This window comes from Eucalyptus grandis, chromosome 8, assembly GCF_016545825.1.
Source record: "Eucalyptus grandis isolate ANBG69807.140 chromosome 8, ASM1654582v1, whole genome shotgun sequence".
In the NCBI taxonomy this organism is placed as follows: Eukaryota; Viridiplantae; Streptophyta; class Magnoliopsida; order Myrtales; family Myrtaceae; genus Eucalyptus; species Eucalyptus grandis.
The window spans coordinates 50476368-50616863 of NC_052619.1; the positions used below are offsets into that span (position 1 = coordinate 50476368).

Genomic DNA, 140496 nt, shown 5'->3' on the forward strand with positions numbered 1-140496 from the left:
TCTTTGAATTCACTTTTGACATATTCCCCCTATTGGCAGGAAGCATCAGGATTCAAGAGCCAAACTTGATGGTTAGGTTTGGCAAATCAATATTGGCCAAGTTAGTACATGGAAATGACCAAAAGATCAAATTCACTTGACTTCGTGTAAAAGGGCGTGTCATCCGAAGCCGATTTGGTTAAATGAAAAGAAGCGCACTACCGACGCCACCGGTGCCTTAGCCTAGTGCGGGAGAATAATTGACTTAACGAAGCAAGAGACGTAGAACTTCATGTCCCACTCGCCCTTTTGCTCCATCCAATCATCTGCAAACCAGTGAAGGGTAATGTTGTATCGCTTTCAAGTTATTCGACTCTTGAAAGAGCTTCTGACTAACATGATCCCTTTTATCTATTGTAGGATCACTTGACCGTAAAAAATGCGAATAACAAATCAAGGAAAGACATGTCAAACTCTGATAAGTTCTCCTAAGTAAAATGGCATCCTGAGCAATCACCAAAGCAAATGACAGAAAATCTTCAGGCCTCAACTTACATTTGATTTTGGCCAGACTAAATTGATTTACTTGTACATCTTCTCTTCTATAGGGGCAAAAGCAGAGATGCCCGATCAGATTCCCAATCCTTGGCTGATCATTCATGTGTCATATCCTTAATCAATAGGGACAACCATCAACATCTATTTGCGAATAACCCTTTTGATGTTCAAAATTTAACATATTTGGAAACACCTTTATGTTAACCCCTAAAGTTGTCAATATTGAGTCAAAACCATTCACTTGTTTTGAGAGTACAAACTCTCTCATGTTTAAAATGTTGCATGCATTTTCCAAATGGATTTTTGCATGATGATTTTGTCTATCTAGATCACTGATTCCGCTGAGGATTATTAGAATAGATAGTTAAGTGAAGAATACAAGATTGATTGAGCATGCTGGATGAGGTGCGTCAGAATGATGACAGGCAAGCTATATCCTACACACAGTCCCCCATCTATACACTTGTGAGATAAGTGCAGAAGATTCCATGGTTGCAGGGTAAAGAGTTCTCCCGCGAATGGTACGATAACCAAAACAGTGAGAGGCATTTCATTACTCACCCCCTTCTTGAGTCCCATACACTGGTGAAGCTTCTCTCATACCCCCGTTAAGAACCATCCCACACTGGGGCAGATCGGAGGCGAAGCAGCATCATAAGGTGAGAAGAGATATAGAAATTTTCTTGCTCGCACTTGCATCGATCTTCTGGTGTCTTTATTGCATATGAACACTCGCGTTAATTTAAGTGCCTTAGAATGACGAAGAGCAATTCCTTCTCTATGCACTTGTATGCATTGCACAACCCAAGTGAGTTTGTAATTTGACCCTCACATTGAGACAAAGCAGAAGTTATTGCCATAGCCTAGAGCGCCAGCTGACGATGAAGACTCAAGGGTCTAAATAACGATGCTTCAGTTGAACTTGCCTAGATCAGTTCCTCAAGCAACAAAAATGAAAAAAACTAGGGACATAAAAAAAAAAAAGCAGTGTACCTAGTAAAAGCAAGGTCAAATGCCCACAAATGAAGAACTGGAATAAAAAATAGGGGCATGAAAAAGCAGTGTGCCTGGTATAAGTAAGGCCAATGCCACCCCCCGGGTCAAAAATGCAGCCAAGAAAAAGTTGTTGTTGTAGTCTATAGAACCTCCATTTGACAAGAAAGACCAGTGACAAATGCCGAGACAGTCACCAACTCTCACCCTCTTACATGTGAGCTAAGTCTACGTTACATTCCCATTGTAAAAGTCTCTTTAGACTAAGGGCACCTCAATTAACGTAGGATTTCATATGTTTATAAGCATCGCTTGAAGAAGTATGAGCAAGATTATTCTATCTCTTTTAGCAGGATTCTTGACTTGAAAACCCGGGGATGATCGTGCGGCACTTCGTTCATGAGCCTTGACCTCGACAGTCCCCTTTGATGAGCCGCTAACCAAGACTTCATCACAGTTTCGACAAAGACCTCTCACATTGGTAAAGTCGTACCGTTTGCGAGAATACTCAGATCCCTGTTGACATGATGACAATGAGATAGTGTGATCCTTATAAATCTCGCATCAATGGTCAGGATAGCCTTTTCCATGAGAGTGAGCGAAAAGTCCTTTCAAACTGAAAGTCCCTCATCTAGCATGCTCAAGACATCTACATCTGCTCAAGACATCTACATTCTAAATGAATGTTGTCTTTCAAAATCTTCCCCAGTGGAATTCGGATGATGCAAAACTGACAAAGTTGTCATGCATAAATCCCATTTTGAACTCATGAATTTACAGCATATACAATCATGTGTACTTATTGTGCAAATAGCAGACATACTCTCAGAGATTAGAGATATTGCATGGTAAGCATATTCCTATCCGCATTTGTCTTAAAGTACCTACCACTATCCAGGTACTCTCTCCTTGACACTCGACCTATTCAAGTCGTCCCTTGAGTTTGGGTGCTTGCAACTGTCTAAGTATCCCCTGTCTTTGAGCACCCACCACTTGCCGAGTACTCCCTCTTATCGACACTCGACCTGTTCGAGTTGTCCTCAGAGTATTGATACCTGCAAACGTCCAAGTATCCTCTAAGAATTTGTACTTGTGATCATCCAAGTACCCCTTCGATACATGTGTTGATCCAGGTTTCCTCCAAGAGTTTGTACTTGTGATCATCCAAGTACCCCTTCAATACCTACAAGCAATCCGGTATTTTTCAGCATCTAGTACTTATGATTATCCAGGTACTCCTTCAACGCTTACGAATATCCAAGGTATGTCTTCAATATTCCCAATTACCAGGAGGTGAGAGACCTTCATGAATATGCGAGATATGTCATCGATATTCCCAATTACCAGGAGATGGGAGACCTTCATGAATATGCAAGGTACATCTTCGATATTCCCAAATTACCAGGAGGTGGGAGACCTTCATGAATATGCGAGGGACCTTCATGAATATGCGAGGTACGTCCTCGATATTCCCAAATTACTAGGAGGTGGGAGACCTTCATGAATATGCGAGGTACGACCTTGATATTCCCATTACCAGGAGGTGAGAGACCTTCATGAAAATCTAAGGTACGTCCTCGATATTCCCATTACCAGGAGTATCTAAGGTACGTCCTCGATATTCCTATTACCAGGAGGTGGGAGACCGTCATGAATATGCAAGGTACGTCCTCGATATTCCCAATTACTAGGAGGTGAGAGACCTTCATGAATAGGCGAGGTACGTCATCGATATTCCCAATTACTAGGAGGTGAGAGACCTTTATGAATATCTAAGGCACGTCCTCGATATTCCTATTACCAGGAGGTGAGAGACCTTCATGAATATCTAAGGTACGTCCTTGATATTCCCAATTACTAGAAGGTGAGAGACCTTCATGAATATCTAAGGTACATCCTCGATATTCCCATTACTAGGAGGTGAGAGACCTTTATGAATATGCGAGGTACGTCCTTGATATTTCCAATTACCAGGAGGTGGGAGACCTTCATGAATATGTGTTGTACATCCTCGATATTTCCAATTACCAGGAGGTGAGAGACCTTCATGAGTATGCGAGGCACGCCCTCGATATTCCCATTACCAGGATGTGAGAGACCTTCATGAATATCTAAGGTACGTCCTTGATATTCCTAATTACTAGGAGATGGGAGACCTTCATGAATATGCGAGGTACATCCTCAATATTCCCAATTACCAGGAGGTGGAAGACCTTCATGAATATGCGAGGTATGTCCTTGATATTCCCATTACCAGGAGGTGAAAAACCTTCATGAATAACTAAGGTACGTCCTCGATATTCCCAATTACCAGGAGGTGAGAGATCTTCATGAATATCTAAGGTACGTTATTGATATTCCCATTATCAGAAGGTGGGAGACCTTCATGAATATGCGAGGTACGTCATCGATATTCCCAATTACCAAGAAGTGAGAGACCTTTATGAATAGGCGAGGTACGTCCTCGATATTCCCAACTACTAGGAGGTGAGAGACATTCATGAATTTCTAAGGTACGTCATCGATATTCCCATTACCAGGAGGTGAAAGACCTTCATGAATATCTAAGGTATCTCTTCGATATTCCCAATTATCAGGAGGTGAGAGACCTTCATGAATATCTAAGGTACGTCCTCAATATTCCCATTTCCAGGAGGTGGGAGACATTCATGAATATGCGAGGTACATCCTCGATATTCCCAATTACCAGGAGGTGAGAGACCTTCATGAATAGGTGAGGTACGTCCTCGATATTCCCAATTATCAGGAGGTGAGAGACCTTCATGAATATGCGAGGCACGCCCTCGATATTCCCATTACTAGGAGGTGAGAGACCTTCATGAATATCTAAGGTACGTCCCCGATATTCCCATTATCAGGAGGTGGGAGACCTTCATGAATATCTAAGGTACGTCCTTGATATTCCCAATTACCAGGAGGTGGGAGACCTTTATGAATATGCAAGATACATCCTCGATATTCCCAATTACCAGGAGGTATGAGACCTTTATGAATATGCAAAGTACGTCATCGATATTCCCAATTATCAGGAGGTGAGAGACCTTCATGAATATGTGAGGTACGTCCTCGATATTCCCAATTACCAAGAGGTAAGAGACCTTCATGAGTATGCGATGCACACCCTCGATATTCCTAATTACCAGGAGGTGAGAGACCTTCACAAATATCCAAGGTACGTCTTCGATATTCCCAATTACCAGTAGATGAGAGACCTTCATGAATATGCGAGGTACGTCTTCGATATTTCCAATTACTAGGAGGTGGGAGACCTTCATGAATATCTAAGGAGGTGAGAGATCTTCATGAATATGCGAGGTACGTCCTCGATATTCCCCTTTTACTAGGAGGTGGGAGACCTTCCCAAATTGCTCTAATAGGTGACCGAAGAAAGGTTCGAGTCCTAGAAAAGCGATTCCCTGTCAAGGTGACTGAAGAAAGGTTCGGGTCCTAGACAAACCACTTATTATTCCAACAGGCGACCGAAGAAAGGTTCAGATCCTGAAAAAACAATCTCTTCATGTCACCAGGTAAGATGATGCCTTGATACTTGCCAAATTCGGGGTTTGCACCATATCTCACTCACTCTCGATAAGTAACTACAAGTATCTTCTTATCTATCTTACTACATATAATGCTACGTTACTCTTCCTTGCATAGGACACTAGATACCAAATAAGATATAATTTATTGCATATGCATAGGCAAAATTTAGGTATCAGTTTGTCTTTGAAAGCAACCTCTGCGAACTCGCCTTCAAAGAGGGGCAACTGTTGACACCTAAAATTTTGATTAGGTTTTAATTAGGTTGTAATTTCTTTTATTTTTTCTTGTTTCTTGGATAATAAATCATAATTAAAAAAAAAAAAAAAAAAAAAAGAGCAGCCCATCGTGGCCGGGCCCGCAAGCCCAACCCCTCCTTCTCTCTTGCGTGGGCCCCTTTGGCTCGGCCCACACGAGGAGGCCCTTTTTCCCCCTCTTCTTCTTCCTTCCTCCTTCTTCCTCCGCTTCTACAGACCACACGCTACGAAGACAACGCGCGATGAAGTGAGATAGCGATGGGACACCAGTTCGGCCGCACCTAAGGCCAATCGGCGCACGCCAACCGGCGGCCGAACCTCCGTCGACCGGAACCCCTTCTGCCTATAAATAGGCCCCCCGACGAAGGCCGGAGGAGGACGGGCACACCGAGGAAGGTCGAAGGCATGCAAGCTCCAATAGCTTCCCACCGAGAGACTTCAGGGGAGGTCCGAGAGCGAGCGAGCCCAAATCTAATCGGAGGTCGGCCGAGAGGAGGAGGTTTGGGGCTGAGTGAGGTCACCGAAGAAGGAGGTCGTCCCGGGTGCGATCTAAGAAGCCAAGGACCCGCCGTCGCCGCCATCCCTCCCGACGCCATCGACCAAGCTTCGCTGAAACCCCACCACCTTGAGTTGTGCCCAACTCCGTTGCCGCGATCAATCCGCCACGCCATGCCAGATCTGGAAGCTGAAGGGCCGCTGTCGCTCCCCCGTCATTGTCACCCGCACCTGCAGCCCCCTGTCACCACCTCCATCCACCGCCTTATCGCGCCACCACCGTAGAATAGGTAACAAAGTGGACACCGATCGCCACCTCCAGTCACACCAGTCCGTCGTTCCCCTTTGCATCTCAACGCCTCGCCCGCCTTCACCGGCGCCGCGAAGACCCGAGCAGAGAGAGGTGCCCATCGAGTTTGAGTCGGGTCGAGCGAAACCCCATCCGGGTAGGGTTTCCCCATGTTGGGCTTGCACACGTGGGCTGGGTAGTGTTGGGCTACAATTTTTTGTGAAGTGGGCCAAAATCGGCTTGGGCTTTTCCGCTTAAAAGGAAAAAATCCTAGGCAAGGCCCGCGGTCTCGAGTGGACGACCCGGGTCAGACCCAACCCGAGGATCCGACCTAGTTCGTTTTTATATTATTATAATATAATATAATATTTTCAAAATCAAAAAAATCAAAAAATAATTTATTTTCCAAAAAACCAAAAAATCAAAAATATCCATATTTTCCCAAAAAAAAAAGCCAAAATTCAGAAAAAGCCAAAAAATGATTTTTATTTTCAGAAAAATATCAAAAAAATGCTTTTATGTCCAAAAAATGAGAAAATGATCCAAAAATGTTTTTCTTCTACAAATGCATGGAAAACCCCTCAAAAATCCAAAAAGCCTTAGGGTTTAAACAAGATTAGGTACCCAAAGGGCATTAGTGATTATTTAGTGTAATCAAGTCTCCGATCCTAATTTCTCTGGTTGCGCAGGAGCGAGTATTTCTCCCAATACTTCGCTTGGGTTTCTAATCGACCCACCCCAAATCGATTAGTGGCGACTCCATTTTAAAATTAACTCACAGGTTAAAAACATCAAACCATTAAATCGTGAATTGGTGGACTTGGGAGAGTCCAGGCTACGCTTAATAAACATAGCTGAACCATTAGCCTCCGCAAGGCACCCGCCCCACGGGGGTGCCAAAAAAATAAAAAGGTCGCAACAATACCATATAAAAGAGTTTATCCAAATGTTTAACTTTAAGCACAAAAGCGGAGGGAGACCCATATGTATATTAAAAGCATATAAATCACGTAGACAAGTGATACGTAATATATTTCTTGTGTGATTATTTGTTATTGCTAAATACAGTGATTTCCAACATTAGCACATAACATAATGCAACAAATTCATAATTTTAGTAATGATTGATTCATCAGAGCAAGACCCAGGATAATATCCCCTAAGATAATAGTAGATAACACTCCATTTCCCTGGTAAATTGCGTTTACTAGGCAAATCAGAATTTTATAATTCTAAAGAGTTGGTGATTTTAGGTAATCATGCACATCTCTACTTTCTAATGTCCTCTTCGTCAGCATCGCTGTTATCTCAAACTTCTTCTGATTTTGATGCGACTCGGCTAATTGTCTATCTTTGCTGTTATCTCAAACTTCTTCTGATTTTGATGCGACTCGGCTAATTGTCTATCTTTCGAAGAATTATGTATCCCACCTTTGGCATAATAAAACAAATCATGCAATAATGAAATACTCTAATGTTTTTTAATTTCAAACATGATCTTATGTAAACTATTAATATCATTTTCCCTATTAAAGACATTAATTCTCTCATAGAGCATATCTTGTGCTTTAAGAGACATGTGAATCAGTCACCCGTCCAATCAACCGAATCCATTTGTCCCGTCCCTAGTTCAAGAGGTGTCATCTACGGCTTATAGGTCTGGAGCAAGGACTTTGCAATTTTGAACCCAAGAAACATTTTCAAAGAGTGGGCAACTGGAAGAGTTTTTGAAATTATAGAATGGGATTTTTAGGGTACTATAGAATCTATTGTTTTTTGTTTAATGCCAATGTAGTATAGTTATGAAAATCAGCGTGGTCTCATTCAATTAAAAGAACTAATACTTTTATGCACTAGAAAATGTCATGAAACCATAAATTATAAGATTTTACATTTTACAACGTTTTCCACTTACTTGTGGTGAACACACCATCGGTCATTGTAAAATATCATAAAATACACAAGAATCCCATTTGCACTTGATTACAATTTAAAAAAAAAAAAAATGACATTCGAATTCTGGACCAGTAGAAATGTATGAAAGGTGGTCTTGTCCTTTCCTTTCCATTGTAAAAGACAAAAAGAACTTTAGAATGTTTTGCTTTTTAGTTTTGATGGGCAAAATGTCGTAAATTTTAAAATGTTGCGCTTTAGGACATTTTGAACCTAAATTCGATTAGATATAGTAAACACCTGTACAGAGTCATAAATTCATATACCATGATGTTGTACACTTGGTTATTTATAATAGAGGTTGGTCAAGTGGTGACAATATTTATTTTTTGGTGGGAATTTCTCGAAACTTCTCTTGTTGACGCCAAATTATTGGTGACCCCATTCATTGCATAGAAAAATTATGGATCGATCTCGACACCCAAACAAAAATATTAATTACATCTACACATTAGGAGCATTACCATTTAGTAGTATTAAGCTCACATAAATTACATTATAATTGGACTGTTGAGGTGACTCTGATCTTAATAGGATTATCTGGACTAAACCCAGGAGAATACAAAATTTGGCCAAGCACATGATATGATTGGATATATCAATATTTGAACACAATCACCGGAATTCTCTTTACCTAAGGTATTGAATGGTCTCAAACGAGAAAGGTACTTCCACAATAATAATAAGTTTTGCAACACTGTCCAAAAAAAAAAAAAAAATTTGCACCAACCATTCCAAAAATATTTCTCCATACATAACATTGGCAAAATGGCGATGAAAAATGCCATATAATTTGTAGACGATAAAGTTTTATGTATCAACTCGTGGATGATTGGATTTTCATTATACATACATACATACATATATATATATATATCAATCAATCATGACATATTGATAAAGACATCAAATTCCTATTTGCAAACGGCCTAAATAACCCATTAAAATAATGAAAGAGTCTCAGGTAAATAACCAAACTCGCCTTCACTTTATTTACCATGTATTACACTAGGAACACCCCAGCTAGGGAATAATCAAACCACACTTAGTTAGGTCCTTGGGCGAGGACTCTTAAACATTGACAAAAGGGTAAATCTCGTATCCAAAGTTGCAGCTCCCGCCAACCACTCGCCCACCTTCCTTCCCGTCGCAACAGCTCGGAAGCTCGCCGATTGCGCCCTCGAGACACTCCTTGCACTCGGTCGCCGATAGATCCCTCGTGCACTGCACCAATCCGTACAGCTTCGTCTTATCCTCCAGTCCCATCTCTCCAGTCGCGTACAGCTTTGGCACAGTGTAAGCCTCCTCGACCAGCCCGGTTAGCAGCCCCCTTACTTTGCCGTTGAACGCCTCCGGGTGGCTCACGTTGTTCACGTTCCACATGTAGAACTTGTTGGCATTGTCGATCTGGCCGAAGAAGTCGGTGTCAAGGTACTTGAACATGCAGTTGTCATACCAGATTATCGCCCCCTTGTTGCGAGGGCAGCGGCGGCGGATCTCAGCGCCAGCGTCCGCCACGCAGGCCTTGCAGTTGATGGCGATGTGTCGCCCCGGCACAGCGCGAGGCCATAGACCTGGTCTTGGTATTGGCCGATGGAGCCGAGGCCAAAGCCCGAGGAAGGGGTCTTGGTGTAGAGGAAGCTGGTGAGCTTGTTGAGGTTGGATTCGTACGGGCTACCTGCGGTGAAGTTCTCGGAGGAGGAGCAGAAGTGGGAGAGAGGGTCGGCGCCGAGGGTGGCCTGGAGGAGGAGGGCGGAACAGAGCGAGAGCAAGACAAAGCGGGCCGAAGACATGTCGTTACTTAAAGATTTGATATGAATGTGCTGTGAGGTGAAGTCGTGTCACCTTCGTGTTGTGTTTGTGATGAAAATGAGATGAGTATGTTATTTCCATGCATACATATATATAGGCGGTGAGGGGATATGAGAGGACATCTTCGAAGGTGGAAATTGTCGTGGTTTGACCAAGGGGAAGGAATTTCAGACGTACGACTTTTTCTTTCGCAGCTTCACATGTTCGATTTTTACCGTGTAGAAATCTTCAATCATGGGCGGCGTCGGAGTTTTTTAAAAGAGTTGGGTTTAAATTAATGGATTAGCTCGCGGATTACGCGATTACTCGGCCGCAAATGTGGGCTACGACAACTTGAGAAACTATCGTATTATATTGAACAAAGATGGCTCGAGAAAGTCTTATGTATCGGATTCATTTTGGGGGAGAGAAGGTCCATTTTCGCAAGGAATTGTTCTCACTTGTGTAACTAAGTTGACGCAGGAACCTTCAATAGGCATTAAAAGGCTAAATTATACAGGAAGATGTAGGTCCGCTTTAGGTCTAATGACTCCATCAAAGTATGCTAAACATGACTAGGCAATCATTAACGGAAAAGGAGATGAGCTGCCGTGGGCTATGCTAATTCTTCCATCTCTACCCGCTTAAAGAAATGTGAAAAAATCAATAACCATCATACCGTAGGGAGGAATAGTAGCGTCACCGATGTAAAGATTGGCTGATGAAATTGATTTGTGCAGTTTTATATGGCCGTTTGCTATCATGCCATACATGATCAAGTTAAATAAAATTACCATTTGAAGTATTTTTGTGTGTCATTGGGAGTGTCGGCAGCTAGTTAATTGCTAATGTTCTCCTCTATCGACTCTGGCAATTCCTATTCAATTAGATTGGGTAATTACGGAATTACAAAGGTACGTGACTTTCGAGTGTAATTATCATTAAAGTTTGTATGCATGAAAATAAATTGGCAGATCAAGTCCTTAATTCTCATTAGAGCTTAGTAAGATCTGCGAATTCGTTTGAAAGATTGAAAAATTATTTCAAAAGAAATTATGTGATTCGATACTTGTGGGTTACTGGTGTAATTGGAAATTGGAAAACATTAAAATTATCACGAGATATTTTCACCATCTCTATTTATAAAAAAAAATTGTTCATTTATAATTATAGATCGTTTAATCAAACAATGCACATGATATGATGCGAATATACGCAACTTTATTGCTACAATTACCAAACGATAAATAGGATATAATAAATCCATGAATTTCATATATTATCATATCCAGTCTTATCCTTATTAGAAATCTAGACAACGAACGTAGCCTAAGAGTACGTAAATTATGCAAGCAAGTGACTCGCAGTATTTTAATAGAAATGAGTCTAATACCATAAAATTGGAGTAGAAACTAAGTCTAATATCATATTAGAAAGTCCACCCCAAAAGTTTAAGCACATAGGTAAAAAGAGATCCGCATGTACATCAAAAGCACATAAACCACGTATATAAGTGATCCACAATATTTTACTAGAAACGAATATATTTCTTGTGTAATTATTTATTTTTGCTTAATACAGTGATTTCCAACATCAGCACATAAAATAATGTAACAAATTTATAATTTTACTGATGACCGATTCGCAGAGCATGATAACATCCCCTAAGACAATAGCAGATGACGTTCATTTGACTGCTAAATTGCGTTTACTGGGCAAAACAGAATTTTAAAATTCTAGAGAATTGGTGATGTCGGTTAATCACACACGTTTCCAGCGTCCTCTTTAGTCAGCGTCGCTGATTATCTCAATTTTCTTCTGATCTTGTTGTGACTTGGCCAATTATCTATGCTACGAAGAATTATCTATCTCACCTCTGGCAACAAATCACCCAGTAATGAAATACTCAAATGTTTTTGAATTTCCAACAAGAACGTATGTAAATTATTTGCGTCATTTTGCCTTATTGAATATAGTAGTTCTCTCGGAGAGCGTATCTTGCACTTTCGAAGGCATGCGAATCAGCAACTTGCTGAATCAACCAAAGCCCTTTGTCTCATCCATAATTTAAGAGGGGTCATCTACGGCTAATAGGTTTGGAATAAGGACTTTGCAATTATGAACGCAAGAAAATTTTTCAAAGAGGGGGCAACTGGAAGAGTTTTTGAAATTATAGAATGTGATTTGGATGGTACTATAAATCTATTATTTTTGTTTTATAACGCTGTAGTATAGTTATGAAAATCAGCGAGGCCTCATTCAATTAAAAAAATTAATACTTTTATGTATTCTAAAATGTCGTGACACCATAAATTTTAAGATCATACATTTTACAACGTTTTCCACATACTTGTGGTAAAAACACCATTGATCATCGTAAAATGTCACAAAATACACAAAAGAATTCCATTTGCACTTGATTACAATTAAAAAAATGAAATTGTAAAAGACAATAAATATTTTAGAACGTTTTGCTTTTTAGTTAAGGTGAGCAAAATGTCGTAAATTAAAATTTTGTGCTTTAGGAAATTTTGAATCTAAATTCATTTATATAGAGTGAACGCCTTTACAACGTCATAAATCCATGTACTATGATGTTCTATACTAGTTAGTTATGATAGCTAAAGGTGGTTGGCCAAGTGGTGGCAATAGTTATTTTCCTAGTTGGAGTTTCTCCAAACCATCTCTCGTTGACACCAAATTTATGGTGGACCCATTCATCGCATAGAAAAATTATGGATTCATCCCGATTCCTAAATAAAAATATTATTAGATTACATCTGCACATCTGAAGCATTATCATTTAGTAATATTAAGCCCACATAAATTGCATTATAATTGGATTGAGTTAAGTGAGGTAGCTCTGACCTTAACAGGATTATCTGGACTAAGCTCAAGAGAACACAAAATTCAGCCAAGACTATAGTAGTTAAAATTTCACATATGGGATGCACGAAAGGAAGTTAAATTAGAAACGATTGCAACAAGAAAGCATACGGAACTCAAAACTTTGGTCATTGGATAGGGAATGAAAGAGATATCTTTATTTTCTCGTCTTGAATATTACACAATTTCTTCTTATAACGAAAGAGTCGGATTTATTCCCCACTCTCCTTCACTTTATTTTCCGTAATTTCCGCTAGGAACACCCTAGCTAGAGGATGATCAAACCATGCCAAGGTCCTTGAGCAAGGACTCTTAAACATTGACAAAAGGGTAAATCTCGTATCGGAAGTTGCAGCTCCCGCCGACCACTCGCCCACCTTCCTTTCCGTCGCAACAGCTCGGAAGCTCACCGATTGCGCCCTCCAGACACTTCTCGCACTCGGTTGCCGACAGATCCCTCGTGCACTGCACCAATCCGTACAGCTTCGTCTTACTGTCCACTCCCTTCTCTCCAGCGGCGTACAGCCTCGGAATTGAGGAGGCTGCCTTAGCCAGCCTGGTCAGCATCGCCCTTACCTTGCCGTTGAACAACGCAGGGTCGCTCACGTCGTTCAGGTTCCACATGTAGAACTTGTTGGTTTTGTCGATCTGGCCGAAGAAGTCAGCGTCGAGGTACTTGAACATGCAGTCATCGTACCAGATTATCGCCCCCTTGTTGCGAGGGCAGCGGCGGCGGATCTCAGCGCCAGCGTCTGCTACACAGGTCTTGCAGACTGAGGGTGATGCGTCGCCTCGGCACAATGCAAGGCCAAAGACCTGGTTTTGGTATTGGCCGATGGAGCTGAGGCCAAAGCCTGAGGGAGGGGTCTTGGTGTAGAGGAAGCTGGTGAGCTTGTTGAGGTTGGATTCATACGGGCTGCTCACGGTGAAGTTCTCAGGGTTGGAGCAAAAGTGGAAGAGTGGGTCGGCGCCGAGGGCGGCCCTGAGGAGGAGGGCGGAACAGAGCGAGAGCAAGATAAAGCGGGCCGAAGACATATTGTTACTTAAAGATATGATGATATGATATGAATGTGCTGTGAGATGAAGTTGTGTCACCTTCGTGCTGTGTCTGTGATGAGGATGAGACGAGAGTGTTGTTTGCATGCATATTTATAGGCATTGAGGGGATATCAGTTGAGCCGTCAAATTGTCATGGTTTTTGACCAAAAGGAAGGAGTTTCAAAGGCTGCGAATTCTTTCTTTTCCAGCGTCGCAACTTCGATTCTTTCACCGCGGGCGCCGTCGTTGGAAAAATTTAAAAGAGATGGGGTTGAATAAAGTGGATTAGCTTGGAGATCACTTCGCCGAAAATGTGGGCTAAAACCACTTGAGAAACTATTGTATTATGTTCAATCACAGATGATTAGCTAAATATTCTTCCGACGGATTGATTTTGAGGAGAGAAGGCCAATTCTCGCAAGAAATCGTTGGTGTATCTATATACGTAGGATGCTACACTTTGCATTAAAAGGGTAAGTTATGCAGGAAGATGTAGGTCCACTTTAGGGTTGATGAATCTTATCAAAGTAAGGTAAAAATTAATGATGTCGCAGACTTCACAAGGCCATCTTCAGTGAAAAAGGAGATGAAATTTAGAGAGTTGGTATTTTTCTATGCTTTGAATAGCTGTTCATATGTTTTATACGCATTCGAAACGATCATGTGACCGCCAACCAGTATCTCATGGAAGGAAGCAAAATGGAGGCAATCGTGATAGCAATAGTAGTGGCATCACCAGTGTAAAGACTTGTTTATTGATTTGTGCAGTCATATCCGGCCGTTTGTCGCTATGCCATAGCATAATATGACCAAGTTCAATCCACGACTTTATCATTTGAATCAGTTTTATAATATTGGTAGGAATGCCAAGCGCTAATTAATTGACAGCCATAGTCCTACTCTATTCTACTCTACACTCAACTGCGAGAAGGTGGGGATTTGAACACCTCCCCCTTCCATGGAAGGGTGAACCAATCGGAAAAATTACCAAAAATGTCATAAATCTATTGCACTTGTATTAATTGAGTTTTAAACTTTTTAATTTAATCAATTTAATGCTAAACATTTTTAAAGATTGGCAAGATAAATTTGCCAACATAGTCAATCTAGACAATTTTGGTCAGAAACCACCTGGTGTAGACACCAGCCACCCTATATAACATGGTGGGCAATGACATAAACAAATTTTATTAATTTAATATTTTCAAAAAATTTATTTATTTTATATTTTATCTTTTTATTTCTCCTTCTTCCTTTGTCAATTGCTAGGCCTTTATGATGGTCAGCAACCAGCCAAAAGTAATGACCGGCAAGGTCGAGCCTCGCCTGAAGATAATGAGTCACCCCTCATTAGCTCCTAGGGAGATCTCGGCCAGGGCGTCCTCACCCAAGGCTGGTGAGGGCAACCCTGGCTAGCCATCATCGAGGCCGAGCAACCGATAGAGGAAGAAGGAGAATAAAAAAAGGAAAAAAAAAGAAAAAAATCGATAAATATCAATAAAAGTTGTTTACGTCATTACCGGCATGATGACCAATATCCACGTTAGTAATTTTCAATCAAAATTAGTCAGATGGACTATATTAACAAATTTTCAATGGGTTTTGAATTGAATTAACTAAAATGAAAGGTTTAGAACTGAATTTGCACAAATATAATAGATTTATGAGTTTTTTGGTAATTTTGCCATGATGGTGGTTATACAAGTTTGTGACTTTTGAGAGTCCTTACCATTAAAGTTTGGACGTATGAGATTACGGATTAACAGACCAAGCCCTTCTTTTTGGGTCCTAGCCACTTGAAGTATAATTAAATTTTTGTCGCATTTTTGTGTTGCGCCATTTGTGCTACTACGATTGTCATCAACCATCATTTCAAAGTATCATCACTTAATTCGACTGGAAACCATATTTTTTACTTCCTTCTTCTTGTCATCTTATATACCATTTCAAGGTCATTATAAGTAATAATTGGAAAGAGTATCATTTTACATAGCGAGAGTGGAAAAGAGATCATCTCTGCGAGCATGACATAAACAATGACGTCGGGAAAAAACAGTGAATGAAATTAGCGAAAAGTTTAAAAATCTAATACAACGATAATGAAAAGGTACTTTTATGTTGTACTAATTATCAATCGCGAATGCTATCCTTATATCCATGAATACCTATACCTCTATATAATTTGGGCAGGTTCATTTGGTATGGGATAATTGTCCAAAAAGTTCTAAGCTTGTAATATGATAATTAGTTCATTTCTAAAATTTTCAATTATATCAATTTAGTCATGATTCTTTTAATAATTTACCAATATACCTATCAACTTAGTTTGGTTAAAATTTGCTAACATGGAATCCAACTGTCTTACATGACAAGGACGTTGACAACTTTTACAACTTTATTTAATTTTTATTATATATTTATTTATTTTATAATTTTTTTTTCCTTGTTTCTTCCTTTTTTTGCCTTTGGTTGATCGTTGGTGCCGAAAACTGGCCATAGGCAAAGGTCACCCTTGGTGGCAACCCTTGCCCAAATGTGGTGAGGGCAACATTGGCTTGAAATGAGAGTCGGGGTGATCGTCGTTGCTAGCTCTAGCAAGGCGGAAAGCATGGCCCTCACTTGCGGCTAGTAGAAAAAGGAATAGAAAGGAAGAAAAAGAAAAAGCAAAACTAACTATAAAAACTAGCAATATTAGCACTAGTTGTACTATGCAAGACAATTGACATTACGTTAAAAATTTCCGTTTAAATTGGCCAGAAGGATTACATTAACAAATTGTTATAATGTTTAAACTAAATTAGCACAATTAAAAATGTTGGAGTAAATTGATCATCGTACAATATGTTCAAAATTTGTGGACAATTTGTACTATAGTATTTGTATTAGTTTGAAAAGGTTTTAGTTGCAGAGATACCCCACGAGAAAATTACAAATTATCCGGTAATGCACTCCACTTCCTCTTTCTGACATTAATTTTTGAAAGGATAGACTTGCGGGGCAAATGGGGAAAAGTAAACATCAAGGTTTGACTAGTTAGGCAAACACCACCTCGAACATATTTGTGCTCTCCTTGACGTATATCTTTCTAGAAGATATAAATTGGGTATTTCTCAATGCATTTTTTTATCTGGTCCAGACATATTTTTCAATAATTACTTAAGTCAGAAGTCTCTCTGACTAGAGCACAGAAGACGTAGCTGTCTCGCACTAGAGATTATTAAAAGGTTAATCCAAAAATTCAAAACTGAAACGTAAAGAGAAACTCTTTTTATATAAATGTATATAAATTTCTTAGACAAACGATATGACATACATTAACATCCTCTATTACGAGCAAATTGAATAGAAACGATATTAGGAATTTGATGAATAAAATAAAAATGAATTATTCCGTCTGCGATTTTTTAAATTATTGCTAGCGATACACGGTGATTTGCAACATTAGCACATAAAATAATATTAAATATTAATTGGTCAGAGCATGTCCTGGAATGACATTCCATCTGGTGGTAGACTGCGTTTACTGGGCAAATCAGAATTTTAAAAATTCTGGAGGGTTGGTGAATTTAGGTAATTACGCACATTTTGCAGTGCCCTCTTCGTCAGCGCCGCTGTTTCCAAGACAAATTAGAATTTTAAAAATTCCAATCTCGTGTGTGACTGGGCATATTCCAAGGCTCTCGCTTGGAATTCGAAATTGCACTTCCGCATGGTTAAAAAAACATAAATTTTGTCCGGATCATCATTTTCTGTGTTCATTCTGCTGGAACGACTTTTGTTTTATCATTTCATCAGAGTGAAGGAATAATATACTAGTTTAATAAATGCATTTGGTTTAACTAAAACTTTAATATATGACATTACACTACGGTACATGTATCCAAGGTGCTCAACTTTTATTTTATTCGGCGAATCTAATAGTCCAATCTTCATTTATTTCTCATGTCAGCACCACACAATTTTCTAATAGACATTTGCAAAAAATGATTAACAATATGATAGAATTAAGTACATTAAAAATTCTAAACATCCATTATTATCATGCAAATTCAAAAGAAAAAACTCCTAAACCATTATCATATGAAAAAGTCATCACTACATATTTTTAATAGATATCTTTAAAAAAATAATTAAAAATAGGGCATATTAAGTATGTTAAAAAATCTAAACATCCAAAATCATCATGCAACTTCAGAAGAAAAGGCTCCCAAAAACATTATTACATGGAAGAGAAGAATTAATCAATTGGACTATCGGTCACGCTGAATCAGATGAAAGTTGAGCACTTAAAATACACGGACTATATTGTAAGACATATATGTAACTCATTAACACAATAACTAGTGGCTTATCTGCCAAAAAAACTACTTTGTATTGGAAAAGAGGGTAGCCGGTTTCGTCCTGAATGGCAAGATGGCAAGATATAAGCTTAAATCAAAAGTGGGCTCCACGTTTTTCTTGGTCTTCACAATTGGAAACTTTAAAAAAAGTGGCAACCGCATACTGAAACTGTGAGGAATAATTTAAGTGACAACGGCGTCTCCAGCCACATCGGCATGAAAAAACGCGAGCCTTTCATTAGCAGGCATTGTTGATTAATAGTTTCTATGGAGCGCATCTTGCGCTTTTAGAGAAATGCTAATGAATAGTTCCTATAGACCGCATCTTTTATCAGCAAGCGTTGTGTCGTCCCTACTTCAAGAGGGTCATCCATGGCTTATAGGTTTGAAAGTAATTGCGAATCCTACCCATATCGCCAACGCCAACCACCACTATCGACGACCGAGTTTTTGCCATTTTGACCTAAATCGTTGCTGAAGTTGCTTAACTCGAATCGTGTGCTGATCCACGTTCCCATGCTCACCTTGTGATCCGATGTCTTGTGTCCGTAATACGAGCTGAGTCCATACAAGACGTTCTCCCAATTGATTTGGTTCACTTGTATGCAAAGCAAGATTGAGGAACATAACCTCGAGATACGATGCTTGGCATATCTCACTTTTCAAGAAACAAACCTAAGTTCACATTCATTTCTATGAGAAACTCGTTATGTGTTTGCGCATATTGTGATAATCGGCGATCTACCGTGTACATCGTCATAAATGATCTTCTAGATCTAAAATCGTCAAAAGAGGCAAGTCAGACTTGATCAAGCTACATACTTCAGCTCTGGCAGGTTTCTTCTATTCAATCTTACCCATATTCATCTTCTAATTTCACTCAGATCACGATTAGTAGACATAATTCGAAACTCAAACCTCAATCCAGGTAATGAAATGTGTGATTTTCCCGAAAATCTCGGTATTATCCCATTCCACTGTGTGTATCCCTCCTTTTGTTAAATTTCATACTCAGTCCTGTTGATATCGTATGTATGAGTTTATGATTCAAACCTTTAATTGAATAAAAATCCGAAACATAAAACATATACTCAAACTCTGGAAGCAGAGACGGAAAGGAAATTGGTCATTTCTGAGACAGCTAAAGGTGCATATAGATCAGCTCTTCTTCTTTGCATTCTTTGATGGCAATGTCCAGCACTTCATTATTGGAGGAAGGCAACACATTGCAGCATTGCCGTCTCGGCGCCTGCAACTGAGTCCGACACAAAAACACAATCTCAGTCACTCACTTCCAAACCCGGTCCAAAATTCAGTAAATAATCAAGACTTACCTGCTTCTTAGTGAGGTCCATTTTGTGTGCATACACTCTGATCTCCTTGATTTTCCTCGGGGAACCGCCGTCGTACTCACAATTCAGATCCGCTCTCTTGTAAGTGGTCTTAGTCCTGCCCTTGCTCTTGGATATCTTCTCGAAAAAGAAGATCGTGGGCCTGGCACACTCAACCGGATGCAGTTCCCTGGTGTTGAAAACGTACGCTTCCGTCAATGGATTTCCACTTCTCCAATGCCGGAACGTCTGTCCCACTTTGATCGCATCGGGCAAGTACACGTGGTTTGGGAACACTTGGATGGCATATCCCCAGGATACAGAGATGGTCCACGAGAACCACCTGTCGTAGCAAACCGTTTGTTGCAGAATTCTCTGTGGGTCAGCGTTCGCTGCTTTGAAGAAATGTTGCAGGGCATGGAGAGTGTTCATTCCGGGGAAAAGTGGGTCTATTTGGTCTAGACTGTGGATGGAGACCAAAGGTGTCACTGGATGCGCCGTCAGTAGACCAAGCGCATTGCCACGGATGTCGAACTGGTTCCATTTAATTTGAAGATGGCCGCGACAAAGTTGATGATGGCGACAAGATTAGGATAAAGATTAGTAAAATAGCCAAATGGCAATGTCTAGTCTGACTTCAGTATATATGGAATTCCATCATGGAAGAGACTGTAAATGGCATATATGTACTTAATGCAAAGATACTGAAGTGATAGGCATGAGAAATAGATAAATACTCTTGATCAATCAAAGCATACGAAGATGGCTATTTTTCGCCAGTTGTGCATATGGAGAATCTCATTTCTCGGTAAGAGAGGATGTCGATCTCAAATACGCTATTTTTGTGCCAAATTACAGTTTCAAACCCAAGCGTGCATTGTTGGCCAGAAACACTCCAGAATTAATTAGCATCTCAACTGCAAAGCGTAAGAGCAGACAGAATTGCTGTTTAAGAAACTCAAATATCCAGAGTCAAACTGTACCTAATGTGCAAATAGTCAAAATATACAGGCAAAGCTTACTTTTAGGGGCATGACAAGCTGTAATGTAAAGCTCGAGCTTAGATTTCAATGCATAGTGATATCCATGACAAAGCACTCGATGAGAAAGATCGATAAGAGGGCTGTTTTGCTTGAATGGAAAAGACGAAGCAATACCTGATGGAAACCAGGCTCATGAATCATCCCAATTCCAAGCTCTGCCAAGCAAGCAAAGACCCGACCATCGCCCCCATAGAGATGAGCATAACGATCCATACATGAGTCGATCACTCTTGCCAAGACCTTGGCCAACGGTGAACTTATGGCAATACCCGCTCCTAAAAATGCCATCTTGAATCCGAATTCTCTGTTCTGCTCAAGATTTTCTGAGTTAGCCCCGATATAGTGCCATAGCCTGTGGTCGTACTTCGAAAGAGTCTTCACTAAATTCTCTGTAATAAAAACACTGCTTTCATCCGCGAAGACGTACCATCGAACGTTAGAATGGTTACGGGCTACAGCTTCAAGGACCATGCGGGCTATACGGATCTGAAACCTGTGCTGAGCTCCGTGAGTGTATCGGAATCCCGATGTATCTTCAGATACACACAAAGGAGGAAGAGAAGAAGTGTCGTTGTAGGAATCTGCATCTGGAGGCAGTCTGTCAAGAAAGGCGCAGCCTCGCATGGTGTGCGAATTCCACCAGAGCTTGACATACTCCTTGCTCTTAGGCCACGAATCTTGACTCGTGAAGATGCCGAACACAATATGATTGAGGTTCGTCGGAGTAGATAACTCTTGCAAGGGCGAGTATAGAGATGAATACTTGGAAGTAGATAGTATGAATAGCAAGACCAACAAGTAGATAATCAATATCGAAGATAAAACTTTTAAAAGGTTAATTAACCGAGAGGAAGAGTGGGTTTTGGTAGGAGACTGCAGAGGTTGCATTTTAACAGCACAACACAAAACAATGTTAATCTTCGCTCCCCTGATGCAAAAACATCACATTTCTCGGTGATTGGAGAGAGAGAGAGAGAGAGAAAGAGAGAGGCAATCTCTATCTACAGATGAAAGAGCCTTTGGACTTGTAAAACTTGATACCAGATTGATTCAAGTCAACGGGCTAATTGAGTGAGAAGATGGAGAATTATGTTCACACAATTCTATGGCATTGAAACAAGCAGCAACTTTAGTTCCAAAGTCTAAAACGATTGCTTAAAGTGCACTTTTACCAAACTAAGAGCCACCTACATGTGCAGAACCAGACAATCAGGCACTTGTATTGGAGGAATGAGTCCAGATTCAGCAACTCCATGCAAAAGCGATCGCATCAAGTCATTTGCACCCGGTATAAATATTTTAATTTAATACCAAACTAATGGACATTAGGAGTGTCAAAACCAACCTTCAGATACCATTTATTGCTTACACTAAATGCAGGTATTTCTGGAATCTAAAGCAACTTTTATTGAGCTCTGACACATTAATTAATTTAAAGTACCTGATCGACTCCAAGTAATATACTATCCAATGAATGCACCCTCAAAAGAAAAATCGAAGATCTGATGCAAAACAGAGTGTATAAGTAACAGAAACAGCTTGTTCCAAATTTTAAGATGCACGTAAATAACCAACAGAAGATACAAGGCAAATAACTAACAGAAGATGCAACAAGAATGGAAATCTTGCACCCAAATTTGAGAGCTTATCATTGCCGTATCACCAAACCAGAATATTCAGGTGTTGCAATACAATCGATGAAGTATAGATTGCACCAATTGTGTCAACTTTTAAATTCCCAGAGCAACTTATTTAAATCAATAGAAAAACATCAGCTCTTTTGCAAAATTTGGAAACCGCAATATTACATTGCTCAGCAACGTTATGCCTCTGCTGCACTGCAACCTCACATCCAATCTCTTCAGACAATTCCTCCTTAAGATAAAGCCATAAACCAATGAGCCAAATAGCTTTCAGCCTATGAATCACTCTTGAAGAGCCTGCGCAAGAAGAGTCAACCCACCTTTCACCTTTACGACCCAGTCCAGCAGTCTGCGAGGAAGAGATAATTCTGCTCCAAATGCCCAGGAACACAAAGCACAGCTGGCAGTACCTCCAACAGTAATGCTAGTGATACAAAGGCCAGTCCATGCTATCGATTTGCAAAGTGATGCGTATTATACAAACAACGGCCTGCCACATTACTGTGTAACCTCCTAATCTACCTCGAAGACCTAAACTAATGGGAGTTCTTGCGATGTGCTATCTCTCCACAAGAAAGAATCTTCTCATTCCTGACCTGCACACAGCAAGAACCACTTGCTATAATAATAGATTATGGAGAGAGAGCAGAAGAGTAGAAGCCCAACAATTACTCGTTTCACGAGCTGTAGACATCACCAGACTAAAGTTATTAAACACACTCACCTTCTCGACTAGCATTTAACTTATGGAAAAAAAGCTTCACTTGGCTCTCGGATTTCGCAAATATATTGATCAAAGATTTGGAATGCTAGTTTAATATATGAGAACTTTTAACCCAAGATAAGGAGTTCATCAACATATTAACAATCAACAAAATATCTCCTAATAACTTTTAGATGAAGGAATCTCATGAAAGTTGTATTTATTTAAATCATATAAACCAATGATACATGAAAGTTGTCTTCAATGAGGTTAATAAATCAACTTTAGTCAGTAATCTATGAAGGCGATTTACTCTAGCTTTGCTTCATCCATTCCTAGATGAAGAAGGATAGAGCATTGATTGTTGGGTGTCTACAAAGTCATAATCTTACCAAAGCCTATTGTAACATTAATATAACAAACTGAGTTCAACTTTTCCTGCATTCGTGACCCATAAGCCATCATCAACATGATTATGCAAACATCACCATCTTCATCATTATTAGCAACAATTAATATCAAAATGCATGAAGACATGACTATGTTGAAAACAGGAACAGACTTACAGTTTAGAATTTTGACTCTGGCAGCTCCAAGATAGTCTTGAGAGCTTCTTATCTTCCAGTGAGGAAATCTTAATTGCTACAGCAGAAGCCAGCTAAAACTGCATTGAAATAAGTTCGTTATCACCGCATTGTCTGATATGGATAACCATTGATCCATTGATGATGGGCAGAACATCACAGCACTGACGACGCAGGGCCTTCATCTGAAAAGAAGAGAGAATAAGAACTTGTTAAGACAACCCAACTCAATACAAAAGGAAAATTCATTAAAGCTTTTAGGACATTGGTAGTGTTAAATGAGACAAAATAGGATGTCTCAGATATAGAGCATTCAGAGGGAAGGAATCCAAATCCATAAAAGATCTACCTGTTCGATATCATGCTCTAGCTTCCTTGAAAACACAGTGATCTTTTTTAGGTTCTTCAATGCGTTTCCTCTGATACAATGCCCGACGATCTGCCCCTCATAGCTGCTCCGGACACCATTCTCGTCTGACAAAATACTATGCAAAAAGAAAGTAACAGGTCTTTTGCAGGGATCCTTGGGAAATTCCCTTGTGTTGAACATATAGCGACTTGAACCGGCACTAATACTCCTTCTCCATGGAGTGAAGGTTCTCTGCAATGCAAGGAGGTCTGGAAGAAGCTCATTGCCCTCATAAACCTGGACCGCATAGCCCCACGAAACAGAAATACTCAAAGATTTCGTACGATCATAGCAGACACTTTGTTGCAAGACCCTGGCAGGGTCAACATTTACAGCTTCAAAAAGAAGCTCCAAAGCTTGGGTTTTATTCATGTTGGGGAAGATTGGATCCACCGCATCCAAATGATGAAGGGACACCAGCGGTGACAATGGATGAGCAGTCAACAGGCCAAACAAATTCCCACGCATATCAACCTGCAATGCACTATCGCTGTTCAAGAATCTATTGAGCCTGACATACACCTCACTTAATCAACCTCAGATACATCAACGTGAGTTATTTGGATAGTACATTGTCACTGACCATCGCACAATACATGATTTCCAACAAATATGACATGTAACAATCAACAGAGATCAACCCCACCCCCACCCCAATTAAGGAGGCAACTAGAATTTAGAACATCATCATGTAGCTTTAGATTCCTCAATTTCACTGTACTTAAATGCTTATGATGATAAAGTTTAAAACTTACAAAAAAACAGCACTTTCCCAGAACACTAACCACTCATTCAGACATCATTCGGTGATCAGAAATCTAAACCAATGGTAGCACCGAGACTTTCATTGTTTGCTTGAACAAATATTTGCACCAAAGTAAAACTCCACGGCTCAAATTGGTATTGCACTAACTACTCTGTACAACGAATTCAAATAAACAAGGACAATCTCCAAATTAATTAGCTTGCTATATTCAACTCGGGAAAGATAAATATTGCATGAAAGAAAACAAATTTGGGTACCTGATGGAACCCGGGTTCATGAGTCAATCCGACCCCCAACTCCGCCAAGCACGAGAAGATCCTGGCATCGCTTCCATACAAATGCGAGTACCGCACGAGGCACGAGTCCAAGACCCGGGCCAACGCAACCGCAAGTGATCCACTTATCGCAAATCCACCGCCCCCAAAGGCCATGTCGAAGGAGTACTTGATGTTCTGGTCGTAGCTCTCCGAATTGCTCCCGACATAGTACCACTTGTTGTGATCATACTTGGACAGCACACTGACCAAATTGTCCACGAAGAACACCGTGTCGTCGTCCCCGAACACGTACCACCGAACCCCCGGCTCCCGGCGGTCCGCGACCTCCTTGACGACCCGGGCCACCCGGATCGCCGACCGGAGGCCGCCGGGGAAAGTGTACGGGAACCGGGAGGTGTCCTCGGAGACCAAGGTGGGCGGGAGGTCCGGGGCGGGGCCGCCGTCGGGGAGGCGGTCGAGGAAGGCGAGGGCGCGGGTGGAGTTGGGGAGTACCAGAGGCGGAGGTAGGGCCGGCGGCGGGGGAAGGAGAGGGAGGAGGAGGCGACGGCGAAGAGGAGGTGGCGGCGGGAGGTCGGGGTCGCGGGGGTGGCCTGCGGGGGAGCACGGGGAGCGTGGAGGAGGGAGGCGGCCTGGCGGTGGTTGGAGAGGAGGAGGTAGAAGATGCACGAGAGGGAGAGGGCGAGGAGGAGGTTCTTGACGCGCGACGGCGAGAGGGTCTTGAGGACGGCGGATGAGGTCGAAGAAGACGGCATGTCGCCCGGCGCACGGCGGCGGATCTTGATTCGCGGCGGTGGCGGTGGCAGTGGCAGTGGCGGTGGCGGTGTCGTGAACGGTGGGTCTTTGAACGGTGGGTTGGTTTGGAGATATATAAAGAGACAAGCGCGACCCTACTCGATTTTGCCTTGGTTTTCACGTCGGCCCGCGGACGTCGCGATACGATGTTACTTCCGGTTCTTGATTTTACGTTACGGTGTCATTTCCGGTTCTTGATTTTCTTGGAGCAGCCCAAGATCGGGAACTTCATGTGAGCCAGTTCCCTTTTTGGCTTAGTTTCTACTTGCAAGGAGATATTTCCCGTCTTGGAGAGATTGAAACTCAATCAAGAAAATCTAGTCAGTCCACTTTCTAAATGATTTTTGAGTAACATGGCGCTTACTACGCGTGGACCGACTTCATTACACCTTGCGGATCATGTTATGTTTTCGGAAAGGGAATTCGGGTCTTGTGTTAGCATTGCTAGCTTCATCTTCTATTCTCGATGCGATGGTGTCGGTTTACGGAGCTCCATTGATACGTGCCGGTTTTGCATTTCCTTCCGCAAACATACGAACAAGTTAGATGTATCAACCGTAGATATTTAACCAAAAGTTACTATAAAGCGTCTTTTACTATTGATTTGGACCCTTTATTACATATGCAACTCCATATTCAAAGAAAAGAAAAATAAAAAAGAAAAGTAAATAAAAAATAAAAAATAATAATTTGAACTTTTGAAAAAGTATAAAGAAAGAAAGATGCGTGGCTTGTAGGGATATAAGATAAGAGAGAACAAGCAAGAGGCCGGCAACCGACCAAGAAAGGAGGAAACGAAGAAAAGAAAATTAATAAAAATAATAAAATAAATTAGAAGAAACTAGATCCGGCACAATTTGGTCCGTGCGTCTCTTAACGGAACGCAGTTTACCAAATTTGCAGAGCACGAGAACAGTGATCGACCGTGTAGCATGAAGAGAATCCAAAAGTTAGGACATCAGCCTGACAGGACAGTCCATAAATTGCAAGAGTTACAATTGCAAGAATTGCAGTCACAGATTGTCAACTAAAATATCCCAATCATGAGAAGCACTTGCCAATGCAGATATGCTTTTCCTCACTCAAAGATGGAAGGCAATGAAATTTTGGAAAAGAGAAGGCTTTAGATTATGCAGATTGGAGATGGCAGATGCATTATTCACCCCGATCAGTAGCTCGGGTAAGAAGGAAGATACCACCAAGGCCGTGATGCACAATCTGAAATCAGCATATATTAGTGAAATAGTAAAGAGACCTTAGGTTGAGAGCAGAAGCAGAATGCTCCCCCAACTCAAGACAGGGCAATTAGACCTGCGAAGAACGCACTCGCACCTGTCAACGTAAAAGCAGGATTGATCATATACTATCTGCTATCTAGGCAAGAATAATCACGGCCCGAGTTATGACATCCAAATAGTGTTCATGTATTAATCATTTATACAGATTGTCATCATCAGTGACTGATGATTAGAATGTGACTGTCGAAAGTCGTCATTCATAAATAATTAGGAGAGTTACCTTATTCTGTCTGAACTTGTCTTTCAAGAACTGAGTTTACGATATGGGTCAGAAGTCCCTCGTCCCGAGAGGGTCGTAATCATACGTTTCCCCAGCTTTTACAAATCGACCTTTCACGCGTTTTCTCGTGTCTGCTCTGGCTTTCCGAGAGGCATATCTTATTTGTTTCCCAAACCTGCAGACGACAGAAGTGCAGATCTATTAACATCTAGAAACCGAAAGTCCGTACAAGCATCAGCCACAGTTGAAACTGTTGGATAGTTTTTTATGACCTTGTAGTTCCCATTTTCAAGCATAAAAAGAACGTATTTCTAACATTCTTAAAGTTGAGGAACTTACGTTCTTGTTTTCTTCTTTTCATTATATCTCATCTTAGCTTTATCTCTCGCCTGCGGACAACTCGCCTCTAGTTTTGATTCCCACGGTGATTCACCAGTTAGAAATACCGGCGACATTCCACAGTCTTGGTAATCAGCTGCGCTACTTTCCCCAGTGATATTCGACAGGGATAGCGATACGCTTGAATGAACCGGGCCAGTAGGATATCCAAAATTCAAATTTCTGGTACCCCCAGGACTCATAAGCATGCAATTCGCGCCTCCCTTCATAGACTGCACCCCATTTACTGAACTGGCCATGTAAGAGGAGTGAATAGATACCGAGTCCTGTTGCACCGAGGACGATGCCTGAAGAAACGGTAAAGGTGACTGTGAGAATAGATCAAAAGGTATTATTCTCAAGTACAGCAAAAAGGAAAAATGAAAGCGAAAGAACACGGAGAAAGCTCGGCAGAAATTTTTCTTCCGCAACAGACGATGCAATATGACTGCTGGAATCTGTCATGCTTAGTTTGAGAAATGGTATCGTTCATGTTATCTGTAGATCAATGCTAGCTGACCTCCATGGCATTCTCGATCGGTCCATTTGACTCAGTTGCAGACAGATTTTTCTCCATCAAAAGGCTCTCCATATCTCCGTCTTCAAAAGGAAACCTGTTCTGATTAGGTTGATAGCCCAAAATCTCATCACCATTTCCATGATGAGGAAGATTTTCCATGCCAAGACTCTGGCAAAGATCGCTGCTCCCATGAAACCCGAGATTTTTGGAACCGGAGCAACCCAAGGGCACCTGCAATTTGTGCAATAAGGGACTCAAAGGATTAGTCTGGATGTTCATCAACAGATTCTGCAGCAAACAGTTTGCTTGCACCCCTCTTCGGCCTAAACATCGACTCTCTTCTCAATGAAATAAGAAACTGAGACAAAAGAAGCATTACCTTGGGCAAATTAAGTTCCCGAGCAGCGAAAGGTGCTTGATCTTTGCATAACTGTGCATAGTTTGCGTTAGGTGTCAGCAAGGCAGTCGACCCCATCCATGGCCCAAACTCATTTAGCTTGCTTATCGCCATCCCGAACGAACCCTCACAGTCCCTATTCTCCAACAAGCTGCTCATGCCATTGCCATCCATCGGCAGAGCGCTCAGCGGCCCCCACCTGCTATCCAAATCGCTCGAACAAGGCGGATCAAGAACCGAGGACCATAAACTCGTGAACTCCGACAACGTAGGGCAACCCGTGTAGCAGTTCAGCACCTGGCGACGGTGTCCAGCCCCAGAGCACCCATTGCCACTCCAATCACAGTCTTGGCACAACGACAATTTCTCGTCCATACATCGAACCGCGGCATGCTGCGAACAGCACTTGTCGCACAGCAAGGACCGCGCATGACGACGCGAGAGCGAATTAGCGGAGTGGACGCATCCATCGCACTGCAGACAAAGGCGGGCCGAGTCCGATTTGCAGTATACCACAGCCCTCACTATACCACAGAAGTCGCACACAGGATCCATACCTTGACAATTCCCTCCTTCGTTCCTCCTTCCTCTCGTGTGCTTTTCGCTCGAATCCAGCTCTAGCCAGAACAGAACTTATTCTTTCCAAACTCCTGGGCAACCAACGAACCCTGCGACGAATCCCCACCACCTCAGGAGGGTCCGACGCACATTCACCCGAGATCAAGAAATGCCAAACCCATTTAGCAGACGCGGACAGAAGCCACTTCTACCGAAGCAAATCGAGATAGCCGAGCTCAAGGCATTCTGAGGAGGCGAGTTCGGTCATCCATTACTTCTTAAAAGGAAAAAAGAACGCTTTGCCCTGCCGAGACATGCAACGTGATGGCGAGATGCGGTTGAGCTGAACATCTTCGGGCAAGTGCTGGCTGAGTTTTTATTGACGCTGTTCCTGAGTTTTCTGGGGGAGCGCCATGTGGCCGCATGTGAGCTTCAAAACTGATACAGTGTTGGGGGTGATATGGATGGCCTCTCTCGAGAGTATCTGGTATGGCCAGCCGTCGAACTCGGACGCTGCTGATCTGGTGGTGGCAGTGGAAAGGCAATGAAGTAGGGGATCAACTTGTGGGTTCGTTGAGAATCTGGATTAGCATGGGTTGACGAGCTGAGGTCACTGTTTCCGCGGAGAAAGATAAATGGAAAACGAGAAAAAAGCAATGAAAAAATGCCTGCCGACGTGGTTGGGCGAGCTTGGCTTCTTGGTCGGGGGGACATGAATCGCTTGAGTTTGCAAGAAAATATTCAATCCGATTAGATTTTGCCAACGTTTTGTGTGGGAACGACCGGATTTAGCGGGATGGATGAACTCCACGGTGAACACATCTGTCTATCAATTCCACCGGGAAAATGTTTCCCGTTTTTTTCTCAATGTCCTCGAAGAACATTCGAGAAGCTTCGCAGGAGTTACGATCAAATCCGTTCGCCAAATGATCGGGATAAGTGCAAAAACCAAAGACGAGGTTTTGTTTTGGTCAATTGACGAATTAGGATGTTAAAAACCCACGATCGGATTTTGAGGTTGCCGTCGATAGAATTCAAGCACATGTCGTTTGTTGATGTGGCATTATGCTACGAAGGATGGCCGGCGATGACTAAACCGTCCCATCAGCAAATTTTGACGAATATTGATTAGGATTGCTATATTAGTATTTCGTGTAAAAGTTTTTAATTGAATTCATAAAATTAGGATTGAATTGATATTCGTATATTAAATTTAAGACTAATTGTAATTTGCCCGTTTCTAAAATGTTCTAAGGCATGAGGGACCACCAGCTTATTGAGATTATCATGAGGAGGTCAGTGGTGATTTCAATAGAGATTCATCCAATTTTAGGATATGGTGTGCAACGCCTTGAGATGATTGGCTTGTTCATTTCTTAATAGATTATTGCACGTGCATTAGTGTTTCTCTTATCAAAAGGTTGACAAAAGTTCCTTCCTTGGGTGAAAGAAAAGGGAGCAGATCCCGAAAATTACATCCTTGCTCCCTCAATAAAACATGATCCAATTTGATTTACCGAAAAATGGAGTAAACCTCTAGATGGCCCATCTAATACAAGATTATTACATGTAGGGGTAAGCATGGCCCGGATGGGCGGTTTCCACCTTGGAACCAGGAACTATCCCACTAAGGATCAATTCCAAAAAATTGGAATTAAGAATTGCTCGTTAGTTCCATGGAATCACCCAGGAATTGGACTACCAGTCCACCCAATTCCGCCTTGAATTTTTTTTTTTTTTTTTTGTCTTGGAAGAAACCCCAAACTTTAGGTCTAGTCACAATTCCGCCTTGAAATTTTGTTGTTTTGAAAAAAAAAAAAAAACCAGCTTGAAACTTTAGGTCTAATACCAAATCTACACTAATTTTTTTTGTCGAAAAGAAAATTGTCTATCCTAAATTTGCCTGGGTTAGCCCTCTGTCCAAATGTTGCGGTTAGTCATCCCTAATTTTTATATCCTAAAATGGTTTTATTTTGAAGATAATTTTCTATGTTGCTTTGCCGATGTGTATTTATCATTGATGTGGAAATGGAAATGTCATGTTAAGTTGAGACGGGAACATGGGGAACATTAAGAATAAATTAAAAGTTGATAAAAACTTTTAAACAAAACAAAATCCGGGGTAGATTTGGGACTAAACCTAAAATTTAGGGTTTTTCTAAGACAGAAGAAAGTTTGGGTCAGATTTAAGACTGGACCTAAAGTTTAGGGTTTTTTTTTTTTCCTAAGACCAAAATACATTTGGGGCAGATTTGGGACCAAATTTAAAGTCTAGGGTTTTAGGGAATTGACCCGAAAAATCTCGACCTGTTGAAAGAGCATATTTCCAATTCTGGAAATGAGTGTGACATCAAAGTGAAGAGATGAAGTTGATCTCTGAATCAAAGAAATGACCAGTTGCGAGTCCACCTCCATGATGTTTGTAAAATTATAGTTTTACTTAGTGCGGTTTGCTTTGCAATGTACTTCGAATTTCTTTCTTGTGAGTACATGTCCCTACCAGCAATTTGTTTATCTATTCTCAGCTCGTAGAATTAGAGTGATTTGGCCACATCCAATTTAAATCCTTTGATTTGCGCATGATGCTGAACCAAGCAACCGCGGATTTTTCTCCATCCTCTGAACCACGGATCATTCTGGCCCAACAAGTTCTCGTGAAACAGATGTGCGGAACAACGAAATGAAACGGAGTTGCTCGAGCATGAAGTGTACCTTCTCGGACCGTGATTGAGCAAAACAAGCTACACAAAGTCCGCTTTCGAGATTGACCATTAGATCATTTGGGATACATTAATATGAATTTAAAAAGTTTTAATTGAAATTGTTGAAATATTATCCCACATCACTTAATAACGGGATTTAAATACTCTTTATATTTATATGATCTTCCTCCACTTATCAGTTTAAAATTTTGAATTAAACTTTCTAATATAATATCAGAGCTGGTATCATCCCTTTTGCGAATATGTCCCCATCCCCACTAGTCAAACTGCACATGTGTATATGCAATATAATGAGCTAGCGCATTTACAAAAATCTTTTGTTCTTATTATGTTGACATAAATTGAACTAATTGACAAGAACAGAAGCCGGGACCACAAAATTGATGATTGGGATTAAGCAAACCTGCAAGTGCATGAAGTTCTACATTGTCCGGAGAGGGGTCGAGATGACATGTTTCAGATCATGCATTCAGCGACTTCCATTCTGTTGGCATGGGACTACCGCTCTATGTCATTCTCCATCTCATGAGTTTTCACTTTATAACACGCACCGAAAGAACGGTCCCTCTCGTCGACCCAAACACAAGCCGGGGTTTCCAATGAACAAAGGGTCATCGCTGAAACCCGCTGCCACGATGAGGGTGATTGTTGTCGTGTCGGGGCGCGAACTGGCGACCGAAGTCACCCGCCAAGAGACCGTCCTGGAAATCAAGCAGAGATTGGAACGGTTTCTCGGTATCCCGACATCCTCACAAACTCTAGCCGTGTGCGGGTTGGAATTAGTAGACGGCCTCGACATGGATGACTACCCTTTCATCATCGAAGGAACCAAAATCCAACTCACCGTTGAAGACGCCAATCGTCCTCTATCTAATGGCTATAGCAAAATGCAGGTCGTCGTGAAGTTCCCCACGAGGAAAATCAGTGTGGAAGTCGATCAGACCGAGACGGTCCACAGCCTCAAGGAGAAGATACACATCCTGGAGGGTACGCCGATCTCCAGGATGTCGCTCTTCTTCTCCGGGAGAGAATTGGAGGACGATTTCCGGTCTCTGACCGAGTACGGTGTTGGGGAGTCTTCGGAAATAGTTATCTTCCTAAAGAACAGCAGCAGGCAGAGGCACGAGCCCCCTAGTAGGAGGCTCAGCATCGTGGTCCAGACCTCGTCGAGCCTGCTCAATGCAGCCGCAATTCCTCTGGAAATGAAGGACTCCTGCACCGTGGGTGACTTGAGGCAGATGCTGCTGAGCCGCCAGATTCTTCCCGCGGATGACTATATCTTCATACACAAGCAGAGGCTGATGCGCTGTGATTGCAGCCTGCGTTGGCACGGCGTGGAGGACGGCGAGACGCTCTATGTATTCAGAGGCACCGTGACGCGTGGTTCCTTCTGAGCCCCGACAACCGAGAAGTTTCGATCATTATGCAGACCACGAGAATCGAATCAACAGTAGTATTTATCTAGGTAGAAGTATCAATGGTCCAAACAAGTTGTTCTTTGTGCATTGATCTAGGCACAATGCGTCGGTTTTCTGTTTTCTTTCACATGTTAGCATCTTCCTCCTTTGAGGGTCTATCTTTTACATGTAAATCAATTTCATAGCCTAATCTCTGAACTCTAATTAACAATCTTATCAATTGAGAAAACTTTCTATCATGTAAATTGGAGTGAAGATTTGAGAAATACGGGCATGAAAAAAAAATAATCCAAAAGCCAATTTTAGCTAGTTTTTATTGTGTTGTAGATGTGAGCGTACAGTCCATACGCTTTAAAAGCTGCATCTCTTTTGAAATGAATGTGAATATAGAATTCTTAATTTAGAGCCGTCAGCTTAGTTTTGATCTTTATATGAAATTAACGAAGGTTTGCATTTTTAATTTGTAATAATTTGATTGAATGAGATAAGTCGAGGACAATACAAATGTTAATCACACTACGTGTAGATGCTATCTTTTGAGTAAATTCATGTTATCTTAAGAAAAAATTTATTAGCACAACAAAGATAGTCAATCTTGTACCTATTTTTATTAGATTAATGTAAGATGCCGTGTTTGTTGTGGCTATTGCAAACTACAGAAGTATTCGATGCCACGCCCACGTAGTCGTATAATATGCAAATTAAGACGCTGAAACTAAGGGACAACAATGTTTCTAAAAGAAGAGATTTTTAAGAATATAAAAGACAAAACGAAAGACATTAATTCAAGTTCAAATACTATGTAACGACTGTCTGATCTTCTGGAGAAGCATCGGCACTGTCGACGGCAACCGCCGGAGGTGGGGTTGATCAGAATCATCAGGATCAACGGGCTTGAAGAAGAGGTAAATGTGGGAGCCGTCCTTGATCCCTACATCGACGAGACGAGCCCCGTCTTCATCGTCCTTGATCGGATGTCTCCGATCACTGTCGCCGGGCAACAGGATCAGACGGTCGCAAGGGAGCTTCTGCTGAGCCCCGATCACCTGCTTGAGATCCGCCACCGTACTGTCGCCAGGCACGTCGGCAGAGAACAGGATTCCAGTCAAGATCTCCAACACCACCTTCATTTCTTGAAGTCTAAGCTCGTCGCGCCGTCCATTCTCGTGGGGCACGAGCCAACATGACCTTGGACTTCTTCGCGCATCCGGAACACGGCAATGCGCGATGCATTTTCGTGAGTTCTCGGTGGTTAGTTTTGGGCATGCCTTTGTGGTGGGTCTGAAGATCGGTTTGGGAATGAGAATTTTGTGGCGTTTCTATACCTCTTCTCTTCGATCCGATCATCTTTCTCGCGTGCCACGCGACCTAAAAGCGAAATAGTAAATGAGGGAAAGCTCTTTTCACTCAAAAGATCTCTTTGACCAATTCATCTTCCGTTAAACATACTTTTCTCCTAACTATCCCATTAATCTTAGCTGGGGGTTACTTTGAATTCCTAACCTCTCTAACGTATGCTGCATGAAGGTTGTGGAATTCGATGTTATTGTTTCTTTAAAACAAAAAGTATGGATTTTAACATCGAAATTGTTTAAGCAGTGTCTAGTTAACCGGGGGATATTAGGTAGACAAATTGGTTAATTAGACATCGTGCGAAGTACAGATCAACCCAACAAGTTCTCTTGTGATAATCACCACCTCACCTAGGTGCCAAAGACTTTTATACCATCCTATCCGACCACAGCCACTTCTGGAAAAAAGTGACGGGAGTCTAAATTCCCCCCATGGCCCCCCAAGTTTCCAAGTGAACATTCCTCCTCTCCACCTAGGAGGAAATACCCCCGAGTTTTATGTCCCAAATTTCATTCGAAGCCTTTTCAGAACATGCTTAGATCTAGCTTGTTCATGTTGTAAGTGAATCAATTCCATGTTTTGGGGGAAAAAAAGAAAGAAAGAAGACGATCCTCGACTCGAGCTTAAAAAATAGATATATCTAGAGATCCAAAATCACTTTTTAGTCCCTAATTTCCACCTTAGCAGAAAAGTTAGTAAAAATTGTTGGCTCATGCTACTTCCACCATTTATTAGCTTGAGACCCCGTGTCACATTGAATTGACTATATTATATCTTGTGGGTCTCACTCTTGGTTTAAGATTATTTGTTGCCTTTTTCTTTTTCTTTTTCTTTTTTCTTTTGTTTCAATGTTCTAAAAGACAAAACTACCCCCATCCATTTCAAATAACTTTTCTCACCCAAGTTCAATATTTCCTTCATATTTTCCTTCTTCATAACTTAATCTCCATTATTGTAAATTAAGCAAGCATTCATCATATATCGAAATGAAGAAATGTTAGTTCTATCTACAAGTTATTTACTTTATTTCCCTAAATTATCTTCCTAACCGCGAATTTTTCGACCTCGATACTATGGTTGATGTATGCATTATACACAATTTACTTATTTGTCATGGAAGACAACATTGTTTTTTTTTTCTTAAATGCATTTATTGATAACAAAACTACCAATGGAGAATGTTAATCATGTCTACAAGTTCATTTGAAATTTTAGCAAGTAATTTCTAACATGATAGGATCTTTTGAGTAGTGTGTGAACGCACTTTCATACTCAAGATTACATTCTCCCTATAAAAAGGTCAAAGACAAAATGATAGGAGAGGTAATTATTGTAATCAACTTAATATTCCTATTACAATGTAGATAATGAAAATTGGATATCGTTTCATTGATTGTCCTTTGGAATAGAAGAGCGAATCAAGGTCACTTAATATATTAAAATGCATGGCACAATAAATAATTTAAAATTTGACTATTAGATTCACCAAAGAAAATGAGAGTTGAGTAGTTAAGATACACATAATACAATGTAATGATGTATATTAAATTTATATATAAATGAAATGGGAAATAAAACTGCTAGACAGTTATTCTCACTTCTTTTTTGTGCTTAGCTACTTTTTCAAAAATATTTTCCTAGTTTAAAAAAAAAAAAAGAAATGTACAATTTGTTAACACAATAATTAACTTTTTTGCTCAAATAATTAGTTAACTATCTACCAAATAATTATTTTTGGAAAAGGGATACACCAATTTTGTTTCAAATGGAGAAAGAAAAGAAAACAAAAAAAAAAAAGAGAGAGAAGAAGGCAAGCAATAATCTTAAAAAATCAAGAGCGAACCCCACATTTAACGTTAGGGCTTGAGGTGTTTTTTTTTTTTTTTTTTTTTTTTTTTTTTTTTTTTTGTCTCTCAAAGATTTTTTGACGTTTTTGGCTAGTCAGTGCTAATGGGGCAGTCCAAATTAGCAACATCATTTTATATTTTTTTTTAAAAAGGACTAATTCAAGGGGGAAAAAGAAAAAGATATGACAATAAAAGTGAGGGAGATGCAGCCCCCAAATTTCCTTGGATCCTCTCTTAATCGCCTTCCCTTTTTGGGCCATTCTCTGAATTTTACCTAAACGGACAATTTTATTCCCACATGGAAAGTCCCCTATATGATTTTGCTCCATCGTTATCAGATGATGATTCTCTCTCTACTTTTTCTCAGCCGCTCAAAGATCCCATTTCCCCAAAAAAAGGAAAAAAAAAAAAATCAATGGATAATTACCATTGATTGTTTCAAATTCACCTAACCAAACCGCCTCGTCAGTTCGCAAAGGAGAAAAGAAAAGCAAAAAACACAACCTTGTCAGTTCCGAAATCAATGCGTCTTATTGGCGTGGAAAAAAACGGCGATTGACGCTGCCGATCCGGTCTATTCTCTCTCTCTCTCTCTCTCTCTCTCTCTCTCCAGCCACAGGCCTCACTTATCTAAGGCCCGATCTATTTATCTCGGGCACGTCTGTCTCTTCCTTTGTCGTTTCCTTAATGATTGCCAACTATATTCCCAGGATAATCCCTCTTGAACATGACCCTCCCACCCACCCACCAAACATTTCCTCCCCGGGGTCCGTTCCTCTCCCGCGCCACCCCACCAGGCCATGTCGTGCTCCCTAGCTCCCCGTATCGCCTTTTATCGGCCCCACGGCGAACCTACGTCTGGGATAATCGCTTTCCTAGATAAGGGTCCTAGATGTAAGCAAAAAGAACCACCGGAATTGGGCCGAATCAACCGATCATAGATGATTTCCGAGGGTATCCATCCGGTTCACCATTCCATAAAATTGGAATTAGTGAATTCACTAGCATTCTATCAAACTCTCATCAACCTCCAGAGTCTCCAGAATATGATTAACTCAAAACCTTTATAGAACCACCCATTTGGGCCGATTCTTTAATTTTTTTTAAAATATGTAAAAAAAAAAAAAAAAAACCCTAACTTTCGCCTATTTTATACCTCACTCATGTGCATAGGCATGTGAGTAAGATGACGATCAAATCAAAACACAAAAGTAGTTGCTCATTCAAATCAAATTTTGCCACAAATTATAAAAATCTTTGTAAAACCTACAATTTTATATGTAATTCAGTAATTATAAAAGCACATTAATTATCAAGAATATCTTCAATTTAGTCTTGAACATTAATGACAAACAAACTAAACATGCCACTAATTCCATTAGTCCACCAAAAAATCCAATTGACTAGTTTCCAATTTTGAGAAGGTGTCTGGAAACTTATCACTCTTGATAAATTTACAGTTCAATCGTGAACACAGTTGTCATTTCATTTTAAATAGATCTGAATGAAATTTCACGCAATCCATGATTATCGAAACGGGCCTTCGAGTACGTCGATTTCCCCTCTCGATCACTTTCATGTCGTAGCGGCGAGGGTGATGAAAGACGAGGAGGTAAGTCACATCACGATCACAGACGAAATGCGATGAGTTTCACGGGACGAACGGTGCGAGCGGCACCACTCAAGAGTCTCCCCCATAAGGAAAGTCGTGAACCAACCAACAATACTAGTTTAGTAAAGCGTTCAACTACCTATCAAAGTTGGACTCCGGAAAGCCTACGCTGTCAACTACCATTCTTCTTCTTCTTCTTCTTCTTCCTCGTCCCATGCTCTCTCTCTCTCTCCAGTCTCTCTCACCGCCCATTCTTCTGTCTTTCTCTCTCTCTCTGTGTACAGGAGGGACCACCACTCTCTTGAGAGTTCTCCTTTTGGCCGTCCCCTATTAATACTAAATTAGATCACTTCAGGTTCGCACACGCCCAAGCTTCAGTCTCACTTTCACTCCCCACCCGCAACCACCAACACGTTCTCTGTCCGTATATTCATCAAGCTCAATCATACCCGGTGTTGAAAAACTTGCTCTCCCTCTCTGCCGCTCGGTCCCGGAACTGCGCTTTCGGGAAGGAAGAAAATGTCTCGCCTGGACCATTCCTCTGATGATTCGTATGCGGACTCTAGAGGTACCTACTCCGAGCTTGAAAAGCTCTCCTTTTTTCTTTTTTTTTCTTTAGTAGATTCCTCCTATTAGCAAGAAAACTTTGTCTCGAGGAGCTATAAAGATGTCGGTGTTGAACATCTGCAGCAGAGGATGTCAGTCAAGATTCTAAGCTGGAATTCTCGGAAGATGAGGAGACGCTCATAACTAGAATGTTCAAGCTAGTTGGCGAGAGGTGGGTCGGGTTCTTCTGCCGCTTCCGATTCTCGTCGTGAACTCTTTTGTTGTTTTGTTGGTCGGGATATGACGCGACCTTAACGCGAGTTCATGTGCTTCCAGGTGGTCGCTAATTGCCGGGAGAATTCCAGGGAGAACGGCGGAGGAAATCGAGAAGTTCTGGACTTCAAGATACTCGACCAGCGAAGACTGAGGAAGACCATCTCTGTTCTGTGGTGCTTTGGCAGCTGATGAAAGAACAATTTTGGCTTTTATTTGAGCGTAGTCTGGATGTGCTTTTGCTAGTTGCTTTACTAGGAGAAGATGGAAATCGTCTTCAGGGTATTGTGGTGCTACTTTTTTTTTTTTTTTTTTTTTTTTTTTGGGGGGAGGAACAAAAGCGGTCGCTCTAATGCAGAATCATGTAGATTTGGGTTGGGTTAATATTAGTGTGGAATGATGATTCGCTTTTGGGTAATTTTCAGACACCATGATCTCACTGCTTGTCTGTTTAGGTGAATTTGGATTATATGCAAGCGAAGGTCTATTTGAATCTTCAGTATTACTTTTCTTCGTGAGTCCTGTTAAAAGATCGGAAACAGAGGAAAAACAGAGTGGAAAACAGTAACGGCGCGTATTCCTTGAAACTGTTCATAAAACGGCGCGTATTCCTTGAAACTGTTCATAAAGCAAATCGTTTTTGGAAATGTAAAGATTCGATGGATTACGATGAGACTTTTGAGTATAGCGACGAATCTTGGGCTTTTCAAGTTCAATTCGGAACGGTATCCCTCGAGATTTAGCAAGTTCGTTCGCCCAGCATGAAATCAAGGGTTGATTTTGTTCCCTCCACAATGCAGAACATGATGGTCGTGCAAGTATAATGGAGCCAATTGGTGCACTATTCATGGTATGGTTGGACGTCTCTGTACTTTGGAGTAAATTTGGGGATTGCATTGCCTGCGATTATTTTCCTAAGAACACTCGTGATTTCTTTCCTAAGAACATGGCTTGAGTTTGAACTCAAAAGGGAAAGTCCAATCCCATTTCCCTGTTTTTGTTGGTTTCCTAAAAAAGGGACACAATTCGATCTAATCTTCTTGTTTTTATTAGGTTTCCTAAATTGGTTCGCTATTTTGGATGAGAGAGAGAGAGAGAGAAAGAATGTTATAAGAGCAAACAGGAGAAGTCTTGGGGCTAGATTGTGAGATAATATTTGAGTTTTGTTTTGGATGTAATTCAAGGTTGGGAAACACTTTAGAGAGAGAGAGAGAGAGAGAGAGAGAGAGAGAGAGGAGTGTTGGGGCTGGAATGTGAGATAGCACTTGGGTTTTGCTTTGGATGTAATATAAGGTTGGGAAAAACTTGAGTGATTGAGTGATTATAAACTCTGCATTCTCAAGATTCATATTGGACTTTTTGGCGACTTCATCTCCTCGTGAAGTAAATATCGACACTTGAGTCAAATCAGTAAATTTTAGGTGTTTCTTATCGTTCCTTACTTATTTCTCTGATACTTTCTTCTTCTTTGAATTGAACTTGGATTACAAGATCCATTATCTTTCAAGTAAATTTCACAATAACTATTTCCACTAGAAGAGCTTTTCATTTAAATTCCGATATGCATTCCCTTTAAATTCTTATTATCACTTCTCCTTGCATCATGCAACCATTGCTAGTGATACTTTTCTTAGTTAATTTTAGTTCCTACATTCATCTAGGAGGAGAGGGTTAGTCCTCCCCCTGCAAATGACCCTTATTAATCAGAATATCTAGCAAATATAAACTGGGAAGTCATTGTTAGGACTATTGTAGGCGATAAAGTTACTCACTCTCTTGCTGTATAGATTGTCAAGGCATATTCTTATTTAGTGTTGAACATAACTCATTTCTTTTAAATGTTGGATTGCATTCTATCCTATCGATTAGCTTCTACATTTTGTGGACCAGTCCCAAAAACCCTAGCATTTTAAATTGTCCTTACATAATGAGGACATTGCTGAAGTATGCTGATGGATCTTCTCTATCAAAAGCTGGCCCATTACATTCGCCCACTCAAAACATCTCCCACCACATACTTAGGCCTTGAAAGAATACTTCCGCACATGATACTGTAATTACATTGCCTTAGGTTAATTTCTTTATTTTTTGGTAATGGTTATCCCTGCAATCTCAATAGATTAATTTATTTAGAGATTAGAAGGTATAATTATACCAAATTACACGAAAGAAACGGCAAAAACAAAATTGAGGAAGAAGCCCTTGCTGTCCTATTCGAGTGTCTTTCTGGCACAAAAACAAAATCCATGTCGAATACAGAACGACATAACCCTTCTTTCAGTTTACTTCACTTTCTTATGTGACCATTCAACTGATGTCCGCATTAATCCCCATCTCTCCTGCATTGTTCATTGATTAGTAACCAGCTGAAATGGCTCGCCGACGTCTCAAACTATGCTGCATCACCTCGGTGGTATTCTTAGTCATTCTCATCGCCATCATCGTGACCTTATCCTTCACGATCTTCAAGCCCAAAGATCCTCAGATTACGATCCAGCCCGTTGGCCTCAAGAACTTCAACTTCAACATCACAGGCGTCACGTTAAACACGCTCGTCACAATCCACAACCCAAACTACGGCAGCTTTGAGTACAAGAACGTGACCGGTTACGTTAACTACCGCGGGTCGACGGTGGCTGAAGTCCCCATCGCGCACAACAAGATTCCCGCTCGGGCAAAAGTCAACATGACCACTTCGACGGATCTGATCGTTGGTAAATTGATATCGAACCCGAGTTTCTGGGAAGACATTGGCTCGGGCTACTTGAACTTCTCTGCTACGGCGACTTTGCCTGGGAAAGTCAGTCTGGCCAAGATCTTTAAGTTCCGTGCCACCACTTATACCTCCTGCTACATCTTAATTTACATTCAATCTCAGGATGCGGACTCTAAATGCATTACCAAGATAAAGCTATAAAGCTATAATTGTTTCTTGGTATACCTAGTTTTGTTTTAGACAATAAGTATTCATACCCAAGGCCTCGTTCCAGCGAAGTTCGCTATATTTCGAATCCACATAGTTTTAAGTATAGTTGATTACAAGGCTTTGGCTGGCTGGTTCTTCTAGTCCTGCTTATATAGCAGCATGTTTGCAACTATATATTGCAATATAACCTATTTTTGAACTTTATTAGTTTTTCCACGTCGTATTAACTTGTCAGAGCTAGAACCTCACCTCTTAATTATGACCCACGAGAGCATACGCAAAATGGTTAAATTTTCGCCCATGTGTCCCAATCAATCAGGCCATCTAAGAAAAGTGGGGAAAATTGCTAAAAAAATGTCATAAATCTATTAGTTCGCTTCCGCATGTGCATAAATCAATTGGGTCAGCGACGCGTTCTAGGAACGTCGCATTTTAATCGATCACGAAGGGATGTGTGCGTGCTCGGGGTTCGAGGCATGACGCTGCCTATCAACATAGATTATATTTTTGAGTTATCACAATATGTAAGAATGAAAGTTGAAACGGTAAGGAAGGTCGTCAAAGCTAACTATTATGCATGCCCATTTTCATTTCTGGCGAAGTATTTTGCAAATCAACCAATGATTCCAAAGGCTATGATTTTTATTTTAGCATTTTTTTGGATTGATTATTTTTCCTTATCAAAAAAATGCCATTAATCCTTCAATTTCATCGGTAGTTAGCCGAGTTTGTGACGGGTTAAATTATGTCAATATGGTTTTAGCTAAAACACTTTTGTTATTAAACCGTTTCAAACAAGATGAAGAAAAGACCATGCATGCCCTTCTTGAGCTTTTGCAAATATGGTTTTTCTCCCACGTAAGAGAGTTTGGGCACCCTATGGAACAATTTAAGATAGATGATTTTAGGCATCCCATACAAAAATTCAAGATCCTAGAGCGTTTTTCCTTGAATAAACAGTACTCACATTGAATTAATTTTTTGAAAGATCCTAATCCTAAGGCATTCCTATGGCACGTTGAATGGTTCCATGTTGAGAAGGCCCATTTCTCTCATAAGTATGATGAACCAATTCCACTGCTGGGCCTCTCTAGTGCTACTTCTTATTACCCATATAGGGTGGCCCTTTAGTATAGAGCTCTTCAAGAAATTTCTCCGCCTCTCAAGATGGAATTGTTCCAAGTTCATTTTACTCGTACAAGCTATGACTACTTCGACAAGATCTAGATGATCCTTGCCGAATGGAGTGAATGTCATCTAGAGATTTTGGTGCCTAAGAGGCTAAAACGTGAGGAGATTTACCATGCGTCGGCATTCTACATCCAACAACACCGGATTCCTGCCGCCTTGCGTCAAGTAGTCCTTGATGTGATTGAGAAGCGCACTTAGCAAGCGCGAATTGAGCATCTTAAGCGGAAAGTGGAAATGATTGAAACTGAGAATAAGAAGCTTCATAAGGCGTTGAGCTCCCAAAAGCATATAAAACGAGACATTTTGGATTTTGATTTCAATTCTTAGTTCAATGTTTGGGAAGTTTGATTTTAAGTTTTAGTTTAGGGAATCTGATTTCAATTCAATTTCACAACACCCGTTTTCATTAGAAGGGCATTTCACTTAAATTTCGGTGTGCATTCCCTTAGATCCTTGTAATCCTACTCATGCGTATTGTGTAACTGTCGCGACCTACCCTTGGGGGGAGGGAACAGGTTTAGGGATATTGCTTAAAGAACGGGCCTAAGGCCCATGATTAGACGCGGCTTCTCCCAAGCCCATACCCCCGTGACATTGGGATATTTTCTAGGAATTTTGCACAAAATGAGTCGCCACTAGCCTATTGGGGTCGACTAGAAACCAAGTGAGGCATGAGAGCGTGCCTCACTTCCTACGCAACTAGAGAATTTAGGTTCGGGGACTTGATTACACTAATTAATCAATTAGTGCCCATTTCGGTACCTAATCTTGTTCATTTTAACAAAATGATTTTTGGCATGCAGTTTGGATTGATTTTATACTTATCTACTAACATGTGAGGTGATCATGCAGGCGCGCAATCATTAAAGTAATAATCATAACTACCAAGATCCTAATTGCAATAAGATTAAACACATGCAATCAAACATAATTAAATACACAAATTAAACATACAACATAATTAATATACGAGCACATAAAGGTCTAATTACACTAAAATGGCAATACACAGCAAGTCCTAATCAAAGCCCATCATTTTTGGATTTTCGAGATTTTTAATTTTTTTTTTTTAAAATTTTTTTTTTAAATTTTTTTAAATTTTTTAATAATAAAATAATAATATTTTTTTGGGGCCGGACCGGGTCGGGTCCGGTTCGAGAATGGGCTCACCAAATGAGCCTAGCCGGCAACAAGAGTGGGCTCGTCAAATGAGCCCAGCCAACAGCCCTACAAAAAACAACAAAACAAAACAAAACAAAAAGAAGGCCCGGCCTAGGAAGCAAATGAAATCAGACCAGCTCCTTTTGCCAAAAACGCAGGTAGTGCACTTCTAAATCCGACAATGTTCTGCCCGTATTTAATTTACAAAGCTTAGACCCAAGCCAATTTCCTATTTTCCTCTCTTTAAGCCCTCTTCCAAGCATGGCCCATCCCCACTGCTCACTCGACTCTCCTTATCCTGCCCAGAACAGAACTCTCCAATTTTCAAAATCAAAACTTAAGTCAACAACGCAAAAAGTCTGTTATGGATGGGCATTAAGTGAAAATTTTCACCACTAACACTCACACGTCATTTGAGCACCGCCCATCCCCAATCATGACTCAGCAACCAAGCGAGTAACATAAAATGGAGCGTATTAGTAAAAGCTCATCCAAGCAAATGTGAGAAATCAGCGTTCGCCAAGATGACTGGTTCACTTCCTCGCCAGTATCCACATTCTATGAGAACAATGCACAGCATAAAACAACACAGAGGCGCCACCGAACGGGACTTGCATGTTGAACCGCGGTGACACAAAACATATTTTGAGGTTAGAGAGAGAGCTCACCGACAAGCGTATTGCATAGCTAACACGTTCGAACGGCTTAAAATCGGAAGAAAATGCGTACGGCCTTGACGCAAACATTTTGTCAAACAAGTGGTGGGCGTCAAACGATCGGAGTCCCGGACAAGAACAAGACTCGAAACCGGGTCAAAGCTCAACATGAATCAGCAGGGAATGCTTAACACTAACGAAGGGTGGCATAAGTGAACCCGAAATGCAAGCCCTGGCTCAGTAGCTCGCGCAAAAGTATGAGAGAACAGGGCAAGACCCAGGCATAAAAAAAGGGTTCAGCTGGGCGTCCCTACTCGGCTCGGGGACGACGAATGGAGGGCGAGCGATCGGACCACGTCCGGTCTCCTCGCACGCCTCCAAGCCGAGACCCTCGGAAAAAAAGGCTCGTCCCACGAAAAATCGAAAAAAAGGAAAGAAACGTGACCTACCGGAGAGTTGGCGCAGGGAACGGGAGCCGCGGGCTCAAAAGTGCGGCTGCGAGTCAAGCGTGGCCGGACTGTCGGAGGGCTGCTCGCTCTAAAACTCTCTCCTTCAGCTGTTCTTATGGTCTCTTCACCTCCTCCGAATCTCTCCGGTGCTCTCTGTCTCTCCTCTCTCTCTCAAGCTCCCTCTCCGTTCTATTGCTTCCTCCCCCAGTGGAGTTCTCCCTCCTCTCTTTTCTCTCGCTCCAGCCCGTCTTTTCTGTCCTGCCCCCCTGCTCTTTTTTTTTTTTTTTACCGAGCTCTTTTAGATCAACGGTCGGTGTGTCTGGTTCTTGCCTCGACAGCCTGTCGATCGGCCTACTCCCCGACCCGCGGATCACGCCGGACCTCGATCTTCTTGCTCTCGCTGTGCTGCTCCAACTTCTGCTACTCTGTTTTTTTCTGCTCTTGCAGGTATTTTTCAGCGAAGACCAGCAGGAGCGGGGAAGAAAGCTGGGCACGAGCCGAGCCGAGGAGAAAGAAGAGGAAGATGGGCCGCGCGTGGGCCACGCGAGGGAGAAAAGAAGATGGGCCGCACAAGGGCCTGCGCATGGGGGAAAAAAGAAAGAGAGAATGGCCTCTCTCATTTTCCTTTATTTTTTAAAATTAATTAATTCTATTTTATTTTTTTGTATTTTCTTTTGTTTTGTCGTTTTTTTAGTGGCTAATTCCTAATCTTGTACACGATTAAGTCTTAAATAAAATTGTAAAATTTAGATGTCACCAGTAACCATTGCTATTAATACTTTGCTTGATTTATTTAGTTCTACATTCATCTAGGAAGGGAGGGCGGTTCCTCCAACCACAAATGACCCTTACTAACCACCATATCTATTATCTAGTAAGTATGCACCGAGATGTCATTATTAGGACAAAAGGACGCTATTATAGGCGATGAAATTACCTACTCTCTTGCTATATTGATTACATGGCATATTCTTATCTAGTGCAAAACGTGACTTATTTCTTGTAAATGTCAAATTGCATTCTATCTTATCGTTTAGCTTATGGATTTTGTGGACCAATCCTGAAAAAAAAAAAAAAAATTATAAATGCTCTTTGGTAAGCAAGACATGGCTGAAGTATGCCGATGGATCTGCTCTATCAAAAGTTGGCCCATTTGATTCGGCCACTCAAAACAACTCCCATCTCATACTTGGCCCTTCATAGAACACTTTCTCACATTATACTTTAATTACGTTGCCTTATGTTAATTTCTTTATTTTTGGTAATGTTTATCCTTACAATCTCCAGAGATTAACTAATTTAGCGGGGATTAGAAGGTATAATTATACCAAATTACACGAAAGAAACAGCAAAAACAAAAGAGGAAGAAGAAGCACTCGCTGTCCTATTCGAGTATCTTTCTGGCGTACTAATAAGACCCTTGTCAAATACAAAGCTCCATAACGTGATGAACTCAAGCTAAGTTGTACCCTGTTCATTACGTTCATCTCCCCATTAGAATCCACTTACAGCGTCCTGCGTTTGCATCATCATCATCCATTTGATCTTGCACGCTGATCTTCACAGCTTTATCCTCGAATTACAGAAGCATTCAACATCCATACTCCAAAGTAAAACAAAATGAGATTAAAAAAGAAATGACACGAGCCTTCTTTCAGTTCACTTTCTTATATGAACATAACTGATGTCCGCATTAATCCGCGTCTCTCCCGCAATTTTTCATCGATTAGTAACCAACTGAAATGACTCGCGGACGTCTCAAAATATGCTGCTTCAACTCGGCGGTTCTCTTGGCCATTCTCACTATCATCATCGTGACCTTATTTCAAGCCCAAAGAGCCTCAGATTACGGTCCAGTCCATCAGCCTGGGGAGCATGCTGTTCAACGTCACCACTTTAAGCATGCTCGTGACCATCGACAACCCTAACTACGGCAGCTTTGAGTATAAGAGCACGATGGATTATGTTAACTACAACGGGTCGACAGTGCCTGAAGTCCCCATGGCGCAAAACAAGATTCCTGCTCGGGGAAAAGTCAACATGACCACTTCGACGGATCTGATCACCGATAAGTTGATATCGAACCCGAGTTTCTGGAAAGATGTCGCCTCGGGCTGATTGAACTTCACTTCTACGGCGACTTTGCCTGGGAAAATCCATGTGGCGAAGATCTTTAAGTACCATGCCACTACTTATAGCACCTGCTCCATCCTATTTCACACAGTCGCAGGCTGTGGACTCTAAATGCAATACCAGGATAAAGCTATGGTTGTTCTTAGGCATACCTAGTTTCGTTTTCGACAATATGTATTCATACCCAAGGCCTCGTTCCAGCAAAGTTCGCTTTATTTCGAATGCACATAGTTGCAAGTATAGTTGAATGCTAGGCTTTGGCTGGCTGGTTCTTCTAGTGTTGCTGCATCATGTTTGCAACTTCATATTGCAATATAACCTAGTTTTGACCTTAATTTGTTTTTCCATGTCGTATTAACTGATCAGAGCTACAACCTCACCTCTCAATTATGGCCCATGAGAGCACATGCAGAATGGTTAAATTTTCTCCGACGGTAGTTCCCAGTCAATCAAGCCATCCAAGAAAAGTACCATACTTGTCTTGCTTAAGCTTCAATTACCATATGATCACGGCGCGGATATTTAAGAGAAGGCAAGGGACCAAACACAGTGACAACACCAAAAAGTCAACAATAGGACTACATGGTTTAAGTCCAACTAAGAAAGTCGACAGGAAAGCAATCATGCGAAGTCTTTCTTTCCAAGCTACACTCATGTTGATCGAAGTATCCAATTTATTGGAGAAAATTATAAATAAAAAAAGGAGTCTCAAAACCTACTTCATTCATACCAATTCAATCATAAATCTTTTATTTTGTCAATTTAACCCTAAATATTTTGATAATTTGTTATCATAATCTGTCTAGCAAGGGAAATTATTGATGGGACATCGACTATCTTACATTAGTTACATAGCACTGCCAACACTAAAGTAGAAAATTTTTTAAAATTTTTTTTGATAATATTAAAAATTTTAAAATTTTTTGATAATATTAAAATTTTTAAAATTTTTTGATAATATTTAAATTTTTAAAATTTTAAAGTCTTTTTTTCTTTGTCCTAGCGAGGGCAGCCATCACCTGATCAAGGGCAACCTCACTTAGGTAGGGCGAGGGTCCCCTCACCCAAGCGGGGCAAGCCTCTCCTTATATCACCAATGGCCACCCATCACTTGTGATTGGCTATCAACGAGAAGGAAAGAAAAAAATATATAAAAAGGAAAAAAAAACAAAAAAAAATCTAAAAATTATCCATGTCAATGATGGTACACCACTTAGATAGTTGGTGCCAACTGAATCGTCATATCAATTTTTGTAATCAAAATTGACTAGAATGATGCGTCAATTGTGGGGCTGAGACCAGCTATAATATAAATAAAATAGCACTTTTCGACCAAAAAAAAAAATTGGTAAAATTGGACGCTCTTTTCAAACCTTAGCCTCTTTCTATTCTCATCCACCTCTCTCTAGCTACCTTTTTTTTCTTCCACTGAAAGCTCCCTCGACTGAGAAATAACTCAACCGAGGGAGGCTCCATCTTTCAATTCGAATTGAGATTCTCTCTACCCATCTGATATGGGGGTATTTTATTATTTTTATTCCAAATTTTTTTCTTTGATCGCTGCTGATGCTCTTCTCTGGTCGATGGGTGATCTTCGCTTCCGAATTGGTATTGTTATCCTTACAATCTCAAGAGATGAGCTAACTTAGCCGAGATTAGAAGGCATAATTATACCAATTACGCCAAAGAAACAGCGAAAACCAAAGAGGAAGAGCAAGCACTTGCTGTCCTATTCGATTGGCTTTCTGGCATATTAACAAAACCCATGTCAAATACAAACCTCCGTAACGTGATGAACTACTAAGCACGTTCTAAGATCGAGCTAAGCCGTTCTTTTGTCCATTCCGTTCATCATCTCATTAGAATCCACTTGGAGCGTCCTGCCTATACGTCGTCATCATCCATTTGATCTTGCACGCTGATCTTCATAGCTTTATCCTCGAATCACAGTAGCATTCAACATTCATGGCCCAAACAAGATGAGATTTAATAAGAAACAACATGACCCTTCTTTCAGTTTACTTCACTTTCGTATATGAACAGTAACTCATGTCTGCATTAATCCGCATCTCTCCTACGTTGTTCATTAATTAGTAACCAACTGAAATGGCTCGCCGAGGTCTCAAAATATGCTGCTTCACCTCGGCGGTTCTCCTGGCCATTCTTACTATCATCATCGTGACCTTGTCGCTCACGATCTTCAAGCCCAAACAGCCTCAGATTACGACCCACGCCATCGGCCTTGAGAGCATCCAGTTCAACATCACTGGTACCAATGTCACGCTAGATGTCACGTTAAGCATGCTCGTGACGATCAACAATCCTAACTATGGCGGATTCGAGTACAAGAGCACGACGGGTTACGTTAGCTACCATGGGTCAATGGTGGCCGAGGTCCCCATCGAGCACAGCAAGATCCCCCCTCGGGCGAAAGTCAACATAACCACTTCGACGGATCTAATTGCCGATAAATTGCTATCAAACCCAAGTTTCTGGGGAGACGTCGCCTCCGGCTGCTTCAACTTCACTTCGATGACCACTTTGCATGGGAAAGTCAATCTGGCAAAGATCTTTAAGTTCCACGCCACTGCTTATAGCACCTGCTACATCTTATTTCACATTCAGTCTCAGGCCGTAGACTCTAAATGTAATTCCAGGATAAAGCTATAGTTGTTCCTAGCTATACAGTTTTGTTTTCGTCAATAAGTATTCATACCCAAAGCCTCATTACATTGGAGTTCGCTATAATTTGCATGCATATAGTTTCAAGTGTAGTTGATTACAAGGCTTTGGCTGGCTGGTTCTTCTCGTGCTGCTTATATTGAAGAACGTTTGCAACTATATATTGCAATTTAAGCCACTTCATTAGTTTTTCCATGTCGGATTAACTTATCAGAGATGGGAACCTCACCTCTTAATTATGGCCCACGAGAGCACACGCAAAATGCTTAAATTTTCGCCAACGTTAGGTCCCAATAGATCACGCCATCTAAGAAAAGCAACGTAATTATCTTAATTAAAGCTTCAATTACCACATGATCACGGTATAGATGTTTCAGAGAATGCAAGCGACCAAACACAGTGACCACCAGAAAGGTCAAACAACAAGACTTCATTGTTTGGGCCCAACTGTGAGAGTCGACAAGGAAGCAATCATGAGAATTGAGAAGCCTTTCTTTTCAAGCTACTCTCATGTCGATCGAAGTTTCCGGTTCCACGGCCAGTGGCCCGTTTTCAGATTTTAATAATGACAAAAGGAGAAGAGACGAAATAAGTATAAAATAATCAAAGGGGGACGATTGAGGACAAAGAGAAAATCTTGTCAAAGACCACTAAATCTGTCACGAGAGAGCATAAATATCGTGTTATCATTCACGGACATTTTCGACATGTGATGAGGTCTCGGTAGACTATATTTGCGTGAGCTTAAAGACAGGATGACCAATGACAATCACGCCGTTCTCTATCTTTTTCCCCTAAATTGCCGGCGGCTGTATTACTTGCATTGCATTGAGCTATACCGAGGATTCTTTGTAATATTTATTGAGGAAGAGAATATCATTTCTTCTGAAATGCGACATGGCGAAGCTCTGCCATTGAGGTGGTTGGGTAGTTGTGATAGAGGCTTAGAATTGGTGTGGCGGTGCCTTATGCTATCCGACGATCTCAAGTTCGAACTAGGCTATTGACAGTAGTTGTCCTTGTGATGTAACATCACATCTACTTAGTGGGATTAGCTATCACACCATAAGTCAAGTCTATCGGCTATTTGGATATTTATTTGGAGCAATAGCGTAATTACTATTACTATCAAAACTGTAATAATTATTATTAAGAAAAAGTATAAAAAAATCATAAATATATTATATTAATTTCAATTCAATTATTAATATTTCAATTTAATCAAATTTAATTCTAAATATTTGCATTCATATCAATTGAGTTCTTTTAACTAATTTTGATCGAAAAGCACTAATATGAATGACAACTGTCTTACGTGACACAATTTTACGCGACATAATTAACATTGACATGAATAAATTTTATAATTTTTTAAATATTTTTCTAATTTTTTTTTCATTGTGGCCTACAAGGATCTTAGATGAGGGTCACCAACCCCTCGGAATTATGAATTACAAGTTTTAGAAATACGCTTCTTAAGGTCTACTATAGTACTCTTACATCTAAGCATCTTTCATTGTGTGGATTGTACTTTCATAATTACCCATCTTTGTATACTATTAATAGTGAGTGTACCCTCGGAAATATAGATGATTTCTGGAGAGCCTTTCTTGTTAATTCTTATTCATACCCCTTTTGAAAAATCAACATCACCCGACATAGTTAGATTAGTGAAAATGGCTGATTCTTTCACTCTATAAACGATCATTTATGTGGAGTAATTCCACCCGCAAATCAAATCAGTCGATGTCTAATTGCAAGAAGAAGGTGGCCACTCACTTTCTGTACTCTCTGTTTAGGGATGCCGGTTCCTAGAATGCTAAGAAAAGGAGAGGTTAGCTGATTCGCAACACTCCATGTGCTAATCCGCATTTTTCCTCAGTTGCAGTGGATTTCGCCGGTCCAAAGGTACTACTAATCAAAACCGCATTGGAATCTGTATTACCGTCGCTTTCGGAAAGGACATGACGCTCACTGAAATAGGGCTTTATCCTCATGAGAATTAGGTCAGCGAACAGTGCATTGATGGTGAGGGAGAGACGACGTACTTGCATGGCTGTCTATCATACATAGGGCGAAAGAGACATTTGATGTTCTTGTGTGGAACCATTGCTTTATTATGGCGAATTCCCTAAGGTAAAAAGAGTAGTTAAAAAAAAGATTAATATTACAAAAAATCTTTAAATTAGTGTATTTGTGAAAAAATTATCATAAATTAATTTTTTAATCACATAAAATCTCAAACTGATATATTTATAATAAATTTATACTTCATTTCATTCCTATCAAATTTTATTAAATAAGTGAATTTGATAGTGCGTGGTAATTGACAAATGTAATGGTTTATTCGTTGTCATAGGTATATTAATTTGTGATTTTTCATGATGTTAATCCAATTTAACGAAAATGAAAGGATGATAAATTTGTTGCAACTTGTAGTTTGTGTGGTCAAAAATTAGTTTTGTATAAATTTATTACATGTATACTAATTTTGAGTTTTTGTGATGAAAAATTAATATATGGTAAATTTGTCATGTATGTATCAATTTAATGTTTTTGGTGACTAAAAAAATTAATTTTGAGTAAATTTGTTAAATATGTATCAATATTAGAGGTATGTAATGGGACCACCTAAAAAACACCTGAATCGGATCAAATCAACTAGTTATAGGCGGTTCTCAGAGAACGCGGTCCAATTCCTAGTTCTCCTTCTTGGAACCAATGGCCGGTCGGTCCGATTCCTGATTCTAAGGTGGGAAACTAAACCGACCGGTTAATTATATATAATATATAATTCTAAATTCTCAAGAAACAAACCCACAATTAGGAGTGTAATCGACGTCATCGATGAAAATGGGAGCCACAAGTTCAATCCCGCTCGTTCTGCACCACCAAAAAAATAAATAAATAAAAGAGAGAGAAAAGAACAAAGCTTGAAAAGACCGAAACGCAATTTCAATCCTACTCGTTCAAGTTCTTTTTTCCCGATCATATCTCCATTGTAGACTGCCCTGGAGCTTTTGTGTTTTTCATCTGCGTTTGGCTGCCGCAACTCCTACCTACTACATATGAATTAATATATTTTTTGGCTTGAAATAGCAAACTTATCGGTTTCACCAGACCGTCAGTTTGACCAATTCCTGCTCCTAGAATCTAGGAACCAATCCTCCTGATTCAATTCCCGATTCCAACTCAAAATTGGACCAAATTGGGAACCAATGAGTCCTAACTAACATGATATTTTTTATTGTATTAACGTAAAAATAACTTGACAGATTTATCTTCATACTAATATGTTTTTGGGTGAAAATTTTCTCCCATTGCGTTTTTATTTTATGATAACAAAGTCAAGTATTCTTTCCAATTTTCATGTCAGTTGTTTTTATTGACTATCAATTTGGATCAACGGTTAATTTATAACTCTAATTGATATCCATATTGACGGTAACAGAAGTGGCATGTGTACTTGAATAATGGGAAAACTACTAAAAAAAGTCATGACTTTGTTGCCCTTATGACAATTCAATTCTAAACTTTTCCATTAGACTAATTTAGTTGTAAAAAATTTGATAATTTGCCAATGTAGCTTATTTAGCTAATTTTGGTTAGAAATTGATGATATGAATGCTAACCATTCTAATGGTATTGCCAACGCTAACGTTGAAAATTTTTAATTTTTTTTTGAATTTTACAGAAGTTTGTATTGATTTTTACTTTCTCTCCTTTCTTTTGTTTTTTGTTTTGGTGGCTCCTGGGTAGGCTTCAGGTTTTTTTCGAAACCCCTTCAACGCAAGTTGAAGGGAGGCGGTGGATTGCCGCGTGGTAGGCCGATGTGCTCCTGGGTCACCAAAAAGAAAAAGAGTAGGCCGATGTGCTCAACGACCTCCACTAGCCACTAGCCGAGGGCCTGTGAACCCTTGCCCAATTCTAAGCAAGGATTGCAAGTCCTTCCCAAACGTAGTGGGGGTCGTGACCCTCACCTAGCTTTAAGCAAGGACCGTGAGACCTGGGTCACCAAGCCTCAGCCGATGGCCATCCTTAATGATGAAGGAAAGAAAGAAAAAAGAAAAAAAATTAATAAAAAAATTTCACGTTAATGTTGGTCATGCTATGTGGGACATTCAATGTATAAGTTATCAATTTTTGGTCAAAATTGACTAAATAAACTACATTAGTAATCTTACCTGAGCCTACTTGCCCTTTCTGCTGCGAGCATCCGGAGTCCTCCGAGCACCTATTTATCCTGTGCCAGTGGACAAACGCAATATGGCTGAACTTTAGTGACCAAATCAGCACATCCCCGGCATCAGTTACAAGAATAGATCAGTGGGTATGTAACTACCTCTTCTCCGGCATCTCAGCAAATCAAAAGGCGACCTTCGCGACCATTTTGTGGTACATATGGAAAGCACGAAACGGCCTGATCTTTCAAGGAAGGAAAACAGAACGAAACAAGATAATCAGTGAAGCTCGCCTAGCTCAGCAACTTTTCGAGAAGTGGCAACCACAAAAGACAGTGCTTACCTCGGAAAGACACTCGTGGGTACCTCCAGATCCGGGAGCGTGGAAGATCAACGTGGATTGCTCATGGCGGAGAGAGCCGATCAGAGGGATCCATCGCCGGTCTTTGTAGAGGAGCTGATGGGGTGTGCACTGCTGGTTTTGTGCAGAAAATCCGTGCTCAATCGGCTCACATGGCCGAAACCCTTGCTATCAGGCGTTCTCTTGAGTGGTTGAAGGAGAAGAGAGCTGTTACGACAGTAATCACTTTCACCCGCACGAACCGAAGCCATCTTCTACGTATCTAGCGACCGCTCCTTGGCTGTTCAGTCGGTTCGGGGCTGCACAAACTCCATGGGCCTCGCGGCCCTTTGTACCGGACTGCCGACAATTCTTGGGCCAGATGAAGGATGTTTGCTTGCAATTTGAACCGCGCGAGTCCAACCGAGCCGCTGACTGGTCGCAAAATCACACAGCTCCGTTCCTTGCAGGGTAATTGGGTTACTAATCCCCCGCACGAACTCTTTCTTATCTTATGTGTTGATTTTCCTACTATTTGTAATCCTCCGACTTAGTATCAATCAAAGCGTTTTCACTTCGACCAAAAAAAAAAAAAACTACATTAGTAAATTAATCAAAGATTTAGAACTAAATTAGTCGAATTAAAAGGTTTACAACTGAATCGATACAAGTGCAATAGGTTTAGAACTTTTTAAATATGCAAAATAGCTCGTTACTAGAAATCAATAGTTTTGTTTAACTCACTTAAGAAAAACTCAAAGACAGGGTTTCCAAACTCATTTGAATCTTTACTATTTCAAAAGCTTCAACCTCAAGAGGGTACTCAAATAAGTGAAGATTTGAAACTCAATCACACTTCACAAAGCAACTGAGGGTTGAAGAATCTACTCTCTTCAGATCTTCTCACTCGCTTTGGCTCTAGGTGCTTATTCTAGAAAGTTGAGCGCTTTGCAAGCCTTTGAAGCTCCTTTCCCACAACACAGTGGGTTTATTTAAAAGTGATTTTGTGATGAACTGATATTTTCTTTGCAACTCTTTTCTCTCCATTTAAAGTTAGATATAAATTTGAGTGCTCTTCTATCCTAATCTAGATATAGATCTGGGACTTACAAGACTTTATTTGTGATCTTTCAACCTATTAATGTTGTTGTTGTCTTTATAAAGTGATGGTGTTGAGGATACTAAACCTAGGCATACATTGCATTTTGGCAAAGTCGTAGCTATTGGAGAGGGAAATATCGATGTGTGCTTATCATTGATGATGATACAAGTTTCGGTGATCAGCTGTTGGTTGTGCTATGATGCTACGATAAATTCATTCTTGTAGAGCAAGCGAGTCTTTGTAGGTGGTACCAAGTTGATTCATTTTTCATATTTGCATTGAATTGTAATCTTTGGGATTGGTTGTCTTGTATCTCTCTTTCACATAGGGATCTTTTTCACATAGGGAAAACTTAACGTGTGCTTATTACTAATAATGCAAGTTTCGGTGATCGGCTATCAATTGCACTATGATACTATGACAAATCCGTTTTTGGAAATAAGAAAGTCTTTGTAGGCGGTATCAAATTGATTCATTTTTTAGATTTACATTGAACTGTAACTCTTCAGGATTAATTTTGTCTTGTATGTCTTTCACGTGAAATGAAAATTTTCCTTTGCATCCCAAAAATAAAATAATAATAATAATAATAACAATAATAATAACCGAGGGTTCGAGCGCAACAAAGGCAATCGTTCTTGGGTCGTATGCAAATCCCACAATCCGAGGCCGTCGCTCCCCCTGATTGACTTTTCCGCCGGCTATTGGAGTGCAATTATTTGTGATTCTAGAAACGCGGCGATATCTAGAACAAATCTAAACATATTGATAAAATAGCATCGCGGATTGCGTCATGGGAATAAAAATACGAAAGTCAACAATTGAATTAAGAAAGTCTTTCTGGTCGTCCTTCGTGCTTCCCAGACACCCCCAGACTATTTCCATAGATACTCCTCGAGTGGGTATACTCTTGTTTATGTTAGGATGATGGTGGTTGAAAGGCCGGCGATGGAATTGATTTAATGATTATAGAGAGAATAATTAGCTCAGATTAATAGGAAACATAAACTATGCAAGATAGGCAGCATCATATGGTACTATTTAGAAATGGTTATCCTAGGAAACGCAAGCTGTCACGACCAAAAGCAAACATGTTCAAATTATTTTTGCTTGTGAAAATTTATGACTCATTTTGATATGATGCAACGACGTTTATCCGTCATAACTCAAGTTGTAACATGGTGTTAATTGATAAAGGTATAGAGATACTAATGATAGTGTCAAGGGAAGGGACGGTGGTGACGATGGTTGCGCATCAGGTGGTGGTAATACAGGTGAGGATGCTGATGGGAGGGGCGACGGCAATGCAGGAGGCGTTTATGGAGGTCATGGAAGAGTCGCGAATAATGAGAATGTTTGGTATTTTTAATTTAGACCCACTTTCACGCTTATGAAATATACTTTAAATCGTGTTTAGGGCTCCAATCATTGGCATTTTGACGGTAATCAAACAAATTATAATATGACGGAATGTATAAAACCTCAAATAAAAGTTCTTTGATTCAAATTTTTAAAAGAGAAAATTAAATCGAGTAAAAGGAGGGAGGGAGGGAGAGAGGGGGGTGGGGTCACGGCGAGTTGTCAACATCCATCAATATTAGTATTCTTGACGAATCATATTAATAGTAAATTTCTCTCTGTCTCTTCCCGTGGACGATAAGGTTTAGTAGGCAAATTTGGAATGCCCATTTCACATTCCTTTTTTTTTTTTTTTTCTAAACTAGAAGATTAATAAATAAAAATCATATAACCAAAAAAGTACTAACTATTACCACTTATTAAATATTGTCAAGGGAAAAAAAAAGTATTGTTAGGGTCCTCTTTGTTTATACTTTTTAAAAATCAAAAAGCAATTTTTTTCTTTCCCATTGGACATTACAATATTTATACCAATTTGATAAAATTATGAAAAAGTTATTTGTAAATCTACTTGTCAAAAAATATATATTGTGAAAGTTCCAAATTAAGGAAAAGACAAAACTTAAAAATTTCTCTATACAAGCCCCAACTATTAATATATAGAAAATAACATATGTTATGAAGTTAGATTATAATATCACGAAGTTATTTTTAAGTGTAATTACTTGTTCTCATAGAATAGTTATTTTCTGTATTTACTTTTTAGTGTAGTTAACAAATTGTAATTCAATGAGCAGTACGATTATTTAAAATTAGATTATTAACAATTTTTTGTTATACTTAAATAAATTTCAATTGTTATACTACTTAACCAGAATTTACAATTAATATCTTAATTAGTGAGTAATATTATTGATACGAAATTATTGTTAACTCTTAATTATATTCTAGATATAAAAATCATTATATCGTTAATCCAAGAATAAGGTAAATTGAATTCGCTGGAAATTCCTTATTCAATTCCATTCTTCTCACCACAAAACACAAGACTCCCCATTTCATTTCATTCCCACAATGACCTAATTCCATCACAGCAGACGTAATTCCGTCACAGCAGACGCAAGATAAACGTAATCCTCCTTAGGCTATGAGTGGGGACGTCGAATCAAAACATTTTTTTCCATTTTTGTTTTTACTTGAGTCACGATTTCATGAATCATTTACATGGCTTTCTTTGTCAAATTGTCGTGTTCAATAATAGAGCAGATGAAAATAGTCCAAGATGCCATTGCGTAAGACTATCTAGATATATGCCTAGTCTCCTGATATTGACCATGCACGATAGACCACCCCCTCCTCACATACATTGTATGTTGACTATTACAAAAAGAGCATGCTCCTCAAAACTTCATTCTATTGGAGGATCAAGCTTTGCGGTCTCGAGCAAATTGCACTTATCTTCCAATAAGGCGATGATTTAACGCAATTCAGTGGGCCATCCAATTTTATAAAGCGCCAGCCCTCCCTCACCAACTGTCAATCTCGAATTCTCTTTTTTCAAAGGTACACGTCTGAGAACATGCCCGGGAATCACGCGGGCGGACCATCCATCCATTCCTTCGCAGGTTTCACTGAAAGCCGCTGCCATTTTGGTCAGAGCACCAGCACTAGGCTACAAACTTAACGATCCGTTTTTTTTTTTCCTATTTTTCTAGTATATTTTATCGCTCATGACAGCCTATTTGGGTCTTGAATCCTGCCCCCACCGCCTTTCAAATGTCCTGGGCAGACTTCCATTTGAGCATTTGACTCGATTTGACAAATTCGTTTTGGTTAGCGACATAAAAACTTGAAATTGGGCGATTCACGGGATTTTGTCATGCTAGTAAAAGGGTCACGTAAAGGATAATTATCTCAAGTCTTACCGCTTGGGGTTTAGGTTCAAGGAACCATTGACTAAAATGTTCTGATATTTGTAGTAAATTGTGTGTCCGTTGTTTTAATTTAATAGGCGCATATTGCATTGATTGAATTATATAAATTGATTGTGCTTATCTTCGAGATTTTCTTACACATTGAACCAATTTTTTTTTATTAAATACATGCCCTAAAGGCTATGTTCTTAGGTTTCATCTTTGTGAATAATTGACACTCCACTCGGTTGCTGACCTACCCAACAAAGCATAAAATAAAAGGTTGAGTAACAGAAATCCACTAAACCATATCCTAATTATATTAGCTTGCCGAGTACTAAACTTAGTTATATAAAACCCAAAAAATAATTGCCGGCGCGAGAAATTGGACTTCATCTCCACTAGGGCTTATTAAAAACGTTAAAAATAAAGGTGCCTAAAGAAAAAGTTTGCGAAGAGAACGTGGGGGGAATATAGAGAGGATGTTGATGTCGGTTGATTATTCATTCAAGCCGACTCGAGTCGTCGTTGCTAAAGCGGCCGAATTGTGATTGAATTTTATAGATTGTTCTTTGATTTGTGAAGGAATTAGCAATTATCTAATGCAATATCGTCCTTTTTTCTTTGATTATCATGTCAACATGTAGTTTATATATACTTGCTTTGCCCTTTCCATGTCAAGGGCGGAATGCCTGATATGCACGTCATGAGGATTAATCAATAAGTTGAGCAACTATCCCCAAAATTATTAATCTAAGTTTATTAGTGACCACATCGCATTAATATATTAACATTCCGAGAGAAGATGACTTAAATTGGAAGTTTTGTAGTACAAAATATCATGTGTTCTCACAAAAAAGAAAATAAAAGGTCTTTGATTTCACATGATAATTAATACACATCAAAATTGAATTACAATCGAACAATGTGGGGAAAAGGTAATGTATCTGTCTAAGTAATAATTCTTTCATATAGACCAATTCTCTGTACTCCTCCGGATCCTTAAAATCAAATCACTGCAGAGGTCGTTTTAGTAATTATTTGATTGATCATCTAACCTTTCTTGCTAAGCCATTTCAAGCCAATTTGTTCTTTGTAATCCTAGCTTTTTTGAATAGATGTCAATGCTTATCCAAAGCGGAAAACAATGGTTCTTGTCACGGGACACGGCCGAATTAGGTCAAGTTCAATTCTTTTATCTTGTCAAACAGTGGGTTATCTCCTTTCACATCACATAATTAGCGATGCTGACTTGGGAAATAAATGCGCTAAACATACATTAGACACAAATTCTCAGTATGAAGTCGAAATTGCACGTAAAGACTTTGGATCATTCAGAGGAGCAACGATGCACGCGGCACATGCGTTGTTCCTCATTCGAGGAGGAAGAAGACAGCCCTTTTAAGTGCATCACAAAATCCTATCACCAAGTACCTTCTCTCGAAGAAGACGAGCAAACCCCATGCTACAGTGCATGTTAAGGTGCTCAAGTATCACAGTAAACAAGATCTGGGTGTGATTTCTGATGTAATCGGATCTTGTATTAAGCATGTGTTAAACGAGCTTTACCACTAACTGTCCAAGTAAATATATTAAGGACAACTCCAGAGAGAGTTCTTCTGTTGTATCACAAACCGCACAGTTCTTTAAGAAGCTCTTAGAGAATCCCTCCCTGACTTTCATATTTGCTAAAGTGGACTTTTCTTCTTTAAATTATACAAGAAATAACAGCACCTACTCTCTCAAAGAGAATAAGTTTAGCAGGAGAACTTATGTGAACTTCTATAGAGAGAGAGAGAGAGAGAGAGAGAGAGAGAGTCAAGTTGGAAGAAGAATCAAAGTGAAGTATATTTAGCTGAAATCGAGCTCAACAACTCCTGTGGTTCTTTCTTGCGGTGGTCACCTGCCTTCAATGCTGGTGCACATGGAGGGGCCTCACATTGGCCTGCAAGCGTTGGGGATGAGCTAATGCACTATACTTTTTATAATTAATTTAGTGGGCAGGGTCCATGAATTTGCCCCCACCATTTTTTAATTTTGTATAGCTATAAAGCGAATGAATAAGTCAGGCTCTCATCCACCCCATGGATTGATAATCTGATCAACATATAAATATATGTATCATATAGAATTGATGTCTCTTGAATATGTATATTATAACACATAATTTAATGTCCATGAACACATGTCGAGTTATATGCTAATTAACGTAAGCGTGAGCTAGGGTTCGGTGGTTGCGGTGTTATTTCTAAGAATGTGGGAGTTAGTAAGGTTTTCCCTTGCTTCTGTCTTTATTTATAAGAAGAATTTGGAAGAAAATGTAAGTGATCACCTCAATGTCTCTGATAAGATAATACGATATGGAACAACAAGGAGGAAACAAAAAAAAAAAGTGAGGGAACAATAATTAGACAGTAAGTAAATTTAAATGAATTTAAACTTTCTATAACATGGTAACTTATTAGAAATGCCCAGATAATCTACCGCATCATATATGAAGGTTCCAAAGATGCACATGCATCATGATTGCATTGATGTCTCGAGAAATAAACTTTTTAGCCACTATTCAAACTTTCTAATAAACAATGCTTCAACTAAGATAAAACAGAATGACTTTTTATATTTTTAAAAAGGCATCAACCATTTTTATGATATCAAGCCCTCTGATAAAGAAAATAAGTTTCTTTCTATAACATGGTAACTTATTAGAAATGCACAGATAATCTACTGCATCATATATGAAGGTTCCAAAGATGCACATGCATCATGATTGCTTATATGTCTCGAGAAAAAAAAACTTTTAGCCACTATTCAAACTTTCTAATAAACAATGCTTCAACTGAGATGAAACATAATGACTTTTTATATTATTACAAAGGCATCAACCATTTTTATGATATCAAGCCATATAGAAAAGAAGTTATGGATGTAAAAAATTTGTTGGAGGGATAAACGATACAGCTGAGATTAATTTGTTGAATTAATCCTAAAAAACAAATAACCTCAACGCGTTAATTGAAAAATTGACGATGATCCTCCCATTTCAGTGAAAAGATAGAGAGAGAGATGTTAAGAGTCATGTTGCACGCTCTTGCCTACGTATTTCCGGCATGTCTGAACTTGAACATGGTCAACTATAGGCAACAAAAGCATGGACATAATCAAACACAGGAATTCGAAATGATATTTTGATTTACATGGGGTTTGCAATAAAAAAGAAAAGGCATTGGGCCACATTCCCGTCAACGGTAAACTTATTTACAAAAGTTCTACACAGTTGATGGGAGAGGAGGAGGAGGAGGAGGAGGAGGAGGAGGGAGGGAGAGAGAGAGCGAGCGAGCGAGAGAGAGAGGGAGAGAGGGAGGGAGGGAGGAAGGGAGAGAGAGAGGGAGAGATGGAGAGATGGAATCGATTCAACCAAGCTGATAATTCATGAACATGGACAGAGGAACCAAGCAAAGTCCTCTTTTCCTCAAGCTTGAGCACTCGTAGTTCTGCCCATCAGTACCGTACATCATCTTCTCATTTTCATTGCTTTCTCTCGCCTTCAATCCCATGCAGCTCTCCGATGCCCCACCGCTTCCCTACGTATCAAATTTCATTGAACTCAGTTCAGAAACTTAGTTTAGACGAAACCCTTCTTGTATCCCTAAATAGAAAGGCATAAAAACACAAAGAAAATATTATAACTCACCAGAGAAAGATTAAGAGAATCGTCTGTCATCCGGGTGCCTATCATCTCCACCCGCTTTAGATGTGTGATCTGCGAATGCCCATTTGGCCAAAACTCGAGTAAAACAACAAATAAAAGGCAGACGCAGAGCAAAGGTATCTCCATAGAAATATAAGATTTTCCGATTCATAGCGAAGCAGAAGTTTAACCGGAGACCTTTGGACTGTTCACAGGAGACGTGGCGGTGTCCTGTAGCGGATCTTCATCTGTGATCTCCCTGGTCCTCATCCTCTTGATCGTGCTCAGCCTCCTCGGAGCCTTCGGCTCGGCGGCGGCGGCAGCAGCAGCATTCCGGTGGATGGCATAAGACGCGGCGTCCGAAACCAAAGAGGAGGTTCCGAAGCCGGAGCAGAAGCTATCTTCTCCGTCATTGTTTCGCGAGAAGTCCTGGAGATAAGTAGTCCAACCGCTTTCTTCGCCGCCCCCATCGTCTCGGTCGTCGGGCACAGTCTCCTTCGTCAATCTGGAGTCCTCCATTGATGTGGAGGCTCTCTCACATAGAAAGAACAAAGGGGTGGCGTGTAAAATTGAATCGGAATGCAGGTGGGAAAGGAGTCGAAGGGTTGTTCTCTGAAACAGAGTTTTATAACAGAGGAAAAAAAAAAAAAAAAATAAAAAATAAAAAATAAAACAGGGGAGGTTTATTTTATACACGAGAAAGAAAGGGGGAGGGGAGGGGCCAAGCCATTTGATGAGAATCCTGGCGTGGGGCCTATGGGGGAGAGAGAGAGTTGAGGAAGTTGAGAACAGCAGTTGCAACGGAAATGCCAATACGCAGAGAGAGAACGTGCGAGAAAATACAGAGGAAATGGAGGGGGTGGGAGAGTTGACCTTTGCGGTTGAAACTTGAGAGAGAGGGCAAATCTCCTGCGTATATCTTGGGCCTGCCTAGACCCGGTCGTGCTGCCAAATAATCTGAACCCTCGCATATGATGAATTGCACGCACACTGCCTAGCGGCTAGCGACGCTCACATCACATGTGCAGGGTTCGACTTGGGCAAAAATCTAAAAGCGAGATAAGAGTCAGAGATGAGACAAACAGGGGGAAAAAGAAAAAAGGGCCTGATCGGCGGGATCATTTATCCCTCTCTCACCGTGGATTGAGGCGAGTACATAGAAAGATTTCGTGAAATTTTGAACTGGGGATGTAATAGGTAGTCTAGAAAAAGGATAGTGAGTGATTCATTTATTGTCTGGATGGCTTGATGATTGTCAATAATGTTAGGAGGTAAAATGATTCTCCCAATCTATTCCTAAATTGAGAGAGCACTCTAAAGTCAAGGAATTTTTAAAACAAAAGTGACAATTTTTTTTCGTTGACAAGTGGATTTTATATGGTATGCTAGATGGAGACATCTATAAACTTATTAAATTATTGGGACAATCGACCTTCATTGAACCAATAACCAATTCTAAGCGCATAGCTCATTATTTTCTCAAAATAATTGAGAATTAGTATATCTAACCACACTTTTTTATACACGAGAAAGCCAAAGAGACCTTTGAAAAAGGAGGGCTTGGACTCCGTAGTCATCCTTTTTAAAGTAGCAATTGATTAGGTCTAACATCGAGGCCGAATGGAACGAGCCATGGACGAATTGGACTCTGCTATAATTGCCAAATTGGTATAATACTACACTATAATTTGGGGTAAAATTAGAGATTATTTGGGACGTAATCTTGGTCCCCTCCAATTAATTTCACAGCTTCGGTTCATTAATTTTTTAGAAATGACACATGTGACTGATGATCTTTGATCTAATGTGTAATATTGTCCATGAACTTTTAATTTGTTCAATATGGTTCTCGAACTATTTATTTATGTTTGATTTTGCTCCTAAACTATTTAAATATGCTCGATGTTGTCCTTTTGTTCATTCAAGTTAATAGAGTCTATCGATGCGGCTTTCAATCTAATAAGTTTCGAAACGGTAGACAATAAAAAAGGTGCACATGGATTATCCAAGTGAGATATTGATTTCAAATTAGGAAAAAATAATCCATATTATTAAATAAAAATGGACATGTTAATGTGCTAACTTCTTTTTCTTGTTCTTAAAATGAATGGATAAAAAGATAAACATGTTAATTCATCATTTTTAAAAATCAAATCAGCATGTAATATTTTGCGTCATTACATAACACCTAATTTGTCGTTTAAGCAAATGAAATAATTACATTGAATATTAACTAATTGTTCTGGAATCATATTGAATAGATTAAAAATTTAGGAATCAAATTAAAATTCTATGGCCATTTTTGTTGTGACCCTCTGGTAGTTTCCTGGTACAGAATTTTCGCCGGATGGACAAATCAAACGGAAACCTTGTCCCTTGCCACATTAGATTGGTCCATCGAAATGATTTGATCACCTAACCCACTCTACTTGCGTACTCTGTTTTAAAGCGTTAATCACGATTTTGACATCCTACATTTGAAAAGATCGGTGCATGATGCATGACGGTAATCTTCAGGTGATGTCGTGAGGTAAGTGCCTGTGAGATTGGCTTCAACTAGCCGTTCGAGGATGCATAATAAACCTTTTGCAACACGGACATCGAGGGGATTCAATGGCCATTGAATAGTTTTTTTGCACAAGCACAGCAGAAAAACGAAGGCAGTGCCGGCCAATTGTTTTTGCTGGGCCATAGGAGGCTCAAAGGCCGTGTGCTCTTGCGTCGATGGGCTGTTGCCTTTCCCGTCCGTGCGCTCGCCTCCTTGCTTTGTTATATCCATTCCGATCCCTTCCGCATTTGAATTCAAGATAATCGTCGGGTATTCCATAAATATCCCTTCCGCATTTAAATTTTTTCATAAAAATCGATCGAAATCTTTACATATCATTCTTTTTAATTTTGACCATTTTTTGCCTCTACTTTTCACGGGATGCGAGTGTGCTCTTGTTCTCTAGTACATGGAAAAGAAAACCAAAGAAGGCAATGCCAAAAAGAAAAGGAAAATGGCGTTGAGATTCTCTCGATCAATTACTCGCCTCGATTGACGCTCTCCCAAATTGAGAGATCCCAATAGAAGAATAGGACGTCAATGGCGCTTTCCTATGATTTTGACCAACACCCTTTAAAGAAAACTTCATTTTTCCCAAACTTTCATCGAAAATGGATGGATAGATAAAGAGCAAGAGGACACTAGAAGTATCAAAGGTTCTATACGATATTCACTTTGGTATCAAAAGTTTTTGTCAAATCACTTATGCATTAGTTTTAAAAAAATGGTCATTTAATTGTTAACTCCAATCACTTTAGCTAGAAATTTGACGTGACGATATTTTAATAATTTTTCCATCTAACGTGGCTTGCCAGAGATCTAAATTAATATTAAGAGTCCATAACAATGTCGTTCAATTGCCTGCACAACGAGGCGATTTTCTTCAGTGAAGAGGATGGCAGTGCTTGGCGTGGTGGGTGGTGGCTCCATGGGCGGTGGTGGAGACAATGGTGAGGGAGGAGATTACGGAGAAGAGGGAGAGAGTCAGAACCACGTAGGCTAGAAATCCAATGTCATTTTTTATGTCTATGTCGACTTGGTCTTTAAAAAATATGCAACGTCATATTTTTTAATTAAAAAAGCACGTAATCAATTTAGTTAGAATATCTTGTCATTAGAACTTTATTGATAAATTTTCTCCGATTAGGCATTTAAATGATCTGGCGAAAATTTTTTATACTAAAATGAGACATAATTTTTAGCACATCTAATGTTCTTTTTCCCAAGATACAGAGCCGAACTTGGAAGATCAAAACAGCATATAGATAAGTGTTGTTGAATCGAAATGCAAGAACTTGCCTGGAACTAGGATGGAAGAAAAACAAATCAAACAAGCTTGACCATTTCAGTTAAACGATCTTTGCTCCTTCAAGGGCAACTACATTGCAGAAACTAGTAGAAAGAAAATAAAGCTTGAAAGAAAACTTCAAATGGCCGTTGGTCGCAGCGGAGTAAATGAGCTAGGGTTTCTGCAAATTGACTTGGCCATGGCCAAGCCGAAGAGACTCGCTCTTTCGCTTTGACCTCATCAGCATGGAGAAAGCCAAAGCCAATTACGAGCGACGAGATTTCCACTTGCCTTTGGCCCGCATGGGGCCATGAAAAGTAGACAGGCACCCAAGCTAGGATAAGGAAGAGGGTGGCGTCAGGCGGGTCTTCCTCAGATTGAAAGCGTTGGCTCCGATCTGTAAGTTTTGGCAGCATTCGTGGAGCAAGCAACGACTGGGGACACCCGCTGGCAAAAGTTCTAGGGCTCTTTCTTCTCCTTCTTTGGACTCCATCTTTAAGTAGAGAAGTTTCCTCACACCTTCGTCACGTGGCTTGAAAAAAAAAAGCGAAAAATTGGTGACGATGAAGAAGTTAATTGAAAGTTGAAATGTTCATTGTATCTTTCATTTCTTTTAATTATTTAGTCTAGACAAAATTTGGTAAAACCGCTCAAAGCATGACAAATGTCATTTCTAACTTAAGTATATGGAAAATATATAGGTATATATATGCACACTACTTGAGAAAATAACTTCTTACCGAAATGGGAACGAATGTACATCCAAACTCGTACGTCGTCTACCTTTGATTGATAATGGAGAGAGAAATAGTTTCTGTATGCACTGTTAGGATTTAAAACTTTTGCTACTTACAGTGAATTGAAGCTAAACCTCTCGAGCTCTTAAAGTTAAATTCACTGATCGAGGACGGATGTTCCATGCGTCCATGTCGACAAGCATCTTCTGGCTGATATAGACACTTCACCAAATTTCAAGCCTTGGATTTGGAAGTTGATGTAAAAGCTTTCGATGCTCAAAGCAGGGTGAAGCGATGTATAGTATACTCCTTATTTTGTTTATCAGAACTTTGTATAACATTAGGAGGTCACTAAATGTTGGTGGATCATGAAATATCTGCATAACTCCCACTTTAGCAATCGAAAAATCATCAACCCTACTGAAAAAACAAAGTTCGGTCAGCTATTCATGGCATGGGCAAAAAACTAAATAAACCCAACTGATGCGAAGCGGGGAATCGATTATAAAAGGGAATTATTACTAATCAAACACGGACACCAGTATGTCTAGCCCAAGGGCCATAAAAAAAAGTATATGCAAGCATAGACCGTCACATTCAAGCGTGCACTCTTTAGCTACCTAAGTATCACGAGGATCATAAATTCTAATGTGATGGGTACGTAGGAGTAAATGCGTCTTTTTTTCCTTTTGTCATACAGAATATCACTCCATTTATGATCAAAGAGCGCCAACATACGCCTAGAGGAATTATTGTTGATCAATAACATCCTGCGGCTTTAAATAAAAGGAGGGAAAGTAAAAAGATAACGAAACGGAAATGTCGCTTTACCTTCGAAAAGCCCGTGCAATGTTTGAAATGGCACGAAACTGCCGGCATGAATGGCATCCTCAACTTTATGGGTCCATAAATACTTAGACAGAAAGGTGCCATTTGGAACCAACTTTGTGAAAAACTGGCTCCGTGATACTTTGATTTAACGCTAAATAGCATAGCTTGATGTAGAACTTGAATTCGAATCCTTGACATATCCCACCATCTCGTAGAGCATATAAAAAGCAAGGCGAAATAAAGTTGACGGCCTTTTCTCCTCTCTTTTTGTGGCGGAGAAGCATAGGAATTCAAAGGCAGTGACTAGCTTAGACAAAAAGAAAACCTATGTTAATGATGCGTAGCTAAGCATCATTTTCGAAAAGTTTCTGTAACGTAGACGTTGTCATCCTTACCCCCGGATTAGCTAGTTCCAGACATTAAATTTTACATCTATCAACTTAAGTTAATGTAATCTAAGATTTGTTTGCTATGTGTCCTTCCAATCCAGCAGCTTATCAATATGCTATTTGCTTTATATTAGCTCACGCTGATCATGCATATGGGTCATTGTCTGTCTTCTCGCTGTGGTCGTGGTCGTGGTCGTGGAGTCCATACAAAAGCTTCAGTTTTATTCGTGAGATGAGGAGCATCTAGCTTTCTCTATGGTTCTGCCTATTCGGAGACGGGAATATTCCTAAAAAGATGTCGTTTTGTGTCTCACAGATGTGTTACTCCAAACCCTAAAGAAAATGTCGGTTTGTGTCCCACTGATCTCTAGCGCAATCAAGCGCAACATCATTTAGAGGCTATTACGGTCCACGATAACGTGGTGGCATCTTCATCAGTTGCTCTAAATGAAGAGGAATGACAGAGTTGAACTGGGTTTGATGCTTGCCATTTTATGGTCCTCTCAATTTAATGTGTTTCACCATCTTTTTCAGACGTTTCTATCGTTCTGAAGTCAAGACTTTTTTTCCGAGTATTAATACATTGAGCAGATAACGTAATCGGATGGAACTTGGTCGTGTGATGGAATGATCTAATTAACTTGGATCTATCTCTAGAAAGGAGTATCCTAGACACGAGCTTAATCTCTACCCGCAAAAATAAAGACTAATGCTAACAAAAACCTCGCCTATTTCATCGTGTTTTGAATGTGAATTTCAATTTTACCACCCGATTCTCAAGGATACATGCAAAATTATTTTCCATATTTTAGATTTGATATTTGAATTCACATGGAGTGCTTGTGTAAGAAGTACAAAATTATTCTTAACGTATTCCTATGCCAAGCTATAGTAAGTAGAATAGGTATATCTCATGGAGTGCTTGTGTAAAACTTATATATATGCATATGCTAATACAAATGAATGACATGTGAAAGATCATTCTTTGAAAAATAATGTACTTTCGAAATTTAATAAAGACGGCAAGACAAAGTATTTCATGAGCCTTGTTTATCACCAAAATTCAAGTAAATATTGTTCACTCTTAAGAGAAAAAGAGAAGGAAACGAGTCACTTTGTGATACAATTTTCACAATGAACTAAAGAACCACTCCGTTATTGCATGGGGATGTTTGTAATATACTGTTTCCAAAAGCCTTGTAAGCGTCAAAAATATTACTAAAAAAAGTTACAGGTTAGCTGACTTTCGGCAACTTATTGGCAAATTATTAATATTTGTACGAAATTACTAGCTTGTTTTTTGCAGCTCATATCATCAGTTTTCTTTTACTAACTTTTATTTGTATGACATATGTAACTGTTAAATTTACCAATTCATATATCAATTTCTTCAACTTAAGTAACTAACTAATTTTTGTTACTAACTCTCATTTAAATTACTTACCAATGTTCATTGATTTCTTTATTTATTAAATTTTGTCATAATTTATCTACTTTCGTTTGTCTTTATTGCAAATGACTTAAATTTATTAGTTATTACGTTAGATAACCAATCTTCATTGTGGGACTTGCCCCTTTTTCCCCCATTAGATTCCCGAAATGGTTTATCGATTTGAATTCTTTTAAAATTTTCTGTTTTAATTAACCTTTCTTGTGGATGCTTGAAATTTACCAACTATTATATCAAATTACCAACATTTTACTTAAGTGAATTATCATTATTGTCTAGTTAAGGAACCAACTAGTTTTAGGTTACCAACTCTCACCCAATTTGCTTATTACCATTATTTTTTTAATATTATCTACTTTTTTTATTGAGATATCACTTTTATTTTTCATGGTTGCCAACTTTTTAAATTTACCAAGTCTACATAAATAAATCGATCGATATTAGAGTGGTCATAACTTTTATTAAATTAAGTTAAAAATTTAATAATGTTGCATTGCCAACTAATAATATTACCAAGCAATTTGAGTTGGTTACTAATGTTTATTTGACTTTACAAAATACCAACTTCTGTTATCTCTGGCCAAAAGAAAACTCTCTTATTATTTATCAACTATTTGTTAAAATTTATCGATAATTTTTTATTGATAATTTTTACATTTATCAAATACTTATTAAAATTTACCAACAGGCCTACCTCTTTCTAGGGAGATCAGCGCTTGAGGTTTGACTACAACGAAAGAAATCTCATTGGGTGGTAACATATGATCACAGTAGCAAGATTGGTACAAATTGACTTTGTCCAACGTCAAAATCAATTATGGAGCTTCACAGGAAGGGCCTACCACATTGAATTAAGGGAGAGGGCAGAGGGACTGGTGTGGTCCTTCACCTGTTTGATGAGCTGCCCCTCACATGCTACGCGCGCCCTAATTTTCTGCTCCTTTCTCGAGAAAAATTGTTTGGATCGACTGAGATGTGTCATCATCTATCACGCCATACCGTGCAGCCATTCCAATCAAACTTGGAGTTCTCTCTCTCTCTCTCTCTCTCTCAGGGTATGAATTTTGAATGAATATTACTTACAAAGAATATGACTTCGACGAATCACTAGAGTTGGTCACGTTAAAATAAGTTTGATTTGATATGGTCAACATCTTAGAATTAAAGAAGCTATTTAACCAGTTCTAGGCTTATTATATAAATATAAATTTATTTTAAATTTTTCAAAAAAATTATTCAAAAATTCATAAACTTATTATATGATGGTCAATTCATTCATAAATTTTTCAATTATGTCAATCTAATTATAAACATTTTAATGATTTGTTAATTTAATATCAAATATTTCAATTGTGTTAATTTAGTCATAAACATTTTGACGATTTACCAATTGAGTTCGAAGCTTTTTAACAATTTGCAGTTTAGTCACTCCAGCAAATTTTGATCATTCACATGGACACTTTTTGTAATTTTTTTGACTTTATAATTTCTTTTTGTTCTTTATTTTTCCTTTTCTTTACCTTTTAATTTCCATCTTTCCCTTTTTCCCTCCATCGGCCATTGTCGAGCCTCATAGATGGGCAACGGAGGTCACCAGCCTTAAGCAAGGGACACTTGCGCCTAAGTTGGTGAGGGCGTCAAGGCCATTCTCGGTGGCCGGTGACCTCCGCTAGTCATCGGTGAGGCACAACAATGGTCATCAAAGGGAAAAAAGGAAAATTGAATAACGACAAAAAAAAAAGGAAAAGGAAAATAATGTAAAAACTTTTTAAAAAATAAAAAATTGTCCACATAAGCGTCGGTCGTACCACGTAAAATGGTCTTCACTTATTAGACCACCATGTTAGTGCTTTTTGGCCAAAAATTGACTAGAGTGACTAAAGTGACAAATGGTCAAAATATTTAAGATTAAATTGGCAAATGGTCAAATAGTTTATGATTAAATTGACCAAATTAAAAATTTTAATATTACTTATTTGTCATGCAATAGATTTATGACTGAATTAGCACAACCGAAAGATTTATGACTGAATTAACATCGTATAATAAATTTAGGACTCTCTGGATATTTTTTCTTAATTTTTTTTTTCAATTTTATCAATTTAATCATAAAATTTTACTTAAAATTCTAATGTAGCCCTACTGGTCATTTTTTGTTGAGTATCGCTGATGTGACGGTGTGTCACATAGGATGGTCGTTAATAACTAAATTGCCACATAAAAATTAAGTGAGAATATTAAGTTGGAATTTCACAAAATTTTTTAGAACTAACTTGACAAAATTGAAAGATTTTAGATTAAATCGTCATCATTGCAATAGATCTTGTAATAATTGGATAATTTTTTCTGTCAAGCTATCGATATGCGTATACGTACAAGACATTTTCACGTAACAATTAACATTTACTCTTTGAGAATATATCAGGAGGTATTCCTTTTTGGCAAACGCCAAGTTTGCTTTCAGAGCTATGTTAGGCGACTTTTTAATTAATTTCATAGTATCGCTATTGTAAATTACCTAGTTAGGTGTCAGTGTTCACTTAAAGCCATATGTAAAATTTTGCATAGAAAAAGGTGTGGTTTAATATTCAATCACTTTAACATTTCCACTTACACATAAGCTAGACTTTCGCCTAAAACTTGAAGCAGCTAAAACTAAGAAAATCTCGTGCCTTGATATGATGTAAAATTTTATGAGATCGTCATCAACTATTTTAAAATTTTAAAGTGGTAGATGAATGCGCAATTTAATATTTGAATACTTTAACCTTGTAAAAATTTTGGCATTGATAAAGGATTGTATGTGTTAACACTATAGATTCTTTTTTTTTTTGATAACTTAAGCTTTCGCTTCATGCCTAAAGAGGATCTTATTTCTCTAGAACTTTCTAACTTGATGTGGTCATCACCAAGAGTATCAATCCCCTTAGGGGGTGACAATCTAGTGTAGTAATTGAATGTCATAATTAACTAATGGGGTTTGCTCTAGTGGCCACTCTTTCAATATGAAAGGGGATATGGAGGGATTGAATCCCCACCTTCTTAAGGTGGGGTTGGGGTAGGGATGATTCAAGCTACATTTGGGACCAGCATTTGCAAGTAACTTTGGGTGTCCAAAGCTCATTTGATCAAATATTAGGTGTTTGGGAACATTTTTAAAACCCATCTTGAAGGAATGCTGGCCTTCCAAAGGCTGAAAGCCCAAGGCGGGTTAGGGGCTGCCTTGGGCTTCTAGCATTCTCACGTCTTTGAGTTGAGGGGATAAGAAAAAAAATTTCTTCCCAAATTATTCTCACTGATTTTTCAATTTTCCGGTTTTGCCCTCACTATTCATTTTCTTCTTCTCCATGAGCGGTCACCGGTGAAGGGCAGGCAATCACCGGCAACTGTCGCACTCACCACACTGTGACCTCCGCGTGGAGGTCGTTGGGGCCGCACGACCCATCTGGTCACAGATATGGTCGTGACCATATGCGGTCACCATGAAGGTCACGACCCTTAGGGTCGCATGACCCATCTAGTTGCGACTAGATGCGGTCGTCGGCGACCGTTGCTCTCACCGCACCGTGACCTCCACGTGACCCATTTGGTTGCGACCAAATGCGATCTCCGTGGAGGTCGAAGGTCGCAACCCTTAGGTTGTGCGACCCATCTAGTCGTAGATCCGGTTGCGACCATATGCGGTCGCCACGACCTTCGGTCACAGTCCGGTCGTGACCAGATTTGGTGCCGGAGGCTGAGCGCGACAGATTTGCAACCAAATGGTTTGCAACCTTAGATCCGGTCGCTGCGATGCTCGCCAAAGGATCGCGCAACCCCGCCGAACCGCCTACCTCTGTTGAAATGGCCTACATCGGACTACCCACCCTTTGCTGGATTGCCTGCTCCTCGCCAACGACTACTTGTTCTTGGTCGGCCAACTCTCCTTTTTTTTTTTTTTTTAACAAATAACAAAAGCCTTTTCCAAATATGATTTTTCCAAACACCATTTTACTCAAAGATACTTCACAATGGACTTTTACAATATAATTTACCAAATATAATTTTAGTTTCAAGTGTGGGTTTCGACGCCCATGCTTTACAATGAGGTAAAGCAAAAATTTGAAAGTGAGAGTTAGAATAAAAATAGAGTAAAACCGATATAAAAAAAAAAAAGAATGTCCTAATTAAGATACCTCTCATCTTATTTTGAATATTAATGTACATGAGATATACTAGGAACATGGATATTGTCAAATAGTTGGAATTAATCATTTCCTTATCGCCCAAATAAAATGTTTCCTTCTCGATTACTGATAGTGATATTGAATATCTAGGTAGACCATGCTTTTGTCCATATCACCTGCAGACGAATAGCCACATCATTCATTCTAATTAAAAGCATTAACAATGGGATTTATTATTAACTGAGCTTTTACCGCTATATGTTGCATTTTCGCGTGACGGTATGAGTAATCAAATCAAAGCGTGATCTTGCTAATCTAACGTGGATCTCATTCAGATCATGCTATTTTCTTGAGTCAAAATGTTTACATTGCAATGTTTCGGATGCAAAAGTGACTCATTAGTTACTATTATTCACAAATATCTTCCAAAAGAGTACTTCAAAATGATGTTTGTCGATAATCCTTAATTTTTAAATATAATGTAATCCCTAGCTCTTTTTGGCTTCTAGTTCCCATACCGAGTACAGAAAGTCTTTGTAAACGTTGGGAAACCACATGTTATATTAAAAAAAAAAAAAAAAAGCATATAAACTCATGCAAATTTTACTTTATTTTCTCAACCTAGGTTGGATGCGGGGATAATGAGTGCAGGTGTTGGTACAACATAGGTAGACTTGGAATCGAGTGCACTTTAGATTAGTAATGAGTCCAATCTAATTGTCTAAAGTTATCCGGCTTATGTCAACTACTCAAGTTACATATGATCTTCTTGACTTAGGAGTATTACAGTAACTTTATACACAAAAAACTTCTTGATTTAGGAGTATTGCAGAAATTCTGAATTCAAAAGACGCTCTTGAAAGTGTTGGTGTTTGAGTTGTAAGCTTGTAGACGAACACCTATCTTCCTAGTGATGAATATTCAATTTCCCGCCTAATTTTCTTCCTAAAATCAACTACTATAATATTTTCCATGTTGACCGCACCTCGATTTATTTCCATAATCAGATTACACTAGTTGTGTTCTTCGGTGGTTCTAGAAAATCTTTAATGTGGGATCCAAATTGCAAACAACGATTTGATAATTGTCATATTATCAAGATGAACCCTAGAGAAGTTATTCTGTGCATCTAGAATGGATGTTCTTACATAGGATATGGTTCGAAGGTTTAATTGTCAGACAGAAGCATGAGAGAGAGAGAGAGAGAGAGAGAGAGAGAGAGAGAGGATCAATACTTGAACAGCAAAACCCAAAGCGAAGAAAGTTGATAATCCGTAGGCATTTCTCTCTATGGGTGAAGCTACTGTGTGTAAATTGAAACAGCGGTATAAATGTGAATAGCTGGAAGAGACATGGAGAAATGAATGTTTGTACAGGGAGAGATACATACGTGTATTCCAAGTTACGTGAATCGGGAGTATGGTAGCCGTCATTCGATGCACTATGCTCCTCTCCTTTTCAATTCTCTCTCTCTCTATCTTGCTCGCTCGCTTGCTCTCTATAATATCAATATCAATACAGAAACAGTAATTACACCTCCCTCTCCGCCATTAAATGCTGGTGCACCCTCTCAATACGCTCTGCAATTACTCCTTCTCTCTGTCTGTCTCTCTGCCTCACTTTCCTCCATCCGCTCCCTCTTTCTCTGTCTCTCTCTTTCCCTCTTCTTCATCTCTTTCTCTCTCTGTTATTTTTTCCTTTCTCTCTGCATCTGCCCCTCCAACATCAACTCCGCCTCTCTCTCTCTCTCCCTCTCCCCCCACCCCAATTTTTTTTTTTTTTTTTTGGTCGATCTCCCCGCTTCATTCACTTACGCATATATGCGTTCTTAGTTCTCTCACCACCACCAACTCAGTCCATAAAACAACCCCGAGAGACCCAGCAGAACAGTTGCTTTTGTTCAAGGAAGGGTGACCGGACAACCAGATCTAACCTCCCTTGTCGAAGCTTTTTCCAATATCGAAGGCTTTCCTGAGGTAGGCCAAGAGAAAATTCTCTCTCGCATGCGTTCGCTTTACACTTCTTTCTATTTCTGGGTGTAAAACTTTACCTAAGGAAAAATTGGGTTCTGATCTTTGCAAGATCACTGTTGGGACAGGGTTTCTTGATGCAAAACGCTTGCAGTGAGTCTTATATTTACTGGGTTCTCTCTCCTTTCATGTTTGCAGATATAAGAGCGCTTTACCACAGAGAGAGAGAGAGAGAGAGAGAGAGATTTCTGGAGAATGTTTTGAAAAAGGAAAGGAAAGACAGAGAATGTTCTCGTTAGATTCACTCCGACATCTTAGGAGGCGTTTCATATGCTTTTAGCCTGATTTTCGTCTGCCAAAAGGGACCATTTCACAAAAAATTGTTAATCTTTGGCTTTATCTTCAGTTTTTTTTTTTTTTTATTCTGCTTTTCTCGTGCATTGGTACTTAAAACCCCCTCCCCAAAAAAAAATAGAAAACAAAGAAATTCGAGACAAAATCTGAGGGTCAGCTCAAGTACCATAAGTTTTCCTAAGGATAGGACAATATAGGGGTTCAAAAAGGTCAAACCTAGTATTGCGCTTAACAGTGCTGAAGGAGAGAAGAGGATATAATCAGTATTTGCTTCACTTTTGGAACTAGGGTTTCTAGCTTCTTCGTTAACATGCCAGCTGGAATCATGATTCCGGCAAGGAACATGTCGTCATCGCCGATGATCGGATCCAATGGAAATGCCAGTGGGTATGGATCGTCTTCCGGGCTCACCCTCGGTCAGGTAAGCTCATTTTTGTGCCTGGTTATTCTCTTATAATTACCCTAACTTCTTTTTGTGCCCTATGGGGAGTGTAAAAATAAAAACACTATGTTGGGATTGATCTTCAGTAACTTAATGTTTCTGCTAAACTTGAATCTCATTTCCCGAAAAAATGAAATTTATTTTTGATTCTCAAGACAACCATCTCGAGATTCAAGAATCCATATTAGATGTCTGTTACATGGTTAAAAAAAAATCGTTCAATGGGCATAAAACCCCCACATTAACATACCAAAATCACCTTCCACAAGAGACATGTATATGTTTTCGCAGCCAAACATGATGGAAAGCCTTCATCATCATCAGCTTCACCACCCCTTAGACATGGCTCATCAGACCCCGTCAGAGAGCGAACTTGCTCGGCTCCGAGATGAAGAGTTCGAGATTAGCACAAAGTCGGGGAGCGAAAACCAGGAAGGTCAATCTGGAGACGACATGCAGGATCTTCAGCGTCCCAATAAGAAGAAGCGATACCATCGTCACACCCAGCATCAAATCCAAGAGATGGAAGCGTGCGTTGCCGAATCCCTCTATTAACATGATCGTCAATTTTGTTTCTAATTGATATACCCCTTTTGAAAACTGGTTCGAGGAAAAAATGTTGCAGTTTTTTTAAGGAATGTCCGCATCCAGATGACAAGCAGAGGAAGGAACTCAGCCGTCAATTAGGCTTAGAGCCTTTGCAAGTCAAGTTTTGGTTCCAAAACAAGCGCACTCAAATGAAGGTATATTTAATTACCAAAACTAGCAAATAAAGAAACGTAGGTGTGTGTGTATGTGTCTATATATATGTATGTATGTATGTATGTATGTATGTATGTATGTATGTATGTATGTATGTATGTATGTTGCGGGTAACTTCAATCTTTTGGTCTCTTAAAATAGGAAGTGGGCTTTGCCCTAGTCAAACCTATGCTTATTATATAGTGCTAGTTTTGCTTTTGCACTTGATTATAACTACGTTGAGTGCATTTTTTCTTCTCTTGCAGACACAGCACGAGCGCGGCGAGAACACGCAGCTCCGAGCGGAGAATGACAAGCTTAGGGCCGACAATATGAGGTACAGGGAGGCACTAAGTAATGCCACATGTCCCAACTGTGGAGGGCCGACAGCCATCGGAGAGATGTCATTCGATGAACACCACTTGAGATTGGAAAATGCACGTCTAAGAGAAGAGGTACATCGTTCCATTTCTTTTCCCTGTGGTATATACATGCTTATATTATAACAGCTAATAGCATTGGATGTGCTAAGTTAGAAGTAATAACTACAGGCCTTATATTAAACATTGAACCGATGGTACTTTTGACTCAAGACTTAACATAAGTCAGAATTCTCGCACCCTAACGCACATATTCTTATTTTGCATCCATATATTTTGCAGATCGATAGAATTTCAGCTATCGCTGCCAAGTATGTGGGCAAGCCAGTGGTGAACTATCCTCTTCTTTCCCCTTCGGCTCCACCTCGTCCACTTGACCTCGGAGTCGGAGGTTTTGGGGGTCAATCTAGCGTAGGAGGAGAAGATTTATGGAGCTGGAGACCTTCTCAAGTCAATTGGCGCCCCGACAGAAGCCGACAAGCCAATGATCATTGAGCTGGCGGTCGCAGCCATGGAGGAATTGATCAGGATGGCCCAGATGGGAGAGCCCCTCTGGAGTGAGAGCTTGGATGGCAATTCATCAAGTGTGCTAAATGAAGATGAGTACATGAAAACATTTCCTCGGGGTATCGGGCCAAAGCCTGCTGGATTTAACACCGAAGCTTCACGAGAAAGTGCTGTTGTCATTATGGATCACATCAACCTTGTTGAGATTCTCATGGATGTGGTAAGGGCTCTGTTAGTTCTCCTCTTGGGTGCTCCAAATCGTGAGGCGTTCTTGCTTTTGACCAGGTATTGATGCACAGCGGCTGAAAAAATATGGATTCGTTCTCGAAATGATATCTCGCATTTACTTTTTCCGCAGAATCAATGGTCGACAGTTTTCTCCAGCATTGTCTCACGAGCTGCAACATTGGAAGTACTATCAACAGGAGTAGCTGGCAACTACAATGGAGCTTTGCAAGTGGTATACATACATATGTATTTGTCAATTATTACTAAGGATTATACTTTGTTGATAGTCCTAAATCACGTGAGCACGTGTAACCTTTTGCTTTTTCTTACAACTCCTGTCTTTTTAAGCTCTCTAAACATCGAATTAATGCAGATGACAGCTGAATTTCAAGTTCCTACACCACTTGTTCCAACTCGCGAAGTCTACTTTGTTCGGTACTGTAAACAGCACGGTGATGGGGCTTGGGCTGTTGTTGATGTTTCCTTGGACAATGTACGCCCAAGCCCGATTGTCAGGTGCCGAAGAAGGCCTTCAGGATGTGTAATTCAAGAAATGCCAAATGGATATTCCAAGGTAAGAAGAATCCCCATGTTTTAGCTAGGACTACATATGTAACTCAAAGCATTCACTTCGATTTGATACATCCTTATTTACTCTATCATTGTGCCCTAGGTTACATGGGTTGAGAATGTGGAAGTGGATGATAGAGGAGTCCACAGCTTATACAAGCAGCTTGTTAATTCTGGTCACGCCCTTGGGGCTAAACGGTGGGTCGCCACCTTAGATAGACAATGTGAACGCCTTGCCAGTGCCATGGCAACAAATATTCCTAATACCGATGTCGGAGGTAATAATATTTTCAAGTCTATTCTGATCCCTCAATAGTAATTACACGCGCATTTCTACTTCACTTTTGTTAAATACAAAAGTTTCTGGTTGTCATTAGCCAAAGAATCATGAAGTCCTTTCTTCTAGCTAATGAACGTTTTGTTAGAGGTGGTCTTGCTAGTTGTCACACTCATTTTCAAATCCTGAGTTCGCTTACATTTGGCAGTGATAACGAGTCAAGAAGGAAGAAAGAGCATGCTAAAACTAGCCGAGAGAATGGTGATAAGCTTCTGCGCCGGAGTCAGCGCATCTACAGCTCACACATGGACGACATTATCAGGGACAGGTGCCGACGATGTGAGGGTCATGACCAGGAAAAGTATAGACGATCCGGGTAGACCCCCCGGTATAGTACTGAGTGCTGCGACTTCTTTCTGGCTTCCGGTGCTGCCAAATAGAGTCTTCGATTTCCTCCGTGATGAGAATTCTCGAAGCGAGGTATCAAATTTCCTTTTCCCGTAGTTATACATGCTGAAAACAAGTCCAAGTGCATGTCCATCCTGGTCTCTAGATTCGTGGTTCTAAGGTAGTTATTCTAGTTGTCTTCAATAGAGATCATCTTTCAGTTATTCGACTCAAGTAACGATTTTCTACTACTACTCATCGCGAACCTGCCTTTTTCTTTCGTAAACAAAATAGTGACTATTCTTGAACAAACATTGGTATTCAATTAATTCTAAACTGCTGAATTCTAATTTTCACTGATCCTAATAAAGAACAGACCATGTTCCACTCAAGCACTTGATAACTGGCTACTTTCTGCCCCAAAAATTGGAGGCTGTTTTATTCCAGATGACATTGAAGGCTAGATTCCTGTTGTGATCCTAGTTGACATGTTATTCTGGAAAAAACTTAGTTTCTTCTTTTTGCTGTTTTCTTCATTTCGAGATTGCCTATCACTGCTAATTGAAGCATTGCCTAATTACTGCGATACAGTGGGATATTCTCTCGAACGGAGGGGTGGTTCAAGAAATGGCGCATATCGCAAATGGCAGGGACACTGGCAACTGTGTATCTCTACTACGAGTAAATGTCAGTTTGCCAAAACTTCCATTATCAGTACTTTTACCAAATCTACATATCCTACAAGATTAATCATCTCATCATTCTTTTTACCAAATTAATTCTCTTAGAGTGCTAACTCAAGCCAAAGCAACATGCTGATCTTGCAAGAGAGTTGCACCGACTCTGCCGGTTCTTTCGTAATTTACGCTCCGGTGGATATCGTCGCTATGAATGTGGTACTGAACGGTGGGGATCCAGATTATGTCGCGCTTCTTCCTTCAGGGTTTGCAATACTGCCTGATGGTTCGGCCATGCAAGGTGGCAATGATCAACAGGGAGTGGGATCTGGTGGTGGGTCTCTCCTCACAGTGGCATTCCAGATTCTGGTTGATTCAGTTCCTACTGCTAAGCTCTCTCTTGGGTCAGTTGCGACTGTTAACAATTTGATCGCTTGCACTGTCGAGAGGATCCGGGCTTCATTATCGTGTGAAAGTGCATAACTCTGCAGTCTAATGTCCAGGTAAGTCGAGATTCTTAAAATAAAGTACGTGGCAAGCATTATCTGATGTTATTTTGGTTCAATTAAAGAAATGTATACACAAGATTTGGTTTCTTTTTTATAGGAGCTGAATTGCAGTGCTCTGCAGATGTAGGACATCACAGAAGCAACGTTAAGAAAGAACTCGCAGCTTTTGATGTTCAAGCAGAAACATCAGCTTATATCGAATTTGGAGAAGTCAAGATCGCACCTTACTTGCAAGGATTAAGGGGTTCGGGTATTGACTTCCCAGGAAAAAGTGAAGGCAGGGAAACTAACACGAAACATTACATTTCCTGAGTTTCGACTTCTCTTTTGACCAAGTTTTGAGAACTTCTGTAGTTTAAGCTTTAGCTTAGAGCGGTAGTGGTAAAGTTTTCAGTTGCGTGATCCATCAAAAGTTCCTTTGGGTTATTTTTTTCTTGATCCACTCTCAAAGTAACCCCCCACTGCAACTGTCAATGATATGAACAATACTGGTCCATTTGTTGTTCTCACTTTTTCTCTCTGATGTGCTAATGTCCAAGCAAATTCTAATTTGGCTCCTGAAACATCAAGTCAAGGTTTTCAGAGGATGCGTCGCTTACCTTATAACTTGCTGGGCATGACACACGAAATAAAAGAAAAATCTCATGACCGAGATAGAAGTTGCCCGAATTTCTGCTACTGCAATATTCTGAGATGCGTAAAGATAACCGAATAATAACAGAAAGGAAGGATGATGACTGACAGAAGAAATTGCTTCGGGAGGATACCAAATTATGTCAAAGGTTGTTATCTTACCATTTTTGCAAATTTCTTGCTAAAAAATGGCCATGCAGATTTCAGTTTTGGAAGTAGGAATCTGCAATATAACCGTAATTTCAACTTGAAGAGAGCTATTCCTGATAACTCCAGATTTACAAGCAGTGAACAAGAGATTCAGAGTGCGGACAGAAATCAATCAGTAGTAAAGTTAAACTGTTCTAGATGGAGAATTAAATAACCAAATCAATGACATATTTTATGCCAATCGACTCATAAGCAGCATAAGCAATTGCAGCTTTTAGCAATCTTGGTGCAGTAAAAGTTATTCCAGGTGAGTGAACAAAAAAGTGCTGCCAAAACAAACTTAGTTCTTCCCAGATGATGAGTTCAAATCCAATGGTCAATGGCTTTCAGTTAAAAATCTCATAAAAGGGAGCCCCAAGAACAGAAAAATTTCCTAACTCGCGACATTCTCAATCTGATGTCACTGAAAAGAAATAAATTGGATCTTGAATTGGTTAGAAAGCGCAGGACAACCACAGCGCAGTGTTGTGTCTCAAGCCCTCTTTTTCCTTGCCAATGCAGGTTTCTTGCTGATGGTCGATGTAGTCTTGGTAGAACACGGCAGCAGACCCCGCAGAAAGGCCAGCAAACTGAGTCCCAAGAAGGGGAAGTACACCATCAGCAAGTCATCCGATGCTTTACCAGACCCAGTCAATTCCGACAATATAGCAACCTACAAACAGGGTAAAGTCCATTTGCATGAAACATCAGTGCCAAGAGAAATGCATTATACTTTTGCATTGACCTGTATGCCAGAACTGCAACAGACATTATCTTGCAAGAGCTCAAAAGCAGAGTAGATAATTTCAATCTGTGCAATTCACGCATTTCATATCAAACCACTCTTCAATTCGGTAGCACTTATGTCAATTGTGCATTACATCTTTCTGCAAAGAGAACGGCCGACAACAGATCTCCTCCTTTGAAGCAGCAGGGCCAAACTATTTCCCACTTTAGTATAAACTAAAAATTTCTTTGCTTTAGCCAGGATAGCATCTTAAAGCCCATCCATTTCTGTAACGAAGGTGGCAAATCCATAACCAAATTCAGAAACTATGTTGTTGTCTTTGTTGGGCTACTCGACATGGAATGATCCACTCAAAGAATCAAAAAATTCTTGTACTTCACAAGAATGTTCGCAAAGACTGGAAGAATGAAGACCACTCGGGTCTGCAAAATCTTTGGCTCGACTGCTCTCCTGTTCGAATCAGACCTCACAGGTAAAGCCCGCACTAATTCAATTGACATGGAATGTCAAAAACAAAGCTTTTCACGAGAACAAAAACAGCGGATGCGCTCAAATCACAAGTCCCACTCAGCAGTGCAAAAAGGTACGGCCTTTGCCCGAAAAGCTTCCTAACATGACAATGGGCAAACGATGCGTGCGGCAATTACCATGGAAGTGGCCACGGAGACGCCGTAGATCAAGCAGGTGGTGCGGAACCAGGGCCTGGCGGCGAGGATCCCGTACAGGTTGAGGATGGAGAGGGGCCAGAGGAACAGGATCTCGAGCCAGACGAGGCCGACGAAGAAGAGGGGCTTCTCGGCGACGAGGTAGTCGCCCACCCGGCCGCTGTACCCGCGTTTGAGGTCGAGCAGGGCGTCCGGGAAGAGGGACTCCGGGAGGCACGCCTGGGCGTCGAACAGGGGCACGCAGACGGCCATCAGGAGGAAGAAGAGGAAGAGGACGGCGTCGACCAGCTTCACGAGAGCACCCATTTTCATTCGGAGTTCGTTCGAGAGGGTGGTGGTGGAGGAGAGGGGATCCGAGGGGAAAGGTTGAAGAAGGGAGGCTGGCTGGTTTGGTTAGATCTGGAATTTGGGGAGAGATATTGAGTCCATGGAAGTGGTGGCAAACGCCAAACAGGGCACTTCCGCATTTTAGCAAATTTCCATGGGAGAGGAGAATATGTCAGTGACAGATGGGCAAAAAACAAGGTGGACTTCAAAAGCTTTGTTTTTTTTTCTTTTTTTTTTTCCTAATCTTCTTTGTTATAATAAGGTTTAGAGACTGAAAAGGCTAGGGAAAGCACCGAAAGCTGGAAGCAGAGCTATCTCAATGACATGATGAAGATGAAATATACAGACCACCGAATAACTTGCTCTAGATTCCAATTCCGGAGAGTTAGATAACTTGGGGTTGGATCCTGTTTCCACGACGACTCCATCGTTGAACAAGACGAGGCTTTTGTATAGTCCTGCTATGGTGTATCTAAGAATATGTATTTTGACTTAGGAATGACATCCTACGGATATAGTCATATGTTTGTTCTATTGCAATGACCTAAGGGTTTAGCTAATACGAACAAATAGCATTCAATCCGAGCATCGAAATGTCATCTAATTCCCGAAGAGTGATTTTCGAAGGTTTCTCGGTCATCATCAAAAAAAAAAAAAAAAAAAACAAATGGCATTCAATGCAAATTAAACTGTCTTTTCATTAGGAAGTTGGTACCTGAACTTCTTAGAAAAGGATCAAAGATGTTTTTTTCTTTTTTTTTTTTATCCAGCTGAGCAAGCGCGAGATAAGCTCTTTGATTTACAGCGAGGAGACATTCCTATACAATTGTGACTATAATTCAGTCTCTGTCTCCTTGTCGAAGTTCAGAGAATAGGAGGGGCTCAGATACTAGAGATATACCTGCAGCACGTCCCTCAGAGCAAACAAGGGACAGCAAACAATCCTGCATATCTAGATAGATTGTTCTGCTGTCTCGAAAGTTGGTGTGAGGTGGTATCTTCAGGATCAGACGTGCTTGCAATGTCATTTAAGCAAGTTGGCTAATTGTATTGTAGATGGTGTGGATTAATGCGAAGTTGCAGACCACTAAAATAAAAAATTTCAGAGCAATAAAGAATCAAGAGAAGTCGAGCCAACAAAGGCTTCTTTGATCATTTGATGCTCCCCCACCTCCCGCGCAATTACGAGAAGCTTCAGCTTCTCGACCAGATGATTCACATATATCTTTGATCATCCTCTCGATGTAGGATAACACAATCCCAGCTTCTCAGCATTAAAAAAGGAAGGAGAAAGTAGTAATAGAGAAGGGTTTCATGCTGCCGTTCTTTTCGTTTGCGTGCCCTCTTTCTGACTCTTTTAGTTAAAGGATCCATGCTGTGGAAGCTTCAAGATTCCTTTTTAAGTGATCTTAGTTGGATATCGGTCATCATATTTTCTGCATTTTACTATGATTTGAGGCCATGTTTTGCTAATGATCTTTGAATTTAAAGAAGTAACCGACATGCACAAACTAATTGTTGCACCACATCGACTTTACTTTGGTCTGTGCAGGCTTGTTTTAAAGGATAACCATTCAAGACAATTCCAGGACCTTTCAATCTCTTTTGGCAATGCATGCGATCAAAACCTGAGTGCATTTTACCTTTTGTGTTGTGATAACCTAATCTGTTTTTCTCTTGACATCATTTTGACTTGCTGCATTGTTTCTGTGGTGTTTGGCCAGATTTTTCGCCTTCAAAATGGGTTTTTTCCATGGAATTTGAATGAAAGGCCCTTCCCCCTCCTGCCCCATCCCTCTTCTCCCATCCTTACATTTAAACTTGACTATCTTCTCAAAGGAATATGAAAATCCAGTGGCAGAAAGTATAAAGTTACTACCAGAAGAAGCAAGAGCCAACCGTCTTTGTTTATGCCATTAGTGCGCCTTGATGGGAAACTGTCTTTGTTTATGCAAGGAATACCCATTCTTCTCCCGGTTAGGTGATGATCGGTGTATCCTCCTGATGTGCTAATGTCCAAGCAATTTTAATTTGGCTCTGAGAAACAGTCGATCAGCATATTGTAGCAGTTAAAAACTTCATGTGAATAAGAAGCACGGAGTCAAGGGTTTCAGATGAAGTGTCACTTACCTTCTAATTTGCTGGGTATGACACCGTGAAACGAATGAAAAATCTCATGACAGTAATAGAAGTTGAGAGAGTTTCTGCTGCTGCGATATTCTGAGATAGATAAAGGTAACTGAATAATAAAAGAAAGAAAGAATGATGAATGACTGTAGAAATCACGCAGGGTGGACAACAAATGATGTCACGGATTGTGATCTTCCCATTTTCATTTATCTTTATTAAACAATGGCCATGCAGATTCCAGGTTTGGAAGGATTCTTCAATATAATCGTAATTTCAACTTAAAGAGAGCTATTCCTGATGACTCCAGATTTACAAGCAATGAACAAGAGATTCAGTGCGTGGGGAGAAATCAATCATTTATAATGTTTAGCCCTCCTCGAAGGAGAAATTGACCCCAAATGGATAACATATGCCAATCAATTCATAAGCAGCATTAGCAATTGCAGCTTTTGCCACCTTCACAAGCAATATCATCGCAATAAAAGTTATTTCAGGTGAGCAAACTCAAAACTGCCGCCAAACCAAGCTATGTTCTTACCAGATGATGACTTCAAATCCAATGTATAACGGCTTTTGGTGAAAAATCCTCACAAAAAGCAGCCCCAAGATTAGAAAATCTTCTTAACTCGCAACATTCTTAATCCGATATCACCAAAAAGAAAAGAGTTGGATCTGGGATCGGTTAGAAAGCGCAGGACGTCCACAGTGCAGTGTTGTATCTCAAGGCTTCTTTTTACTTGCAGATGCGGGTCTCTTGCCGATGGTCGATGTAGTCGTGGTAGGATATAGCAGCAGAACCACAGAATGGCCAGCAATCTGAGTCCGAGGAAGGGGAACTTCACCATCGCCAAGTTATCAGACACTGTACCGGAGCCGATCACTTCCAACATTATAGCAGCCTACAAACAGGAAAAAGTTAATTTCCATGAAGTATCAGTGCCAAGAGAAGTGCATTATACCTGTGCATTGATCTGTTTGCCAGGAATCCAGCAATATTATCAGCATCTCGTACGAGCTGAAATGCAGGATAGATTAATTTCGATCTGGGCAAATTCGCTCGTTCCATATTCAAAGCACTCTTCAATTCAGGAGCACTCATGTCAGTCAAGTACACATCTTTTTGCAAAGAGCACGGCAGAACAATAGATCTCCTCCTTTAGAGCGGCAGGGCCAAACGATTTCCCGGTTTGCAGTGGCTAACGGTCACTTTGCGTTAGCCAGGAGAGCAACTTGAAGACTATCCATCACCGTAGCGAAGGCTCCATAAACGATGACCAAATTCAGATACTCTGTTGTCGTCTTTGTCGGGCTATCGACATGGAAAGGATCCACTCAAAAGAATCAATGAGAAGTTAACTAAATCGACATCGAAGAACATCGAAAAACAATGAGGCGTCCTTCACGATAAGAGCCCCCCATTCAGCACGTAAAAGTGACATGAAAATGGTCATGCAACGCAGCAATCACCATTGAAGCGCCCACAGAGACGCCACAGATCAAGCAGAGGCGCGACGATGGGCGATCGGGAGGAAGAAGAGGGAAGAGGATTGCGTCGGATCAGCTTCAAGAAAGAGCACCCATTTTCCCTCTGATCAATTTACGAGAAAGGTTGAAGAAGACCGACATGGAAGCGGGGCAAAGAGCGCACCTTTGCGCGGTTTCGCAATTTCCCATGAAGGGAAAGAGAAGGTGGAGATCATGCCGGCCCGAAATTTCGATCTCTATTCCAGGCCCGGGCGGATTCGATCCGGCCCGCCCATCGATTGAGCCCGACCCGAGATCGAGATCATCATCTCCTCTTCTCCTCTCTCCCTTTTGTGAGCGTCTGTGAAAGATCCCCGTGAGAGAGAGAGAGAGAGAGAGAGAGGATGAGCGAGACGAGGCCGGTGCCGAGGAGAGAGAGTCCATGGGGAGTGCCCGAGGGAGACCATCGCGAACCCAAAGCCCATCGCTGCAACGATCGGGCTGAGGACGTCATTCAAGTAAAATGCCTGCCCCTTTCTCTCGCTCCGATCTTTTTTTTTTCTGATTTCTCGTATCTTGCGCACCATCTTTGAGTTGTTTTCAATTCATGCCTCTTCCCGTCGCCAAGGTAGTAATTTTGCATTCGAGACGCGCACGAACACGTCCCGTCAGTAACTTTTCTCTCTAATTTGCTGTGGCGTGGCGAAGAGTTGGAGTGATGCAGTTTGTCTGTTTGTTAAAATGCTTCTGTGAGTAGGAGTCTTACTGAAACGATGATGGTGGCCGTAAATCGATGAGGGTGGGACGGCATAAAAAGTTGGGATGATGGTGGAAGTATCGGTTCGATTGTCGATTGCATTGACTTGTATAGAATGAAGTACCGAAAGAGCGGAACTGTCTCCATTACATGGTGAATTATCTAGACCATCAAACAACTAACTATGGATCCAATTTTGAAGAGTTAGATAGCTTGTGACTGGAACCCGTTTCCACGATCCTGTCCTTGAACCAAATAAGGCCTTTGTGGAGTTTCACTATGACATGTCTAAGGGTATGCATTGGGTCAGGAATGGCATCCTACGGATGTAGTTGTATGTGAATTTTGCTGCAATGAACGGGGTTTGGCTGATATGAACCAATAATGCTCAATGCCTCTAAAAGCAACTAAATTGTGCCTTTTCATAAGGTAGATGCTACCTGGATGTTCACTGAGTGTGCCTGAGCTCTCACTCATGCTTAGCACAAGTTGGTGACTGATGTCTTTTCTTATTGTTATTTTGAAGAGGTGAACTGGCAGTTTTTACGGGGGAATGCTTGTTAAGTTCGATTCAACGTTTGATAGTGTTGTTCAATTTCTAAGATGAGGATAATAGATGATTCTTTTGTACTCAACTGAGTAAGCACGAGAGAGATTTTTCTTTATCTTTTCTCAAGCACAGGATCGTTTTTTTCACAAGCTCTTTGATTTGTGGTGAGGAGATATTTTACTACAATTGTTACTATATGTTAGTCATCTTATTGAAGTTGAGAGAGTTAGAACGGGCAGGGGTACTAGAGCAATACCTGGAGCGCATTCCCTTATGGCAAACGATCCTTTATATCTAGATATATTGTTCTGTAGTCTTGAAAGTTGGTAAGTCGTAATATCTTCAGAGTTCAGACATGCTTGGAGTTTTATCAAAGTAAGTTGACTGACTGTATTGTAATATTGTGGATCAATGCAAAGTTGCCTAACACCAAATTTAAAATTTTAAAGAGACATATAAGAATCAAGAGAAGTTAAGCAAAGAAAGGCTTATTTGATCATTTGATGCTTCCCCACCTCCTGCCTAATTAAGAAAAGCTTCGGCTTCTCAACCAGATGATTCACATACATCATCAGTCATCTTCTTGATGTAGGATAACACAATCCCGGTTTCTCAGCATTAAAAAAGAAAAGAGAAAGTAGTAACACGATAGGTTTCATGCTGGCTGAAAATAAATTTGTATATCTTTTATAGATTAGTTGATCTAATTAACTAAAATCCATATAATTAAAACCTGCTCTCCCCCAAAAAAAAAAAAAAAAAGAAGAAAAAAAGCTTAAAAGATAAAAGGAAGGAGAAAGTAGTAAGGGGGAAGGTTTCGTGCCACTGTTCTTTTTGTTTGCATGCTCTCTTTCCAACTCTTCTATTTGAAGGATCCATGCTCTAGAAGCTTCAAACTTCTTTTTGAAGTGAAATTAGTTGGATATTGTCATCTTGTTTTCTGGCTTTTAGTATGAATTTAGGCTATCTTTTGCTCATGATCTTAGAATATAAGAGTAGGACCTGATATGCGCATTTATTTGCTGCACTATGCCGACTTTACTTTCATCTGTACAGGCTTGTTTTGAAGGAAATCCATTCAAGACAGTTCCAGGACCCTTCAAGCTCTTTTGGCAATGCATGCGGTCAAAACCAGGGTATGTTTTACCTTCTGTGTCGTAGAAATCATGCCTTTAATAATGGCTTTTGCTTAAACCCCATGGAAAACACTGATTATCTCTTGATATCATTTTGACTTGGTGGACTGTTTACACGGTATTTTAGCTTGTTTTCCTCTATTCTCACATCCCTCCTTCCCTGTCTCTCATCTCCCCTCCTGATTTTCAAACTTCGACCATCTTCTCAAAGGCATACTATAAATTCGGTTGTAGAAAATTCAAAAGTTACTACCAAAGCAATTAGCATTAGATTATCTCTTCTTATAATATAGGAAGCAAGGGAGACATTGAGCCATGAAATCAATGCACCTTGAGTGTGAATTTACCCTTGTTTATGCAGAGAATACCCATTATTTTCCTGGTTAGGAAACCATGATGCCACTATTGCCACTATTGCATCATTAGCTGCTTATAGTTGCATTCCCATGAAAAGTCGAACTCTTTGTATTGTGCAGGGAGGAGCCAACCCAGCCGTTCTACTACTTGGACTTGGAGCCCCCAAAGAGGGAGGTTAAACTTGAATGACGCAACCCCTTTTAGACAATGATTGCCTTCTGTTTCAAATCTGCGCCTCTGTTCTTGTAATTTCTTGGATGAAGACAGGTTTTCTAAGTGCGACTGGTTTTTTCATTCTTTTTTTTTTTTTTTTTGGTGCGTGTGTACTTATTTACACCAGCTAATAAAATGAATCCTTAACTCGGTTTTCATTTTTGATCTGGGAAGCAGGCTTTTGGTCATGTCTTTTACAGTTGTTATTTTTACTGTAGAAAATGTGATGATGAAGTTGTGAGTTCAAATCGTTCGTAAAAGAAAAAAACTGAGGAAGTCAATGAAGACTGGAGTAATTGATTGTGTTGAGAGGCTGCTGCACGAGTGGCAGCACAAGTTGACACTAGTTGTTAACCTAGGTTTAAAAGTTCCGGTGGTCGGATCATTGGGTTTTGGTGAATTTCGTTTAGCAATCTGATCTCTGAGTGAAATTACGACACTAGGAGATCAGATGCAAGTTTCGCGTAACAGTGTTTTGATCATTATGAGATTGATCAAGAACTCCCGGAATGTGATGATTTTGAAAAGATCATCCCACAATTCTGATAAGAATGTCAATATGCCCTGGTTTTTCAGAACTTCTTTTCGGACTAGGCTACCAGCATCGTCTTTGGAGTGAGCAGGGCATTGATTTGCCCTTTCATCCTATGGGGAGAGAAGGGGAGAGAGAGATCGATGCTCCTCATCAGGTGCCTCATTCCTTCAGGAAAACTTGTTCCACACTTGATTTTATTGTCGATCGTCAATGGAAACGCAGGCAATACACAACTCGAGATATCGCTAGGACGACTGAGGCGCACCCCGCCTTCGAATTCCCCTAGCGACCGGTTGCTTTGACGAACCAAGTATACACAAAAAAAGCTACAACACTTTCTTCAAAAGTCGATGATAGGCTCCCCGATCGTCAAGTTGCGCTCCACGGTCCACGGCAAGTCGAAGAGCTTCGCGGTTATAAACTTGAAGATCTTGTTGACGTTGATGTTGTAGGTCGCACTCGAAAAGAAGAGTGTGGCGTTGAGGGCCTTTGCATACGCTCTCGCCTGTCAAAACATCATGAAAACGAGACATGTCATGAAACCGTTAACCCGTCGACTTAAACCGGGTGAGCCTAAAGTTTATCTTCTTCTTCTTTTCTTTTCTTTTTTTGGCTGAATTGGGTGGTTGGTCACATCATCTAAAGATATAAGTCCAAACCCAAAACTCAAATAGTCCCAAGTCATCCTAGGCAGTGTCTCCATCGACACCTAACACCTCATCAAGGCATTATTCTAACCGGGCCATCATCCCATTACGTGCCCTAAATTCATCGCTCCTCCCTCTCCTTCCATCCATTATTGCGACCCGTCCCTTTCGACGTCCCTCGCCCTCGCCTACTCCCGTCTTCGTGTCCCGAACGGGTGAAACGCCGGAAAATTTGAAACCTCGTCCCGTCCCGTCCCGACTCAATCGACCGTTGACTTGTAGGTAACATTATGCATGATGGTTACCGGATACATTCGATTGCTGCTGCAGCACCGGGCCAAACTGCCCTTTTTCTCTCCTCCTTCGGATTGCAACTTGGCCCTAAACTTGCGGAAGAATGTTCCCCAAAAGCTGTAAGGCCCGAACGATCTTCCTCTTAAAATAATATTCCCTAATTTGATCTCCAAGTGGGTCGTTTGGGAATGGATTGTTCTTCGCTAATTTCTCTAATTAAGATTTAGGGACTGATAATTCGAGGCATTCTAATTGGAATATAATATTATATTATTTACCTGGCTTGCTATCGTCCACTGCAGATCTATGGGCAGCTGGATGAAATCGTCGAATTTGGTTCCTACTATAATCGGGATTGCCGTCTGCATAACAAAGATTGATATATAACTTAGATTTATAATTTAAGATTAGTCTCTATATGAGAGAACAATTTCAAAAAAAAAAAAAAAAATTATTACCTGATTCCACCTCCTTGCTTGCTGATACCAGCTTATGACACTGCAATCAAACAAAGATCTCACACACTAAGTTAAGCATTCAATCTAATTTAAGCCTCTAAATTATCCCGACCCGGCTGCCCGCCCGCCCGCCTGATTATCGGGCGACAGGAGGCGAGGCGAGGCAAGACGCGCACCTGTTCAGCGTGCACCGGCTAGTCAGGTCGAACATGAACAGGATCGCGACGCAGTCCTTGCAGGCGATCGGGACGTGGTCGTCGGGCCTTCCGTCACCTGCACCACCGCCGACCGAACATGGAAATACGCAGTTTCAGATTCAATCTTAGCGACAGTATCCTTGGATGTCGTACGAGGATGCTTTTTTGGGGGGAAAATTCCCGAATGCGTTAGCTTTACCTTCGACTTCCCAGATGCTGTAGGAGATGCGGGCGCCATTGACCAGCAAAGTCTTGTCCATGAGATTCAAGCCTTTCGTCTCCGAACAGCCATTGATCTCCTCCTTCTCGTCCCCAACGTACTTCACCTTCACCCCCACCAAGAAAAAGAACACAAAAAGTGCATCAGAATTTGATATAATGAGGACCCGAGAACGATCGCGTCGATTTCGCTCTCCCCCCAGATTCAAAGATCGAATCTTTCGTTCGAGGACTCACTCACCACGAAGCTGGTCTTGCCAATCTGCTGATCGCCCAGCAGCCCGATCTTCAGGGCCACCAAATCCGAATCCCCGTCGCCGCCTCGGCCCGCCGCCGCCGCGGCCACGACGGGCGGCGCCGCGGGCTCCGCCTCCCGGGGAGCCACCTCGGCGTACGGCAGCATCCGGTACCGGCAGCGCTTGGCCGACGACGCGGCTGCCGGAGCCGCCGCGGGGACCGGGCAGGCGAGGAGGAGGAGGAGGAGGAGGACGCGGGGTGGAGGAGCGGGCGAGGATCTGGTGCCAGGCGCGGCGGATGCACCGCCGGAGCGTCCAGAGGCGGCGCTGGATCCGGCGCCGGAGGTTGAAGCGGACCATTTCCTCTGATCTGAGGGACAGCTCCAGGATGGATGTGGGTGTGAGCTCAGCTAGCAGTGTACGAGGATGGCCTTTTCTCTGGAGGAGTGTCTTGCTTTATCGGCCATGGAAAATGGGAACTCTCGAGTGCAAATCATGCTTGGCGTTTAAAAGGAGGGTCGCGATATTTTTAGGAAGGTGGTGTTGAGTTTTTATTTTTTTTTATTTTTATTTATTTTGGATTTTATTTTTTATTTTTTTATTTATTTTTATTTTTTAAATCAGTTGCAACGACCTTTGTAGCTAGGAATGCGACTGATTTAACGGGGAAGGTTGACCGGTATGATGACGAAAGGGGGAGGAGGTGGAGGGGGTGGGAATGGTCCGAATTGCCGGCTGATTTGTCCCCCTCCCCATTCCGGTTCGAGGGGCAATTTGGGGAAATTCTGATATTGTTTTTGCAGCGAGTGATGCCCCCTAGAAAAAAAGGCTTTATTTGTCGAAAATATGTAATTTTTATATGGAAGCTGCCTGATTTACATACAATTTTTGGCCCTGGACTAATCGATTGATGAATCGACTTGATTGGGATTGGGGGTTGATATTGAGTTTGAATTTGATCCAAAGTGGAAAGTATCGAAAGACAAATTTAATCCGTATTGATTTCCGTCTTCGATTTCTTTAAAAATAGTATGGAAATCATAGGACTTGATATATAATGAGGGTAATTTGATACGTACTATAGAGTTGATGATTTTTTTTTTTTTTTTTTTGCAATTCGAAGTTAAATTGTATTTCCATAGTCTCGATTTGGAGCGAATTTGAACTCACTCTCATGCATTCTAGTAAATATGTACATGATTTCTCAATGATTAAAAAAATTATCATCGACTTTGCTCTACTTATGAAATACTCTCAGCGCATTTGAAAATGTATATTTTGCATCTTTCTAATCTATATCGACTCAATTGCCTTCATGTACACCCAAGATCCATGCTCGAAAAAGCAAAAAATAAATGTTGGGGATCATGTAATATGGAAAAGAAATTGATGACAAGGTAAATTATGCACGGTGCATCTCGAAAGTAAAGAATATAATAATTGTAGATTTTGAAATTGAATTGGGTATTTGATACGAAGAGGAAAGTTGATGATACTTTTTGTGATTTCCCATAACCCTTTGCTCCTTCCATCTCATTGCTTTAAAAAATCATATATATTAGATCCCATCAGTCATATTGCCTTATTTGCAACAAAATAATTGTTGATCGTGTTTTAACCATATTTTAAAGGCTCTAAGAATTATGCAAGGCATGAACATGTACAGTGGAATAAGGTTGTTAAGATGTCAACAACACTTTCATTCGAAAAATAATAGGATGAAATCACTTACCCATCTATACTTAATTTAATGGCAAGTCATGCCGCTTTCGCTTTTCACATGTATGTGCATAAAAGGGTTTCCACCTCAAAGTGAAAATTTGTTATGGCCATACCCCTTAATCGTTCACAGTATGCGATGACCATGTAATCTGATGACGGTAATTGAATAAAGTAACAATCGATTACGTGCTTTTAACCTATTCGGAAAAAAAAAAAAGAACTAGTCTCTTGGTGCCAAACAGTCGGCACAGAAACGAAACCCTTACAAAGCCCTCCTCAGATCGAAGTCTAGGAAAGACCCTCAAGAGAACCCATCACAAAGAAGCAAATCAATCTTTGACTTATGTCTCCACTCAATTATTTTGAAGAAAAATGTGATGGCGAAGTATAGTAGTCACTGGGGCCAGCGGCGGAAACATGGAGTGCGCAGAAGTCTACAAAACCCACCAAACTATTTATGACCACCGCTGCCCCCACCCTAAAAATATCTTATTCAATCAAGAAATCTCCCCTGCAATACATAGGGAGAGAGAGAGAGAGATTGTAAATGTTTAAAATATGATTGGATGTTGGAAAGTAAGGGTCTTGAAAATCATATGTTAAGTGCACGGTAGCTATTCCGGCAAAAACCTCAATGATTAGATGTCTAATCTCCTTCCAGATATTCCCCACTTTTGTTCTAGAACTTATTACACATTATCTGATGTGATGGCGATTTTAACTAAACCCACAAATTTGTAAAAACATAGAAGAGCTCTAGAACATGGTCATGGAATTTCATAGATGTGATTGTATATTTATACTTATGGACGTGATTTTCCGGTGCAATTGCGCCATTTCACAATAAATTTTGACAGTATCTCTCTTTTGGAGAATTGAGATTCTAGAGAAACGTGTTACTAATACTAATAGTATGAGTCCTCTAATCCCTTTTAAAATAACCCAAAAAAAATGATATACTTAATTATATATGAGATCTAAGAATTGGGTCGACTACTCCGAGAGCACTCAATTATATATCGGTTGCTTGTACAAACAAATCTCTCCTCGAGAGAATAGATGGGTTGATTCAAGTGCTCACCTAGGGTCGTTTTATATTATTAAGGAAAATTGTTTCTAAGAAATTATTTTTGGACTTTTCAATATTTGGATGACGATAAACTAATGGATCTTTAAAATGCATGTTCCATGGTCTGAAAATAACGAGTTTGAATTAGGGGAAAACGACTTTCCCTCCTAATAAGATGGAAATCGATTTTTCCTAAATCACCAAAAAGATGAAAACAAATCAATTGGTTTCCATTGAAAACATTTTTTTATTATAAAATTTATCACAAAATAAATGTGCTATTTTTGAGAAAACTTCGTAATAAATGAAAGCACTTTTTGGACGAACTTTTAGCTTTTATGTGTCTTTGTCCTGCCGTAAATGATTTCGTCGACCGATTATTTTCGGTAAATTAAATGCGTGAAATTTTAAATAAGGAAGAGTTCGCGGAAAAGTTAGGTTGGCCATACGGGGTTAGGTTGACCGGCCTACGTAGGAAGTGCCGGTCGAGGAAGCATGTGCGATTAGGCCACGTAAATTGTCGCGATCCGAATCTTTTTAGATGCTCGATGCGCATACGTGGAGACCCTAGAATCCACAAACCGGAAAGTGGGACCCACGTCAATGATCGATTTATTTTACTTTTCAAGGTGATGCCGACCAAGGGCCCTTGTCCCACATCGCATGGTGCCCACGGTGGCTGCCATAGTCAAAGGAATTAACGTGGCTGCACCTCATGAGCTTTCATGATTTTTTTTTTATTTTTTAAGAATTAACAATTAAATCACCCTATCATTCACCGACACGAATACATAAAAGGATATTTTCATCGCCCGCGAAATTATTCAAACATAAGTTATTATTGATAATAAAAAAATTATTATTTAATTATTTCAATTGATTCGGATGATTATTTTTTGGAAATCATTTTATAAATTATTTATTTTTCGTAAAATAAATGGAGTATAGATTTTGTTGCAATATCTATTGCCATCAATATCATAGCCAGCTCATGAGAATTTACAAGAGAATTGCTAGAGTAAGTCAAAAAAATATGACCAACTTAACTCATAAATCACCCGTATCGTGAAAATTAACATATATGGCGGAGATAATGATTTACGAGTTAAAGGGATACTCTCATTTATACAAGAGATATATGCTACTGATTTTTTTCTTTTATCACATGAAGGAGTGCAATCGAAAACATTTTCTTTATTATTTCTAATTTGATAAATACAGGATTTTTTTTTAAAAAAAAATACAGGCTTTTTTTTTTTTTAACTTCGATTATAGATATACGTGTATCTAAAAATTTAATATAACTCATAACATAAGTAATTTTAAAATAGAAGTTCAATTTTAAATTTCAAAAATCATTACTTGAGCTATTTTCCCTGGACACGTTTCCACTTGATGCTTGTGCTGGTTTCCTGTGGGCCTGAGGTCACCTCTTTCTAGGAAGACTAGGGCCATCCCTCGGCTCCAATATCTGGATCTGGCAGGTATCGACTTAGCCCAGGTTAGAGAAACATATTTACATGAATCCGGAAACTGAAAGAGTCTCTTATTTTAGAAACACTGATTTCATATAACACGAGACAAACAGTGCAGTGAAAGTTATAAGATATTTTCTATTTATACCAAGAATAACGGCTGTAAAGGAGAATGCAAATTTCGGTGCCATTTGTAGCAAAATCACTCCTCTTTTTTTTTCAAATAATGAAATGGCTAAAGAGAATGGAGATATTTTGATAATTTTGCAATTACCCTGTTGGTATTGCGCTAGCTGTGGATTAATAATTCCAAGTATATTAAGATCAATCTGTCATTGTCATATTAAACTAACTGCATACTTTAATTAGATGGCATATATGGCTGCATAAATATACATTTAAATAAGTAACATGTCCACATAGAGTTTTTCATGATCACTTACTACATGTTTGATACATTATTTTGCAAGGAGTTATTATTTAAGAGACATATATGTTAAGATGGCTATCGATCTCTATCAATTTTTCTTTTCTTTGATCATAATCTCTATCAATCATTTGACTCGAGCTCTTTCTTTTGTCACCTCTAATCTCAAATTAAATTTTATAATATACACAACACATTGGTTTGTAATATGAAAAATCAATCACGATGACAAACTAGCTCATTCAATTAACCATTGTGATATTTTCGATCTCAAAGGGAACTCTCCGAGGTGAAGACAAAGCTGGTTTGGACCAACATCAAAATTTGGAGAGTACTCAGTTCAGAGCAGTTATAATTGTTGCAGAATGGATTCAGAGAAGCAGAGCCAGATCTCGGACTCTGCATCATGCCAGACTACATGAGCATTGTGGACTAAAATTTGGCATACTTAAACCTCCCCCAAGATTGTAATTGTCGAAATGGTTTACCTACTAAGAGCAAATCTATTCAGGAGAAGGATTACAGAGGAGGATACTTGTGAGTTGTGTTGACAACACCCGGTAACCTTAGAGCACCCGTTTATTCTGTCCTTGGACGAACAAAATCTGGTCGGATTAAGCCTTGCAGATCAAGATTATTAGATAGAGATTAACAAGAATCGAAGAATGACTACTGAATTCTAAAAGTTCCTCCATTAGTTTTCACTTCCTCATGGCTATCCTTTGGCAAGTTTGGAAATCAAGGAACAACTTCATCTTTTGGAGGAAAAAGCCTGATCGAAGTACTTGGTGAGTTCCGCTTAGGTGTGCTTTCAGAAAATCAGTAGGTGAAAAAATCTAAAGAGAAACCCGGGTTCGAGTGATGAAGGCTTGCCTCAGTTATGGCACTATCGACAAAGAGATCCCTCAAGATAAACATCGATAGCTCATTTAAAGATGTTTCAATAATTGTATCTGCAGAGATTATTCTAGTCGTTTAATGGATGAATCTACTAGATCTGCAAAGGTGAACTCGGCCAAGCGCACCAACTTGTCACTAAGGCCAAATTTGTTGGGCTTTGTTAATTTGTCTCAAAACCATTTTGCCGAGATGCAATAGAGTTACAGTTTGATTTGCAAAAATCTTGCATGACAAGCACTTAGCCCAAAATTTGGCTAGCAAATCCTTTCGAACCGCTTTGAAATTTACTTTATTTTGATTCCTCCGTTCCTTTATTGCAAACTTTACACTAGTAATGATTAAAAAAAAAAAAGAAAAGAAAAAAAGACAATATGGATGCGCTCAAAATGTTGGAAATTCGATCGGCTCTTGATTTTTGACCGTTGGCCCTCGACGGGGAAACGGGAAGGGCACTTCGGAGGTTTCGATATAGGAGAAGGGCAATTACGTCATCCTGGGGGAAGAATGCTCCCGAACTTGCAAAAATGGATAACGAGTGCATTTCGGATTCCGGATAACAAAAGACCTTCGGGCCTCTCGAGCGTCCGCTCAGAAACTTCCCCAGGTTGATGCGCTTTGGCTCGCGACGATGGTCTCTTCCCTCTCCTATCCATTGCAGACATGGTCAGCACCTTAATTTCCTGTACTCTTTCGTTCTTTTTCGTGTCCGCTGCTGCGAGTGCGACGTTCTTCGTGCGTGTTGTTCTGGCGCTCATAGTACCCTGTGTATTTTCTGCCCTGGCGAATGGTCAATTCGAAGTTCTACTGAAATTTCAGCATCTGGGTAGTCGAGAATTTGAGAGGGTAGTGGAGTGATTGGGTGTGCGTGGTCGGTGGAGGGTCGTAGAGCAATCGGTCTTTAGTGGCACTTGATGTTCCTCCGGATTATGCATTTCCCTCGAAGTTATGTCTGTCGTTTAGAGGTTGGCTGTTGATGTCCATGGGAGTTGGATTCTTCTTTTTTATTAGATTTGGTCTGCATTGATTCGATTCAATTAAGTGGTGAAGCTTGGTGTTCGGCAAAATGTCGAAGTTGCGGAAAAATTATGAGAGTGGGAGAATGTTGAAGCTGTGTGCTTTTGCTGACTCGATGATTTTATGTTTCACTCTGTGACTCTCTCATGTGGTTATGACGCAAATTCAGGGGTTCAGGGTCTAAATCCTACGCCTTTGCTAGAAAAGCCACCTCTTTTGTCGTGCAAAATGCTTCGAAAAAGAGGGAAAAATCTTAAAGCTTCTTTGCAGTGTACTCTGTGGCCTGGGATTTACATTGACAATGTGTTTCTCTGTTTTCTTCCATGTCATAAGGCTCTCACTGACGAAATGTCGAGAAATTCTTGGTTCGTTTTGGCCAGAGAAGTATCGTCGTTCTTCCAATTTGAAGCCAAAAGGCACAGTTTATTGTATAACGGAATCAATCAGACCATGTCAAAGTGCCAGAAATCTCTTTTTAGTTCCTTGTGGATAAGGCCCTTTTTTTTCCCCAATTGAACCTCAAATTTATTTTTCTCTTCATGCAGTAGTGGTATCTATATAGGAGGTTCTTGTATGTTACCCTTTGCTCTTGCTCCTTGATGAGAGTTTGGAGTTGGAAGTTCGTTATTCAATTTTATGTTGATCCTTTTAATGAGGGCCAACTTCTCAAGTTTGAGTACTAATTGTCAAAACATTCTTTGTTTATCATATTACAGCAAACTGAGATCAGCAATTTTGGGTGAAAGAAGTGGCATATGCATTTCTTCTGTTCCTGTAACTCATGTTGGATTCATGAGAAGCAATATAGAATGTAAGGAATCTCGCATAGGGAAGCAGCCGATTGAGGTGCCAAAGAATGTGACAATTACATTAGAGGGCCAGTCTTTGAGAGTGAAAGGTCCCCTCGGAGAGCTTTCACAGATGTATCCACGAGAAGTGAAAGTTGAGAAGCAAGAGTCCGGATATCTCAAGGTCAACAAAGCATTGGAAACTAGAAGGGCCAACCAAATGCATGGCCTTTTTAGGTGAGCTCTAACTTGGCTATCCTTGCAAAAGAGTCTCTTCATTATGTTCTTGTTTCTTTTCATTGAGTCAACTAAAAGTTGTAGAGGTTGTTGTGCTGCTTCCTCTCTCCCCTCTTGAGTAGAAGTGCAATGAGAATGCTACTTCCGGATGATTTAGAGAGGTCGTGTCCAATTGTGGAAACAGTAGGCTAATGTGGCATTTTCCTGGCTATAAAGATGGTTGGCTGTGCTTATTCTATAAGCTTTGAAGAGCTTATTTGTTGTCTGTCATTTATGGGACTTGTATAAAATCTGTAATAAGCATACCTATACTTGGGAAGACGCGTTTAAAACACATTAACACGCCTGGAATTCATCTCTTCAACTAAAAAAGAGTGAATTACCTCTGATTGACCTCAACCTCTGTTATATAATGTATCCTTTCCTAAGAGGGTATAGACAGATGGAATGGAAACATGTCAGCTCCAGTGTCAACTTGTGGAAATTTCATGAAATTGGACACCCACATTGACGATTTTATAAATAGCTGGTATCTCTAGGATGAAGTTTATGATTGCTACATGATTCTTTGATGGAAGAAGGAACTATTCATGTGTCAGTGGAAGAAGGAACTATTCATGTGTCAGTTGCAGTACCCTTTCTCTTGCTTATCTGTGATATACACCTTCTTCATCTCCTCCCAGAACCAATTGAAGTATTGGGTGCTTCAAATGTGCCTTCTTGTCTTTGAAGATAGTATAGTTTCTCTTGAAACCATCACTGACTTCTTTACCAAAGTGTTCTGTTTAGCATTCCATATTCACACATTGATTGAATCTCGCATTTGCAGGACGCTAACAGATAACATGGTTGTGGGAGTATCTAAAGGGTTCGAGAAGAGACTTCAGTTGGTCGGAGTGGGGTATAGGGCAACGTTGGAGGGCAGGGATTTGGTGTTGAGTCTGGGGTTTTCCCATCCCGTCAGGATGGCCATTCCCGAGGGCATACAAGTGAAAGTAGAGGACAACACCAGGATCATCATCAGTGGTTATGATAAGTCTGCCATTGGTCAATTCGCTGCTTCAGTCCGAAAGTGGAGACCTCCAGAACCTTACAAGGGGAAGGGGGTGAGATATGTGGATGAAGTCGTCAGATTAAAGGAAGGAAAGTCAGCGAAGAAAAAGTGATGGCCCTATTTCTTTTTCTTCTCGTTTGTAACTTTTTTTTGGCCGAATTCATTTGTACGCCTTGGAAGTAATCTGATAAGGTTTTGCTTAGTAATTATTTGTCAAAATACTATCTCATTGTGTTCATCCTTACGTGTTGCTTGGATAATTTGGTCATGGATACAACTTTACTTGATTTCTTGTTTCTCTCGCCTTGGTGGGCTTTCATTTAGCAAAGTTCCTCATCCATAGGAAGTTACCAAGAAAGCAGGCATATCGATATGAGAAAATGTTTGGTTTGACACCAAGTCTGCATATTTATGGTGAGTGCCAAGACAAAATGATGTTCTTGTCTTGACAGTCTAGCTGATCCTAGCTAATGATGCATGTATCCTGAGAGTTTTTCTTCGTTGTTTTTCTGTAGCTCCATTAGAGCATTGGCTGTGTAATCCCTTCTCTTCTTCTTTGCCTATTCTCTTACATCACAGCACGGGTACAAGTTCGGATAGGACAACTGGACCCTAAATTCATTTAATTATTATCAGCAATTAGAGCAAAGTTCTCAAGAAGACATTTGTGATCTCGTAACTTCATAGTAAACATCCAGTTTGGATTTGTCTACATGCCAGAATCGCACCAACAGAACATATTGCACATAAAGCTTCATCAACACCATGTGCGTTTCAGAACTCAGCGGTTTTATATCCACAAATAAGAGAACAAAAGAGATCTGAAGGGGACGCAAAGGCAGATACTGCCAGGGAAATGAGGTTTTGAGTTCTCCAGTAATCTGGCCGGGTCAGAAAAATAGCAGGGCAAAAAAAAAGGAATGTTGCTACATTATTCCTGCAAATTCTTATGATTGTCTAACTGATTAGTACTGTAATTGTGTGAAGGTGTTGATGATATGCAGTAATGACTACTTCTAGAGTTCTACTAGTGTGTGTTTTTGGGGTGCGAGGGGGTCAGAACTACCAACAGAGTATCTAACCTAGGAAGAAAAAAGGTACCCTTGTTCCATCTGCCTCTAAGGACTCCAGTTCCAAAAGCTCTGCATCTACCTGAAACAAGCCGAAAACAAATTGGTTTGCCCCTGTCAGATCTTGAATAATTGGTTTACCAGAAAACCCAGTCATTCATGACATTGCTAGCCAAATTCAAATTTCAAATGAACTGAGATTATTTTTTTTTAATCGCCTCCTTACCCTATCTGTTCTTTCTGGAAATCGGAAACAACCTGAGATAGGAAGGTACTGATGATTACCTAAGAACTGTCTTCCTCATCATCCTCAACCTCAGGAGTTGATTCAGAAGTAGATTTTTCGGATGATGCTGCCGGCTCAGCTTCGTCTTCTTTGACATTCTAGTATCAGGCCACGAAACAACATATTTAGCTTAATTTTGGGTGGAGCCGCCGTGAGAAGCTCTGTGTTCTTTTGTTTTCTTCGGAAGCCATCATACGAGCTATACTAGTTCAAACTAAAAATCCAAACGAGAAAGGGAAATACCTCATTCTCGTTATATGATTCCATAACCTTGTCATAGTCCACCTTCCCCTCCACGGCTTTTCCTATGTACGGACTTTTCTCCTGCAAAAACAGGAGGCTGAATAAAGTTCGCAGTAATGCATTTGTTGCGTTCATAGCAGTTCCTTTTTTTTCTTGGGCTTCACAGCTTTGGTGAGCTAATATGCTGCATTGAGAAGTTGAGAAGGGGTTATCTTACGGCCAGAGACATTGATTTCCATCTCTCACCACCAGCTTTTGCGACCTGCACGCCAAGCACAACTAGTTAGGGTCTGAGAGACTGCTAAGGCAAACTTTTAGCTGGGATCATCAGTAAGGAATAAGATTGAAAAGCGTCAAGGTAATCCGTTATTGACAAACAGAGACCAGGCTCTGGCTCATTGCGAGTAATGCAAAAGAACCAAGAGAGACACCCAGTAGGAATTTGGTTCTCTTCCACGCTGCAGCATGACTGAAAATGAGACGACGGACGTATATTGATTAGAACTATTATTCGGATAAGCATCTTGTTATTAGATGCTTGGCTAAAGGCTAATGTCAACTCCGAATCGCGACGTGACTTCCATCACTTGAAGCAAAATGAAAACCGAAAACACAAGAAAGGAAAAGGAAAGAGATGCAAATGATTTAACGAGATCAACTCGATTCATCACTACTCTGGAGCCACAGAAAGCTAAAAATAGTAAAAGACAATCGTAATAGCTGAGATCGCCAGGTAAAATCCGAGTTCCGAGACTCACGGCGGAAACGGATTTGTTCTCTGGATGCTCCTCTTTGTAACTCTTCCTGAAATCCTCCCTATCATCATCCACAACACCATACACGTAAAAGCGACTAACAATAACCAAAAAAAAAAAAAAAAACAGAATCTATTGTATGAGTCCAAGAGCGACTCACATGAAGAGGAGAAAAGCAATGGGAGGACGCTTTGGTCTCGCAGGACCGGAGCTGCTCGCGACTCCTTTCTTCTTCGAAATACTCTTTCCATCCTTGCGCGGCTTCAGCGTCCTTGATGAAGAAGCAGAGACGCGAGTCATTGAGCAATCTCAGTTTCCGATGCATCAGCACGAGCAAGAGAGTTTATATAATCACTCAACAGTAGCCACCACTTCGAATCGCAAAAACGTATCCTCGATGACAAAGAGTAAGAAGGACTGTCAATGCAGAAAGAGCGCGCGGTCGTAGTCGGCATAGCAACGCAAGACCGCCGGCGCATTCGAAACGCCTTTGGATAACGATGACAAAAACGTTCAATCTTCACTAAGGCTCGCAGGTGCAGAAACGATCCGGCATCTAAAAAGCACCAAAACGCAAGAAGGATCGCGATAATCGATCGACAACGAATCGTCACTGCGAAGCACAGTTCAGTGACATCATCCAACTCCGAAACGACGTCTACATGCCGCCGTGACAACTCGAAACACTACACGCCACGACCACGACTCCAGCTGATCACGTCTACCGGACGATTCGCCAGACGGTAATACCGCAAAATAATGACAGCTCGAAGCGAAGCGAAACGGAACGAAGCAGGGAGAGATCGAGGAGCCTACGGTGGGCGAAGCTTCTTGTGAGCGATCATGACGTTCTTCCGACCTTTCATTGCTGCTGCTGCGACTCTGAGAGAGAGAGAGAGAGAGAGAGGAGAGGAGAGAGATTGTGCGCGTCTTGTCTTCAAATTTATACGAGCCTTCGAGCAGGAAAATCCACCCCGAGTTCGTTATTTTGGCGGGAGGGCGGCGTGATGGACCCCGGGGACGACACTGCTTTCACTGGCGCGAGTGTAGAAAGGAAGGGCACTCTCCGGTTACGTCCCGACACGTGGCGTCAGCGGGACAGCTCGACCGCTGCCGTGCCTTTGGACGCAGCGGGACGCCTTGAGTGGGACCGCCCGCAGGGGAGGAGTGGCGTGCTGCTCCCATCTTTCGGAAAGTGCGAGTGCACCGTGCGTTATAACGCAATGTAGGGCGTAGGTTGCCTATTTTCAATTTAAGACAATACTAGTTTGCCTTTTTGCGTTAATTGTTAGTTAACCGGTGATTTTATAAAAAATAGAAAAATTATTAAAGTGCATATGGGAGGGTGCGAGGTGAAATTGGCCTCGCCTTGGCCGGGGATGTAATGTATAATGGAGTAGTTAATGAACCTCGATTGGCTTACAACCCATTTGCTTAATTATTTTTTTTTTTTTTTTGAGGCCCTTGGTGGTCTCTCTCTCTCCGATCAAAGGTATCTTGCTTCCATTGCCCTATCCAACAAATGGTATTGGAGTTATTGGTAGGTTGGTGAGACCTAGTGTGGATCGACATTTCGAAGAAGGTATGTTAGAGTGGTCGGCTCTATAATCGAGGCGATGAATCTTTTCTCTTGGGTTCTTGTTGAGGTTTGGCTACGCCAAGGTGATTGAGGTAGACTTTGAAGGGCGCATGTTGTTCTTGTCTCCAGCATATGCTAAATTTGGTCGAGATCAGGTGGACATTTGAAATGAGGCAATGTTGATGCAGAAAGAATACCTAGCTTAAGGGGGGCAGGCCCAACACAGAACGGTAGCACGTGAGGGGAAGATTCAATAAGGCGTGGCCTCAAGGATATTAGGCAAGAGTAGTCTCGCATCACTTATGTTTGCGCTGCGAAGCAATTGGTATATCATAGTCGGATATTATTCATTCGTTTAAGCTCTTCAATGAGGGTGAATTTAACTACACATGTTGACAAGTTCAGATTTAAATCCCTTTTGATGATCTCTCGAGATGAATATATTGGACATCGACCCTGCACAAATCTTAAGAAATTAAGAAGAAATTAACTAAATATGTAGTTGATATAATAGACAGATTACTGAATAAATAAAATCAATATGCCATTGTGAATTTCTAATCTATAACATGCTTTCGCATTCAATCTAATAAGAAAAGGAAATAGGAAAATCCACCTCCTCCATCGATTCATCTTCTTTTCTCTTTCTTCTTTTTTCACCCCAATTTCTTCCTATAACGAATTTTTTTTTTTTTGGACAAGTCCTATAACAAACTTCACCAGAACATAATTTTTGCCCAAATCGGTTACTCCTTCAAAAGGGTTCCTTATTGTCCTGCCACTCATCCAACCTCTTCATTGCTTCCTCCACCTGCAAAAAGACCTACATTAACCATGTCCAAGAAACATTTGTCGGACGGCTTCTTGGTCGCGCGGTCAATTTAGCATGAACGCATACGAAATCGCGTTTAAAATGATCGGTTTAGTGAATAGGGTCGCGTACCTCCTTGTTCCAATCTGTCCGGAACGTGGTCCACATCAAGATCAGGGTCTGCATGATCGTGCCGGCAAGCATACCGCCCCATATCCCCTGCCACCACCAACCACGACGAAGGTTCACCTCGATTTACATTTCATATCTTAATCGTCGCGATGGCCATTTACAATGAAGAGGAAAAGGTTCCCCGAGCTTGAGCCAGTTATAACTTACCTTCGCGCCGAGTCTGAAGTAGAACCCCAGAAGCGAACCCAACGGAATGCCAAGCACGTAGTAGCATCCAACGTTGATGTAAGCCACGAACGCCTGCCATCCGCACCCGACCGCCACGCCTTCATCAATTTATATGCGATCAGGACTTAGATGGTAGATCGATATTATCACAAGATCAGTGTGCAGGAAAAGAATGGTGCTAGTTTAGCCATTAGCTACTTGAACAAATCCTCCTTACCGGACAAAACGGGTTGAATGCCATTCAAGAGGAGGGTGAGGGCGAGCAGAGGGCACAGATCGGAGACGGCGGCCGCCACGACAGCTCCCTCCGTGAAGGCATAGCTGATGACTCCACGGAGTGCGAGCACTGCCGCCGCTGCGATCACAGAGATGATGAAGGAGATTATTGTCACTACCACCACCGAGAATGCCGCCGACCTCGGGTTCCCAGCTCCAAGCTCATTGCTCACCCTGACGCTGTTTCCGACGAACGGAAGATCAAACGCAACACGTCAGAGCTTTCTTCAATCGAACTGGAATCAATACATGCACGAGAGGAATTTAAGGAAGCAGAATGGGACTAACCTGGCAGCAGCATTCAGGCCAACTGAGATCATGAACACCCACCCGGATATAGTCATGCTGCAATTTGCCCGAAGTCACAAAAGGAGTTCATTAGCATGTGCCTAATCATTTCCGAATTAAACTAATAATCCTCTGGACCCCGCATCCACATAAACAATCTCAATTCGATCCACCGTCGCTAAACCAACCTGGATGTTGTCCGTAGCATCCCATGTGAACGACATATAATAATGGAGATGAAGACAAGAATTCGTCGCATGAATGACTAACAGCTTCTTCCTAGGATTTAGTCTAAATGGGAAAACCAAGCGTCAACACATCATAATGAAGATGAAGACAAGAAATCGTCGCGTGAATGGCCATCCACTTCTTCCTAGGGTTAGTCAAAATGGAATAACCAAGGCGTCATTCATATTCCAAGGCGATCGGCAGAATCTCAGCAGTCACGTCAATTTTTTATACCGGGAATCCGACGGTTGACCCGATAAAAGTCCCACGCACAGAGCATACGAAATGTGTACATCAGAAGTTCCTAATCCCTCAATCACGACTCGATTCTTCTTTCGACGATCTTTCCCATCATCGGTTTCGATATGCCTTCTCGACCCTTATCGTAGTACTCGCAGGGAAACGCTTCCATGGCTCGGTTCTTGTGAAAACCGCGGCGCGGAAACGGCTTGCTTCTGTCAGGATTTGCCCGGCGCTCCACAGCCATTGAGTAATAGCGACGAAAGGTGCTCATCTCAACGCACGGCAACGTTCCGTCAGAAGCTTCACAAGATCCGCACCACCCCAACCGAGATGACATCATTTTTCCAAAGAGACATCCCGGCCAGCTTTCTCCACGTGGTACCTTTAACGTGCGACTTCTGATGGCGACACAGTTCGTCGTTTTTGATAAGCATGCAGAAACCACTTTCGTTCTTATGCTCATCTGTATTTTGCAGTCTTGCCATGTTTTCATTAAAGACCAACGGTTGCCTCACACGGATGGTATCATTTAACTATAACCAGCCCCAAAACACTTCAAATTGTCAAATTTTTACTTTCACTGTACTTACTACCTCGCCTTGCGCCCTCGGAATTCGATTCGGTAACTTCTTAATGCTAACTCACAGCGCTGGATCTTTCGGGTCATGAACACATTTTCAAGAACAAGTGCACATAATATAAGAAATCTTGCTGTTGCGTGTAGTGAAATAAGCTAAGAAGACTTACCATGTGCATGCAGATATTCTTCCCTTTTCTGGTTAGAAATGAAGCTAAAGGCATAAGGAGAGAAATAATGCGTTTTGGCTTACCAAATAGAGAGAGAGTCCAGCGCCAACTCAGCATTCTCCAGCAGCCCGGCGAGCAACACGAGTATCTGGAAATACCACGTCTCCAGGCACAGCATCACCGCCGACGCGGCGGAGAGCTTGAAGAACCCGAACAGCCCGGAGAAGGCCTGGACGCTGAAGCCCGTCCAGGTGCTCCGGCACCTCTCGCTCCGCACGATGTACACCATCTGCGCCACCACGATCACCCACCACGACAGGCTCAGCACCAGCGACGCCCCCAGCAGCCCCAGCCCCGCCCGGTACACCACGACCCAGCTCAGCGCCAGGTGCAGCACCAGCGTGGCGGTCGAGATGTAGGCGCTCGGGGCGACGATGCTCTGCGCCTGGAGGAACTTCTGGATGGGGAAGTTGAGGGCGTACGCGAAGATCTGCGGGATGAGGCCGTAGACGAACACGGCCGCCGCCGAGGCAATCTCCAGGGGCTCCCCGAGGAACAGCAGCAAGGGCTTCGAGAAGACGTAGACTAGCGTGAGGAGGAAGCCGGTCGCCGTCAGCAAGACGGCGGCTCGCTGGAGGTACACGCCGAGCATTTCGTACTTGTGAGCTCCGTACGCTTGCCCGCACAGCGTCTCCACCGCACTTCCCATGCCCAGCTGACATATTTTCGATTGGTTAATCAACGGAGTTATAGATGAGATTCACGTAAAGATCGAACTTTATACTAGAGATCAACAGAGTGCGGTTCTACCATGAGGCCGTAGGCGAAGACCTGGATGCCGGTGTTGCCGAGGGAGGCGGCGGCGAGCTCAAGGTTGCCGAGGTGGCCAGAGAATATCTGGGTGGACATGGACATTATATAGTTGATCATGTAGACGACGACAGCGGGTGCCGCCAGGTGGAAGAGCAGCTTGAGCTCGATCCGTGAGGCGGCCCGGACCCTGGCCCCGAGAGTCAGGCTTGGGTCGGAGAGCACGGATTCGAGGTGGCCGCTTGTCTCGTGGTGGTCGGGACGGGGTCGGTGGGGCCGGGGAGACGGAGGTGGCGGGACTTGGGTGGACTCCGGTAGAGGGTCGTACTTCCTGTCGCCGCCGGCAGCTTGCGAAGAACCCATTTTGGTGCGGGAGTCGCGCGGCGGCGGCGAGTCGGTGGTAGCGGCGGCCGTGGAGAGGAGGGACGAGAGTACTTATCGATTGAATTGGCAAGGACGTGGGAGAGTCGAGAGAGGGTTTTTAAAGAATGCGAATGTGCTGGTGATAGAGAGGAAGAGAGGAGGAAGAGGAGTTGCTCTCCGCGTCAACTGAGTCGAGGCTGTACGTTAATTAATTACCTCATCAGCTGTCAGCCATTACGTCAATTCCAAACGCGAGTTGCTGTGTCAGGATTTTCATTCGTGTATATGTATAGGAGGACCATTCATTTACTAAAAGATCAAAATAACTTGATTTGGATTAGGTAAAGAATGATCGAATTTAATTAGATTGATTTAAATTGATCTATTTAACTCATTTCGATTTCTTTTTCATACAATGTAGAATTAGTGATTCATATCCTATTCGATCTCCGATTCACATCCAATCTATTCCTAATTTATATTGTTAGAAATACTTATATATTTAATTAAATCTATAAAAGCTCGTACTCAAAATGGAATGAAAGTGCAAAGCGAGCTAGTGCGAGATCGAGTGAGAGTAAGAAAGAATGAAAATAGAGTTACTGAGGTCGTTTGAATCTAATTAAGTTGTAGACCCGTTTATGACTCATTTAATACCCACATTATTTTTAGACCTATTTACAATCATTTTACTTATTATGACTAATTCATTCACGGTCCATTTAACATTTATAGGGATTAAGGCATGGGCCAATGACTTATTTTGACAGGTCTAATTTATAGTCAATCACGAGTCACGCTTTGGTGCCTTAATTTTACATTTTTCGAGTTGTAATATCTGATCAAATTCGATTCAAGAATCCGACTCACCAAATTCATCCGTGTACAAATGTGTAGTGATATTTCGATTCGTTCACGTGCGGGACATCCAAACCGCAGAAAACTATTTCGATGACGACCATCTTTGATCCATAGAGTTGTCTAACGACGGAACTCTTAGAAATAGTACGATGAACGGGAACCGAAGTAACGCATAAAAAAAAAAAGAGAAAGCAAGAACAAGATGATAATGCGATAAGTATAGCCGCCGTTATATGGAGTGTCGTTTCGTGTAGAGAAGACAAGAATGAAGGCAGATCGTTCACGAGTTTCATTTTCCTTTTCTTGGGGTTCGACATTTCCACGAATTGAAGGAATAAATTCCCAAAAGAAAAAAAAAAGAAGAAATCCAAAGACATTTCCTCGGTTGGCGATTGAAGGATTTGGACGGTTCATCTCCATGTGGACCTTCCACAATGTTGATGGTTGGCGAAAGATTAAGTGCCGTGATCCTTGCTAACCATCTAAAAAAATCACCAAAAAAGTTGGATAGAGAGAAGATTCGGTATTTAAAATATTCTAATATTCTAAGCTAAGTATTGATTCAATAATTAAACAGATCTATAAAGATTTTGAATTCGTACTTCCCACTCTGATACCACGAAAAATTTTGTGGGAGCGCCAACCTTTGCTCTAAAATGAGTAAATCATTTAATGAAGTCATGATATGTTTTCAATTGGTACTAAATAATTCCCTTTTGTCGAGATGCCTGGAATCAATTGGGACAAGTAAAGCCTAGGAATAATCAACATCGATGTCCAAATTTGTTACATGTACCAAACCAACGGCCGAAGTTTGATTTGTTGCCTTGCCAATTTGGATTCCTTAAATTGACTTTTGACCAATCGGTGACATAGAAGGTGGCGTCAACTAGGCAAGCGATGCTCTGCTAATAATGGTTCATTATGGAGTAGAGTCCAAATCAGAGTTTCCTTTCTCTCTCTTTTTTAATCTCGAGACTAGAAAGGAAAAATTGGACTTTGGGAGCCATCGCCAGAAGAAGCGTACGGCTGCACAAGTTTTTTTTTTTTTGGGTCGAAATACGGCTGCACAAGTTGCTCGAGAGAAGAGTGACAAAAAATTGTTTCCCCCCACTGGATAAAATATGTAGAATCGTTTCTGAAAAGAGGAATCTAAACAGCGCGTCCAATGAAATAGACTTGAACTCAAAATTTAGGATCCGATGACGACAATCATCTCCACAACCACAATCTCGAAACCATTGCTCTCCGTTTTGAAAAAACAACGTTGGCTGATTACGATATTAAAGCCATATATTACGGTTAACTTTCCTAATGTGTTAAATTTCACTTTCATATGCCATTAATTCAAGTTAGAATTCACATAGACATAATTGAGATTAAAATTGCATCCATAATAAGAAAATTGCAAAAAGAATTAAATGTCATCATACCGAAAAATCATGTCTAGGCTATGCATGCATTTTTAATTAACATATGATAGATATTGGGAAATTAATTAGTAAAGTTATACTTGGCTTTCCATTGAGGTTAGTCCTATTTCCTAGCAATTTATTTATTGCTTTGATTATTGAGTGTTATATTATCTAATTGCACACCCCGCATGATTACACTTGTATGATTAGTGATTTAACTTTAAAACCAATCAAGATAGCTTGTAAGGCATATTTTAAAGAGAAAATGTATCAAAATGGTGTTAGATTATTTTGGCATAATCAAATTTCCGTATTTATGAATTTATTGTTTATAAAAGTAAATTGTTGGAGAACACTTTACTAGCACTTTACTTGGGTTTTTAATTAACCCCTAACTCATTAGCAACAGCTCCAAAAGATGAGAAATTTGCATGTTAAATCAGGCATCAAATTGTAATTGATAAGGCTGGAAAGAGCCCATCCTAAATTCGAGCTATTGACTCGCGAGACAAACTTCATTCCCATTTAGTAGTCCATTAGCTTTATCTTATATGGTTCATACCTAATAAAGTCGCAGCACTTGGAATAATTTTGCACATTTACTAGAGTAGTTGCAGTGGATGGGTAATAACGATCAATAATAATTGGCAGGTATCATTTTAGTAATTCAACACTCGATAAAAAAAAAGAAAAAAAAAAGAGAGTAAATGGATGTAAAGACTAAAGAGGAGGATACAGCATTGTTTTTTTTTCTTTTTTTCTTTTGTTCACTTGTATACAAGTTTCTTGTTACAGGATTTATTATATGGAGCTAGAAGAATTGGTTGCTCCCTCATGCCCTTTTTCCTAAATGCCATCACAGTTACAGAGGTTGCCTGGTAAAGAATGAAGATGTCGAGGATTGTGCTCGCCAATACATTTCCCCGTCTTGCACAGTCGTTTCTAAGTATGATTTCTTCGTCCTGCAACTTCGGAGGGACAAATAAGATGAGAATACACTCCTATCTACGGAAGGGCTCGAATGGCAGCTAGGAAAACCAAAGTGCCGGCAACAAGTTCAAGGAGGCATCTTGAGAAACAGCAGAGTTGCAAATAGCAGCGTCACCAGTAAATTTTCGATGCAAGCGCCTGCATGTTGATGCGTCACAAAAATCTTAGTACTTGAGACCAAGTGCTATAACGAAGTAGCACCATATTTGCAACGCAAAGACACCGCCGATGAATATCTTACTACTGATGGGATTTCGTTAAAGAAAGAGAACACACTGTTGGGAACTTCTTACTAATCGAGTCAGAAACAGTCTCATATCAATCTATGCACCTTGCATCCACTCCAAACCCTGGGGCCAACTGATTCAATAATTTCTGAATAAGCCTAATTAAGGCTCTGTGATCAAATTTCTCTATTAAATTTAACTGAAAATAAAAAGAGGGCTTGATTCAGCAAGCAGTGACCTCAAATATATCCCACATTCAGATCACTAAGGTACTCAAGCCTGTTGAGATGCCAATCAAAAAGACACAAATTTTGGATCCCTATAGTGACTTAATACACAAAAATTCACTGGTGAGCTATCGCATGCACTCGAAGAGACTTTAATATGTGTCGAACAAGGGCAAATGGGTAGTTATCGTTCAATAAGACATGATATAAAAGTAATGACAGATGCAATATTTGGCTAGAAAAGGGCATCAAATTTCCTTACCGCGGTGTGCAGATGATGTTTTGGGAAGAGCCGGAATTTTGCCAGCTGCTATGCCAAGGAAGAGCAAACGTGTCAGGAACAGAAGTGCCGAAGCCAAAGTAGGAAAGGCTAAATACTGACATACAAGAGAAAGACAGGTAGTTGAGATATACTTTTGTTGCAAGAAGGCAAAGGAATGAGAGAAGTGGAGGACGGCCATGGAGCTGCAATGTTGTCGTTGAGATCACATATGAAGCTTACTCCTGACATTTGATCAAATGTTGCATCTGAAGGTAAGCTTGGTAGAAGACAGCCAGATTCTGGAAACAAATCAATGGAGCTCTCAATTTCTCAGGAAGAAAGATACAGCAACAGTGGAGTCCAATTAGTTCATATGGTACTTATGCAAATGCTTTGAAACTTGTGAATTTGGCCTACCAAGGCAAAGTTGTTGTTGAGGTTGTTTAGCACTGAATATCTTGAATCAGGATCTTACATGAAATCAGAGATAGCACAAGTTGTACCCTTTTGGATTGTTTTATTCTCAAAGGCCATGTTATACTGGGTAGTAGACGAGTGAATATGAGCCTAAAAATCATTATGATTTTCAGAAGAAATACGAGCTCAAACTCTTTACTTCACGCTTCGAAAATAAGATTTTATTGTAAAATCATAAACCTTGCAACCCTTTCTATCCAGTGATGCTTCACCAAAGAACCAAGCAGGAATGAGACATTAGACTTGAGATAGAAATTTGTCACTTAAAAGACAAAATGAGCCACTGCATAATCTTAGTATGTAGGATAGAAGGCAATCATAAGATTAGGATGTTACCTTGCGATAAAGCTGAAGCATCAAGTTCAGAAACCCCCATTATAGAGGAAAAAGCACAAGAAAGTCTTCGGTCAGTATCAGTTCTTTAGAAGACTGAATGACAGTAAATTGCTCGCTTAGCTGCAAGTAGGGAAGAAAAGGGAGAGACAAAGGATTTGCTTACCTTGAAGAGAGAAATCCTTGAGGTTTATATGACAAAGATTATAGAGATTCTTTGAGACATTGGCTTGCTGCAATTTCATTCCAAGATATGTAGCACAATTTAACGCTTGCAAGTTGGTTAGAAAACTCTGCTCCTGTAAGTGGGAAACATAGCTCTCCATTGCTTCACAGCAATCAGTTTGGTCACTTATCAATCCCTCACATTCTTTTGAAATTGTTGTGATGTTTGGGAATTTCAGTGGACAAACTGTCAGATAAAGAACATACAAGAAAATCAGAAATAGGGATTAAGATAGTTCCAGAAATTTCCTGAAAGCTCTCAATGACGACCAGTACTGAACAGAATAAGATTCCAAAAAAGCGATCAACCATGCACATTTGCATGCATGTGTACCTACACATTCAGATGCATGCTTACCCTTGTTTGTATTGCAATTGGAGAGGCCTCTAAGGACACTGTTACCAGAGGAGGGATCCAGTTTACTTGCCAACCATCGCAAGACAATATTCTTACAATCATCAACGTTATTTGAGTGCCCAGGTGAGATAGGATTCCCATCTGAACTCGACAAGCCATTCAAGGATAGTTTCTGGGCTGCATCTAAAATTGCGTTTTGGCAAGTTTGGTCACAGCACTCTTTGACAGGATCGATTTTTTGACAAGCAGTTAGAAGTCTTGAGGTGTCCACGCTGCTCTCAAACTCATTGACATCAGTGATAGGGCAGGAGGCTGCAGTGAGGTTTGCAGGAGAAACAGAGCATATGCTTTGAAGAGTTGCATTGGCACCTTGGGCCTCTAGGATTGTTAGAACATCTGAGAGGCAATGGTTGGAATGAGTTGCATTTAAAGCAAGCATCCCAGAGTTTTTACTAGACTGCCCCATGAGAATGACCAGCGTGGCATCAAACTGAGGACAACATACCACATTAGCTAAATATGGCGCAAATGAAGCCCAACAGTCCGTCGCTGTTATACTCATGATGCTTTGTGCCACTGAAAAATTCAAGCTGCAAAGTCCTGATGAACCAAAACCAAAACCAGCAGAAAATTAGGCCATGTGCACTGCCCTCCACAAAAAGATAGTTCTACTCCAGTCAAGAAAGTCAAGTGAGATAGGCCTTAATTGACCAAAATCTGTGTGGACACAAGAAAATGCAGGATACTTCAAACTCTCGTACAAAGAAGACACAGGGTTTAGTCAATGCCAGAGTAACTGTCACATTTCACACCAGTTTGCAATCATGGATGCAGTTACCCTGCATCATTGCACAAAATCCTGTCACGTGTCCATGAATAATCCACTGTTGTACGTGATTCGAGAAGAAGTGATGCAAATGGGAGCTTCAATATTCAGGTCAAAGCTAACTAAAAGAAAAGGGTGCTCTAAAAGCATGGTAATTGGGAAGCTTTCCACAATAGTCATACTCAGGAAACTCAGCGTCGTTTGCCCCAAGCACACTTGGGATACTTTTAGCCAAGCATAAGTGACATTGTTTAGGCAAACCTTTGTTCCTATGGTATTTGAGCAAGTGAATCGCACCTGATAATTTGGGCACAGTGGCATTTGTGAATGGCATCAATGGTGCAGGAGCTAAACTAGGGAGAAACGGTTGAGGTTCTGCACTGGGCGAGATTTTTGGAGTCACAGCACTTCCCTTTATTGAAACTAAAGCATTGTGTTCATCACCAAGAACTGAGCTGGAATAGGAGACATTTAAACCTGCAGAGACAAAGGAGCTACATGATTGATAGCCTGTCATACACACAAAGGAAGACATGAATATTGCTGATAAGCAGAGAGTTACCCGCTTGTATTGATTTGCTGTACGATAAAATTAATAACACTAAAGTTCTCACTTTTGAATAGTAAATGGTTCTAAAGCAACACAACATAACTTGGAAATTACAAATTTGGGTCCAAGCAGACCCTAGAAGCCATCTTAGAAAGTTGTGAAAGCAACATTCTGAGTTTCCTTCAGTCTGAGAGAACATTGCACAAAATAGACACCATAACTTCTGTATCACAAGTTTCCCACAAACTGGAGAACGCTTTTGTTAGCAGGAATATTACAGACCATCCTGCTGAGTTTAGCTTAGTTGATTTACCACCTAGAAACCCATAAGCACATTCTAATTCTCCTGCAAGTAATTGTCGCAAAGAAAAAAGGGCTTTGAAAACCTTCACTATCTTAACTACACAGAAACCCAATCTGATAAGCTACCATCGCTCCAAGAAACTAATCAGGTCAGTCAGTAAGACTCCCAGCAAAACCATCAATTTAGCTTCTCATCAGTATTCATAACAAGGTGTTGTGCAGCACAACTTGGATAAGAAACTTGCATCCACAAAAGACACCACCAATTTATTCTGCATCATGGACCTGAAACCTGATGCTGGTTGCCTTTTCAGAGCCCTCTTTGGAAATCAAAGCGCATCCCAAGTTTTAGCAATTCTTCATTGAACTTCCTCATAAGCTCTAACATTACAAATCGATTATGAAACCTTGGTTATGCATCCAAAAGGATTGATTTGATATACCATCAAATCCTCTCAGAAGTAAAAAATTTCGTTCCCATGTCACCTTCTGCTTCCACACGCTTTGATGCTGAGATACCTTCTGCTAAAATTCGTCCCTATCCTTTTGGTTTTAACAGCTTTTTCACCTTAAAATATTTTCCAATATGAGGTCCAAACTCCAAAGCATCGAACTACGAAGAAATTGCACCAAAACAACAGCGTCGACAAAAACTGGAGCTGGAATCAAAGTTGGCTGTCCGGCGGCAGAAATTTAAAAAGCCAGATTCTTGATAAGCAGAAGAGCAGAGAACTGACACGACAGAGGAAACCAGGAAATCAAGCACACTCGGGTCCTCCAAAAATAAGCATTCAAGACAACCCAATTTGTTAAATTTGCCAAAAGGGAAGATTAATGCCGAATAAAGACACCGGCAGTGAAAAAAAACCAAGAACAAGAACAAGAACGCTTACAAAGAATCGCAAGCAGAACACGCCGAGGCGCGAGGCCGCCGCCCAGCCTCGCTCTCATGCCTTCACCCTATGGGTTTCGCAGCAGCAAACGCAGAGAATGTGAATGCAAGATGAACAGGCCGGGGGAAAAAAAGGAGACTAATGCAGGAGTGGCGAACCCACCTCAATGCCTCTGCAATTGAAAAACCGGGCACTGAGAATCTTGCGTTTTAAATAGACCGTACGGAGCGTTGAAAAAGAGAAAGGCCGAGGAGGAAGAGGCGGAGGAGGAGGAGGAGGAGAACGGGAACTTCGCGGAGCGAGGGAGGGAGGGAGCCAGCGAACACTTCACTTGGACACGCTCGGTGAACAGTAGCTACGCACGAGCGAGGTCGAGCTTGGGGAGGAGAGAGAGGATCACGTGCCGAGAGTCCGGAGTCACGTGGGGGGAGGTTGCTTCCGGGAGAATACACTCGCAGCATGCCAGCATGTATTAAAACCGAAAATTGGAATGTAAACGTCGTATTTCATGAGGTTAATGTGACGAAAAACTTTAAATTCGTACATTTACAATAAATTCATTTTTAATTAATTTTTAATCACAAAAAATTCTAAATCAGTGCATCCATGATAATTTACTCCAAACAAATATTTTAATCACAAAAAGTCCAAATGAGTATATTTGTGATAAATTTATCGTATTTTAGTTTTTGTTCAATTGAATTAATATCACAAAAAAAACCACAAACATGTCCATTTATGATAAATGGAAAGTAAATCCTCAAATTAGTATATCCGTTAACTGTCACGTATTATTCTATTTAGTAATTTGATAGTAAATTTTAAGAGAAACTAATTGAGGGTAAATTTATCATAGATGTATCAATTTGAGCTTTTTGATGGTAAAAAATTTAGTTTATGATAAATTTGTCACAAATATAATAATTTGAGGTTTTTTTTTTTTTTTCGATCTATTAACCTTATTTTATTTGAATTGTCCATCCATTTGTTTCGTTATTAAAGTAAATTTTTGTGCCTCACTAAAAATTGATGAAAAGCCATTTGTTCGACTCGAATTTCTCTTTGCCCATTCCGTGTCACGACATGTGTTAAATTCAAGCTTCTCTCAATAGTTATATGTCATGTTGTCATATTTCACATAAAGATTATCACCACTAAATTCCACGACCCAAATAAACACATTTTCACTTATTTTTGTTTTTATAAAATACATCTAATTCTGAGATATTCGTACAAAAAACACAGAATGATCTTGATAGGGATTATCACTAGTAGTTTTAGTTAGATTAGGGTGGCATACACCGCCACTATCTTATTTACCTTTCCTTTTGCCATTTGGGGTTGCTTCGGGCATTGAGCTCGTGTTCCCGGAGGAAGCGTGACAATGCGGGGTTTGACTCCGTGCGATGCGCAGCGGGGAAAGGACAGCCGTTTGATTTAGCATGAAACGAAACTTTGGTTTTAAGCCTTCGCTTCTTGCTGTGGTCATCTTTTACCTCTTCATCTTTGGACCCGTCGTGGAATCGTCATCGTGCCTTGGATTTTTCAATTCATTGGTGGCTTTGGATGCATTGTTTGTCTTGGGGGGAGCTCGAGAGATTTGCGCGTGAAAACAGCCTTCCAAAACGGGGTGGGGGAGGGGAGGGATTTGGCGTGTAGTTATATTGCCCACTTGCGTACGCAAGGACAACAAACATTAACATTCCCGAAAGAGATGCCTCATAATCCCCCTCTTGTCCCCGACTCCCGCATGCAGCCCAAAATCCCCATGGAATAATTTGCCTTTTTTTTTATCTCACGGGAATGTGGGGGACACTTGCTATGCCCTCAAGAAAAAGAAAAAGAAAATATGGCTTGTTGAGCCATACATTTTTTTCGCATAATTGATTCTCACACTTTCAAACATCGCGCGACTCAAGGAAAAAAAGAAGAAAAGATCATACTCAAGCGATTGGTTGAAAGGTTAAGGCACTGATTATGGCGTGCTTTTCTGGAGGTCCCGAATATTGTTATTATTATTATTTTTTGAGTGGATGCTTTGTTCTTTTTTTTTTGGGTCGACTAAAATGGGCTAAAAGGAGTCTGGTTTTATGGCTAAAGAAGTCGGTGTCATTATGGGCTGGGCGGTCCATACTTTTTCATGCGAAGTGCACCCGAGAAGAGAGAGGGACTGGCCTCGTAGTAAATGGAGTTGTAAATGAGAGTTTCAGATTTCGTTTTCAAAATGAGACATGCAGGAAGTCGTGAATGGTGGCGAGGGACAAAGCCTCGGTGCTTATGGGCCTGCACGATTAGTCCCTTCATTGGGACGAGCTCCCACTAGCTTTGCGAGGCCCAGCCCAATATCAATCGGTCCAGTTCTGGGGTCGGTTTATTGCGCACCCTCTTCCCCTTAAATGAGCCTCAGTTTTGAGCTCACCGCCGGGGCCTCCTCATTGGCACTTCTAAGCTGAGCATCCTACGGCAGATATTTGATCTGGAGATTCTCAAACCATCCGAGGCCGTGGATCTAACGAGTGTTGACTCTCTCGTGGCAATGGCGATCAGGAGGAGATGACATGTCGTTATCTTTGGGAACCCAAGTCACCTGGCGACGGGGACAAAGGCCCCATAACCTTTTTTTTCTCTATGAGGGCGAGTGCGGGTCAGGTGATTGCGTGATGACTTATGGCCTTTCATTTTTTGGATCCAAGGTAAGGAAGAGATATTTGAGTTTTTTGGAAGAGACATCTGAGTTATGTGTCTGCCGCTGTGTGTGTTTGGGAGAGAGACAGATGAACCGAATAATTATATGGACCAACATTTATCTTTCAACAAATCTAAATAAAAAATCCCCATTTGTTGCACTGTTTGCTTTCTAAAGGTGCCCTTACTATATAACAACCATTAATTGAGAGATGGAGAACAATGCGCTTAGAGCTTATAATGGTTCATCATGGTATAAGCTTGTGTCTACTCTCCCAAACTAATAACCTACTGCGTAGATTCTGCTAGTCAATCGTTAAAAAGTTTTAATAGATTATGTCACTTATGCTCAAGCATTTTATGTCAAAACTAGTGCCGTTTATATCCAAACAGATAGATCTCATTATCTCACACCTAAGCATAAATTATTATATGGCCAACACTTCTCAAAAGATTATAATATGAGGCTCACAAAAGATACAAAAATGTAGGCAAAGTTTTCTCAAATTTTGGAATCACAAACACTCGGTCTCTTTGTCTCTTCGGTGAATTGGTCTTCTTTTATATTTCTCAGCATCTAAACTTCCCAATGGACAATTTTCAAATAATCAACCTCCAATCTAACCATTGGACAATTGTTGAGAAGATTTGGGTCGGTTAAAATTTATCAATCAAAATTCCCGTAAATTTAATCACATACACAATCAAATCTTGGTTCCCAAAATTTGAGTGCTTCAACTATAGAAAGTATTTTGCATTTGGGATGATCGTCAATCAAGAAATATATCTCACATAATTGATTTATCTTGTACATATAATCTTTATATTGATGGTCAATCAAAATCTTCTAAGTTGGGAATTCATGTTAGATCACAAGCTATCAAGAAATGAGATAATACATTTAAATAATTATCTTGAAAATCGTGACAAAATTGTCGTCACAAATAGTGTAGGTGTTGTGCTTATATTCACAGTGTTATATCCAGCTCTCCTGCTATTTATAGATATCAAACTTTCATAGGCCTTTGTTTATATTAAGCTTTTGTAATACTCTATTCATATCCATTCAGCATGCTGTTGATATTTACACAGTGGGCTGCTTATATCCAAGCAATACGCTGTTTATATCCGTGCAATAGTTGATTGTGGCTTCTCAATTATATTCAACAATTCTTCCCAAGACACTTTAATAGCGATAGCGATGCAGATTCTGTCAACTTAAAACCTTGTTCTTTTAGTCATTTAAATTTTTTTACTGGTCATATAAAAGGTTCTTTTAAAGCGGATATTCCCTACAACACAAATGACTTTTGCGTTTATCAAGATCAATATAAACCATGGATAGTTTTGTCAATTTTAATTATGTTAAGAGGTTTTCTCATTAGTACAAACACCTATCAATATTACATCAGTTTCAATATCTTAGAGCTCACAGAGCCACCGCAAAAGCTAAATATTAAAGGCTCTCTCGGAGAGCAAGACCTTGGTGTATAATGCATATCTAATCGAGGGGTAAAAGAACTGAGAAGTTCGTGCCAAATTCAAACAGGCACTAAGGAAAGGTTTGAACCCTAGAAATGGGTAGTCCTCAAACACGTCTTTGTTCATCCTCTTCCAGGTCTTGTGCACTATATGCCTGATGTGTTCCCGTGCGGCCTCCTCTGAAGCGCTAGTTTCATTCATGTAGCATTCCAATGCTTTGAAGTTGTCTCCTCGTGCCAATTCATACTAATTGGATGACATTGACAAGTGCCAAATATAAGTTCCATTATTCATATCACATGTGTATCAAATAATAAAAAAAAATAGAACATCATCGTGAACACTCCGATGATGTACTCTTCTTTTATAAGTGGTTATTTACAAGGAGAAAAATAAATGTCAAATTAAGTTACCGATGATGTGCTGAGATCATTGTTGAGTCGAAGGATCTTGCTAGAACAGTGCATGACACTTGGAATTTTTGAAACGTGTTCAAGTCCCTCTTCCATCAATCTATTCGTGGTTAGGAAGTAGCTGTCCAACAGCAACACCAGCCCTCCGATTGAATCCACCGCATTGTCCATGTACTCCTTCAGTGTCGGTTTAATGGCCTTGCTGTACCAATGTACCTCCTTCATGTATGCCTTGCATTCATCGGCCCACTATAGGATTGAAATTCGAAAAGTATGTCAATGACCAAGTCTAGGGATGTTCTTTTCTCCTACATTTTGGGATTCTCAAATGTTCAAAGAGAAGTTATAACGAAAGTTAGAGGTAGAAAAATGACTTGTCTGATGTGGACAAGCAATTATTAGGTGAGAGATTTAGTAAGTCGAGATTACCACTTTCCGCAGGTAAGGAATGGGGTTGATTCCTCGCTCTCTCATCGTCCAATACCCAATTTTGTTGGTTGTGTTGTACAAGGCCATGAAACTATCTGTTATTGTTGGAGGAAGCCTATCTATGTCTGTGATGTCCCACCTAGATAAGTTATCATAATTTCAACAATCTTATGAATTTTATCATGACTCAATACGTTTTTTAGTAATAATAATGAAAATTAGTGCCTATTGTTACTTTATTAGCCCAAACCAGTCAATCACATAGAAGAAAAACAAGTTGACATAAAACATGATATGTCTAAAACACATCAAAGAATTTGTTTCATAACATATAATTTTTCATATTTTTTCGATTGCGTTCAAACTAATTAATTTTGTCTTTTTTCCTGGCAATAACAGTTACAAGGGAAAATGATGATGGTGGTGACACTAAACAAACCTGACAATGAAATTTGTTAAGAGCTCAAGCTCTTTTGACGTCCCATATATATCATAAGCGTCGTTGATAAGTGTCACCATACAACCAATCTTTGCATTCAATTCTCTGAAAGCTGTATGATGAGGCTTGAAAATCATTATACTGCTCCAAAAATAGTTTCCACTAGCCTGTCCCTATAGAAGGTCATCTTGTTCGCCCCAAGATCAACCCACCACCTGAAAAATTTGTCATAAAATGACAAAGTCAATCAAAATGCGCTAACCGATCAAAAAAAATAAAATCAAATCAAATTGCGCTCCTACGTGGATTCCACCTCAAACGTGATGTTGGCTGCATTTATGAACATTTAAAGAATACTTGTGTATACCTTGCCAGATTGCTAACTTCCTTCCTGTGGATTGATTGCACTAAATTGAAGTCTAATTTAGCCAATCGTAACAAAGAGGGGATCATGTCTTGCTGTTTCTCATACATGTCCATGAACCATTGAGCCTCCAATGGATTGGCATATCTAATGTATGATTCATGTGGCTCACTAAAAGTAGTGGGAACTTCATTGAGGTTTAGATCCTTCATATGCTTATAAGCGAAGTTCCAAGCTTCATCGAGTATGGTTTCACCTTCCAATCCATGGAAAGAAGCTTCATAAAGGCTAAGAAGCCCCTTCACATCCTTGTGGAGCAACTCGTTGAATGTGCTAATCTTGTTCATAAACCTTTGAAGCACATCTACATTTCCAATAAAAGGAATGGTAAGGTAAATTTCGATTCATCAACATGATTTACAAAAGGTTAACTAATTAGTGAATACCTTGTTGTACGGTGTATCCATGTTGTCTAAGAAGCCGGAATCGAAGGGAAGTGGCATAAAGATCATCCAAAAGTTGAGTATCTTCAATGTTGTTATAGATGGAACTAAGAGCGTTCTTGATCTCAATCTCGAAATGATATCCTAGTCCTAGTCTTTGAACCCCGTCAATGAACTCGAGTTTGGCTAGCTGATTCATCTCCTGGTCGAATAGACCCTTGACTTTTTCCTTCAACCTTCGGACTTGCACCCTATATTCATCATCCTAGGCCCATGAAAAACCCATAAAATGAGATCCGAAACAAAGTCAATGCATAAGCAGAGTTCAATAATGCCTCTTGTATGAAAACAGATCGATTCTCGTTTGAATGTCTTACATAAATCATATATAGAAGAATATAAGAAGTAAACATCCATAAATCTAATTCAAAGTACGATTTTCTTTTTATTTCTAAGTCGTTTTTGTGTTTGTGGACTCATCCCATTGAAGTACATAAAAAATAGGAAAAAAGTATACATTCAGTTGCTGTACTTATGTTGTTTTTGTAGTCAGTAATATCCTTAAACTTACAATTTGCACAATCAAGTGCTCGAACTTGTGGAATTTCTGTTCTTCCGTCACTAATTCTAGCAAAGTGAGGCCAAGGTATTGATCGATGCCAAAAAAAGGTTTGCTATTCAAATTAGCAGTGCCATCATGGAATAAAATGTTACTGAAATTTGCTTACAGTTATCTTGGGCTATTGTTATTGTAGTTTCGCAAATTGAATATCCACAACGGTCTCAAATTTTTCCACATTCTGCTAGCATTGACATACGCATGAGCTTCAAATTGCCGGAACCAAAGACCAAAAAATTTGATAGGAAATTTACACAAGCTCAAGGACCATTTAAAAAAAAAAAGAAGAAATTAGGATCGAATGTGAATATTTTCTATAGAACTTACTGGGTTTTGGGAAAAATTATCAAGAAAAGCTTAAACTTATTACACTTGTGTCAATTAAATTATAATATGTTTGGTTTGGTCGATTTAGTCCTAAATCTTTCGAGAACTTGCTCATGGAGTCCACATGGCTAATTTTGACAGGAAATCGTTGATGTGAACACTGGCCATCCTACGCGACATATTTAGCACTAATGTGGACAATTTGTAAATATATTTTATGAATTCTTTCTTTCTTTTTCTTTTCCTTTTCTTTTTGCTAGCGGTAGTTGTTGGGTGATGGTTAGTGAGGGTCTCTCTTGCTAGATCTAACAAGGGTGGGACTTGGCTAGACTGCCCTAGCTTGAGCAAGGGCAAAGGCTACCCTTGCCAAATTTGGCAAAGCCAACCCTAGCTAGGCTAGTGCGAGGCTCGCCAAGCCTCACCCTCACCTAGGCGATGCTCGTGGATACTACCCTGGCTTGGGCGAGGTTCGGTGTGACATCCCAGATTTTCAATCATGTTTTCTATTGAATAAATCAGGCATTTCATTAACGCACCTATAGGGCTGTTTTTAGAGTTGATCACTTTCGAGATAACTAGGATATTCAGGGAAGCTATTAAGGAATTTTAAGGCAATAGACTTGAGAATTTGATTAGGAATCAACTTCTCGACCGTGCTCATCTTTAGAGGCCGTTACGATACAGTATAAAATCGATTTGAAATTGGAGATAGGTCTGTTCAACTGAGAGGTGTGGCTAATCGTGGGTGACACCACTAAATTGGAAAATTCTCGTCGGCCAATCCTAGACTGATTCTTCTGTCGTTTTGGTACCTTGTGTCCGTATTTGAATCATCGAGATTTTCACGAAAATCGAGAGTCGCCAATGTGTTGAGTGGGTTCATTATGGCTCGAAAAAAATCGACCACGGGTCATTGCACTAAAAGTTTCTAAAAACTACCGGGTAGCTTAAGTCATGCTAAAAATGCACTGCATGGAAATTAACCGTGAATTCGAGTCCGATTTTAGAAATTGAAAGTTCTGTCATGTCACGACCTATTTTAGGAACATCGACTCATCCTCCGAAGAATTTCGGAGATTCTGAGATTTTCATGGAAAATTGATTTGGACGTTGAGGAAAATTGAAGGAAATTCGGATGGGCTCATTTGAAGAAAATTTGGACTTCCAAGCCAAGCTTTTGAGTGTCGGGATTTACAGAAAATTGTTTGGGATTTTCTTCATTGAAATTGGATCTCAATTTGGGAAATTGAGTGAAGAAATTGATTTTAAAGTTGGGAAATTCGGAGCTATGGTTGAAGGCTACAAATTTTAGCTTCAAAGTTGATTAATGGTGGAATTATCCTTCTAGAAAGAATTAGGGGAGAAGAGGGATTAGGTTGAGAGCTTGTGGGACCAAGTCATTCAATGTATTGGCTAAGGTTGGTGATTTTTGTTCCCCCTCCCAGCTGACTTCTCCCGCACGCTCATCCGTTCCCCTCCTCACTCGAGCGATCTCTCCTTTCCGTGGGCTTCGGTTTTGTTTTCATTTCCCGGCAACTTCAATTTTTCCCTTCATCTCTCCACCGAATTCACGCCCGTGACGCCACGCTGCAGCTCTCTTCGCCATCCCTACGTTCGGTCGTCCACGACACTACCCACCGAAGCTGCTTCCTCTCTCTCTATCCGCTCAGTCGCTCCACGAAGCCTGCATCTAGCCGCATCTCTCCACTATTTTGTGTCTCCTTCAGTCAGCAGCACCAACCCCGAAGCCATTGTTGACCTCTCCACCTCCACCGTGCGCCAGCTGCCCGTTCTCTTCCGCCAGCAACGAAGATCGAGCTCCTCTCCTTCGCTGCTCCCTTATCTAGCAGCAATTCGACCGAAACAGCTTCGGTCTTGTCGCGCCAGCCCACGCTCGAAGCCCAAGTTGCCGCACGTGAAATTCAGTCCTTGAAGCCAGCGAAGAAGTCTGGCCAGCCCACGTGAAGGTCATCTTCAAGCCTAGGTTTCAGCCCACGTGAATATTTCAAAGCCCAGCGAATTCGGCCTGCAAGTTTCAGTCTTGGGTCCAGCCCATTAGAAGTCCAATTCCAAGCCCAAGCCCGCGAAACCAAGTTCAACCGCAAGTTCAACCCAGCCCAGCAAATTGCCGTGGGCTTGCAAGGCCTTTGGGCCCGGTCCGCGTCTCGAAGTGTCCGTCGACGCCGTCGAGAATTCGGATTTCGAGATCTTCGCCGTCGAAGATCCCTGCAGCAGCTCCACCGGGAGTCCAACGTCTTCAGCCCGTGCATATCGTGGAGTTCACGAAGACCGAGGCCAGCGAAGCAGCGTCCACGAGCAGCTCCCATCTTCAGTCTTCCCTGTGGCGTGCCCTCAGCTCGACGCCAGCCCGTCGCGATAAACCGGTCTTCGCAAAGCAAGTGAGTTTTGCTCACTAATCCTTGCCTAAATTGGATTTTTAATATTTATTTATTTATTTTCGAAATTAATTAATTAATTAATTATTTTTCCGGAAATTCCGTCTTTTTAGTATGCTAATGATGTAACCATTTCGGGACCCTGATGGTGCTTAAGCTAAGGAAGAGGAACCTGAAGGGGAGAAAGACTTTGAAGAAGAAGAAGATCTAGAGAGGGATCTTGATTATAACCCTAAGGATGTGGTGAGATCCCATCCCTTTAAACCTTGTCTTAGCATAGATAGGTGTGAGACAAGTATGTTGTGAATAGTATTGTAAATATACTATAAGTTGTGCTGTTAATGAAAGTGTGGTTATGAATTTCAAAAAAAATACTGGCCTACTTTCTATCCCATTGTTTTATTATTTGGGGATTTATAACTACTTCCGTGTCTTAAATAAAGCAAAGCGGTCGGCGATACATAGTCTGGGATATCGCATTCTAAAATCGACCAAGTAGAAGGATGTGCGCGCGTCCCAGGACGTGACACTTAGGGGTTGATTAGATTTAATTAAGTGCAATTATGTGGATATATTAGATTAGAGTAATTAAATTAGAGACTTATCAATGCATGTTAGGCAAATGGTTAGTGTATTTAGCAAGTAGACAAGTCATAATATTTATTGAACGAGTCTCGGAAATTTTCTGGGCTTGTCTTGGCTTCCAATTAGGCTATAACGGGCCTAAGTTGGATTTATTGCAATTATTTAATAATTTTCGTAATTAATTAATTAATTTCCGGAAATTAGGCTGAGATAGCTGATGACTGGAATTTTATGCTAATTATCATAGTGCAGTTTGTTTATTTATTTGAGCGTTAATTTGTGTTAAATTGATTTAATGGTGTTTTTAGGATTTTATTCCTAAATTAATCAATTTTGGTAATTGATTGGAAATTAACCGAGCGTTGGTTTACAACGCCAAAAATATTTTGGTGGATCATATAAAATGGTGGAAATTGTGGAAGTGAAAGTATTATATTTTGGCTAAAGCCGATCGTGTACCACACACGGCTATTTTTATTGGGTATGATAAAAAATGATGAAACTGGTATACTATCTTGGCCTGGGGGCCCTAATCATTTAGCTTTGGGCGAGTAATTTATTATCAGTTTTGGACAAACATATAAATAGTATACCATAGTATCAGCTTTGGGTGAGCACATATTATCAGCTTTGGGCAATCATATATATATAGTATACTATGATGGCCTGGGGCCCTAATCATTTAGCTTTAGGCGAGCATATGTACAATATATTATATTATCAGCTTTGGGTGAGCTATACTATATATTTTTCAGCTTTGGGTGAGCAGTCCTAGATTAAGGTCGGACTTTATAGATAGTATTGAATGTACCGACCATGGGAAGGTCGTGATGACATGCAATCAACTAAGTCGATTGATCGATAATTCGATCTGATTGGGTAATGTGATGTGATTGTGTATATTTGATATATATACCGACTTACAGGATGGAACTGAGGTCAAGGTAAGTCTTCTAACTCGTGTTGTGCTTAGGCAGCCTAAGGTGTATTGGCTTCCTAATCGAGTCTTAGGGGGGTAGAACTTGCTGAGACGTAGTTTGATCCTAGTTGTGGGACAACATTTCAAGTCCCAAGATGATAGAACCTGAAGAGGAGTACCTAGAGGAGGACCCGAGGATGATCCAGAGTAAGATCATGATGAGGATTGAAACTCCACTCCTATCTGATGACTTTTGTTGTTAAACTTGTTTGAGTAGAAACCGACCTTTTAGCATGGCTTGTATATGTATTTATATGACTGAGTTGTTATATATGTATATAAGTGTGTTGGTTTTCAAGTTCAAGCTTTTAGTTTTACTTGTCTATCCCATTGCTTTATTGTTTGGGGATTATTATTATATACTTCCGCGTGCGTATTAAAATGAAAGGGTCGACGATGTGTCCTGGGACGTCGCTATTAATCGACCAAGGTGAGGGATGGGTGCGTGCCTGAGGATCGGGGTGTGACATTCGGCCTCACTAGATTTAGCGAGGGGCCTTTGTTGGCACTCGCCCTTGCTTGTGGTGGGTGGGGTGTATCTCACCCAGGCAAGGCTAGCACTCACGAACTTTCACCTATGGCCAATGGCCCATGACTAACCACTAGCGACTTAAAAGGAAAAATAAAGAAAGAAAAAAATACAAAAATACAAAAATATAAAAATATAAAAATTGTCTACGCAAGACACCGGTCGTACCAAGTAAAATGGCAATCATCTATATTAGCGATATTCGGCCAAAATTTACTAAATGGAATTTATTGGCAAATTGTCAAAAATTTTAGAACTCAACTTTCTTGATAATTTCCCCCAAGTTTTTGTGCTAAAAAAGGAAGAAAATCATTACCAAGTAATTAACACCGAGTGACTGCACAAAGCTATAGTCCCAAACGCTAGGCTACCAATTCGCCGAGCGTCTCACATTTTCCTGATCTTCAATCTTCATAGCACACGTCATAAATTGAGGGCCGGAGGAGGTGGAGGAGGAGGGAGAGGAGGAGCGAGGGTGTCTAAAGAAAAACAGAGAGGTTTGGTTATGACGAATTGAGGAGGGGAGGAAGCTTTTGAACATTAAAGGAAGAGCCATCACGAAATTTGTTGCGAATCTCTTTGTATACTAACCATCCTTTATATAAAGGTGTTGTTGCGGAGCATCAATCATGAAGGAAGTTTGTAGCTGCTATTGGAGCGAATTTTTCTATTCGCTCGAGCCATTCTCTAATCATTGCATTTCATTGTTTCTACGTGCACAGAGTTATACCGACACTGATATCACAATCCCTTGGGAAACACGTTTTATTTGTTGCAAGTTCAGCACATGTGATCCAAGTCCCACCGTCAGGCTTGCAGGATAACAATCATTTGTCCTGTGGCCACAAAAAAAATGTTTTAAAAGAACGATCTATGGACCACCAGTTTGCATGGAGGCCTGTATTTACGAAAGGGTGGACAACAACGTTGTCCATTTCACGTGGATCATACCTCAAAAAAGAAAACATTTTAAGGGACCACCGACATAAAAAGTTGATTATATTAAATTTGTGAGAGCTACATATCTTTTCTATGCTAATTTTTTTTTTTTTAAATTGAGTTTTTGATTTTACTTTTCTTCTTCCTTGGTCGATCGCCGACTAGAGTGGTGGCCGGCGACGACCACTGAGGCTAGCTCGAGCCTCGTCTCACTCTGGCGAAGTCGAGCTTGGGCTTTGCCCAATCTAGTGAGGCTTGACCGTGTTGGACTCTGGTGCCTTGCTGGCCTAGGGCGAGGTTGGAGCTTGCTAATGGCCGATTGCTGGCCATTGCCATAGCTGGCGATTGTCCAAGGCCAATGAAGAAGAAAAAAAAGAAAGAAAGAAAAGAAAAATTAAAAAGTTAAAAAACCAATTTTTAAAAATAAAAAATATTAAAAATGAGTGTATGCAGGAAAAGATTTTCCTTACTAAATAGCGGGCAATACTTTTTAGTTCATTTTAAAATTTTAATCGAACATTGGAAATATATGGTTATTTTTCTGAAAAATAGCTTCCTAAAAAATAATTTTTGAAAATTTTATATTTTCCATGAAATGAACGGGCCTCATCTCTAGTCCCCTCGCAGAGGTCACGAAACATTCTATCATGCACATAAGATATAGGGTGAAAAGGGGCTTATACAGAGAAAATTATAAATTTTAATCTTGGAGGTTGACATTTTAAAAGAAAGCCGGAGATTGCAATAAAAAGAAAAAAGAAGGTGTGGAAAGAAATTGAACAGTTGGCATCTATTTTGGGTTACGCTAATGGCCTCGGGAAACGGGAATCCAATCTTGCATTACTCGCGATTGATTGAGATGGGCGAGAAAGAACGCTTGACCGATTTGGCAGTCACCCCTTGAAACACTCAAGGCTACAGGAACCTGCAAACCCCATTTTTGTGCTTTCTAGATGAAACTCTGTATATCTAGTGCTTGAAGGTGCGGTTATCTTTTAACGTGCAATTGCCCAATTAATATATCTTCCCAATCAATAGTCTCTTCTACTAAATTAGATCAAAATTTAAGCATTAGGAGAAATAACATGAGATATTTTAGTAGCGTGATCGGCATAACTATTTAAAAATTTCTTATCCGTTAATTCTATTTCATGGTTGTGAAGAAGATGAACAGAGAATGCAAAAAGGAAGAGAATTGAAAGAATCGAATAATTCTTTGTATTTCATGAACAAAGGCAATACATTTCTCTGAGAGCTCAATCACACACCTTCTGTATCTATCTCTCTCCACTTTTTATATCAACGCAAGAATACAAAAATGAAGTAGAGAAAGACGACAACAGAATTTAACAGATTCTGTTATGTTTGTAAAAACTGAATAACTGTTCTCTAATAATAACGCACGTGTACAAGAACACTTGGAGCTCTGAGCTGTGTTTCCAGTAGAGGTCAGAGTCGAGCTTCTGACTTCACGCATAAATCTATTCTTCGCAACAGCTCCATGTTCACGCATAGACGGCGTAGCTATCATCACTCTTGCAGCAATACAGTCTTCAACCTTTGGTTCTTTATCCTTCTTTACTTCCACAAGCTCTGTTTCGAACTCTGTTTTATTATGCTTCTGTTCCTTAACAATGGTGAATTGTGGGGTCCTATCCATAAGCAGTTACCATTTGGCTTCATCTTTATTCCTGCAATCTTTATCGATTTCATGATCAACTGGCATCTTTCCTTTGCACTATCGATTTCCAGCTTGCACCGATTCTAATTTATCGATAACAGCCATCCGTCTTTGTTATTGACTTGTGATGGTAGTATGCACCTGATTTGTCGACGACACACCAAAAGCTTTATCCTAACTCGGATGTTTTTGGAACGAGTGAAGACATTTTTTCAGGATACTTTCTAGATAGTTACATTCTTATTATTGTGCAAACGGTTTCAATGAAAGTATTGACTTTAAGATATAATGTCTCACGTAGGAATACAATAACGTAGTCCCCTTTTTTTTTAGGTCTGTAGAATAATGAATTTCAAAGTTTTTTTGATTATGAATTCAAAACCCAAAGAACGTTATAGAAAGATAGCAGTATTGTTGGAGAAGAACACAAAACTCGGTCCAATCTAATCAATCGACATTTCAACCTTTCAAAATAGCCTCGCACTGTTCTGACGTTGGAGGATCTTTGTAACACCGTTTCAATGAAACTCAATGGTAGAAGAGAACTTTCTGTACAGCCACCGTTTCAAATTGGCATTGAACCAGCGTCGGTCAAAGTCGATCGATTTTATTTTTTATTTTTTATTTTCTCCTCTATATTCCTTTTCTTTTCAATTTTTATCCAGTACAAACAGCTAAATATTCAACATAATATAAAAATTCGATCGCCACGAATATAATTTGTGATTACATAATCAGCGACCACACAAAGCACGGAATAGCATGTGCTTCTATGCTCAAGCTCATCAATAGACTTCATGTAAAATAGTTTCGACATCTGAGAGCTCACAGAGACATCCCAAAAACTAAGAAAGACACATAAGATCAAAGGGTCTTTCCATAAGCAAGACCACTGGTCAATAATGCATCCCTAATCAAGGGGCACGGGTTTGTATATAGCTGACACAAGATAGTCCTTGGTATCATTATTGGGAAGGCCGAATCCATCTCCATATCGGTAAAAAGTATGAGAAACTCGTGCCAGGTTTAAACAGGCACCAAGAAAAGGCCTTAATCCGGGAATCGGGTAGTCTTCAAACACGGCTCTATTCATCCACTTCCAGGCCTCACGCACCATATGCATAATGTGTTCTCGCGCGGCCTCTTCCGACGTGCCGGTTTCATTCATGTAGCATTCCAGCGCCTTCAAGTTGTCTCCTCGTGCCAATTCATACTAAGCATGGACAATTATTGTTTGGTTATAAGCATAAATCCAAATACTCATCCCACTTTCGAATCAAAGAAACAAAAAAGAAGATGTACTCTTTTTTTCTTATTAGCCACTATTTACAAGGAGAAGAACAATATAAAAGTAAGTTACCGATGATGTACTGAAATCATTGATGAGTCGAAGCATCTTGCTAGAACAATGCATGATGCTCGGGATTTTCGACACGTAATTAAGTCCTCTTCCGTCAATTTGTCCGTGGTTAGGAAGTAACTGGCCAACAGCATAACCAGCCCTCCGGCTGAATACGTCGCAACATCCATGTATTCCTTCAGGGTCGGTTTAATGCCCTTGCTGCACCAATGGACCTCCTTCAGGTACGCCTTGCATTCATCGGCCCACTATAGGATTGAAACTCGGAAAAGTGAGTCGGTGACCAAGTCGAGGGACGTTCTCTTCTCATACTCTTTCGGATTCTCAAACGTTCAAAGTAAAGTCATAACGAAAGTTAGAAGTAGAAAAATGAGCTGACTGACATGGACTAAAAATTACTGGGTAAAAGATTTAGCAAGTTGAAATTACCACTTTCTGCAGGTGAGGGATGGGGTTGATTCCTCGTTCTCTCATTGTCCAATACCCAATTTCATTGGTCGTGTTGTACAAGGCCATGAAACTATCCCTTATTGTTGGAGGAAGCCTATCGATGTCTGTGATGTCCCACCTTAATGAGTTATCACTATTTTAGCAATTTTATGAATTTTACCGTCATTCAATAACAATAATGAAAATTAATGCCAACCATTATTTTATTAGCCCAAACCACCATGATATGTCCAAAGCGCATTGAAGAATATATTTGGCAATATATAATTTTTAGTATTTTTTCCATCGCATTCATAGACTAATTAATTCCATCTTTTTTTCTTGGCAATAATAGTTACAAGGGAAAATGATGACAGTGGTGATACTAGACAAACCTGACAATGAAATCCGTTAAGAGCTCAAGCTCTTCCAGCGTCCCATATACATCATAAACGTCATCGATAAGTGTCACCATACTAGCGATCTTCCCATTCATTTCTCTAAAAGCTGTGTGCTGAGGTTCGAAAACCATAATACTGCTCCAAAAATAGTTTTCCACTAGCCTGTCCCTACAGAAGGTCATCTTGTTCGCCCCAAGTTCAACCCACCATCTGAAAAAATTGTCATATGATAATTAAGTCAATCAAAATGCACTCCCATGCTGCCAGATTGATTGTGTACCTTGCCAGACCGCTGACTTCCTTTCTGTAGATTGATTGCACTAAATTGAAGTCTAATTTAGCCAATCGTAGCAAAGAGGGGATCATGTCTTGCTGTTTCTCGCACATGTCGATGAACCACCGAGCCTCCAACCTGTTTGGCCTCCAGTGGATTGGCATTTCTAATGCATGATCCACTTGGCTCACTAAATTAGTGGGAATTTCATCAAGGTTTAGATCCTTCGATGCTTGGAAGCAAAGGTCCAAGCTTCATCGAGTATGGTTTCACCTTCCAATACATGAAAAGAAGCTTCATAAAGGCCAAGAAGCCCCTTCACATCTTCATTGAGGGATTCGTTGAATGTGCCTGACTTGCTCATAAACCTTTGAAACACATCTAAAGCAATGGAAGGGTAAATTTTGATGCATCGACATAATTCACAAAAAATTAACAGTTGGCAAGTACCTTGTGATACGTTGAATCCATGTTGTCTAAGTAGCCGGAATCGAAGGGAAACGGCATCGAGATCATCCAAAAGTTGAGCAACTTCGGTGTTGTTATAGATGGAACTTAGAGCATTCTTGATCTCTGTCTCAAATTGGTATCCTAGTCCTAGTCTTTGAACCACGTCAATGAACTCGAGCTTGGCCACCGAATTCATCTCCTGTCGAATTGACCCTTGACTTCTTTCTTCAACCTTTGGGCTTCCTCCGAATATTTATCCTCCTAGCACATGAAAAACTCGGAAAAATGAGAACTTGATCAAAGTCAATGCACAAGCACTGTTGAGCTCTTGCCTTTTTTGTTGAAAATATGCCGTTTTGACCAGGTTTATCGATATCTCCTATAGAATATTGCTGTGGGTGGCCGTACATTTGATACTGTGGCAATGGATGAATGTGCAAATTGATTTTACATATCTCGAACGTCATATATAAATCGTATACAGAAGTACACAAGATGTATACATCCATAAATCAGATTCAAAGTACAGTTTGTCCTGTGTTTCCATGCCGTTTTGGGGTTTACGGACTCGTCCCATCAAAGTAAATAGAAATTAGGGAAACGGTGCACTTCGGTCACTAAACATGTCTTTTTTTTTTTTTTTTATGGGTTTTATGCTCAAAAAACAAAAGAAAATTCATTACCGCGTAATCAACACCGAGTGACTGCACAAAGTCGTAGTCCCAAACGCTAGGTTGCCAATTCGCCGATCGTCTCCCGATCTCTTGAGCTTCAATCTTCAAAGTGCATGTCAGGAATTGAGCACCGGAGGAGGTGGCGGCAAAGGAGGAGCAGAGGTGCCTAAAGAATAAGAGAGAGGGCTGGTTATGGTGAATTGAGGAGGGAGGAAGCTTGTGGACAATTTCGGAAGGGCCATTGCGAATTTTGTGGCGAGTCACTTAGTATGCCAACTATCCTTTATATAGGGGTTGGTATGGAGCCCCCCTCACCGGAGACAATTTGTAGCTGCTATTCAAGCAGATTTTTTCATATTTACTCAAGCCATTCTCTAAGCATTGTACTTTATGCACTTTTTTATTTTTTTTTCTGAACCAGCTCCCCACGACACACCATGATTAATTCGGATGAATAAGAACACAGTGCTTCGGAATTAAAGGTGCTAGAATGAATAAAAGACCCATTCTTTGACTCATTTTTACAAGCAGGTTGTACATGGGTTCTTTAAACATTTAAAGGGTAAGGTGAATGAACTTAAAAATTTAAATTTCAATCAGATTGGGTCTTAATGGAAGTTTAGATGAATTATTTTTGTTTCTACATGCAAAAACGTTTTACACATGACGTGTGCAGTGACTAGACTCCTCGCCAATGATGTGTGATGACGTCAACAATACATGGGAAGGAGCTTCGGTGGACGAAGGCACAAGGCGTGGGAACCCAATGGGGGCAGAGGCGCATGAGGGCACTCGTGGCAGCGAATGCTAACAAAATTTTCGAATCTAGCTCATCTAATGATGGTGCTTGTTGTTGCTCAAGACAATCAATGCCGAAGCTGAATCGGGGGTCTTCTTTTTAAAAATTTATGACACTCAAATAAGTTGAAAAAGTTATAATGCTCAACTAAACATAATACATATGGCACTCTAGTAAGCGTTGAATGAAAGTTATGGAACTTGAACTTGTGATTTTCCCGAATTCCAACTATCACAAAATGCCTTGAACTTTCTACTTTTTTTTTTTTTTTTTAAATCAAACTCAGTATCTCAAATTATAAAAACATTCTCTCGTAGACCATCGAGAGAAAAAAAAAAAAGGCAAACATATGAAAGAAAATGAGTGAGGACTCTCCAAATTTCAAGAAGAAACGGTAAGAAAATGTCATAGAACATCTTTGCGACGTTCGGTTAGGAATAAATGCGAAGCACTGTATAAAAAATAGACCGAACGCCGAACGAAATCCTGAGCTTGGAGATCTCTGCACTCAAAGCTAAAGGTCGTTGGCTGTCGATTGAATCTCGTGTAGCAACTGTTTTTGGGAGACACAACCCCTGAAAGAAAAGCCAAATCTAATGCCCCCAAAATTTAGCCGCCCCTAATGGATAGGGCGTCGCTAACACAAAGTTAATATAGGTTTGGTTAGGGTGGCTTTGAATTGTAGGACATCTCTCACATTAGAAACCCTTTCCCCGTACGTGGTGTCCTACAATGCACACAATAGAAAATCTGCTCTAGAGATATAACTTATGCTGGTTGTTGATTATTAAGACTGAGAAATCATAATCAAAACGAGAAGTCGGTGTCCATGAATGAGCTCCAATTTTGAGAATTTGTTTCCAAATTCGAGCTAGTGGACAGTGGGTTGGATGGTGATTGGTGATGGTGCACAGCGTGTAGATTCATGCATCCCATGCGCCCTACACATTTATCCATTTGTTAAAATGTCAAGGGAAAAGGTTGCAATACCTCATTGAAATCGTTCATGTCATCATCAACCAAACTCATGATCTTGAGCAACCTACATAGATCACAGGCTGTTTATCATTGCTCAGTATATCACTAATCAACGAGTTTCCATCAATAATTGGAGCTCATTCATGGACACTGACTTCTCGTTTTGATTATGATTTCTCAGTCTTAATAATCAATAAGCTTCCATCAATAATTCGTTGAATTAAAGGATACTATACCAAAGTTATAATCTCGATAGGACGGATCTAGGACAATTGTTATTGTTAGTCTAGTGAAATTACATTATCTACTAATAATAAAGACAATTTCTGTCCAAACTTTCAAACATCTCATCATCGTCAGGCTTGTCCGTTGACGATCATCTGTCTTGTGGCCACGAAACAATGTTTTAAAATTACAATCTATGAACCACCAGTTTGCTTGGAAGCCTGTAACTGCGATAGTGTGGACAACAAAGCCGTCCATTTCACGTGGATCATGCCTAAAAAGGATACTTCTTTTAAGTGACCTTCGACATAAATAATTGACTGTATCAAATATGTGAGAGCCACCTAAGGGAGGAGATAAATCTTTTGATTATACAGCATTGTCGTGCTTGAAGAGCATTACAAGAACCCAAGAACCACAAGTTTGCTTGGAAGCCTGTAATTACGACAGCGTGGACCCCAAAGTCGTCCATTTCACGTGGATCATGCCTCAAAAGAAGACTTCCTTTTAAGTGACCTCCGACCTAAATAATTGACTGCATAAAATATGCGAGAGCCACGTAAGGGAGGAGAGAAACGTGTTGATTATACGGCATTGTCATGCTTGAAGAGCGGTACAAAGACGTTCAAGATGTGATTAGTAGATGAAACTTTATATATCTAATGCTTCGAAGATGCGGTTGTCTTTCAACGCGCATTATCCTAATTGATATATCTTACCTGGCAATAGTCTCGTCTACCAAATTAGATCAAAATTCAAGCACTATGAGAAGTGACATAAGATTTTTCTAGTAGCTTGATTTGTGAAACTACTTAGAAATTTCTTATCTACTAATGTTATGCCATGTTTTACTTGTTTTTTAATAGATCAGTTCTTTTTCAATAAGCTATTATTTTTCATATTAAGGGAGAAATTGCTAAAAATTGAATGATTGTCAATCTCAAGAAATATCTAAGTGGAGTATGCCAATTATGCGTGATATTTTGATTGATAAACAAATATTCTAAAAACTGATTACTTTTCATAGTTCGAGCTACTCTAATTTTGGAAACCGGAAGATTTCATTGTATAGGTGAGCAAACCTCCTAAATCTCGGATTCATTGACTTCATCAGCAAGATTTATCTTGTCAACAATTGTCCAATGGATAGCTTGGCCTCTTAAAGATTGTCCAATGAGAAGATTGGTTATTGAAGAGTATAAAAAGAGATCAACAAAGGTCGCAAATGCAATGAGGTCGGAAGTGACAAACAATCGATTAACAGAGAAAGTTTTACATCCTTATATATTGTCTTTTGAGTGAACTAAAAGTGTAATCTTTGGAGAAGTGTATCAATGTTATAGTTTGTACTTAGTTGGGAGATAGTGAGATCTATCCACATCGTTATAAGCTGCGTTAGCTTCGAGATGAAGTGCTTTAGTATAAGTGGCACATATTACTGTAACTACACAAAGATGCCTAGTAAAATCAAGCTAGTAGGCTATTTGTCTAGGTGAGTGAATATAAGCTCACACCAAATCGAACCACTATAGAGCTCTAAATGCATCGTTCTCTATGTTTGTGCTTCTATCTAATACTGTCTGATAGAAGCGCATTATACCAATTGATATCACCTACTCTCGCATATATCAACTCATGACTCATATCTACGCTTCTATCAAACTTGACACTTATAATTCTACAATAATTTGTCAAGTTTCTTGAAAACACCAATTTACTACCTTTAGGTGATATTGTTAGCCATTACAATTGATATTAGAGCTCGGTGCTCATTTTTTTGGAAGTGTTATTTGACTTCTTGAGTTAAGGATTTATTATAACTAGCATGGTTTGCATACTGAATGCTTGCCACTAGATTAAAATAAAATGGCGAAAAAGAAGAAAAAAGAGCAGCTTCCTTTCATTTGGAATTGCTCACATCATATCGTTGGCTGTGACACCTGAGATGGTCGGTTTGGCGATGCTTAACCACTATATTGGCATTTTCAAGTGAAATATGGATTAGAGGACTTAATTGCATTTGCACTAAAATGTTTAGAATCACATTGGTTCAAATGAAAAGATTAATAATGAATTTAAATTCATATGATGAGTTTAGAAGGTGAAAATGAAATCTTTGATTTGATGCGTTTAATGATGCTCGAAACGCATCAAATCAAAGATCTTTTAACGTTAAATCAGGTGAATCTACATAGGACCAGCAGAATGTAACAAATCACATTCATTGAGAGCATGTGATCCGAAGACTACACAATAAACATAATAGAATTTCAAGTACGTTTTGGCGTCCATGATTATCATTGAACATTTAATTTCCACGAAAAACTTGATTGGTTTATTTTAAGTCATTAAATCAAATTGTGGAGCCTGCCTTCTTCTCTATCATTTTCATGTCCTTCATTCTCCACATAATTGAAATGGTTTGCATACTGTTCCTTGAAAAGCTTTTGAAGTAAATTGGACGTGAATTTGCAACCAAAAAAAAAAAAAAAAAAAAAAGAGAGAGAGAAAGGAAAGGAAAATAACAAAACGGAGGGAAAGAATCATCCCATGACTCATCAAAGGACGGTAGAACCTTAATGGATAAATTACTAAATTACGAAATCTACTTTTATATTAAAGAAATTGCTCTTTAGAGCAACTGCACATCCTATGTGTGCGACAACCTTGTATGTATACATCTATCGATATTCAGATTATTGTTAGAAAACTCAGCATCCGCCTAATAATTGCAAGCCTTTTCTCAGATTTGTAAGATAATATATTTACCTTTGGAGCTCGAATCTTATAATGTATTGATAGGACTCGTCAGTACGTCGAAAATGGGGATTTCACATGCAATTAGGCCCGCTTGCGAACGCAAGGACAATCTGAAGTCATCATCCCCAAAAGAGACGCTTCAGAATCTCTCGTCCGAGACTCCCATGGGCAACGTAAATTCCTATGTAATTTTATCCCTGTTTTTTTGGGGGAATGTGGAATATTTGCTATGCCCCGATCAAAAGAAAAGAAAATATTTGCTATAACTACTCTAAAATTTGGCGTAAGCTCTCCTATCCCAATTTAGATGTAGATATAAATT

At 40.2% G+C, this 140496-nt stretch overlaps 18 protein-coding genes, 2 long non-coding RNA genes and 2 pseudogenes across 25 annotated transcripts; 8 read left to right on the forward strand and 14 right to left on the reverse strand.

Moving 5' to 3' along the window:
- Nucleotides 1-9113: 9113 nt before the first annotated feature.
- Nucleotides 9114-9940, reverse strand: LOC104456541 (cysteine-rich repeat secretory protein 38). The gene is given in 2 exon segments (XM_010071353.3): nt 9114-9617; nt 9620-9940. Coding segments are annotated over 2 exon segments (720 nt in total). The 5' UTR covers nt 9879-9940; the 3' UTR covers nt 9114-9156.
- Nucleotides 9941-12898: 2958 nt separating this feature from the next.
- On the reverse strand, nt 12899-13846 carry LOC104439833 (cysteine-rich repeat secretory protein 38). The gene has a single exon (XM_010052849.3). It carries the CDS (start codon nt 13795-13797, stop codon nt 13075-13077), a length of 723 nt encoding a protein of 240 aa, XP_010051151.2. The 5' UTR covers nt 13798-13846; the 3' UTR covers nt 12899-13074.
- Nucleotides 13847-19067: 5221 nt separating this feature from the next.
- On the reverse strand, nt 19068-22612 carry LOC104439796. 2 transcript variants are annotated; one of them, XM_039300989.1, is made up of 5 exons: nt 22478-22612; nt 20942-22016; nt 20629-20823; nt 19475-20005; nt 19068-19395 (listed from the first exon to the last, which is right to left on the reverse strand). In XM_039300989.1, the coding sequence occupies exons 2-5, from the start codon at nt 20942-20944 to the stop codon at nt 19282-19284; spliced, it is 843 nt and encodes a 280-aa protein (XP_039156923.1). In that variant the 5' UTR covers nt 20945-22016; nt 22478-22612; the 3' UTR covers nt 19068-19281. The 2 variants fall into 2 exon arrangements, with proteins under 2 accessions (XP_039156923.1, XP_039156922.1); XM_039300988.1 differs by having other exon boundaries at nt 20629-22016.
- Nucleotides 22107-25747, reverse strand: LOC104439805. Its single transcript, XM_010052828.3, is given in 5 exon segments — nt 22107-22753; nt 23427-23629; nt 23794-24327; nt 24877-25380; nt 25383-25747. Coding segments are annotated over 4 exon segments (1416 nt in total). The 5' UTR covers nt 25650-25747; the 3' UTR covers nt 22107-22753; nt 23427-23518.
- A 1508-nt stretch (nt 25748-27255) lies between these two features.
- On the reverse strand, nt 27256-29057 carry LOC104439785 (zinc finger protein CONSTANS-LIKE 12). Its single transcript, XM_010052803.2, has 4 exons — nt 28485-29057; nt 28106-28336; nt 27547-27893; nt 27256-27382 (listed from the first exon to the last, which is right to left on the reverse strand). The coding sequence occupies exons 1-4, from the start codon at nt 29055-29057 to the stop codon at nt 27256-27258; spliced, it is 1278 nt and encodes a 425-aa protein (XP_010051105.2).
- A 3361-nt stretch (nt 29058-32418) lies between these two features.
- On the forward strand, nt 32419-33177 carry LOC104456532 (polyubiquitin 8). Its single transcript, XM_010071340.2, has one exon. The coding sequence runs from the start codon at nt 32419-32421 to the stop codon at nt 33175-33177; it is 759 nt and encodes a 252-aa protein (XP_010069642.1).
- A 5073-nt stretch (nt 33178-38250) lies between these two features.
- On the forward strand, nt 38251-39334 carry LOC104439768 (MYB-like transcription factor ETC1). Of its 2 annotated transcripts, none has more exons than XM_010052794.3 (3): nt 38251-38581; nt 38707-38791; nt 38896-39334. In XM_010052794.3, the coding sequence occupies exons 1-3, from the start codon at nt 38533-38535 to the stop codon at nt 38984-38986; spliced, it is 225 nt and encodes a 74-aa protein (XP_010051096.1). In that variant the 5' UTR covers nt 38251-38532; the 3' UTR covers nt 38987-39334. The 2 variants fall into 2 exon arrangements, with proteins under 2 accessions (XP_010051096.1, XP_010051089.1); XM_010052787.3 differs by having other exon boundaries at nt 38256-38581; nt 38704-38791; nt 38896-39331.
- A 1869-nt stretch (nt 39335-41203) lies between these two features.
- On the forward strand, nt 41204-41749 carry LOC104456511. Its single transcript, XM_018864212.2, has one exon. The coding sequence runs from the start codon at nt 41204-41206 to the stop codon at nt 41747-41749; it is 546 nt and encodes a 181-aa protein (XP_018719757.1).
- A 7705-nt stretch (nt 41750-49454) lies between these two features.
- Nucleotides 49455-50018, forward strand: LOC120287316. The gene has a single exon (XM_039300086.1). It carries the CDS (start codon nt 49455-49457, stop codon nt 50016-50018), a length of 564 nt encoding a protein of 187 aa, XP_039156020.1.
- A 4190-nt stretch (nt 50019-54208) lies between these two features.
- LOC120286851 lies at nt 54209-54637 on the reverse strand. Its single transcript, XR_005545562.1, has 3 exons — nt 54555-54637; nt 54373-54450; nt 54209-54273 (listed from the first exon to the last, which is right to left on the reverse strand). It is a non-coding gene; the product is annotated as an uncharacterized LOC120286851 (long non-coding RNA).
- Nucleotides 54638-61936: 7299 nt separating this feature from the next.
- LOC104439759 (vascular-related unknown protein 1) lies at nt 61937-63268 on the reverse strand. Its single transcript, XM_010052780.3, has 3 exons — nt 62815-63268; nt 62620-62688; nt 61937-62509 (listed from the first exon to the last, which is right to left on the reverse strand). The coding sequence occupies exons 1-3, from the start codon at nt 63133-63135 to the stop codon at nt 62339-62341; spliced, it is 561 nt and encodes a 186-aa protein (XP_010051082.2). The 5' UTR covers nt 63136-63268; the 3' UTR covers nt 61937-62338.
- A 12415-nt stretch (nt 63269-75683) lies between these two features.
- Nucleotides 75684-81620, forward strand: LOC104439742 (homeobox-leucine zipper protein HDG2). Its single transcript, XM_010052762.3, is given in 14 exon segments — nt 75684-76001; nt 76194-76770; nt 77083-77321; nt 77417-77534; nt 77799-77987; nt 78195-78329; nt 78331-78639; nt 78778-78879; nt 79021-79221; nt 79321-79495; nt 79703-79974; nt 80473-80568; nt 80670-81061; nt 81165-81620. Coding segments are annotated over 12 exon segments (2319 nt in total). The 5' UTR covers nt 75684-76001; nt 76194-76659; the 3' UTR covers nt 81042-81061; nt 81165-81620.
- Nucleotides 81621-82061: 441 nt separating this feature from the next.
- On the reverse strand, nt 82062-83788 carry LOC104439722 (sigma intracellular receptor 2). Its single transcript, XM_010052747.3, has 2 exons — nt 83285-83788; nt 82062-82562 (listed from the first exon to the last, which is right to left on the reverse strand). The coding sequence occupies exons 1-2, from the start codon at nt 83612-83614 to the stop codon at nt 82383-82385; spliced, it is 510 nt and encodes a 169-aa protein (XP_010051049.2). The 5' UTR covers nt 83615-83788; the 3' UTR covers nt 82062-82382.
- On the forward strand, nt 83685-84214 carry LOC120286526. The gene is made up of 2 exons (XR_005545174.1): nt 83685-83827; nt 83892-84214. It is a non-coding gene; the product is annotated as an uncharacterized LOC120286526 (long non-coding RNA).
- Nucleotides 84215-87565: 3351 nt separating this feature from the next.
- Nucleotides 87566-90401, forward strand: LOC104439732. The gene is made up of 3 exons (XM_010052753.3): nt 87566-87741; nt 89587-89666; nt 90143-90401. The coding sequence occupies exons 1-3, from the start codon at nt 87628-87630 to the stop codon at nt 90210-90212; spliced, it is 264 nt and encodes an 87-aa protein (XP_010051055.1). The 5' UTR covers nt 87566-87627; the 3' UTR covers nt 90213-90401.
- A 353-nt stretch (nt 90402-90754) lies between these two features.
- LOC104439713 (septum-promoting GTP-binding protein 1) lies at nt 90755-93327 on the reverse strand. The gene is given in 7 exon segments (XM_010052738.3): nt 90755-91276; nt 91991-92074; nt 92171-92210; nt 92347-92443; nt 92567-92693; nt 92828-93130; nt 93132-93327. Coding segments are annotated over 7 exon segments (867 nt in total). The 5' UTR covers nt 93183-93327; the 3' UTR covers nt 90755-91111.
- Nucleotides 93328-98873: 5546 nt separating this feature from the next.
- Nucleotides 98874-101806, forward strand: LOC104439704 (50S ribosomal protein L6, chloroplastic). The gene is made up of 3 exons (XM_010052729.2): nt 98874-99078; nt 100146-100454; nt 101284-101806. Exons 1-3 carry the CDS (start codon nt 99044-99046, stop codon nt 101618-101620), a joined length of 681 nt encoding a protein of 226 aa, XP_010051031.2. The 5' UTR covers nt 98874-99043; the 3' UTR covers nt 101621-101806.
- A 1057-nt stretch (nt 101807-102863) lies between these two features.
- On the reverse strand, nt 102864-104162 carry LOC104456500 (high mobility group B protein 3-like). The gene is made up of 5 exons (XM_010071309.2): nt 104023-104162; nt 103866-103923; nt 103325-103369; nt 103108-103188; nt 102864-102962 (listed from the first exon to the last, which is right to left on the reverse strand). Exons 1-5 carry the CDS (start codon nt 104160-104162, stop codon nt 102864-102866), a joined length of 423 nt encoding a protein of 140 aa, XP_010069611.2.
- Nucleotides 104163-105908: 1746 nt separating this feature from the next.
- LOC104439693 (protein DETOXIFICATION 40) lies at nt 105909-109718 on the reverse strand. The gene is made up of 7 exons (XM_039301027.1): nt 109205-109718; nt 108478-109109; nt 107177-107233; nt 106830-107068; nt 106592-106710; nt 106385-106471; nt 105909-106252 (listed from the first exon to the last, which is right to left on the reverse strand). The coding sequence occupies exons 1-7, from the start codon at nt 109565-109567 to the stop codon at nt 106196-106198; spliced, it is 1554 nt and encodes a 517-aa protein (XP_039156961.1). The 5' UTR covers nt 109568-109718; the 3' UTR covers nt 105909-106195.
- Nucleotides 109719-112528: 2810 nt separating this feature from the next.
- LOC104439671 (uncharacterized GPI-anchored protein At1g61900) lies at nt 112529-117864 on the reverse strand. 4 transcript variants are annotated; one of them, XM_039299032.1, is made up of 10 exons: nt 117799-117804; nt 117677-117686; nt 117515-117581; nt 116066-116245; nt 114943-115542; nt 114526-114771; nt 114363-114374; nt 113702-113848; nt 113550-113597; nt 112529-112971 (listed from the first exon to the last, which is right to left on the reverse strand). In XM_039299032.1, exons 3-10 carry the CDS (start codon nt 117570-117572, stop codon nt 112901-112903), a joined length of 1362 nt encoding a protein of 453 aa, XP_039154966.1. In that variant the 5' UTR covers nt 117573-117581; nt 117677-117686; nt 117799-117804; the 3' UTR covers nt 112529-112900. The 4 variants fall into 4 exon arrangements, with proteins under 4 accessions (XP_039154966.1, XP_039154965.1, XP_039154964.1 ...); XM_039299031.1 differs by lacking the exon at nt 117799-117804 and adding an exon at nt 117846-117864 and having other exon boundaries at nt 117515-117686; XM_039299030.1 differs by lacking the exon at nt 117799-117804 and adding an exon at nt 117805-117849 and having other exon boundaries at nt 117515-117686.
- A 3784-nt stretch (nt 117865-121648) lies between these two features.
- On the reverse strand, nt 121649-129760 carry LOC104456489 (annotated as a pseudogene).
- A 2905-nt stretch (nt 129761-132665) lies between these two features.
- On the reverse strand, nt 132666-135654 carry LOC120286765 (annotated as a pseudogene).
- Nucleotides 135655-140496: the final 4842 nt, after the last annotated feature.

Coding starts and splice junctions, on each gene's coding strand:
- LOC104439671 (XM_039299031.1), bottom strand. CDS start 117,572: ATGAGAGCGAGGCTGGGCGGCGGCCTCGCGCCTCGGCGTGTTCTGCTT. Junction 114,772..114,942: donor CAATTGCAATACAAACAAGG/GTAAGCATGCAT, acceptor TTTATCTGACAG/TTTGTCCACTGAAATTCCCA. Junction 112,972..113,549: donor AACATCATCTGCACACCGCG/GTAAGGAAATTT, acceptor ATCAACATGCAG/GCGCTTGCATCGAAAATTTA.
- LOC104439732 (XM_010052753.3), top strand. CDS start 87,628: ATGAGCGAGACGAGGCCGGTGCCGAGGAGAGAGAGTCCATGGGGAGTG. Junction 87,742..89,586: donor GGGCTGAGGACGTCATTCAA/GTAAAATGCCTG, acceptor TCATCTGTACAG/GCTTGTTTTGAAGGAAATCC. Junction 89,667..90,142: donor TGCATGCGGTCAAAACCAGG/GTATGTTTTACC, acceptor TGTATTGTGCAG/GGAGGAGCCAACCCAGCCGT.
- LOC104439768 (XM_010052787.3), top strand. CDS start 38,533: ATGTCTCGCCTGGACCATTCCTCTGATGATTCGTATGCGGACTCTAGA. Junction 38,582..38,703: donor TTCGTATGCGGACTCTAGAG/GTACCTACTCCG, acceptor GAACATCTGCAG/CAGAGGATGTCAGTCAAGAT. Junction 38,792..38,895: donor TTCAAGCTAGTTGGCGAGAG/GTGGGTCGGGTT, acceptor ATGTGCTTCCAG/GTGGTCGCTAATTGCCGGGA.
- LOC120287316 (XM_039300086.1), top strand. CDS start 49,455: ATGGCTCGCCGAGGTCTCAAAATATGCTGCTTCACCTCGGCGGTTCTC.
- LOC104456532 (XM_010071340.2), top strand. CDS start 32,419: ATGAGGGTGATTGTTGTCGTGTCGGGGCGCGAACTGGCGACCGAAGTC.
- LOC104439759 (XM_010052780.3), bottom strand. CDS start 63,135: ATGGAGGACTCCAGATTGACGAAGGAGACTGTGCCCGACGACCGAGAC. Junction 62,689..62,814: donor CTCCTGTGAACAGTCCAAAG/GTCTCCGGTTAA, acceptor GGGCATTCGCAG/ATCACACATCTAAAGCGGGT. Junction 62,510..62,619: donor ATTCTCTTAATCTTTCTCTG/GTGAGTTATAAT, acceptor TTTGATACGTAG/GGAAGCGGTGGGGCATCGGA.
- LOC104456511 (XM_018864212.2), top strand. CDS start 41,204: ATGGCTCGCCGACGTCTCAAACTATGCTGCATCACCTCGGTGGTATTC.
- LOC104456500 (XM_010071309.2), bottom strand. CDS start 104,162: ATGACTCGCGTCTCTGCTTCTTCATCAAGGACGCTGAAGCCGCGCAAG. Junction 103,370..103,865: donor AGAACAAATCCGTTTCCGCC/GTGAGTCTCGGA, acceptor CTTGGCGTGCAG/GTCGCAAAAGCTGGTGGTGA. Junction 102,963..103,107: donor AATCATATAACGAGAATGAG/GTATTTCCCTTT, acceptor GCCTGATACTAG/AATGTCAAAGAAGACGAAGC.
- LOC104439796 (XM_039300988.1), bottom strand. CDS start 21,402: ATGCAACCTCTGCAGTCTCCTACCAAAACCCACTCTTCCTCTCGGTTA. Junction 20,006..20,628: donor ATGAGCCTGGTTTCCATCAG/GTATTGCTTCGT, acceptor AAATGGAACCAG/TTCGACATCCGTGGCAATGC. Junction 19,396..19,474: donor TGGACCTCACTAAGAAGCAG/GTAAGTCTTGAT, acceptor TGTCGGACTCAG/TTGCAGGCGCCGAGACGGCA.
- LOC104439722 (XM_010052747.3), bottom strand. CDS start 83,614: ATGAAAATGGGTGCTCTCGTGAAGCTGGTCGACGCCGTCCTCTTCCTC. Junction 82,563..83,284: donor TCTCCGTGGCCACTTCCATG/GTAATTGCCGCA, acceptor CCCTGTTTGTAG/GTTGCTATATTGTCGGAATT.
- LOC104439785 (XM_010052803.2), bottom strand. CDS start 29,057: ATGGATCCTGTGTGCGACTTCTGTGGTATAGTGAGGGCTGTGGTATAC. Junction 27,894..28,105: donor CGATCGAGAATGCCATGGAG/GTCAGCTAGCAT, acceptor CCGTTTCTTCAG/GCATCGTCCTCGGTGCAACA. Junction 27,383..27,546: donor GAAAAGAAGAAAACAAGAAC/GTAAGTTCCTCA, acceptor TGTCGTCTGCAG/GTTTGGGAAACAAATAAGAT.
- LOC104439693 (XM_039301027.1), bottom strand. CDS start 109,567: ATGGGTTCTTCGCAAGCTGCCGGCGGCGACAGGAAGTACGACCCTCTA. Junction 106,711..106,829: donor CATTCAACCCGTTTTGTCCG/GTAAGGAGGATT, acceptor AAATTGATGAAG/GCGTGGCGGTCGGGTGCGGA. Junction 106,472..106,591: donor ACTTCAGACTCGGCGCGAAG/GTAAGTTATAAC, acceptor TGGTGGTGGCAG/GGGATATGGGGCGGTATGCT.
- LOC104439833 (XM_010052849.3), bottom strand. CDS start 13,797: ATGTCTTCGGCCCGCTTTATCTTGCTCTCGCTCTGTTCCGCCCTCCTC.
- LOC104439704 (XM_010052729.2), top strand. CDS start 99,044: ATGGTCTCTTCCCTCTCCTATCCATTGCAGACATG. Junction 99,079..100,145: donor TCCTATCCATTGCAGACATG/GTCAGCACCTTA, acceptor ATCATATTACAG/CAAACTGAGATCAGCAATTT. Junction 100,455..101,283: donor CAAATGCATGGCCTTTTTAG/GTGAGCTCTAAC, acceptor TCGCATTTGCAG/GACGCTAACAGATAACATGG.